The 144,179-nt window shown below is 34.8% G+C and overlaps 4 protein-coding genes across 4 annotated transcripts; 2 read left to right on the forward strand and 2 right to left on the reverse strand.

Moving 5' to 3' along the window:
• Nucleotides 1-8,692: 8,692 nt before the first annotated feature.
• On the forward strand, nucleotides 8,693-49,838 carry c7a (complement component 7a). Its single transcript, XM_028456889.1, has 18 exons — nucleotides 8,693-8,698; nucleotides 8,777-8,823; nucleotides 8,931-9,009; nucleotides 10,223-10,364; nucleotides 10,461-10,605; nucleotides 13,445-13,583; nucleotides 14,503-14,646; nucleotides 16,317-16,560; nucleotides 17,361-17,474; nucleotides 17,592-17,758; nucleotides 18,393-18,621; nucleotides 19,840-20,011; nucleotides 20,087-20,174; nucleotides 22,497-22,629; nucleotides 23,232-23,414; nucleotides 48,431-48,527; nucleotides 48,608-48,792; nucleotides 49,565-49,838. Exons 1-18 carry the CDS (start codon nucleotides 8,693-8,695, stop codon nucleotides 49,747-49,749), a joined length of 2,499 nt encoding a protein of 832 aa, XP_028312690.1. The 3' UTR covers nucleotides 49,750-49,838.
• A 3,581-nt stretch (nucleotides 49,839-53,419) lies between these two features.
• Nucleotides 53,420-62,722, reverse strand: rgs7bpa (regulator of G protein signaling 7 binding protein a). The gene is made up of 6 exons (XM_028458689.1): nucleotides 62,065-62,722; nucleotides 60,092-60,258; nucleotides 56,962-57,092; nucleotides 55,698-55,842; nucleotides 54,258-54,328; nucleotides 53,420-54,189 (listed from the first exon to the last, which is right to left on the reverse strand). Exons 1-6 carry the CDS (start codon nucleotides 62,227-62,229, stop codon nucleotides 54,098-54,100), a joined length of 771 nt encoding a protein of 256 aa, XP_028314490.1. The 5' UTR covers nucleotides 62,230-62,722; the 3' UTR covers nucleotides 53,420-54,097.
• A 2,980-nt stretch (nucleotides 62,723-65,702) lies between these two features.
• rnf180a (ring finger protein 180a) lies at nucleotides 65,703-77,247 on the reverse strand. The gene is made up of 4 exons (XM_028456890.1): nucleotides 76,594-77,247; nucleotides 69,242-69,443; nucleotides 67,742-67,867; nucleotides 65,703-65,911 (listed from the first exon to the last, which is right to left on the reverse strand). Exons 1-4 carry the CDS (start codon nucleotides 77,245-77,247, stop codon nucleotides 65,703-65,705), a joined length of 1,191 nt encoding a protein of 396 aa, XP_028312691.1.
• A 4,461-nt stretch (nucleotides 77,248-81,708) lies between these two features.
• Nucleotides 81,709-83,620, forward strand: htr1aa (5-hydroxytryptamine (serotonin) receptor 1A a). Its single transcript, XM_028458682.1, has one exon. It carries the CDS (start codon nucleotides 81,963-81,965, stop codon nucleotides 83,274-83,276), a length of 1,314 nt encoding a protein of 437 aa, XP_028314483.1. The 5' UTR covers nucleotides 81,709-81,962; the 3' UTR covers nucleotides 83,277-83,620.
• Nucleotides 83,621-144,179: the final 60,559 nt, after the last annotated feature.

Raw genomic sequence — 144,179 nt, forward strand, 5'->3', positions numbered from 1 at the left:
ACCCCTTTCACCACTTTTTCTGTCTGTTTTGTCAACTCTAATTTGCAACTTTTAACAAATTCCTGTGCTTTTGAAAATCCCAGTTCACCCCCTTTTCTACCATTTTTGGTCAATTTTAACCTATTTTGTTTTTGATTAAAACAAGGATTTCCATCTTTAAGATGACTAAAATAATAATAAACTTCCTGGATAACAGTGGATATTATTCAGATGAATAAATAAATGTGGTTATCACAGATTCATAGAACAATGGACCATCATTTTGCTGACTTTATGGATGGACCCCAAAAATCTCTCCCCTTTATTCCCCCTTATAGATGGTCCTGTCTCCACATGACTGTTCTTCAGTGTTCATGTCTGTGTTCAACCACCTTCAGCTACAGTGGGGGTCCCCGCTCTCTGGGACCTTTATTTTGGGGGTCGCGGGCTGAAAAAGGTCGAGAACCACACATTGATTAATGCTGTTTTGTCCAGCTTGTGTCCAATAGAACCGGCTCATAATCCCACCTTCCGTTGTGCTGAATGGTAACAAAGTCATTTTAATTCAGGCATATAAACACACCTAAATGCATGTCATTTTCAACAGAGAATGTATCGTCGTCACTTTTGGATTTGTCGCGTTTAACTTTTAGCCACTAAGTCATGTTTGAATGTTATGGTGAAAATGAATTTTAACAACACTTTGACTTCTCTGTGCTTTTATGTTAATGTGTTTTATATCGTGGATAATTCTTATATTCTAAATACTTTACTGCCAATAGTTTGTTATTTACTGACAATTACTATGTTTCTATAACTGTTACTTTGGTGTTTATTGGTTTTTAATGCATTTTTTTTTTTTTTTGCATTAATTAAAAACCCCAGTGAAGCAGAAATAATGAACAGATATTTAATTATTCAAGATGTATCCACATTGCATTTTTTTTTCATCTCATTTCCCAGCCTGCTCTAAACTCATTAACACCCGGTGTTGTTTTTGGGGTTTGGTTTAGAGCAAACTGGGGGCCAGGGGGCCACATGCGGCTCTTGTTTTTACTTTGTTTGGCCCCCAAAAGTATTCTTTCAAAAAATACACAAAAAGGACTCAAAAAACATGAGAAATTACTGAAAAAGTACACAAAATGAGGGAAAAATATGCCGAATAGCAACAAAAATAAACAAAACGACTCCAAGAACACACAATGTGACAGATAACGACTCAAGAAAGGCTGAGGACAAAATGACAAAATACACAAAATAAGAGAAAAATATACAAAATCACTCCTAAAACACAAAACATTACTGAAGGACATAAAAGGACAACAAAAAAACCAACACAAAATGACAAAAAAAAAGCATACAAATCAAAGATAAACAAAACGAGTCTAAGAACACACAAAATGACAGACTAATAACTGCAAAATAGCACACAACAACTCCAGAATACACAAATACACAAAATAAGAGAAAAATATACAAAATTACAACAAAAATACACAAAATAGAATAAAAAAATATACAAAACTACAGTGAAAATACACAAAATGACTCCAAAAACATGTGAAAATTGTAGTTTTTTCCAATAATAATTTTTAGTCACAATCTCAGAACCGTTTTTTTTTTTTTGCTTTGGACAGCTGAGGTATGTTGCTGAGTGAGACTGAGGTTACTGTAGGTGTATTATAGCATTTAAACTAACACTGACTATATATGACAGCTGATCAGTTGTTCCCTCTAAATTCAACGATAATTGAAAAAATAAAAAATAAATCCTATTCATTTTGTAATTTTATTTGTTGATCTTTCACCAAAACGTTTCACTGGGGTTTTTGTTGTTTTTGTTTTTTTTTTTTTTTTTTGCAGGTGCATGTAAACATCTCAGAAATCCTCTCTCACTTTTCACGCAGATCTGTAATCTTTTATGATTATTTTTAAACCTCGTAGTGTGATTTCCATGTACAAGCGACGAGAAGCTTTGTCATAAAAGACATTGGTGTCTTCCCGTTGTCCAAACTGTTGTCATGGTCGTTACGTTCTGATGTGAAAACCTGTACTTTGCTGTTGTTTCTTTTCTAAAAACCTTTTGTTCTATTGAAAGTGAATCTAAGTGGTAAAAAATGTCAACTAAATAAAGTTTCTTTGCCCATTGAGTGGACGATTATTTTCTCTGATATTAGTGTGGATACCTACAGCGACGGGCGACTTTTATTACAGCAGGGCCACAAAACTGTGATCGTATCTGATCTGAGGGTCACATGATCATCATTCGTATCAATATTTAGAATAATGACCAATATGAACATTAATACAAGAAATAAAGAGTTTGTGTGTTTTTGAAGACATAACATTTGTTTTGGTGGTTGTTTCTTTATATATTTGTATTCTTTTTTAAGTAGTTTTTCTTTGAGGATCTTTTTGTGTGTTTTTCTATCATTTTGGAGTCATTTTGTGTATTTATGCTGTCCTTTTACGTTTTTAGTAGTTTTTGGGGGTTTGGTTGTTGTTTTTAATATTTTTGTATTATTTTAGAGTTTTTACTGTCCCTTTGTGTATGTTTCTGTAAATATGTGTGTTTTTGGAGTTATTTGGTGTATTTTTCTTATTGTTGTGTGAAATTTTGTTTGTATTTTTGAGTCATTTTTGTATATTTTGTTGTTTTTTTGTGTGTTTTTGGAATCATTTTGTGTATTTTTGCTGATTTTGTGTGTTTTTTGAGTCATTTTGCTGATTGTTTTTTATACTTTTTTTTATTATTTTTGTAGTTATTTTGTGTTTTTTTTTTTTTTTTGTTCTCCCTTTTACGCAATTTAAATTTCTTTGTATTTTTCTGTAAATTTGTGGGGTGTTTTTGTTGTAAATTTGTACAGTTACTTTGGGGGCCCCGTAATATCAGAACGAGGGCCCCTGGGCCACCAGTTGCCCATGTCATCCTTACTGGAAAGTGGGTTTGGAAAGTCCTCTTCATATTCGACATTTATTTCTAACAATCAAAAATAAATCAGATCTTTATGTGTCTCATTAAAAACACCATCACAGCGTTAGCTTGAGAAGCTACAGAACATCAAAGTGATTTGAAATCAAACACTGATTTTTCGCGAGGAGGCTTTGTGTTGAAAACACCTGGACCAGTAATATATCTACACCTGCCTCTGCAGACTCAGACGTGGCTGTTATTACTCGTCCTCCTCCACACGCTCCCAACTTTTCACAAATTGTCTCATACTGCCCCTCTTTATCTGTCTGAATGTCATCATCCATCTCTCCTCCTACACCTCTACCTCCTCCTCATTCTGTGTGTGTGTGTGTGTGTGTGTGTGTGTGTGCGCAGCTCTCTATCTTTCATTGTCTCCTGTGTATCACTGATACACTAAGTGCAAAACAAATGTAATGTCTTCTTGTAATGTGCAATTAAAGTTTTCTTTACATTTGACAAACAAAAACAAGGAGTCTGCAACTCTTTCAAAGCACAACATGTAAAAATCTCAAATCTTGAAAAATAGGATCACGTGAAATTGAAATGTCTAGTAATTGGTTAAAAAATAAAAAACCTCAGGTTAAAAAAAACTGCTTAAAATATATATTTTTACATCTTCTTTAATGAACATATCAAACACAATAAATATCAAACAACTTAAGTACTTAAATTCTCTCAAATAAAAATATCTGAGGTGATGCACTGGTCACTTTGTGCACTAATCCTGGCTACTCTGTATTTGTAAAACACTTTAATGAACACGATCAAAAATTAATTCTAGAAAAAAAAAATTTTTTTGAAAAAATTTTTTTTCTGGGGCTGCCGGACAATTGTGATATCAATATGGGGTCACGACCCAAAACATTTTAGGAAAAACTGAAACAAACCCTTTATATGTATTTAAAATCCACTGATAAGTCCATTATTATCTTCAATACGTTTATTTTTCAGGTGAATGAGGCCTAAAGTAAGAGTTCAGAGGGATTTAAGATGAAATGATGTCTCAGTGTTGCTAATTAAATAACAGACTCCAAAGAGAAAAATGGACGCAGCTGTAACAGAAAACACGTTCTGATGCAGGAAGGTCACCACGGGTACCCCACCCCACCCCCTCCTCCTCCTCCAGCTCCATCACCGTGGAAACAGGAGGGTTTTTAGAATGCTCCTCTAGGCTATGATTGGATGATCTGAAATCTGAAATCCATCAATAGAAGAAAACAGATCAGTGTGAAGTGTTCCCTGCTGAGCTCTGCTTCTCTCTCTACGCACACACACACACACGCACACACACACACACACGCACACACACACACACACACACACACACACACACACACACGAATGAAAATCATCACATGTTAAAGGGGACATATCATGGTTTTAAATCCTTCCTTTTTACATATAAATCATACAGTTGTGGTCTATATAAAGCGGAACTGCAATGCTTGGGTCTGAATTCCTCATTATTATAGCTCCACCCCTTTTCTACCCTTTTCTGATGTGCTTCTAAGAGCAACTCGTTTTGGTACGGTCTCTTTAAATGCAAATGAGACACTTCATACCCCGCCCCCTCTCCAGGTTCAACTCCACCCTGCTCGGCCATTTTTGTAGTTTGATAGAAGAGATACGGCTATGTAGCGGCGCAGAAAAAGTTTATTCACACAATGTCAACAACAGAATACTTGTCCATCCAGCCTTACATGTTTGAGCCAGAGTCTGACCCAGCGGAGCGAGATGAAAATGAAGATGATGAACCTGCAGAACCCTAACAAGTGAGCTAACACAAGCACCGAGCTAACGCTAGCGCCAAGCTAACGTCACAAATCCTTCTTTATACTGGTGGAGGTTGATGAAGCAGTCATCCTTGAAGTGCTTCACACACACAAAAATGACCTTACCCACACATGTGGGTACATTTCCGTGAAAAATAAAACTAAACCAGGCACTTTGAAAAGGTTCTGATGCTGGGAGACGGTGTAATGAAGCGTGTGGGTTACTACATCCAACAACCCAACATTTTGACTTATCCTCTCGTAACTTCTGCATCCTTGAGCTTGGACTACAAAATAAAAGCGAGAAATAAAAATGGCGGATTGCTCGAAGTGTTGGACCTGGAGTCGATGTCCTAATTTGGCAGTTCCGCTGACGTTATTGTTCAAAAAATGTAATAGAGAATCGAAAAATCGAAACAGATTGTAATTTGTAATTTTGTGGGTTTTTGGATTAATTTTGTTTGAATTTTGAATTTGAATTTCATTTTGGTAGTCTTCAAAAAAAAAAAAAAAAAAATATATATATATATGTATATGTATATATATATTATACACACCTACCCCACCACAAATAAAGATTCAAGGTTCCCAAATGGAAACTAGAGTATAAATGGACCAGCAGTCAGGAGCCTCCATGCATTGCCACAATTTACACATAAGCCGATGTAAGACTATTGTTACAGATTATTATTCTTTTTTTAATTATTATTATATATTATTTCTCAACAGGACAGGTAAAATTCAGAGATAAATTTCACGATAGGGCTAAATTGTATATGACATTACATCAGTGGTTCCCAACTTGTTTGGCTCGTGACCTCATTTTAAAATCACAAAGTTTTGGCGTCTCCAGAGACTTTTTTCTTTCTTGTTAGAATTTTTGATAATGTTTGTTGCTTCCAGGATTAGTGCAGAAAGTGACAATATGCACCAGCTCAGATATTTTTATAGTGCATTTTATTTCAACTAGATTGAAAGTGAAGATATAGAACACAGTTGTTTAGGATTGTTTTGTGTGTGATGTTAAAATTTGAAAAAACATAATAATTAAAACATTTTAAAAATACATTATTATTCAGTATATCTTTTTTTCATTTATTATAAATTATTAGACATTTCAGGGGACTGCATTTGAATTCCAGGCGACTCCACATGGGGTCATGACCCCAAGGTTGAAAAACACTGCATTCTGTTATTATATTTTTTAAATATGCAGAAGTAGGGGGTACGTGGCTTAAGATTAAACGTCTGAAGGGGTACGGGACTGTGAAAGGTTTGGGAACTACTGCTCTAGATAATGTAAAAAATAATTATTAGGAAACTAAAGTTTATAGCTTTAGAATACGCATTCAATATATATTCTGCACACAGTTCTATATTTATAATTTATACATGCAAATCAAACATACAGTATATATAAACACACACACACACACACACACACACACACACACACACACACACACACACACACACACACACACACACACACAGAATATTTAAGTTAATAATGTTCTCTATTACAATATATAACTTTTATTATGTTTGGTTTAGGTGTTGTTTTTAATATTTAAATTAAGAAAATTTAGTAATTGTCCCTTTGTGTATTTTTATGTAAATTTGTGTGTTTTGGGGAGTTATTTTGTGTATTTCTGTTCATGTTTTGTGTAATCTTCTGTTTCTTTTGGAGTCTTTTTGTTTGCATTCATTGCTATTTTTAATAGTGTTGTGTTATTATTTAGTTTTTATTGTCCCTTTGTGTATTTTTTTATGTAAATGTGTGTGTTTTTGGAGTTCTTTTGTGTATTTTTATTTTTGCTTTGTGTAATTTTGTATATTTTGTGTGTTTTTGGAATCATTTTGTGTAGCTAGAATGATTGAAAACCTGCTAATCACATGTTAATAATTAAAAATGTTCCCATCAGTCAAAAGAAGCATGTGATGCACATTATGACAGCTTGGAATAAAGTTAATAAAGTGGTATTTTCTTCAATCCAGGGTGAGATTGTCTTTAAAAAACTATTGACAGACACTTAATCTCAAGGTGGGCCACGTTTTTCAGCCTCTCCATGTAAATAAAGATTTATTTTATCCATATTTTTGATTACAGATCATTCACCAAAGCCAATCAACACTTATGGAGTTGTTTTCTCGTGTTGTCTTAAATCACTTCAGCTCTTCAGAACCAGTTCGTTCTCAGCTCTATGTTGCCCTCCAGTGTTAGTCAGATGAAATTACATCTAAGTATTGAGATGAAACGTTTTATTGTCAGTAAAAAAAATAGTCCTTGAAAGATTTGGTTTTTCTTCTTGTTGACGTTACTCCAAAAACACTCAAAATGACAGGAAAATACACAAAAGAACAATGATAATACACTAGAAACATTACTCAGAGAACACATAAAGGTCAGGAAAAAAGACAGAACATCAAAAAACACACAAAATGACAAAAAATAAATAAATAAATACACAAAATGACAATGAAAAAACACTGACATGACTCCAAAACCACAAAACAACAAAAAAATGCCCAAAATGGCTCTCAAAGCACACAAATAGAAAAACATGCAAAAGGACAACAAAAATGACTCCAAAACACACACAAAATGACAAGAAAGGTCAATAAAATAGAACCAATATACACAACAATGATCCCAAATACCCAAAATAACTCCAAAAAACACACAAGAGGACAGAAAAATATACAAAACACAACAAATATACACCAAAATGATTCCAAGAACACAAAAATGACAGAAAAAAAGACAGGACAACAAAAAATACGCTAAAATGACTCCTCCAGAACACACACAAAATGAAAAGTAAATACACAAAATGAAAAAGAAAAGAAAAAATCCACCAAAGGACAATAAAAATACACTAAAATAACTCAAAACGACAGCAAAAATGCTTAGGACAACAAAAATTGCATTAAAATTACTCTCAAAACATACAAAAGACAACAAAAATGCATAACAGTGACTCAAAGACACACAAAATGACAAAAGAAATACACTGAAGGAAAATGAAAATACAACAAAATGACTCCGAAAACCCAAAACGACAACAAAAATACATAATTTGACTCCTAAAACACACAAAATTATAGAAAAACATGCAAAAGGACAATAAAAATACACAAAAATGGCTCCAAAAACAGACAAAACCCCAGAAAAATACACTAAAGAACAACAAAAACATACAAAAAGTACAGAAAAATATCTAAACAAGGAGAATGTTTATTCTTCCCAACTCTGATGTCATCAATATGGCGAATAGATTCCAGGAAATCCAAACAAACACAGGATGCTGTTTGAGGTAAACAAATATTTAATCAACCATTACTGTGTCAGGTTCTGTTTAGTTTGTGTTCTCAGTCTTTGTTCTGTTTTCTAGTTTAACTCTTGTCTCTGTGTTCCAGGGATTCCTGTTTGTGGCTCCACCCCCCAGTGATGTCTGTGTGCTTGGTTTGTAACTGATTAGCGCCCTCATGTTTCCACCCAGGTGTGACCCATTCTCAATCAGGCCTCCTGAGTTTTTCCTGGATCATTGTGTCCTGCTGTGTTTTGTTCCTCCTTGTGTCTTTTTGGATTTAAGTTACATTTGGGAATAAACATGGACTGGTTCCACGAACGCTATTCCTGCGTTCTGCCTCCATCTCTCTCTGCATTAGGGTCCACACCTACACCTAACCATGACATGTTTCTTTTCATGAGTTTGTGTCATAAAATACATCTGTGATTAAACATAAGTTGTCAAAAATGGTGCTAAATGGACTTTAAATCATAATTTGTGTGTACTTGTTATTTATTACCATTGTGCAAATTGACTGAGAGTTGTTGTGAAAGTTGTGCAAATGTTCAGTGAGCAGACTTTGCTTTAAAGTCCAACACACACACACACACCATCACACATACCTCTGATGTTTTCCAGATGTTTGAGCATTAATCCTCTGCACTTCCATCACAATGAAGGCAAGTTTTTTTTTTTTTAAATCACTTTTGTCTGAAGTTTGTTGTAACTCTGCGTCTGTTTTTTTCTTCTTTTCACAGACGTTTCCACTCCTGCCATGTTTACTGCTCTGGTTTAGCACCAATGGGTAAACTGGTCTGTGTGTGTGTGTGTGTGTGTGTGTGTGTGTGTGTGTTTAGTGATTTCATTCATGATCAAATCCATTTTAATGTCTATTTAAACTCTATTTCTAAGGTATTGCCAGCAGAGAGTGAATTGCCAGTGGGGGACGTTCGGCTCCTGGTCAGAATGTGACGGTTGCACCAAATCACAGGTTAGAAAGAGACGAGCAGATGTTATTACAACATGGTCACAGACGTGTGATTCTGTCTGATCTAAGGGTCACATTATTAACATTTATTTAGAATAATGATCAATCTGTGCATTGATACAGGAAAGAACAAATAATAATACATCAATTTTATATAGCGCTTTTTTGGGAACTCAAAGTCACTTTACAGAATTAGTGGTGGTAAGCTACTATTGTAGCCACAGCTGCCCTGGGGCAGACTGACAAAGAGTTTGTGTTTTTTAAGCCATTCTGTATTTATGAGTGATTTGTGTGTATTTTTCGTGTGTGATTTTGTGCGTTTTGGGTTCTTGGAGTCATTTTTTGTGTATTTTTCCGTCATTTGTGTATTTGTATTTGTGTTGTCCTTTGTATATAGTTTTTTTGTTTTGTGTGTTTTTGGAGTCATTTGACTGCATCTTGTTGTCCTTTATTTGGTTTTTTTTTTGTCATTTCATGTGTCTTTAGGGTCATTTTGTGTATTTCTGTTGTGCCGTTTTTGTGTAATTTTGAGTCGTTTTTGTTTATTTTTGTGTATTTTTTATGTCCTTTCAAGATATTTCTTTCATTTTGTATTTTTTTGTAGTCATTTTTCACTGCAATTTGTGTGTTTCATTTTGAAGTAATTTTTATACTTTTTTGTCATTTAATGTGTCTTTAGAATCATTTTTGTTGTCCTTTGTATATAGTTCTTTCATTTTGTGTGTTTTTGGAGTTATTGTGTGAATTTTGGTGTTGTTTTGTGTACTTTTCTGTCATTTTGTCTGTGTATATTTGTAGTTTCTGTGGATTTTCGTCATCTTTTGTGTATGTTTGTGTGTTTTTGGAGTCATTTTTGTGCATTTTTGTTTTCTTTTGTATAGTACCACTTTTGGGTCCCGACCCACCAGTTGAGAATCATTACTTTAGAGTACTTTTCTGTTATTTTGTGTGTGTTTTGAGTAGTCTCTGTGTATTTTTGTCATCTTTTGTGTATTTTTGCTGTCAGTTTTTTTTTTTTCTCTCGTTTTGTGTTTTTGGAGTCATTTTAGCATATTTTTTGTTGTCCTTTTGTGTTTTTGGAGTAATTTTAGCATATTTTTTGTTGTCCTTTTGTGTATTTTTGTGTGTTTTTGAAGTTATTTTGTGCATTTTCATGTTGTTTTTGGTTTTTGGGTCATCGTTGTGTATTTTCGTTGTCCTTTTATGTGTTTTGCAGACGAGAAGTCGAGCCATTGTTGTCTACACTCAGTTTGGTGGGAACCCATGTGGTGGAGAACGGAGTGAGACCAGGTCCTGTGAGACCACCAAAAGTTGTCCATTGGACAGAGGATGTGGAGACAGATTCCGCTGTCGCTCAGGTTTGAAATCCAACTCTTCCTTTATATATAGTATAATAGTATAGGGTAAAACCCAAAGAGCTAAAATTGTGTGTGTGTGTGTTTTTTGACCTCCAGGACAGTGCATCAGCCAGTCCCTGGTGTGTAATGGAGACCAGGACTGTGAGGAGGATGGTCTTGATGAAAGTTTCTGTGATGCTGATAAACACCTTGTGTGTGAGCACTCGGTTCCTCCACCCAACATTGAGAAACTGGGAAAAGGGTGAGTGCATTTTTGTGTCATGTTGTGCGTCATTTTTGTGTATTTCTGATGTCCGCTGTATACATTTTTTTTTTTTTAATTTTGTGTGTTTATTTTATCATTTTGTACATTTTTGTTGTCATTCAAGATTTTTGGAGTCATTTGACTGCATTCTATTGTCCTTTTGTGTATGTTTCTTTCATTTTGTTTGTTTTTGAAGTCCTTACTTCTATATTTTACGTCATTTAGTGTATATTTTGAGTAATTTTAGTTTATTTTTGGGTTTTTCTCCTCCTGGAGTTACTACTACTACTACTACTACTACTACTACAACTATATATAACTACAACTCCAGTATTGTTCTTGGATGTGTTCGTACAACAACAAAAATCATAAATATGTCTAAGTTTATATTTCAATAGTACATTTCTGTCTAAACAAATAATAATGCATTGATAGAGTAAAATTCACTCTTGTATTATGTCTTTGTATGAACTCGAAGGCGGTGCAGTGAAGGCAGCACAGATTGCAGAAGTCGGTGCAATTTGGTGAAGGCGGCGCAACAAAGGCGGCGTGGTGAAGATGAGGGACGTTTTCTCTATACATTCACTTTGTGAATATAGTTAAACTAAAATGCAGTAAAAATAAATAAATATCTGAGCTCAAACATGATCAAAAACTAGTTCTAGTAAAAAAAATGTCTTTGGGGTCGACAGAAATTTTTGATATCAAAATGGGGTCACGACAAGGATAAGACATGAAAATACTGGCTATACTTGATGTATTGTTGTTTTTAAATAGTTTTCTATGCAAAATGTTGTAGTTAAACAAAGGGGGTACTTGAGCCAAAAAAGTTTGAGAACGTTCTCACACTTTTTACTTTTTTGGGACATGAAAATACAGGCTCTACTTTTAATCATCAGAATATGTTAAAGTAAAGCTACAGAATACACAAACCTTTACACTAATTATAAAGTACAATTGAATATGTCACAAAACTTAGAAATATACAAAACTTTACTCAATGAAAAATGTTTTGGTGTGAATGTGTAGCTACAAGTCCACAGCACTATGAACTACATGGCCAGAATAAAAGCATCACAATTGAAAAATTATGTAAAAACTGTTTATTTTGATTGGGGGGTGTTTTTTAAGCAGCATGACTTGTATTTTAAAGTAAAATAAGGTTACTATACTGTAATATTTATTTAATTTGTGTTTAAAATGGGATTTTTTTTCCCCCACCATGATTTGCACCCCTGCCCCCTTTGTCCAACTACATTTTGCTCAGAATACTGTGAAAAAAGAACAATAGAGCACAATGATGGAATGAAAATTCATGGAGCTAACAGAATTTAAACACAAATTTGACATAAATTGTTAATTGAGAGATTATTAAAAAAGTGTGCAGTGCAATACCAATTCCTTTGTTGGAATTCTGAGGAAAAATAATCTGAATTCTGAATTTAAAGTCAGAATTCTTGAGAAAAAAAGTTATTCTATGATTTTCATGGTCTGACCCAACTTAATAACTCAGTTCAACACAACATTTATTTTTTTAAACATTTTGTTTATTCATTTGTTTTTTTATTTTTTTTTAATGAAAGTTTCTTCTTGCATTCAAAGAAGAAAAGAATGTTAAGAGATGACAGAGTAACGTTGTTTTAAATCATCATGGGGGGGGGGGGGTAGAGATTAAGAATCAAACATGAGGTTTATATTGTTCTAATGTTTGGTTTTCCTGGTAAACCACTGGTGGATTCTTTTCCATAGAGGTTTCTTTTTAGCGTGGCTGGACCGCTCTTCTTCTAATTCCACATCTTTGGCTTTCAGTAGGTTCTGTGTTGTGACCAGGGCGTTCTTCAGCATGGTCACCTTTTCTTTCACCTGCTCCTCCAGACTGCAGTAGGCCTGCTCCTTTGACTTCACCACTTCTAACATGTTGGCGTTCACCTCCAACAGTTGGTCGTGTTGATCACTTTGACTTTTTAGTTTCTCCTGCTCCTGCCTGAGATCGGCCCTCAGAACGTCATTTTCAATGTTCTGCTCATGGAACTCCTTTCTGGAAACATCTAGAGCCAGTTTGAGTTGGTCCAGGTCCCTGTTTAGTAATTCCATCTGGTACGTTCTCAAGGATGTCTTGTATCTCATGTCTTCACATGTGATACACCCTGGTGGTGCTTGGTCAGGTACCAGTGTGTAGCTTGGTTCACAGGGACTCACGGTGGCTGGTGGATGGTTCACCTGTTCATCATCACCCTTGTCTCCAGGAGATGATGGTTGGTCTCCCTTCATCTCCTGGGTCTGAACCTTCTTCCTACGAGGTGGCTTTGGCGGGTGGAATGACGCCCCTCTGATTTTGTTAAATAAGGCTCAGAATCCACAAAGTCACTAAAAGTAACGTCCATCACTGGTTTTTGATCCATCGTCAACGGCGCAGCGAAGGCGGTGCAATTTGGTGAAGGCAGCACTGCAAAAGTGGCGTGGCAAAAGCGCGCTTTTAATGTGTCTATAGAATCATTTTGGATATTTTTATTGTCCTTTGTATGTATTTCTTTCATTTTGTGTGTTTTTATTGTTATTTTGTGTATTTGTTGTTTTTTTTGTGTTTTGTTTTTTGTAGTTTCTGTGTATTTTCATCGTTTTTGAAGTCATTTTTGTGTATTTTCGTTGTCTTATAGTGAACAATATTCTCATGTGTGTTTTTGAAGTCGTTTCTTTGTAATTTTGTCGTGTTTTGTGTATTTAAGTGTCATGTTGTGTGTTTGAAGTCATTTTAGTGTAACATTGAAAAACTGGGAGACTTTAGACTTTTTGCACATCACATATTTCTCATTGAGAACCATTTCCTCCTGTATAGGTTTGATGTGGTTTTGGGACAAAGCAGAGCCAGTGTCATTAATACAAAGAGCTTTGGAGGCCAGTGTCGCGACATCTTCAGCGGGACCAGGAAAACCAAGTATCGACTACCTTACAGCGTTTCCATGTACAACTTTCTGGTTCGTCATTCAACATGTTTAATGAATGTTTCTCTAAATTATCACATTTTTCACTTTCATGCTCACTGACACATTTTCACACATTTTACATCTACATATCTATTTAGTTATTTATTTATTTACCCAACATGTTTGTTATATTATATTATTATGTTACATTCGAACTCCATCAGAGAAATTAAATTATTATCATTATTAACCGAATAACAATGTGCTGTTGAAATAGTATATTTACTAATACCAGTAGTTCATATATAAAAAAATAAGTTACATATTTGAGAATACATTATTATTATTATTATTTGTTTTTTAATATAATTAGAGCATTAAAATATTTAGAACATATTTTAATATTTTTTATTAACACAATACAAATAATACTACTACTAACAATAGTACTGCTAATAATAATATATTATAATGTATTCATTATATTATATATATAATATCATGAAATAATTATTATTTTCATTATCATAATAATTATAATAAACACTTGAGAGTGTTTATTATTATTATTGATAATAATAATAGTAATAATAATAATAATAATTGAATCTGAATACTCTTGTTTACCTGTTACAGAAACATAAAAATAAATATGAATATTAATCAGCAATAACTAAATAATAGGTTTGCTGAGCATGTGTCCTTATATAATGATTAAAGATTTTTCTTGTTTGTGTATAGGATGAGTGAATGAACCACTTATTAGAGAATCATCCTGTCCCTCATTAGCTCAGCCCTTTATTCTGGTTTCAATAAAATACAAATGCACATATTTCCAGTTTGAACTTTTATTTTGAAACATTATTGGAGCACAAACACAATCAAGATTTTGAAACCACCATGATGATATACTATATACAGCCTCCTAATATTCTCAGGTCTAACTGGTTGAACCTTTTTTTGTCCTCAGGTCAAAGTTCAGAGTGACTTCAGTGATGAGATGTTCGAAAGCCGATGGAGCTACGCTAAGGACATCGTCAATAGAGAAACAGTGAAAGGGACGACATCAGGATTCAGTAACTATGACTACCACGAGACTCACAGAACCTTTAAGGTGTGTTGGAAGTGACGTCTGGGTTCTGGAACCACATTTTAGGCGGGAACACTTGTAATTAAATCATTATTGTGCTCTAGTTTGCACTTCCACATATGAATAAATTATAAAACATGTACAGAACTGATAATATTATAGCAACAAGTGACAGATATTTTAAATTTATTTGATTTTGTGACCCATTTTTACTTAATTTGGGAAAATTTTGTTGGAATGTTTTTTTATTTTATTTGCATGATTTGAGTTCTTTTCAGGATTTGGGATTAAAAATGACCATCATGTGATATAAGCATGTGGGAAACTGTGATCCCTGTTAATATTGTGGCGTTTCATTGAATTTGTGAATTAATTTGGAGAAATCTACAACTAAATTTGTATTATACACAATGATTCATGGTATCTCTGAATTTTTTTTGCTTTCTCCTGGGGGCCGAATTGGATGCTCTAAGGTGTTATCAACCTTGGGGTCAGGACCACATTTGGGGTCGCAAGACACTGGGAGGGGGTCGCCAGAAGCCTTTAAGAATCGAAATATGTTCTAAATAATTTGAGCCCATTTTTTCTTATTTTTACACTTTTTCTGCAACTACACCAAACTTGCTATATTTTAACCTATCTTTATCACTTTTTTTTGCCATATTTTTACCCCTTTTAATGCATTTTTGCTGCATTACTCCCATTTCTGTCACTTCTGCATCAATTTTCAATGCCTTTTATGCACATTTTTTCCAATTTCAACACAATTTCAGCACTTAGAAACCCTTTCCACCACTTTTCCCACCTAATGTCACATATGTTGAACCATTTTTATCACTTTTTTTAACCTCTTTCCACCATATTTCATACTTATGTTTACATATTTAACCACTTTCACGATTTGTCATTCGCATTATTTGCCAGTTTAAACTAATTGTTCCAATATTGACACTTCGAACCCTTTTTACCACTTTTTCAGTCTGTTTTTGGATATTCTAATTTTTAACTTTTAACCTATTTGTGTGGTTTTTAACATATTTTCATCACTTTTTCTTACTACAATTTCTTCTACTTCTCTATCAAATTTCATTCATTTTCTGCACATTTTTTTTCCACTTTCAAGACATTTTCAGCACTTAAAAACCTTTCCACCACTTTTTCTGCCTATACCCAATATTCTCATGTTTAACCTCTTTTCACCACATTTCATGCTTATTTTTACCAATTTAACCACATACACAGTTTGTCATGCCCATTTTTGAATTGTTCCTTCTTTTTAAATTACATTACCCCCTCCCCCCTCCCCCTATTTTTGCAACTTTTAATACTATATTGACACTTTTAACCATTTTTACCACCTTTCCACCATTTTTGCTCACTTTTAACCCATTTTATTTCCGATTAAAACAAGGATTGACATCTTCAAGATAACTATATACTACGGCACTAATAACAATAAACTTCATGGATAAATGTGGATATTATTCATACAAATAAGTAAATGTGGTTATCACAGATTCATAGAACAATGGATCATCTTTTTTGGGGTTGAGGGCTGAAAAGATTCAAAACCACTGGTCTAAAGAGCCAGATTTGGCCCCTGGGCCTTGAGTTTGACACGTGGCTTTAAAAACTTTCTGCTTTTATTAGATCTCAATGTAAATAATAAACAGTTTCTCTGTTTCCTCTGATAGGGTCACAAACTTATGATTTTGAAGAATGACATCGAGGTGGCTCAGTTCCAGAGCAGTTCTCCTCAATTCCTTCCTTTATCCGAAGACTTTTGGAAGGAACTGTCCAAACTCCCAGCTGTGTATGACTACTCAGCCTACAGGAAGTTTATCCAGAGGTTTGGAACACACTATGTGTCCGAGGGGAGCCTTGGGGGCCATATCAGAGCCCACGTAGGCTTGGATGAGGAAATGGAGAGGCACGTGGGTGAGGATTTAGTATCTGTCACAATTTCTTATAAGATAAATTAAATAAAGAGAATTTAAACTAATATGTTAAGGTTTCATTTATTCAGGCAACTTTTTCTGGAAATTTACTTTGAAGTTTTCTTTAATCTTTTGACATTTTTTGACTGCCAAGGGAAGCATCAAAGTATCTACTGATTGCTTTCCTGTATGTGGAGTAATTTTGTGCATTTCTATGTCATTTTGTGTTTATTTTGAGTAATTTTATTTTATTGTAATTTAAAAATGTTTAGTCATTTTTGTTGTCTTTTCTATATATTTATGCTTTGATGCTGCATCAAAGAATCTACTTTTGTGTGTGGAGTCATTTTTTTGTATTTATTATTTGTATATTTTGAGTTTTTTTTTTTTGTTTATTTTGGTTGTTATTTAGTCTTTTTTGTTGATTTTTGTGTTGTACTTTGTATATAGTTTTGCTTTGATGCTTTCCTGAAGAAAGAACTCATAAGGATACATCAAAGCAACAAGGAAATGCCTTTGAGGAAGACTGACGGTTGGCAGTCGAAACATGTCAGGAGATTCAAGTACATGTCAAAGTAAATTTTGAAGTAAATTTCCTGAAAAAAGATATATGAATAAATGAGACTTTAACATATTACAAAAAAATTGAAGACTTTAAACAAGAGTCTGAGTATCGCTTAGTGTTTATTAGTTGTTTTATGAAAAAACTAATGACAAGAAGTTGCACATTGGAAGACTTCTACTTTTTACGAAATCCATTACAAATAATACACCAAACATTCTGTTTTTTTCTGTTTCTAGTCACTGAGAGCTATGCATACAATGAATGTAAAAGGACCAAACGCTGGATTCTATTTTTCCCTATTACCCGTGAAGTGTGCAAAAAAGGTTCAGATGAAAACATAAGAACTAGCGGTAAAGTATGAATATAGATTTCAAAAGGTTGTTTCTGTTGAAATTTGTCATTTTTAAAAAAAAGAATATTTTATATATTTTGTTATATCATCCTTTATGTCATGTTGTTGAGATTAGGTCATTACAGTAATGTCCCGTTTACAAAAGTGGACGTGTTGGGAGGATCCCTCACATTTGTAGCAGCTTTGCAGACGACGCAACACGATGACCCGGAAAAAAACTTGAGAACGTACTCAAACTGGGCCGAATCCATCACTTCGTATCCAGAGATTATCAAACAAAAGGTGAAAGAAAATTAGTCTTATTATTCGTTTTCATTTTCTGAGGAAATCCTACTTTGCATGAGCCGAAAATTACCAAATTTTGCACACAAAAAACACAAATATGGAAAAACTTGCAGTAAAGTAAATTCACATAAAAATCAACCATATGTGCTACAAATTTGCAACAAATGACAGAAAATACACAAAGGACAACAAAAAACAAATAAAAATACACAATCGGACAATGAAAATACACTCAAAAATTACAAAAATACACAAAATGACTTAAAAACCACACAAAATTAATGAAATATATACAAAGGACATCAAAAACACACAAAAACTGTTAAAAAAACACACACACACACAAAATGACATACAAATCAACCATACAGTATATGCTCCAGATTTGCAACTTTTACAATAACGTTGCCCCAATGCACAGAATGAAAGAAAATACACAAAAGACAACAAAATATACAAAAGTGATGAAAATTGCAAAAGTTTGAATTTACTCCATTTGTTGCTCTGAGTCAGAACTGCCTGATTTTGCCTAAAATTGCCAGGCCCCTACCATCATTGCACAGCTGTTGTAATGTTAAATATTATAAATCTCATAAATTGCTGCTTTTCTCTGTGATAAACTGTTGTGCAGCTGCGACCGCTCTCAGAGCTGGTGAAGGAGGTCCAGTGTGCGAGCGTGAAGAAGTTGTACCTGCGTAGGGCGATAGATCAGTACCTAAGAGAGAGCGACGCCTGCCACTGTCGGCCCTGCCTCAACAACGGCCTCAACATCATGAACGGAGATCAATGCAAATGCATCTGTAAGCCCAACACCTCAGGACTGGCCTGTGAGCAAGGCACTCAAGTGGACGGACAACAGGGTGCGTGCTACTGCTTTCCATTGGTTCATCACCAATGAGGACGACCAATAAAAATGTCCCAGTTGTTTTTTAAAAAAATCAAAATAGGGGTATTCTCCACCAGGGTTGGGATCAATTACATTTTTCCATTACAATTACATTTTTAATAATCCATGTTCAATTACGTCTCAATTGCAATCACATTTTTAATTATCCATGTTCAATTACGTCTCAATTACAATTACGATGACCATCATTTTTCCCAATTACAATTACAATTATCATTCTCCCTTTGTAAGTTAATTACAATTACTAAAGTTCAATTACAATTAGCCACAATTACTGAGCCTTTAATAAATAACGTAACCTTCCTCTTGTGTTAGCTTTCTGTTAGCATCTCTTATGATAATGGGTCAGTTCTGACCGATGTCTTAAATCAGCTGTAAATCACACTAAAAAATATTATCTACCATCCAATTTGTTTCTCGTATTTTGGTTACCTTGTCTAATTGATTAAAATATTGGTATTCAATATTTTTGGTGTGGGTGTCTGAAGCTCCTTTGTCTCAGTAAACCCCTCGATTAATTTTTTTAATGGTTGCGGCAAAACTATACTATAATTTTATTTTGTTTTATTTGATGTTTTAATAATAATAATAATAATAATAATAAATTAAACATAATTTTAAAATAATGGACTACGTGCAATAGAACTGTCATGATTCCCCAGTGCTTCCTTTTAATTGAATTGTAATTGACCGTTTTTAATTTCCGAATTAACATGCCAATTACAATTACTAAGTAAATTATCTGAACTTAATTTCAAAATTTCTGAGGAGGATTAGTTCTCATAAAATTTTGCTTTTCTCTTGTGTTAGCTTTCTGTTAGCATCTCTTATGATAAAGGGTCAGTTCTGACCCATGTGTAAAATCAGCTGTAAAATACACTAAATATTATTTATCATCTAATTAGTTTCTCATACCTTGATTACATTGTTAGGCTTCCTAATCAATGGAAATATTGGTAATAATATTTTTGGTGTGGGCGTCTTTCCCAGATTTGTGTTTAGTTGATATGTAAATGACAGTTTCTATAGAATTTCCATGCCAATTACAAAGTGAACTATCTGAACTCAATTACAAATCAATTATGATTATAACAGTGACAGATTTTTCCAATTACAATTATAATTCACCCCAACCCTGTCCTCCACCTTCTCTTCTTTTCTGTTTTTTCAGGAGTGACTGATGGTCGATGGTCTTGCTGGTCCTCCTGGTCATCCTGCTCCAGGGGTCAAAGGTCACGAAGCCGTTCTTGCTCCAATCCGTACCCGTATTACGGAGGCCAACACTGTATCGGAGAATCAACGGAGAAGTCTGACTGTGAAGAGGACGATCTGGAGTACCTAAAGTCAGAATGAACTTTTCCTCTCATTTCTATCATTCTATGATTGTTGATAAATGTTTAAAAAAACGTTCCTTGCAGAACAATAGAGCCACAGTGTTTCAACCAGAACCTTCCACCTGTTCAGAAATGTGTGACTCCACCCGCTTTGATCAATGGCGACATCCTGGTATGTGAGAAACATGTCAATTCAACTTCTTAAAAGGGATCCTCCACTTTTTTTTTTACAGGTTTGGCCTAAAATATTTGAAATATACTTATGCCTAACAAAATTACATTATTATTCACCATATTCATTTAAGTAGACAATGAAACAGAGAAGAAGAGCTCTCCTAAGCAGCCTTTAGGCTCTCTTAAGCAGTGCGCTGACACGCTCTGGTGGCTGAAGTTAGCGAGTATTCACAGACTGTTGAAGGACTCCCACCGAAAAGGTGTTTGTGTGTTTTCAACAGTACGTGATTTACTCACTAACTTCAGCCACCAGAGTGTGTCAGCGCACTGTTCAGGAGGAGAGTAAAGGTCTCTTAAGAGAGCTCTTCTTCTCTGTTTCATTGTTGATGACAAAACCGTAAAGCTTTTATTTTCTTTCTGTAACTAAAAGAGGGATACATCATCATCTTTAACTATTATTTAAATCAACCAAAAGCAGCACAAGTTGCTATTTTTGACCGAAAAAGCTGCTAAATGATCTAAAAATCAGGCTGAATGTTTCACTCCAATAGAAAACAATGGGATGTTTACAGGCAGTGGGGCCGTGTGACATCATCAATCACATGATTTCAAGATGGCAGAACACAGGCTCTAAAACTGTAAAGTAGTCTCATTTAAAAAAAAAAGCAATTAAATGAATATGGGGCATAATAATAGTGGAGTATCCCTTTAAAGAATGACCTGTGTATGAAAATATTTAATTTCATTTTTTATTGTATTGGAAATTGTTCCAAAATGTAGTCATTATTAGTAATGTAGGTGATATATCCTAATTTGTATTCAATATTAAAATCTAAGGGGTCCAGGGTTTTTTTTTTTATTTACTGAAATCAAATAAAGAAAGCAATTAATTCCAATGTATTTGTTTCACATGAGCAAAACTTAGCTTTCCCATGTGTGATATTATATATTATTCGTGTTACTAATTATTACACAGCTTTAAAGGGGACATATCATGCTAAATCCACTTTTTTAGCCCTTAAATGCATTTTGTTGTATATTTAGAGTGCTTAGAAGTACAGAAAAAATCAAATTAGTCTCTTCAGGTGCTCCGTAGATATCTTTATATTCTGTTTCGATTTTTCTATTCTCTATTACGTTTTTTGAACTATTACATCACAGTATTTGCAGCGGAACTGCCAAATTAGGACATCAACTCCAGGCCCAACACTTCGAGCAATCCGCCATTTTTATTTCTCGCTTTTATTTTGTAGTCCAAGCTCAAGGATGCAGAAGTTACGAGAGGATAAGTCAAAATGTTGGGTTGTTGGATGTAGTAACCCACACGCTTCATTACAACGTCTCCCAGCATCAGAACCTTTTCTAAGTGCCTGGTTGAGTTTAATTTTTCACGGAAATGTACCCACATCTGTGGGTAAGGTCATTTTTGTGTGTGTGAAGCACTTCAAGGATGACTGCTTCATCAACCTCCACCAGTATAAAGACGGATTTACAGAAAGGCTTTCTCTGATTGAGGGTTCAATTCCTTCTATCTTTGGAGACGACGAACAGAGCACTTCGGTAAGCTGTAAATAACGCTAAAAAGTGTGATGATAAGACGTCCCTGTCATTGTTTTGTTAGCATTAGCAGTTGCACCGTCTTCATATGTTAGCGCTGTGTGCTCTTTTTAGATCCTTGATGATATGGCCTACGTGATTTAATTTAAGTCTAAAGTTTTCATTAGTCATTTCATTTTGCCGTTTTTGTCTTTGAAAAGACTGTATTAAAATGCATTTCGTGACGTTAGCTTGGCGCTAGCGTTAGCTCGGTGCTTGTGTTAGCTCACTTGTTAGGGTTCTGCAGGTTCATCATCTTCATTTTCATCTCGCTCCGCTGGGTCAGACTCAGGCTCGAACATGTAAAGCTGGATGGACAAGTCTAACGTTGTTGACATTTTGTAAATAACCTCTGAATAAAAAGTTTATGCGCCGCTACATAGCCGTATCTCTTCCATCAAACTACAAAAATGGCCGAGCAGGGTGGAGTTGAACCGAGTGTCACCTGAAGAGGGGGCGGGGTATGGAGTGTCTCATTTGCATTTAAAGAGACAGCGCCAAAAGGAGTTGCTCTTAGAAGCACATCAGAAAAGGGGTAGAAAAGGGGTGGAGCTATAATAATGAGGAATTCAGATCCAAGCAGTTCAGTTCCGCTTTATATAGACCACAACTGTATGATTTATATCTAAAAAGGAAGGATTTAAAACCATGATATGTCCCCTTTAAAGGTTTTGTGAAGTCAGCGTCAAACCAAACCAAACTATGAATGTTATTTTGCTTCTAGGAGCCAAAGGACTTTTACTTCCCAGGTCAAAGAATCGAGTACAGATGCATCCCAGGTTTTCATCTTGTTGGTAACAGCCTTCTAGAATGTGCTGCCAATTTATCCTGGACAGCCAAACCTGGAGTGTGCACAAGTGAGTGTAAAAAACACCCACATAATAATAATAATAATAATAATAATAATAATAATAATAACAATAATAAGGGTTATAGTTAGGGTAAAGCAGTTAAGGTTATTATTATTATACTAATAATTGTATTATTATTATTATTATTATTATTATTATTATTAATAGTAGTAATAATGTTAATGATGATAATTAGTGTAATTATTATTATTGTTTTGACTTAATACTACTACTACTACTACTATAAGTAGTAGTCATAATAATGAATTTAATTATTATCATCATTATTAGTATTATTAACAGTAATAATGATAATAACAATTAATAAGACTAATTTAATAATTATTAGTATAATTAGTATTACGTTTATTTATGATTTACTACGACTACTACTACTACTACTACTAATAATAATAATAAAAATTAGGATTAGAATAATTAGAATATTTTTAGAATAATTAGAATAATTTTTAAGTTAAATTTCAAATAATTTTTGCTGCTAAGCAACATAGCACTTTGTCACCTTTTCTATAAGCAAAGTTCAACAACTATCACCACCTTTCGCCACAATCTAATAAATAACTTGTCATTTTCTCATTTCCTCACAGTTTCCATGTGTAAGCTCAACTCTCTCTCTGATGGAGTCATTGTCACCCCGTTAAAGAGCTTCTATGACATCGGGGATTCAGTGGCCTTGTCCTGTCCAGAGGGTCAACAGCTGCAGGGTCAAACTATCGTCAGGTGTGATGCCAGTCTGAATCTCTCCCCTGACCCAGCCAGCATCACATGCAGTGCAGGTATAAAGTGTGAAGGATCCACCTGGAGATGCTCTGGACTCTTTACTGTTATGCATTAAAAATGTGACGATAATGAAATGTCACAGGATATATCGGCGAGGGTATGAGTGGTATCGCGATATTGTCAAATATCTCAATCAATATTGTTAGAAAATAACATGTCTGTAAGTTAAAGTTTCCTTTACTCAACCAACTGTTTTTAAAGAAATTTACGTTGATATCCTGGTGGGACACATAAACATTTATGTCAGAAATGTTGGTGTTTTTCACGTTTTTTATTTTTTCAACCCAGTTTAAGTTATTTTTAAGCCTTACTATAGACTTACCTCTGATTTTAGGTGACTTTTTTATTCTTGTCATTTTTTGTGCCTTGCTGCATTCTTAGCCCATTTTATGTGCATTATATTTGCTGGAGTTTTATGGGTCTAATGATGGTCTTGACAAATTTTTTTTGAAATTTTTGAAAAAAGATTCTTACCTCCGATTTTGGGTGATTTTTTTATTTTGATAATTTTTTGTACCTCACTGCATTCTTAGCCCATTTTAAGTATGTGCATTATTTTTGCAAGATTTTTTAGGGTCTAATGATGGTCTTAACTTAATTTTTTTGATTTTTTTTAAAAAATTGTGCCTTACTAAAGCCTTAAGTCCGATTTAGGGAGATTTTTCATTTTCTTCGTTTTTTGTGCCTGACTAAATTCTTAGCGCATTTTAAGTATGCACATTATATTTGCATTAGTTTTTAGGGTCTAATAATGGTCTGAACTCAGTTTTTATTTTTTGAAATTTAAAAAAAAATTGCCTTTCTAAAGCCTTACTTCCGATATTGGGTGAATTATGTTTCTGGTAATTTTTGTGCCTCACCGCTTTCTTTGCCCTGTTTAAGTATGTGCATTACATTTTGAGTAGTTTTTAGGATTTAATTATGGTCTAAACTCAATTTTTATCTTTTGAAATTTTTGAAAAATATGTCTTGCTAAAGCCCTACCTTTGATTTTGGGTAATTTTTTATTTAATTTTTTTTTTGGTGCCTGACTAAGTTCTTAGCCTATTTTAAGTATGTGCATTATATTTGCAGTAGTTTTTAGGGTCTAATGATGGTCTTACCTCAATTTTTTTTTTTTTTTTTTTTTTTGAAATTTAAAAAAAATAATGCCTTGCTAAAGCCTTACCTCCAATTGTTAGTGTTTTTTTATTGTTGTCATTTTTTCTGCCTTACCACATTCTTAGTCCATTTAAAGTATGTGCATTACATTTTCAGTAGTTTTTAGGATCTAATCATGTTCTTAACTCAAATTTTAGTTTTTGAAATTTTTGAAAAATATGCCTTACTAAAGCCTTAACTTTGATTTTGGGTAGTTTTTGATTTTTTTTTTTTTTGTTGCTGACTAAGTTCTTAGCCCATTTTGAGTATGTGCATTATATTTGCAGTAGTTTTTAGGGTCTAATGATGGTCTTAACTGGTTTTTTTTTTTTTTTGAAATTTAAAAAAATTTGCCTTGCTAAAGCCTTACCTCTGATTTTGGGTAATTTTGGATTTTCTTTTTTTTGGTGCCTGACTAAGTTCTGAGCCCATTTTAAGTATGTGCATTATATTTGCAGTAGTTTTTAGGGTCTAATGATGGTCTTAACTGAATTTTTTTTTTTTTTTTTTTGAAATTTTAAAAAAAGAGCCTTACTAAAGCCTTATCTCCGATTTTGGGTAATTTTTGATTTTCTTTTTTTTGGTGCCTTATCCCATTTTAAGTATGTGAATTATATTTCCAGTAGTTTTTAGGGTCTAAAGAATGTCTAAACTCAATTTTTTATTTTTTTTTTATTTTAAAAAAATATGCCTTACTAAAGCCTTACCGTCCAGTTTGGGTGGTTCTTGATTTTTGTCAATAACTAGAGCCTTACAAAATTCTGAGTCCATTTTGAGTATGTGCATTATATTTGCAGTAGTTTTTAGGGTCTAATGATGGTCTAAACTCAATTTTAATTTTTTTAAATTTTTGAAAATTATGCCTTACTAAAGCCTTACCTTTGATTTTTGGTGAGTTTTGATTTTCGTCATTTTTTGTGCCTTACTCTATTGTTAGCCCATTTTGAGTATGTGCATTATATTTCCAGTAGTTTTTAGGGTCTAAAGAATGTCTAAACTCAATTTTTTATTTTTTTTTTATTTTTAAAAATATGCCTTTCTAAAGCCTTACCGCCAAATTTGGGTGGTTCATGATTTTTGTCAATAACTAGTGCCTTACAAAATTCTGAGTCCATTTTGAGTATGTGCATTATATTTGCAGTAGTTTTTAGGGTCTAATGATGGTCTTAACTGAATTTTTTTTTTTTTTTTTGAAATTTAAAAAAAAAAAGCCTTACTAAAGCCTTACTTCCGATTTTGGGTAATTTTTGATTTTCTTTTTTTTTTTGGTGCCTTAGCCCATTTTATTTTTTTTTTTTTTTTTTTTTTTTTTTTTTTTTTTTTTTTTTTTTTTTTTTTTTACCTTGTTTGCACATGCTGTTGAAGGTTAACACTACAAGAAGTGCAATCTTTTAACAGCAATGCATATTTTATTATTGCAATTAAATAAATGAATTTATTTCATTGCATAATTGTGACCATCACCAGCCCTCCCTAGGGAAGGGTAAATACTTTATTAAAGGGAGGATGTAAAAGAGAGAGGGCAGTGTTACACCAGGGTGAGGGGGGTGGGGGGGGGGAGTTAACAGGGAGGAGGGATACAAGATAGGAAAACGAATGGGTGGGGAATAATCAATAAGTTTCAAGTGATGTGATGTGAAATTGTGGTTGTGTATATTGTGCTTATTGTTGTGTTATCAAGCCAGTCTGGTGACCAGTGTGCGGCTTAGGAATAATGATGGTGGCTGTGAGCAGAGGAGGAAGTGAGTGGAAGTTACATAGAACAGGTATTTGGGAACAACGTGTCTATGGTTGAGCCCAGTATGAGTGTTATCCCACAGCCCGAGGCCAGTGCGTCCATGACAAATGTGATTCCAAGAGCCGCTACTGCAAAACCCATAAGCCGCCCCCGGGCCCGAAGAAGCAGTCGGGCCAGCAGAAAGAGCGAGAGATCTAGGGGCCCCCGGCGACCACCCCACGGCCAAGCAGCCCCCCGAACGCCCCCAAGGTCCCAAGCCGAGAGGCTGCCATTGCCCCCCCCATACACACCCGAAAAGCCCCCAAGGAGCCAAGGACCCAGCGCACCACGCCACCGACTCCAACCCCCAGGCCCCCCAGCCCCCCACCCCCCCACCACCACCCACACCCCCGCGCCCAGCCCCCCGAGGGGAGGGCCCAGAGAGCCCCCCGCCCGAGACCCCAGCGGAGGAGCCAAAGCCCACGCCCAGCAGACGACCAGAGCCACGCCGAACGGGCAGCCGGCGGGCCCCCGCCGGTGAGCCCAGAGCCAGCAAGGACCCGACCCCAGGCCAGGAGGACCCGGAATGGATGCAGCACCAGGAGCAGCCCGCCCAGGGCGAACGACCACACCCCAAGCCGCATAAGGTACCAGGGGGCCGCTGGGAGTCCCCCCGCCGGTCCCCAGGCACCCCAACCTAGCCCCCCCGGGCGCCCCAGATGCTGATGCCGCCCGCGCCACGAGCTTCAGTTCTTTAAAGCCAGGGACCCCTCCAGAGGCCAAGCCAGACCGCCCCGCCGGGATGTGGCCCCCTAATTTAACCCCGACACTCTGCCTCACGGGGGACTGCCCAAGCAGGGGCCGCACCAGAAGGTATGCAAGGGCGCGGCACGCGCCACCCGCCCCAGAAGACCCCCGCCAGGACCGGCCCGGCCAGCCGGCCAAGCACCCCGGGCCCCAGGAGCACCCCCAGGGACCAGGACCCCCCAAGGGCAAGCCCCCGGGCCAAGCCCCCCGGGACCTTAGCCCATTTTAAGTATGTGAATTATATTTCCAGTAGGTTTTAGGGTCGAATGATGGTCTAAACTCAATTTTTTTTTTTTTTTGAAGTTTAAAAAAAATATGCCTTGCAAAACCCTTATCTCCAATTTTGGGTAATTTTTGATTTTCTTTTTTTGTGTGCCTTTCTCTATTCTTAGCCCATTTTAAGTATGTGCATTATATTTCCAGTAGTTTTTAGGGTCTAAAGAATGTCTAAACTCAAATTTTTTTTTTTTTTTAATTTTTAGAAAATATGCCTTACTAAAGCCTTACCGTCAAATTTGGGTGGTTCTTGATTTTTGTCAATAACTAGTGCCTTACAAAATTCTGAGTCCATTTTGAGTATGTGCATTATATTTGCAGTAGTTTTTAGGGTCCAATGATGGTGTAAACTCAATTTTTTTTTTTTGAAATTTTTAAAAAATATGCCTTACTAAAGCCTTACCTTTGATTTTTGGTGAGTTTTGATTTTCGTCATTTTTTGTGCCTTACTCTATTGTTAGCCCATTTTAAGTATGTGCATTACATTTCCAGTAGTTTTTAGGGTCAAAAGAATGTCTAAACTCAATTTTTATTTTTTTCTATTTTTTAAAAACATGCCTTTCTAAAGCCTTACCGCCAAATTTGGGTGGTTCTTGATCTTTGTCAATAATTAGTGCCTTACAAAATTCTAAGTCCATTTTGAGTATGTGCATTATGTTGGCAGTAGTTTTTAGGGTCTAATAATGGTCTTAACTGATTTTTTTTTTTTTTTTTTTTTGTGAAATGTAAAAAAATATGCCTTTCCTTTGATTTTGGGTAATTTTTGATCTTTTTTTTTTTTCTGTGTTTGACTATGTTCTTGGCCCATTTTAAGTATGTGCATTACATTTTCAGTAGTTTTTGGGAATTAATTATGGTCTCAACTCAAATTTTATTTTTTGAAATTTTTGAGAAATGTGCCTTACTAAAGCCTTATCTTTGATTTTGGGTAATTTTTGATTAATTTTTTTTTCTGTGCTTGACTAAGTTCTTGGCCCTTTTTAAGTATGTGTATTACATTTTCAGTTGTTTTTAGCATCTAATTATGGTCTTAACTCAATTTTTATTTTTTGAAATTTTTGAAAAATATGCCTTTGATTTTGGGTAATTTTTGATTTTTTTTTTTTTTTTTTTGGTGCTGACTAAGTTCTTAAACCATTTTAAGTATGTGAATTATATTTCCAGTAGTTTTTAGGGTCGAATGATGGTCTAAACTCAATTTTTTTTTTTTTTTGAAATTTAAAAAAAATATGCCTTGCAAAACCCTTACTTCCAATTTTGGGTAATTTTTGATTTTCTTTTTTTTGTGCGCCTTTCTCTATTCTTAGCCCATTTTAAGTATGTGCATTATATTTCCAGTAGTTTTTAGGGTCTAAAGAATGTCTAAACTCAATTTTTTTTTTTTTTTTTTAATTTTTAAAAAATATGCCTTATTAAAGCCTTACCGCCAAATTTGGGTGGTTCATGATTTTTGTCAATAACTAGAGCCTTACAAAATTCTGAGTCCATTTTAAGTATGTGCATACATTTTCAGTAGTTTTTAGGATTCTTATTATGGTCTAAACTCAATTTTTATTTTTTTAAATTTTTGAAAAATATGCCTTCGATTTTGGGTAATTTTTGATTTTCTTTTTTTTGGTGCCTTTCTCTATTCTTAGCCCATTTTAAGTATGTGCATTATATCTCCAGTAGTTTTTAGGGTCTATTGATGGTCTAAACTGAATTTTTTTTTTTTTTTTGAAATTTAAAAAAATATACCTTGCTAAAGCCTTTCCTCTGATTTTGGGTCATTTTTGATTTTATTTTTTTTGGTGCCTGACTAAGTTATTAGCCCATGTTAAGTATGTGCATTACATTTTCAGTAGTTTTTAAGGTCTAATGATGTTCTAAACTCATTTTTGATTTTTTGAAATTTTTCAAAAATATGCCTTACTAAAGCCTTATCTTTGATTTTGGGTAATTTTTGATTTTTTTTTTGTTTTGGTGCTGACTAAGTTCTTAGCCCATTTTAAGTATGTGCATTATATTTGCAGTAGTTTTTAGGGTCTAATGATGGTCTTAACTGAAATTCTTTTTTTTTTTGAAATTTAAAAAAAAAAGCCTAACTAAAGCCTTATCTCCGATTTTGGGTAATTTTTGATTTTCTTTTTTTTTGGTGCCTTATCCCATTTTAAGTATGTGAATTATATTTCCAGTAGTTTTTAGGGTCGAATGATGGTCTAAACTCAATTTTTTTTTTTTTTTGAAATTTAAAAAAAATATGCCTTGCAAAACCCTTACCTCCAATTTTGGGTAATTTTTGATTTTCTTTTTTTTGTGTGCCTTTCTCTATTCTTAGCCCATTTTAAGTATGTGCATTATATTTCCAGTAGTTTTTAGGGTCTAATGAATGTCTTAACTGAATTTTTTTTTTTTTTTTTTTTGAAATTTTAAAAAAAGAGCCTTACTAAAGCCTTATCTCCGATTTTGGGTAATTTTTGATTTTCTTTTTTTTGGTGCCTTATCCCATTTTAAGTATGTGAATTATATTTCCAGTAGTTTTTAGGGTCTAAAGAATGTCTAAACTCAATTTTTTATTTTTTTTTTATTTTAAAAAAATATGCCTTACTAAAGCCTTACCGTCCAGTTTGGGTGGTTCTTGATTTTTGTCAATAACTAGAGCCTTACAAAATTCTGAGTCCATTTTGAGTATGTGCATTATATTTGCAGTAGTTTTTAGGGTCTAATGATGGTCTAAACTCAATTTTTATTTTTTTAAATTTTTGAAAAATATGCCTTACTTTTGATTTTGGGTAAATTTTGATTTATTTATATTTTTTCTGTGCCTAAGTTCTAAGCCCATTTTAAGTATGTGCATACATTTTCAGTAGTTTTTAGGATTCTTATTATGGTCTAAACTCAATTTTTTTTTTTTTAAATTTTTGAAAAATATGCCTTACTAAAGCCTTACCTTTGATTTTTGGTGAGTTTTGATTTTCGTCATTTTTTGTGCCTTACTCTATTGTTAGCCCATTTTAAGTTTGTGCATTACATTTCCAGTAGTTTTTAGGGTCAAAAGAATGTCTAAACTCAATTTTTATTTTTTTCTATTTTTAAAAAATATGCCTTACTAAACCCTTACCTCCAATTTTGGGTCATTTTTGATTTTCTTTTTTTTTTGTGCCTTACTCTATTCTTAGCCCATTTTAAGTGTGTGCATTATATTTCCAGTAGTTTTTAGGGTCTAAAGAATGTCTAAATTCAATTTTTTTTTTTTTTTTTTAATTTTTAAAAAATATGCCTTACTAAAGCCTTACCGCCAAATTTAGGTGGTTTATAATTTTTGTCAATAACTAGTGCCTTACAAAATTCTGAGTCCATTTTGAGTATGTGCATTATATTTGCAGTAGTTTTTAGGGTCTAATGATGGTCTTAACTGAATTTTTTTTTTTTTTTTTGAAATTTAAAAAAAAAAAGCCTTACTAAAGCCTTACCTCCGATTTTGGGTAATTTTTGGTTTTCTTTTTTTTTGGTGCCTTAGCCCATTTTAAGTATGTGAATTATATTTCCAGTAGTTTTTAGGGTCGAATGATGGTCTAAACTCAATTTTTTTTTTTTTTTTTGAAATTTAAAAAAAATATGCCTTGCAAAACCCTTATCTCCAATTTTGGGTTATTTTTGATTTTCTTTTTTTTGTGTGCCTTTCTCTTTTCTTAGCCCATTTTAAGTATGTGCATTATATTTCCAGTAGGGACTTAAGGTCTAAAGAATGTCTAAACTTAATTTTTTTTTTTTTTTTAATTTTTAAAAAATATGCCTTACTAAAGCCTTACCGTCAAATTTGGGTGGTTCTTGATTTTTGTCAATAACTAGAGCCTTACAAAAATCTGAGTCCATTTTGAGTATGTGCATTATATTTGCAGTAATTTTTAGGGTCTAATGATGGTCTAAACTCAATTTTTTTTTTTTTTTTTTGAAATTTAAAAAAAATATGCCTTGCTAAAGCCTTACCTCCGATTTTGGGTCATTTTTGATTTTATTTTTTTTGGTGCCTGACTAAGTTCTTAGCCCATGTTAAGTATGTGCATTACATTTTCAGTAGTTTTTAGGAGCTAATGATGTTCTAAACTCATTTTTTATTTTTTGAAATTTTTGAAAAATATGCCTTTCTAAAGCCTTACCTTTGATTTTGGGTAATTTTTGATTTTTTTTTTTTTTTGGTGCTGACTAAGTTCTTAGCCCATTTTAAGTATGTGCATTATATTTGCAGTAGTTTTTAGGGTCTAATGATGGTCTTAACTCAATTTTTTTTTTTTTTTTTTTTAAATAAAATTAAATATGCCTTGCTAAAGCCTGATCTCCGATTTTGGGTGACTCTTTCTTCTTTCTTCATTTTTAGTGCCGTACTGCATTCTTAGTCTATTTTCGGTATGTGCATTATATTTGCATTAGTTTTTAGGTTCTAATGATGGTCTTAACTTATTCTTTTTTGTAATTGATGAGAATGAACCTTTCGATAGCGTTAACTCAAAATTTTAGGTATTTTTCACATTTTTCATGCATTTTCATTGAAGTTTAGGTGTGCTCATCATATTTTAACTAGTTTTTAGGGTCTTCTCTCAGAAAAAAGAAAAATCTGAATTTTTATGTCTTGCAAGAGACTTATCTCAGAAATTACTTTCCTTAGTTTTAACTTGCACTGCACATTGGAGGTTATATTTTTCGATGGTCTCCCATCCAAGTATTACCCTGGCCTGGCCCAGCTGAGCTTCTGAAGCTTAATGAGATCAGACAATGACTGACTGGAATGGCCACGTATAGATAAGTCTCAGAACTGTGGGTGTTCTTCACATTTTTTACTTTTTGATTTTTTTTTCTGTGCTGACTAAGTTCTTAGCCCATTTTAAGTATGTGCATTATATTTGCAGTAGTTTTTAGGGTCTAATGATGGTCTTAACTGATTTTTTTTTTTTTTTTTTTTTTGTGAAATGTAAAAAAATATGCCTTTCCTTTGATTTTGGGTAATTTTTGATCTTTTTTTTTCTTTCTGTGTTTGACTATGTTCTTGGCCCATTTTAAGTATGTGCATTACATTTTCAGTAGTTTTTGGGAATTAATTATGGTCTCAACTCAAATTTTATTTTTTGAAATTTTTGAGAAATGTGCCTTACTAAAGCCTTATCTTTGATTTTGGGTAATTTTTGATTAATTTTTTTTTCTGTGCTTGACTAAGTTCTTGGCCCTTTTTAAGTATGTGTATTACATTTTCAGTTGTTTTTAGCATCTAATTATGGTCTTAACTCAATTTTTATTTTTGAAATTTTTGAAAAATATGCCTTTGATTTTGGGTAATTTTTGATTTTTTTTTTTTTTTTTTTGGTGCTGACTAAGTTCTTAAACCATTTTAAGTATGTGAATTATATTTCCAGTAGTTTTTAGGGTCGAATGATGGTCTAAACTCAATTTTTTTTTTTTTTTGAAATTTAAATAAAATATGCCTTGCAAAACCCTTACTTCCAATTTTGGGTAATTTTTGATTTTCTTTTTTTTGTGCGCCTTTCTCTATTCTTAGCCCATTTTAAGTATGTGCATTATATTTCCAGTAGTTTTTAGGGTCTAAAGAATGTCTAAACTCAATTTTTTTTTTTTTTTTTTAATTTTTAAAAAATATGCCTTATTAAAGCCTTACCGCCAAATTTGGGTGGTTCATGATTTTTGTCAATAACTAGAGCCTTACAAAATTCTGAGTCCATTTTAAGTATGTGCATACATTTTCAGTAGTTTTTAGGATTCTTATTATGGTCTAAACTCAATTTTTATTTTTTTAAATTTTTGAAAAATATGCCTTACTAAAGCCTTGTCTTCGATTTTGGGTAATTTTTGATTTTCTTTTTTTTGGTGCCTTTCTCTATTCTTAGCCCATTTTAAGTATGTGCATTATATCTCCAGTAGTTTTTAGGGTCTATTGATGGTCTAAACTGAATTTTTTTTTTTTTTTTTAAATTTAAAAAAATATACCTTGCTAAAGCCTTTCCTCTGATTTTGGGTCATTTTTGATTTTATTTTTTTTGGTGCCTGACTAAGTTATTAGCCCATGTTAAGTATGTGCATTACATTTTCAGTAGTTTTTAAGGTCTAATGATGTTCTAAACTCATTTTTTATTTTTTGAAATTTTTCAAAAATATGCCTTACTAAAGCCTTATCTTTGATTTTGGGTAATTTTTGATTTTTTTTTTGTTTTGGTGCTGACTAAGTTCTTAGCCCATTTTAAGTATGTGCATTATATTTGCAGTAGTTTTTAGGGTCTAATGATGGTCTTAACTGAAATTCTTTTTTTTTTTTGAAATTTAAAAAAAAAAGCCTAACTAAAGCCTTATCTCCGATTTTGGGTAATTTTTGATTTTCTTTTTTTTTGGTGCCTTATCCCATTTTAAGTATGTGAATTATATTTCCAGTAGTTTTTAGGGTCGAATGATGGTCTAAACTCAATTTTTTTTTTTTTTTTGAAATTTAAAAAAAATATGCCTTGCAAAACCCTTATCTCCAATTTTGGTTAATTTTTGATTTTCTTTTTTTTGTGTGCCTTTCTTTATTCTTAGCCCATTTTAAGTATGTGCATTATATTTCCAGTAGTTTTTAGGGTCTAATGATGGTCTTAACTGAATTTTTTTTTTTTTTTTTTTTGAAATTTTAAAAAAAGAGCCTTACTAAAGCCTTATCTCCGATTTTGGGTAATTTTTGATTTTCTTTTTTTTGGTGCCTTATCCCATTTTAAGTATGTGAATTATATTTCCAGTAGTTTTTAGGGTCTAAAGAATGTCTAAACTCAATTTTTTATTTTTTTTTTATTTTAAAAAAATATGCCTTACTAAAGCCTTACCGTCCAGTTTGGGTGGTTCTTGATTTTTGTCAATAACTAGAGCCTTACAAAATTCTGAGTCCATTTTGAGTATGTGCATTATATTTGCAGTAGTTTTTAGGGTCTAATGATGGTCTAAACTCAATTTTTATTTTTTTAAATTTTTGAAAAATATGCCTTACTTTTGATTTTGGGTAAATTTTGATTTATTTATATTTTTTCTGTGCCTAAGTTCTAAGCCCATTTTAAGTATGTGCATACATTTTCAGTAGTTTTTAGGATTCTTATTATGGTCTAAACTCAATTTTTTTTTTTTTTAATTTTTGAAAAATATGCCTTACTAAAGCCCTACCTTTGATTTTTGGTGAGTTTGATTTTCGTCATTTTTTGTGCCTTACTCTATTGTTAGCCCATTTTAAGTTTGTGCATTACATTTCCAGTAGTTTTTAGGGTCAAAAGAATGTCTAAACTCAATTTTTATTTTTTTCTATTTTTAAAAAATATGCCTTACTAAAGCCTTACCGCCAAATTTGGGTCATTTTTGATTTTCTTTTTTTTTTTGTGCCTTACTCTATTCTTAGCCCATTTTAAGTGTGTGCATTATATTTCCAGTAGTTTTTAGGGTCTAAAGAATGTCTAAATTCAATTTTTTTTTTTTTTTTTTTTTAATTTTTAAAAAATATGCCTTACTAAAGCCTTACCGCCAAATTTAGGTGGTTCTTGATTTTTGTCAATAACTAGTGCCTTACAAAATTCTGAGTCCATTTTGAGTATGTGCATTATATTTGCAGTAGTTTTTAGGGTCTAATGATGGTCTTAACTGAATTTTTTTTTTTTTTTTTTTTAAATTTAAAAAAAAAAAAGCCTTACTAAAGCCTTACCTCCGATTTTGGGTAATTTTTGATTTTCTTTTTTTTTGGTGCCTTTCTCTATTCTTAGCCCATTTTAAGTATGTGCATTATATTTGCAGTAGTTTTTAGGGTCTAATGATGGGCTTAACTGAATTTTTTTTTTTTTTTTGAAATTTAAAAAAAAAAAGCCTTACTAAAGCCTTACCTCCGATTTTGGGTAATTTTTGATTTTCTTTTTTTTTGGTGCCTTAGCCCATTTTAAGTATGTGAATTATATTTCCAGTAGTTTTTAGGGTCGAATGATGGTCTAAACTCAATTTTTTTTTTTTTTTTTGAAATTTAAAAAAATATGCCTTGCAAAACCCTTATCTCCAATTTTGGGTTATTTTTGATTTTCTCTTTTTTGTGTGCCTTTCTCTTTTCTTAGCCCATTTTAAGTATGTGCATTATATTTCCAGTAGGGACTTAGGGTCTAAAGAATGTCTAAACTTAATTTTTTTTTTTTTTTTTAATTTTTAAAAAATATGCCTTACTAAAGCCTTACCGTCAATTTGGGTGGTTCTTGATTTTTGTCAATAACTAGAGCCTTACAAAAATCTGAGTCCATTTTGAGTATGTGCATTATATTTGCAGTAATTTTTAGGGTCTAATGATGGTCTTAACTCAATTTTTTTTTTTTTTTTTTAAATAAAATTAAATATGCCTTGCTAAAGCCTGATCTCCGATTTTGGGTGACTCTTTCTTCTTTCTTCATTTTTAGTGCCGTACTGCATTCTTAGTCTATTTTCGGTATGTGCATTATATTTGCATTAGTTTTTAGGTTCTAATGATGGTCTTAACTTATTCTTTTTTTGTAATTGATGAGAATGAACCTTTCGATAGCGTTAACTCAAACTTTTAGGTATTTTTCACATTTTTCATGCATTTTCATTGAAGTTTAGGTGTGCTCATCATATTTTAACTAGTTTTTAGGGTCTTTTCTCAGAAAAAAGAAAAATCTGAATTTTTATGTCTTGCAAGAGCCTTATCTCAGAAATTACTTTCCTTAGTTTTAACTTGCACTGCACATTGGAGGTTATATTTTTCGATGGTCTCCCATCCAAGTATTACCCTGGCCTGGCCCAGCTGAGCTTCTGAAGCTTAATGAGATCAGACAATGACTGACTGGAATGGCCACGTATAGATAAGTCTCAGAACTGTGGGTGTTCTTCACATTTTTTACTTTTTGATTTTTTTTTCTGTGCTGACTAAGTTCTTAGCCCATTTTAAGTATGTGCATTATATTTGCAGTAGTTTTTAGGGTCTAATGATGGTCTTAACTGATTTTTTTTTTTTTTTTTTTTTGTGAAATGTAAAAAAATATGCCTTTCCTTTGATTTTGGGTAATTTTTGATCTTTTTTTTTCTTTCTGTGTTTGACTATGTTCTTGGCCCATTTTAAGTATGTGCATTACATTTTCAGTAGTTTTTGGGAATTAATTATGGTCTCAACTCAAATTTTATTTTTTGAAATTTTTGAGAAATGTGCCTTACTAAAGCCTTATCTTTGATTTTGGGTAATTTTTGATTAATTTTTTTTTCTGTGCTTGACTAAGTTCTTGGCCCTTTTTAAGTATGTGTATTACATTTTCAGTTGTTTTTAGCATCTAATTATGGTCTTAACTCAATTTTTATTTTTTGAAATTTTTGAAAAATATGCCTTTGATTTTGGGTAATTTTTGATTTTTTTTTTTTTTTTTTTGGTGCTGACTAAGTTCTTAAACCATTTTAAGTATGTGAATTATATTTCCAGTAGTTTTTAGGGTCGAATGATGGTCTAAACTCAATTTTTTTTTTTTTTGAAATTTAAATAAAATATGCCTTGCAAAACCCTTACTTCCAATTTTGGGTAATTTTTGATTTTCTTTTTTTTGTGCGCCTTTCTCTATTCTTAGCCCATTTTAAGTATGTGCATTATATTTCCAGTAGTTTTTAGGGTCTAAAGAATGTCTAAACTCAATTTTTTTTTTTTTTTTTTAATTTTTAAAAAATATGCCTTATTAAAGCCTTACCGCCAAATTTGGGTGGTTCATGATTTTTGTCAATAACTAGAGCCTTACAAAATTCTGAGTCCATTTTAAGTATGTGCATACATTTTCAGTAGTTTTTAGGATTCTTATTATGGTCTAAACTCAATTTTTATTTTTTTAAATTTTTGAAAAATATGCCTTACTAAAGCCTTGTCTTCGATTTTGGGTAATTTTTGATTTTCTTTTTTTTGGTGCCTTTCTCTATTCTTAGCCCATTTTAAGTATGTGCATTATATCTCCAGTAGTTTTTAGGGTCTATTGATGGTCTAAACTGAATTTTTTTTTTTTTTTTAAATTTAAAAAAATATACCTTGCTAAAGCCTTTCCTCTGATTTTGGGTCATTTTTGATTTTATTTTTTTTGGTGCCTGACTAAGTTATTAGCCCATGTTAAGTATGTGCATTACATTTTCAGTAGTTTTTAAGGTCTAATGATGTTCTAAACTCATTTTTTATTTTTTGAAATTTTTCAAAAATATGCCTTACTAAAGCCTTATCTTTGATTTTGGGTAATTTTTGATTTTTTTTTTGTTTTGGTGCTGACTAAGTTCTTAGCCCATTTTAAGTATGTGCATTATATTTGCAGTAGTTTTTAGGGTCTAATGATGGTCTTAACTGAAATTCTTTTTTTTTTTTGAAATTTAAAAAAAAAGCCTAACTAAAGCCTTATCTCCGATTTTGGGTAATTTTTGATTTTCTTTTTTTTTGGTGCCTTATCCCATTTTAAGTATGTGAATTATATTTCCAGTAGTTTTTAGGGTCGAATGATGGTCTAAACTCAATTTTTTTTTTTTTTTTGAAATTTAAAAAAAATATGCCTTGCAAAACCCTTATCTCCAATTTTGGTTAATTTTTGATTTTCTTTTTTTTGTGTGCCTTTCTTTATTCTTAGCCCATTTTAAGTATGTGCATTATATTTCCAGTAGTTTTTAGGGTCTAATGATGGTCTTAACTGAATTTTTTTTTTTTTTTTTTGAAATTTTAAAAAAAGAGCCTTACTAAAGCCTTATCTCCGATTTTGGGTAATTTTTGATTTTCTTTTTTTTGGTGCCTTATCCCATTTTAAGTATGTGAATTATATTTCCAGTAGTTTTTAGGGTCTAAAGAATGTCTAAACTCAATTTTTTATTTTTTTTTTATTTTAAAAAAATATGCCTTACTAAAGCCTTACCGTCCAGTTTGGGTGGTTCTTGATTTTTGTCAATAACTAGAGCCTTACAAAATTCTGAGTCCATTTTGAGTATGTGCATTATATTTGCAGTAGTTTTTAGGGTCTAATGATGGTCTAAACTCAATTTTTATTTTTTTAAATTTTTGAAAAATATGCCTTACTTTGATTTTGGGTAAATTTTGATTTATTTATATTTTTTCTGTGCCTAAGTTCTAAGCCCATTTTAAGTATGTGCATACATTTTCAGTAGTTTTTAGGATTCTTATTATGGTCTAAACTCAATTTTTTTTTTTTTTAATTTTTGAAAAATATGCCTTACTAAAGCCCTACCTTTGATTTTTGGTGAGTTTTGATTTTCGTCATTTTTTGTGCCTTACTCTATTGTTAGCCCATTTTAAGTTTGTGCATTACATTTCCAGTAGTTTTTAGGGTCAAAAGAATGTCTAAACTCAATTTTTATTTTTTTCTATTTTTAAAAAATATGCCTTACTAAAGCCTTACCGCCAAATTTGGGTCATTTTTGATTTTCTTTTTTTTTTTGTGCCTTACTCTATTCTTAGCCCATTTTAAGTGTGTGCATTATATTTCCAGTAGTTTTTAGGGTCTAAAGAATGTCTAAATTCAATTTTTTTTTTTTTTTTTTTTAATTTTAAAAAAATATGCCTTACTAAAGCCTTACCGCCAAATTTAGGTGGTTCTTGATTTTTGTCAATAACTAGTGCCTTACAAAATTCTGAGTCCATTTTGAGTATGTGCATTATATTTGCAGTAGTTTTTAGGGTCTAATGATGGTCTTAACTGAATTTTTTTTTTTTTTTTTTAAATTTAAAAAAAAAAAGCCTTACTAAAGCCTTACCTCCGATTTTGGGTAATTTTTGATTTTCTTTTTTTTTTGGTGCCTTTCTCTATTCTTAGCCCATTTTAAGTATGTGCATTATATTTGCAGTAGTTTTTAGGGTCTAATGATGGGCTTAACTGAATTTTTTTTTTTTTTTTGAAATTTAAAAAAAAAAAGCCTTACTAAAGCCTTACCTCCGATTTTGGGTAATTTTTGATTTTCTTTTTTTTTGGTGCCTTAGCCCATTTTAAGTATGTGAATTATATTTCCAGTAGTTTTTAGGGTCGAATGATGGTCTAAACTCAATTTTTTTTTTTTTTTTTGAAATTTAAAAAAAATATGCCTTGCAAAACCCTTATCTCCAATTTTGGGTTATTTTTGATTTTCTCTTTTTTGTGTGCCTTTCTCTTTTCTTAGCCCATTTTAAGTATGTGCATTATATTTCCAGTAGGGACTTAGGGTCTAAAGAATGTCTAAACTTAATTTTTTTTTTTTTTTTTAATTTTTAAAAAATATGCCTTACTAAAGCCTTACCGTCAAATTTGGGTGGTTCTTGATTTTTGTCAATAACTAGAGCCTTACAAAAATCTGAGTCCATTTTGAGTATGTGCATTATATTTGCAGTAATTTTTAGGGTCTAATGATGGTCTTAACTCAATTTTTTTTTTTTTTTTTTTAAATAAAATTAAATATGCCTTGCTAAAGCCTGATCTCCGATTTTGGGTGACTCTTTCTTCTTTCTTCATTTTTAGTGCCGTACTGCATTCTTAGTCTATTTTCGGTATGTGCATTATATTTGCATTAGTTTTTAGGTTCTAATGATGGTCTTAACTTATTCTTTTTTGTAATTGATGAGAATGAACCTTTCGATAGCGTTAACTCAAACTTTTAGGTATTTTTCACATTTTTCATGCATTTTCATTGAAGTTTAGGTGTGCTCATCATATTTTAACTAGTTTTTAGGGTCTTTTCTCAGAAAAAAGAAAAATCTGAATTTTTATGTCTTGCAAGAGCCTTATCTCAGAAATTACTTTCCTTAGTTTTAACTTGCACTGCACATTGGAGGTTATATTTTTCGATGGTCTCCCATCCAAGTATTACCCTGGCCTGGCCCAGCTGAGCTTCTGAAGCTTAATGAGATCAGACAATGACTGACTGGAATGGCCACGTATAGATAAGTCTCAGAACTGTGGGTGTTCTTCACATTTTTTACTTTTTGATTTTTTTTCTGTGCTGACTAAGTTCTTAGCCCATTTTAAGTATGTGCATTATATTTGCAGTAGTTTTTAGGGTCTAATGATGGTCTTAACTGATTTTTTTTTTTTTTTTTTTTTTGTGAAATGTAAAAAAATATGCCTTTCCTTTGATTTTGGGTAATTTTTGATCTTTTTTTTTCTTTCTGTGTTTGACTATGTTCTTGGCCCATTTTAAGTATGTGCATTACATTTTCAGTAGTTTTTGGGAATTAATTATGGTCTCAACTCAAATTTTATTTTTTGAAATTTTTGAGAAATGTGCCTTACTAAAGCCTTATCTTTGATTTTGGGTAATTTTTGATTAATTTTTTTTTCTGTGCTTGACTAAGTTCTTGGCCCTTTTAAGTATGTGTATTACATTTTCAGTTGTTTTTAGCATCTAATTATGGTCTTAACTCAATTTTTATTTTTTGAAATTTTTGAAAAATATGCCTTTGATTTTGGGTAATTTTTGATTTTTTTTTTTTTTTTTTTTTGGTGCTGACTAAGTTCTTAAACCATTTTAAGTATGTGAATTATATTTCCAGTAGTTTTTAGGGTCGAATGATGGTCTAAACTCAATTTTTTTTTTTTTTTTGAAATTTAAAAAAAATATGCCTTGCAAAACCCTTACTTCCAATTTTGGGTAATTTTTGATTTTCTTTTTTTTGTGTGCCTTTCTCTATTCTTAGCCCATTTTAAGTATGTGCATTATATTTCCAGTAGTTTTTAGGGTCTAAAGAATGTCTAAACTCAATTTTTTTTTTTTTTTTTAATTTTTAAAAAATATGCCTTATTAAAGCCTTACCGCCAAATTTGGGTGGTTCATGATTTTTGTCAATAACTAGAGCCTTACAAAATTCTGAGTCCATTTTAAGTATGTGCATACATTTTCAGTAGTTTTTAGGATTCTTATTATGGTCTAAACTCAATTTTTATTTTTTTAAATTTTTGAAAAATATGCTTTACTAAAGCCTTGTCTTCGATTTTGGGTAATTTTTGATTTTCTTTTTTTTTGGTGCCTTTCTCTATTCTTAGCCCATTTTAAGTATGTGCATTATATCTCCAGTAGTTTTTAGGGTCTATTGATGGTCTAAACTGAATTTTTTTTTTTTTTTTGAAATTTAAAAAAATATGCCTTGCTAAAGCCTTTCCTCTGATTTTGGGTCATTTTTGATTTTATTTTTTTTGGTGCCTGACTAAGTTATTAGCCCATGTTAAGTATGTGCATTACATTTTCAGTAGTTTTTAAGGTCTAATGATGTTCTAAACTCATTTTTTATTTTTTGAAATTTTTCAAAAATATGCCTTACTAAAGCCTTATCTTTGATTTTGGGTAATTTTTGATTTTTTTTTTGTTTTGGTGCTGACTAAGTTCTAAGCCCATTTTAAGTATGTGCATTATATCTCCAGTAGTTTTTAGGGTCTATTGATGGTCTAAACTGAATTTTTTTTTTTTTTTTGAAATTTAAAAAAATATGCCTTGCTAAAGCCTTATCTCCGATTTTGGGTCATTTTTGATTTTATTTTTTTTGGTGCCTGACTAAGTTATTAGCCCATGTTAAGTATGTGCATTACATTTTCAGTAGTTTTTAAGGTCTAATGATGTTCTAAACTCATTTTTTATTTTTTGAAATTTTTCAAAAATATGCCTTACTAAAGCCTTATCTTTGATTTTGGGTAATTTTTGATTTTTTTTTTGTTTTGGTGCTGACTAAGTTCTAAGCCCATCATAAGTATGTGCATTATATTTGCAGTAGTTTTTAGGGTCTAATGATGGTCTTAACTGAAATTCTTTTTTTTTTTTGAAATTTAAAAAAAAAAGCCTAACTAAAGCCTTATCTCCGATTTTGGGTAATTTTTGATTTTCTTTTTTTTTGGTGCCTTATCCCATTTTAAGTATGTGAATTATATTTCCAGTAGTTTTTAGGGTCGAATGATGGTCTAAACTCAATTTTTTTTTTTTTTTTGAAATTTAAAAAAAATATGCCTTGCAAAACCCTTACCTCCAATTTTGGGTAATTTTTGATTTTCTTTTTTTTGTGTGCCTTTCTCTATTCTTAGCCCATTTTAAGTATGTGCATTATATTTCCAGTAGTTTTTAGGGTCTAATGATGGTCTTAACTGAATTTTTTTTTTTTTTTTTTGAAATTTAAAAAAAAAAGCCTTACTAAAGCCTTATCTCCGATTTTGGGTAATTTTTGATTTTCTTTTTTTTTGGTGCCTTATCCCATTTTAAGTATGTGAATTATATTTCCAGTAGTTTTTAGGGTCTAAAGAATGTCTAAACTCAATTTTTTATTTTTTTTTTATTTTAAAAAATATGCCTTACTAAAGCCTTACCGTCCAGTTTGGGTGGTTCTTGATTTTTGTCAATAACTAGAGCCTTACAAAATTCTGAGTCCATTTTGAGTATGTGCATTATATTTGCAGTAGTTTTTAGGGTCTAATGATGGTCTAAACTCAATTTTTATTTTTTTAAATTTTTGAAAAATATGCCTTACTATAGCCTTACTTTTGATTTTGGGTAAATTTTGATTTATTTATATTTTTTCTGTGCCTAAGTTCTAAGCCCATTTTAAGTATGTGCATACATTTTCAGTAGTTTTTAGGATTCTTATTATGGTCTAAACTCAATTTTTTTTTTTTTAAATTTTTGAAAAATATGCCTTACTAAAGCCTTACCTTTGATTTTTGGTGAGTTTTGATTTTCGTCATTTTTTGTGCCTTACTCTATTGTTAGCCCATTTTAAGTTTGTGCATTACATTTCCAGTAGTTTTTAGGGTCAAAAGAATGTCTAAACTCAATTTTTATTTTTTTCTATTTTTAAAAAATATGCCTTACTAAAGCCTTACCGCCAAATTTGGGTCATTTTTGATTTTCTTTTTTTTTTTTGTGCCTTACTCTATTCTTAGCCCATTTTAAGTGTGTGCATTATATTTCCAGTAGTTTTTAGGGTCTAAAGAATGTCTAAATTCAATTTTTTTTTTTTTTTTTTTTTTAATTTTTAAAAAATATGCCTTACTAAAGCCTTACCGCCAAATTTAGGTGGTTCTTGATTTTTGTCAATAACTAGTGCCTTACAAAATTCTGAGTCCATTTTGAGTATGTGCATTATATTTGCAGTAGTTTTTAGGGTCTAATGATGGTCTTAACTGAATTTTTTTTTTTTTTTTTTAAATTTAAAAAAAAAAAAGCCTTACTAAAGCCTTACCTCCGATTTTGGGCGAATTTTTAATTTTCTTTTTTTTTGGTGCCTTTCTCTATTCTTAGCCCATTTTAAGTATGTGCATTATATTTGCAGTAGTTTTAGGGTCTAATGATGGTCTTAACTGAAATTCTTTTTTTTTTTTGAAATTTAAAAAAAAAAGCCTAACTAAAGCCTTATCTCCGATTTTGGGTAATTTTTGATTTTCTTTTTTTTTTGGTGCCTTATCCCATTTTAAGTATGTGAATTATATTTCCAGTAGTTTTTAGGGTCGAATGATGGTCTAAACTCAATTTTTTTTTTTTTTTTGAAATTTAAAAAAAATATGCCTTGCAAAACCCTTACCTCCAATTTTGGGTAATTTTTGATTTTCTTTTTTTTGTGTGCCTTTCTCTATTCTTAGCCCATTTTAAGTATGTGCATTATATTTCCAGTAGTTTTTAGGGTCTAATGATGGTCTTAACTGAATTTTTTTTTTTTTTTTTGAAATTTAAAAAAAAAAGCCTTACTAAAGCCTTATCTCCGATTTTGGGTAATTTTTGATTTTCTTTTTTTTTGGTGCCTTATCCCATTTTAAGTATGTGAATTATATTTCCAGTAGTTTTTAGGGTCTAAAGAATGTCTAAACTCAATTTTTATTTTTTTTTTATTTTAAAAAAATATGCCTTACTAAAGCCTTACCGTCCAGTTTGGGTGGTTCTTGATTTTGTCAATAACTAGAGCCTTACAAAATTCTGAGTCCATTTTGAGTATGTGCATTATATTTGCAGTAGTTTTTAGGGTCTAATGATGGTCTAAACTCAATTTTTATTTTTTTAAATTTTTGAAAAATATGCCTTACTATAGCCTTACTTTTGATTTTGGGTAAATTTTGATTTATTTATATTTTTTCTGTGCCTAAGTTCTAAGCCCATTTTAAGTATGTGCATACATTTTCAGTAGTTTTTAGGATTCTTATTATGGTCTAAACTCAATTTTTTTTTTTTTTAAATTTTTGAAAAATATGCCTTACTAAAGCCTTACCTTTGATTTTTGGTGAGTTTTGATTTTCGTCATTTTTTGTGCCTTACTCTATTGTTAGCCCATTTTAAGTTTGTGCATTACATTTCCAGTAGTTTTTAGGGTCAAAAGAATGTCTAAACTCAATTTTTATTTTTTTCTATTTTTAAAAAATATGCCTTACTAAAGCCTTACCGCCAAATTTGGGTCATTTTTGATTTTCTTTTTTTTTTTGTGCCTTACTCTATTCTTAGCCCATTTTAAGTGTGTGCATTATATTTCCAGTAGTTTTTTAGGGTCTAAAGAATGTCTAAATTCAATTTTTTTTTTTTTTTTTTTTAATTTTTAAAAAATATGCCTTACTAAAGCCTTACCGCCAAATTTAGGTGGTTCTTGATTTTTGTCAATAACTAGTGCCTTACAAAATTCTGAGTCCATTTTGAGTATGTGCATTATATTTGCAGTAGTTTTTAGGGTCTAATGATGGTCTTAACTGAATTTTTTTTTTTTTTTTTTAAATTTAAAAAAAAAAAAGCCTTACTAAAGCCTTACCTCCGATTTTGGGTAATTTTTGATTTTCTTTTTTTTTGGTGCCTTTCTCTATTCTTAGCCCATTTTAAGTATGTGCATTATATTTGCAGTAGTTTTTAGGGTCTAATGATGGTCTTAACTGAATTTTTTTTTTTTTTTTTTTGAAATTTAAAAAAAAAAAAAGCCTTACTAAAGCCTTACCTTTGATTTTGGGTAATTTTTGATTTTCTTTTTTTTTGGTGCCTTAGCCCATTTTAAGTATGTGAATTATATTTCCATTAGTTTTTAGGGTCGAATGATGGTCTAAACTCAATTTTTTTTTTTTTTTTGAAATTTAAAAAAAATATGCCTTGCAAAACCCTTATCTCCAATTTTGGGTTATTTTTGATTTTCTTTTTTTTGTGTGCCTTTCTCTTTTCTTAGCCCATTTTAAGTATGTGCATTATATTTCCAGTAGGGACTTAGGGTCTAAAGAATGTCTAAACTTAATTTTTTTTTTTTTTTTTAATTTTTAAAAAATATGCCTTACTAAAGCCTTACCGTCAAATTTGGGTGGTTCTTGATTTTTGTCAATAACTATAGCCTTACAAAAATCTGAGTCCATTTTGAGTATGTGCATTATATTTGCAGTAGTTTTTAGGGTCTAATGATGGTCTAAACTCAATTTTTTTTTTTTTTTTGAAATTTAAAAAAATATGCCTTGCTAAAGCCTTACCTCCGATTTTGGGTCATTTTTGATTTTATTTTTTTTTGGTGCCTGACTAAGTTCTTAGCCCATGTTAAGTATGTGCATTACATTTTCAGTAGTTTTTAGGAGCTAATGATGTTCTAAACTCATTTTTTATTTTTTGAAATTTTTGAAAAATATGCCTTACTAAAGCCTTACCTTTGATTTTGGGTAATTTTTTATTTATTTATTTTTTTTTTTGGTGCTGACTAAGTTATTAGCCCATTTTAAGTATGTGCATTATATTTGCATTAGTTTTTAGGTTCTAATGATGGTCTTAACTTATTTTTTTTTTGTAATTGATGAGAATGAACCTTTCGATAGATATTTTTCATGCATTTTCATTGAAGTTTAGGTGTGCTCCTCATATTTTAACTAGTTTTTAGGGTCTTTTCTCAGAAAAAAGAAAAATCTGAATTTTTATGTCTTGCAAGAGCCTTGTCTCAGAAATTACTTTCCTTAGTTTTACCTTGCACTGCACATTGGAGGTTATATTTTTCGATGGAATGGCCACGTATAGATAAGTCTCAGAACTGTGGGTGTTCTTCACATTTTTTACTTTTTGATTTTTTTTTTTTTTCTGTGCTGACTAAGTTCTTAGCCCATTTTAAGTATGTGCATTATATTTGCAGTAGCTTTTAGGGTCTAATGATGGTCTTAACTGATTATTATTATTTTTTTTTTTTTTGTGAAATTTAAAAAAATATGCCTTGCTTTTGCCTTTGATTTTTTTTTTTTTTTTTTCTGTGAAATTTAAAAAAATATGTCTTTCCTTTGATTTTGGGTAATTTTTGATCTTTTTTTTTTTCTGTGCTTGACTATGTTCTTGGCCCATTTTAAGTATGTGCATTACATTTTCAGTAGTTTTTGGGAATTAATTATGGTCTCAACTCAAATTTTATTTTTTGAAATTTTTGAGAAATATGCCTTACTAAAGCCTTACCATCAAATTTGGGTGGTTCTTGATTTTTGTCAATATCTAGACAATATCTAAACTCAATTTTTTTTCTTTTTTGAAATATGAAAAAAATATGCCTTGCTAAACCCTTACCTCCAATTTTTGGTAATTTTTGATTTTCTTTTTTTTTTGGTGCCTGACTCAGTTCTTAGCCCATTTTATGTATGCACATTATATTTGCAGTATGTTTTAGGGTCTAATGATGGTCTTAACTCATTTTTTTGGAATTTTTAAAAAAAAAAATGCCTTACTAAAGCCTTACCACCAAATTTGGGTGGTTCTTGATTTTTGTCAATAACTAGAGCCTTACAAAATTCTAAATCCATTTTGAGTATGTGCATTATATTTGCAGTAGTTTTTAGGGTCTAATGATGGTCTTAACTCAATTTTTATTTTTTTGAAATTTTTGAAAAATATGCCTTACTAAAGCCTTATCTTTGATTTTTGGGAGATTTTTCATTTTCGTCATTTTTTGTGCCTGACTCTAATCTTAGCCCATTTTAAGTATGTGCATTATTTTTGCAGTATTTTTTAGGGTCTAATGATGGTCTTAACTCAATTTTTTGGAAATGTTTTAAAAATATGCCTTACTAAAGCCTTACCTTTTATTTTCGGTGAGTTTTGATTTCTGTCATTTTTGTGCCTTACTAACTTTTTAGCAGATTTTAAGTATGTGTATTATTTTTGCAGTCGTTTTTAGGGTCTAATGATGGTCCTAACTAAATTTTTATTTTTTGAAATATTTCAAAAATATGCCTTGCTAAAGCCTTACCTCCAATTTTGGTTGATTTTTTTTTTTTTTTTTTTTGGCATTTTTTGTGCCTTACTGCTTTTTTAGCCCTGTTTAAGTACATGCATTATATTTCAGATAATTTTTAGGGTCTAATGATGATCTAAAGTAAAAAAAAAAAAATTAAATTTTGAAATTAAAATGCCTTGCCAAAGCCTTACTTTCAATTTTGAGAGATTTTTCATTTTCGTCATTTTTTGTTCCTGATTCTATTCTTAGCCCATTTTAAGTATGTGCATTATATTAGCAGTAGTTTTTTGGGTCTTATTATGGTCTTAAAATATTTTTTTTTTTTTTTTTAATTTTTAAAAAATATGTCTTGCTAAAGCCTTACCTCCAATTTTGGTTGATTTTTTTTTTTTTTTTTTTTGGCATTTTTTGTGCCTTACTGCTTTTTTAGCCCTGTTTAAGTACATGCATTATATTTCAGATAATTTTTAGGGTCTAATGATGATCTAAAGTAAAAAAAAAAAATTAAATTTTGAAATTAAAATGCCTTGCCAAAGCCTTACTTTCAATTTTGAGAGATTTTTCATTTTCGTCATTTTTTGTTCCTGATTCTATTCTTAGCCCATTTTAAGTATGTGCATTATATTAGCAGTAGTTTTTTGGGTCTTATTATGGTCTTAAAATATTTTTTTTTTTTTTTTTTAATTTTTAAAAAATATGTCTTGCTAAAGCCTTACCTCCAATTTTGGGTGTTTGTTGATTTTTGTCCATTTTTAGTGCCTTACAAATTTCGAAGTCCATTTTGAGTATGTGCATTATATTTCCAGTAGTTTTTAGGGTCTATCATATCTTTACCTTATGTTTTATTGTCCCACCCCTATTATGCATTTATTAATGTTTTAAATATATTTTGTATCCCACAGTTCCGATTTTAAAGCCTCAAACTACCACTGTGGAATGTAAACCGTGGCAAAAGGTCCTCAGAGGACAGTGTGTGTGCAAATCGCCCTCTGAATGCAGGTATGGCTTTAGGTTTTGGTCTGATTGACATTATTTTGGAATGTATTCAATGTTTTTATGTGTGTTTTTGGTGAGTATAGTTCATCTCTGGAGCTCTGTGCCACATCACCTACAGGCCGTAAGTCACTTATTTTGAACGTTTGCAAAATGCATGCATTGATGTGCATGGGAAGGACCTACTTAATAGCAGAGGACAGCGCCTGCACGTGGTCAAAGCCTGACACTGCAGGCTGCAGCAACTGCCAGATGTGGGAGAACTGTGATGGTAAGATTGTTTTTACACATTTATGATGTAATTATAATGAAATTGGAATGGAGTTCAGATAATTGACTTTGTAATTGTAACTGGCATGGAAATTCATAAATTAAAAACTGTCAAATACGATTCAATTAAAATGAATAATTCTCAAATTATGTTTCATATAAAGTTTTCCTGCTATTATTATTATTTCTTTAAATGAAATTGAGGGATTTACTGACACAAAAAAAAACCAGATGCCCATATATATATAAATAGAAAATTAAACACATAAAATATACAAAAATGCACACAGATTCCAAAAATAAAATAACTTAGCAAAATAAAATACACAAAATTATTCTAAAACCTACAAAATTACAGAGCATCATACAAAATGACTCCAAGAATATTGAAAATCAGAGAAAAATAAACATAATGACTCCAAAAAACATACAATACAGAAAACTACAAGAAATGATTCCAAGAAACATACAAAAATACACAAAACTAGCGAAAAAATACACACAATGATTCTAAAACCTACAAAATTACAGGAAAAAGACTCAAAAAGATACAAAATTGCAGATAAATACACAACATAAATCAAAAAATATACAAAATTACAAAATTATAGAAATTTATTTAAAAACACTTTACAATTACAGGAAAAATACACATGCAAAAGATACGAAAAATCACAGAAAAATAAACATGACTCCAAAAAGATATAATACAGGAAAAATAATCCAAAAAATGTACAAAATTTGTGATTCAGTGTGTGTGTGTGTGTGTGTAGGTCCAACCAACAGCTGTGTGTGTAAGGATTCTGCAGACTGCTCCATCCAGGGCATTGACGTGTGTGTGCGTGTGGGAGAGGATGAAACCAGTACCAGTCAGACCATGAATGAGTGTGAGGCAGGACTGCGTCGATGTAAGGGGGAAAAGGTGACGGTGGTCGGCATCCAGCCCTGCCCTCACTGAGGAATCACAAAGTGAAACAAACATCCATGATTGCTTTACAAACTTTATCATGCTTGGAAATAAATAAAAAGTTATTATGTGTCTCTTCATATCTTTGAGAGAAAATGTTGCTCTAGGTCAGAAATGGTGAAGTAAAGTAACACAAAAACACAAAATGATGCCAAAAACACATCACAACAACAAATATACAAACATTTTACTAAAACAACATACAATATTACAGAAAATTACACAAAATGACTCCAAAAATCATGCAAAAATACACAAAATGATCCATAAACAGACAAAATTACAAAATCATATACAAAATGACTCCAAAAAACAAATAACATAATTATACAAAAATTGATTAAAACAACATACAATATTACAGAAAAGTACACAAAATAACCCCAAAAATCAAACATTGCAGAGAAATACCCCAAATTACTCCAACAGAATATACAAATTACAAAAATCATACATAAATATGAAAAATTAGAATAATTTTCAGAAAAAAACACAAAATGATACCATGAACATACAATAATACAGAAAAGTACACAAAATGATTTAAAACAACATGCAAAAATGCACAAAATCATTCCATAAACATTAAAAATTACAGAAAATATGGAAAATGACTCCAAAGAAAATATACAAAATACACAGAAAAATACTTAAAATGACCTGTTCTTTGCTCTAGTGATGCTCAGATTGGTCATTATTTTAAATGATTGTTGAAAATGTGACCCTTGGATTAGATAATTACATTTATTAAGTCACAAAAGTGTCCAATTTCTGCTTTAGTCAAACACCATCTTAGTGCGAAACTCTGTATAAACACTGTTGAAGTATTTCCACTCTAAGCTCCTGCAGCTTTTCTAAAGCAGCAGCTTGTTCTCATCAATTTGTTTTATACGCATCAAACACCAAAAACTAGGTCTTCATTTGGAGGAAAATAGCAAAGCAAAAATGGTTTGAAAAATCTACTTTTTGGATGGAGATGATTCATTTTTGAAGAAATGTCCTGTTTGCATTTAGCCAGAGATAATATCCGACCTGCCAAGAAAAGACAGAATATTAATCCTACTACTGGCACGCTGCCCTTTCAGTGTGTGTGTGTGTGTGTGTGTGTGTGTGTGTCAATGTTGGATAATGGCTCAAAGGAAGCTGAGAGCAGTACAAATGTTCTCTGTGGAGATACATGGAGTATCAGACTGTTTTTTTGGTGCAGTGTTAGTATGTGCTTTAGAACATTTACACCAAATTGATACGATATGGGAGAAGTTGACTGCTTGGATTCATTGCTGGGAGACCGGGACTCAAAGCTACTGAAATTGTGCTAGCCTGAATCCACCATCTGGAACTTTGTTTCTGAACCAGATCAACTCAAGGTCATCACACGTCATCTGACTGTATCAGAAATGGAGCAATTTCAACCCCTTCGTTGGCCCTCCGTCCACCCTCCCACCCCGCAAGCTACAGGAGAGGCGGGAGAAGCGCCCACAAAAGGCTGCACGCACTCGCCCCCCAGCTGCTGGCAATTCTTTTCTTTCTCCACCCTAAACTCCCAACCCCCACCTTCCCCTTCTTCTTCCCCCGACAACAAAATAACCCACAAAATGACTCCAAACACACAAAATATAAATAAAAATTTCAATGAAAACAATGAACAACAACATATGAAATTCTACAATAATTCAGCCATTTTAAACTACAAATTTTTCACAAACCCTGCAATTTTTCCCCTGAATTATTCCACATATTAATTGAATCTCAAGTGGGCCACAGGTTTTAGGTGAAAAACCAACAAGTCCAAGTTTGCACTTTGTTATAAATTAGATATATATATAGAAGGCATCAACAATATCTAGGTAATGAATGACAGATACTTAAATGTCCTTTGATTTATTTATTTTCTGACAAATTTTTATTTAATTTGGAGAGATTTGGTGGAATAATTAAAGAAAAATTGCATTGAAAAACTTGATTATTTAGTCATTTACACAATAATTCATGCTTTAGCTCTCATTTTCACTTTCTCCTGCGGGCCGAATCGGATGCTCTGAAGGGCCGGATTTGGCCCCCGTCCCTTGAGTTTGACTTTTTAAATCATTTATATTTGGAAGTTCAAACTAAGGCACATTAATGTGTAATTTTAATGTTGTTTTGTTATGATTCATGTTTTGTGGTTTTTTGGTGTTTTCGGACAGTTTTTAAAAATGTTTTTTGTTGTTTTCATTTTGTATATTTTCAGTTTTTAATGTTTATTTTTGTAGTCATTTTGTATATTTTTGACATTTTTCATGTGCTCGTTTTTATTTAGGATCAAACTCTCCTGTAGGAAGTGGTTCTGTTTAAAATGGACAATCCTGATGTTTTGTCGCCCCTCAGTGGACAAACGTGCTAACTACATGCACACACACAAACACAAACCCCTTCATTAATTTCAATAACAAAAGTTTTATTAAGAATGTAAACTAGACTATATCAGCTTGAACTACTGTACCTTTACCATGCCATAAACACAGATCTGTCTCTTTAATCACACACACACACACACACACACGCACACACACACACACACTTCGCCATCCTTGTGTGTATTTACAGATCAAATGTCTCCATTCATAGATACTGTGTGCAAAGCAGTGTTCATTACCGTCTCATTCTATCAGTTAAACTTGGTACAGGTTCTTGGTTCATGGAAGACTAAATTAAGCACATTGAGAAGAAAAAAAACAAGAAACAGAAAACAGTGATGAACATACTGTGCACTAACCCAGTGGTTCTCAACCTTTTAAGCCTGCAACCCCCCCAAAAAATAAAGGTTCCAGAGAGCGGGGACCCCCACTGTAGCTGAAGGTGGTTGAACACAGACATGAACATTGAAGAACAGTCATGTGGAGACAGGACCATCTATAAGGGGGAATAAAGGGGAGAGATTTTTGGGGTCCATCCATAAAGTCAGTAAAATGATGGTCCATTGTTCTATGAATCTGTGATAACCACATTTATTTATTCATCTGAATAAAATCCACTGTTATCCAGGAACGTTTATTATTATTATAGTCATCTTAAAGATGGAAATCCTTGTTTTAATCAGAAGTAAAATGGGTTAAAAGTGATCAAAAATGGTAGAAAAGGGGGTGAAATGGGATTTTAAAAAACAGGAATTGGCTCAAATCGGACAGAAAAAGTGGTAAAAAGGTTTCAAAGTGTCAATATTGGCTTGAAAGTGGCAGAAAAATGCAGGAACAATTGGTGAAAAATGGCAGATAATGAGCAAAACAAATCGTGAACGTCGGTACATCAAAAATAAGCATGAAATATGGTGAAAAGACGTCAAAAGTGACAATAATGGGTCAACACACAGTATGTGGAAAAGAGGTGTACAGAGTTTACAAGTGCTGAAAATGTCTTGAGAGTGGAAACAATATGCAGAAATTTGATGAATGAGTGTCAGAAATGGGAGTAATGTAGCAAAAAAGCATTAAAAGGATCAAAAAATGTCAAGAAAAAGTGATAAAAATAGGTTAAAATATGGCAAGTTTGGTGTAGTTGCAAAAAAAGGTAAAAACAAAAAAAGAAGCTAAAATTGGTGGTGAAATAGGATTCTAAAACAACAGAAATTGGTTAAAAGTTGACAGATAAAGTGGTAAAAAGGGTTGAAAGTGTCAATGGGGTAATGTAATTTAAAAAGTAGGAACTATTAGTTTAAACTGGCAAATGATGGACATGACAAATGGTGAATGTGGTTAAATTGGCAAAAATAAGCAAAAATGGGCTCAAATTGTTCAAAAAATATTCTTAGCTCCTTGAAGGCAGCTGGCGACTCTCTCCCAGTGTCTCGCGACCCCAAATGGGGTCTTGACCCCAAGGCTGAGAACCCCTGCACTACAACCTGTGAGCTCAGCATAGACAGACAAAGACTTTGCATTTGCCTTTTTCATGTATTTGAACGGCTTCTAGTCATCAGTGATCACATTGTTTGTGACAAACACACATTTATATTCCCTTTGTTTGTTTTTTAATAAATCAATAAAGCATAAATCATTGTTTCATACAGTCCGTGTGGTGGAAACAACAGAATAATTGTCCTCATCAGGGGGATGTGCAGAAATCTAACCTCCTTTACCAAAAAAACGGTTGAAAAATACCTTAAAATATAAGTTCATGACTTTAGTTTTCACTTACATTTATTCTTTGTATTACAAAATAAAATTCCAAAATGGGCAGCCTTTAAAAAAAAAAAAAAAAAAAAAAGAAGAGAAGATTCATTTAAAAATGGCAGTAATTGATTGGTGGGAGACACGAGTGGTGAAGGATTGTGGGTAATGGTGTCTTTGCCACTGAGGCAGGACCCTTAGCTGGTAACCAGGCAACAGAGACCAAAGAAACGCCTCTTCCTCTGTCGGACCAGTGGGTAGGGAGTCAGGTTCAGCAGACTGCTGTCGTCTAAGGTAGGAAACATAAGGTAACGTCAGCTGTAACTCACCTCAGGGACAGATGTTTCAGTGTCTCACCTTGGTTCTTTAGTGGTAAAGGCATCGTCTCCCTGAGTTTACTGAGAAGATTCTTCATCTCCCTCATGTCCCTGCACACACAGCAACGCTTACAACGCACATACCTTTAAAGTGAAGCATTTATTCTCAATATTATTTGTATTTAAAAGTCTAGCGAAGCTGAAAAAGTAAAGGTGCAACTGGTAACCCTCAGTCTCCAAAATAACCCCAAAAACGCACAATTTAAAAAAAACAAAAACAAAAAAGGACAACAATCTACAAAATGACTCCAAAAACATATGCAAAATTACAATAAATATATAAAATAACCAAAAAATAATGCAAAAATGACTACGAGAACTCCCAACAACAACAAATCTGCACAAAATGTACTAAACGTCAACAAAAAGATAAAAAAAAAATCACTTAAAAAATAAGCAAAACAACAAAAATACACAAACTGACTACAAAAATAAACATTAAAAACCGAAAATATACAAAATCACAACAAAAAATTAAAAAATCACTCAGAAAACACAAAACTAAACATAAAACAAACAAAACACACAAAGTGACAAAAAAAAACAACATTTTTCTAAAAACATATATTACAGACAAGTACACAAAATGACAACAACAATTTACAAAGCGTCAACAAAAATACATAAAAGGAGAACAGAAATACACAAAATGACAACAACAATTTACAAAGTGTCAACAAAAATACATAAAAGGAGAACAGAAATACACAAAATGACAAAAAATATAGACAGAATAGCTGTCAAATGTCAACAAAAACACACACTGACTCAGACAACATCAAATAATAAAACTACACAAAATGAATGATAACAAACAAAAACACATGAAAAATACACACAATGAATCAAAAAACATTTTTCTTTTTTTTAAAAAAAGATTTACACAAAATGACAACAATTATACACAGAATAGCTATAAAATGTACTGAACAATAACAAAAATAAACAAACATGACTTCAAAAACAAGCTAAACAACATAAATACACAGAATGACAAAAAAAAACTCAAAAAGGGAGAATTATTAGGTCTCGGGGAAAAAAACAAAAAAACGACTGCTGTATTGATGCTCAGATTATTCTAAATGCTGACGTTAATGTTGATAATGTGGCCTTTGTTGTGTTTTCTGCTGTCATTATAAGACACTATTATCACTAATAACAGACATTTCAAATAGATATTACTTGTAAACATTAAAATATTTGACACTACAAATCTACAGACCATCAAAGACAAATTGTAATTTAGGAATAAAGCATTTTATTACATTTGTTTCAATATTTCAGTGCTTGTGATTTTATCTTAATTTTATGTTATTATAAATATAAATTTTATGCAAAACATCCCAAGTCTTCCCTTTGACTCTGAACAGCTGATGTCTGTCACCATGTGATAATATGTCTATATGCACTATGCACTTACTTTTCTATGTTTTCTATGTCAGTAGCGACCAGCCAGCAGAGCTGAGGGCAGTCTGTGGGGGAGGACGAGGTTTCTTCCAGGATGGGGATGTCAGAGCTCTCTTCAGTCTTACACTCCAGCCCAGAGGGACCACATGATTCCTTCCCTAAAGCACACAAAGAGACGTTTACCATCATGACCTTATTATCACACTATCCAACACAAATGCATGGGCAGGCCGATTCCTTAACGCTGACTCAACTCAAAATATTCACAAAATTACAACAAACTACACAAAAGAATGACAAAAATATACGAAATGAATCCAAAAATATACACATTTACAACAAAACATACAAAAGAACCAAAAAAAATGCACAAAATAACTATGAAATAGAGAAAATAACAGAAAATGTACAAAATGAAAAGAAAAACTTTTTACTGCCAAAAAACAAAATGATTATAAAAACACACAAAATAACAAATAAAACCTACAAAATGACAACATAAATACACAAAATAACGCACACTAAACCAGCATACAGAGAATAACTCCATAAACCCACAAAACAAAGACAAAAATATACAAAATGAATCCAAAAAAGGTATAAAATTATGTCAAAAATACACAAAATGACTCATAATCATCATAACATCCACAAGAAGAGCAAAAACAAACCTAGAACTCCAAAAACACACAAAATAACAAATACAACCTACAAAATGACAACAAGACATAAAATTCATCCAAAAAATGTACAAAATGTTGACAAAAACACACAAAACGACTCATAACACGCATAAGAACAGCAAAAACAAACCTAGAACTCCAAAAACACACAAAATGACAAGTAAAACCTACATAACGACAACATATAGACATAAAATGACTCTGAATAACACACACAAAAACAAAGAACAACTCCAATAATAAACAAAAAGATGACAAAAACACATCACATCAACAAAAACACACAGAATAACAGAAAAAAAACACACAAACCCTTTCTTGTTTCATGTGTTAATGCACAGATTGGTCATTATTCTAAATACTGACATGAATGTTGATCATGTGACCCCGTAATCAGATACAATCGCTTATTTTTAGTCTGCTGTGATAAACGTTGCCTATCTCTGCCCGGTTGCAAAAAGTACTTGAAACATTGCATGAGTTGAGCATTGGTTTCATTGCCCAAACAATGCTTTTAATGGCTGTGAACTACTTCAAATGAGTGCCTTGAGTCCATATGTGTATAATTTTTTGCATTAATTAGAAAGGCTGGACCTTTTCTGTGCAGCTGCAGGGATCCTAGAAGGCAGACAGATTTGAGCATCTCTGTGATGTACATCTCCAGACAACACTGCAGCTGGATGAAGAGCCGACAGATCTCAGGGTGGATCTCTCCATCCTCCGGTCTGGAACAGGAGAAAAAAGCCAATACGAGGTCACTGATGGAAATCGACAGTTATAGCATTAGCGCTAACAAAAACCATTGGGTGGGTTATTATCCCCCAGAGATCCAATGAAAGACAATTCTATAAATAGCCAAACTATCTCACCTCATTGATTATTTAGTAAAAGTAAAACTAGCAAAATACCAACTGTTCAACATGGGTGTGTTTACATCGTTATCCCATCCTTTGATTAGTTTATATCAGTGTTTTAAAATTAATAAATTTACTTCCTGGGCGATATTATTTGACCTTTTTAAAGTAAAGTAAACATGGATTAAAGAACTTTACTAACCAAGTCATTAAAACAACAATAAATGGCTTAAATTCCTGGTGAACATTAATCAGAGTAAATAGAAATAAAGGAAAACTGAGTGATGACACATACTACACATTGATAATTACAATTTATCCAATGAGTCACAAAGTTATAGAGGATTCATTTTAGTTGTGGCCACTTTAATAACAACCAAGTGCCCCCATTATACGTCTTAATGCTGTAAATGTTGACAGTGAGAATGATTTGAAAGTGACAGAAGTATTTATATATTTTCCTGATCCAGACATCAGCAACTGGTGGCTCTGGGGCCACATGAGGCCTTTGGTTGAATTTTGTGCAGCTCCAAATGCAAGTAAATGCATAAAATAACTCCCAAAACAGAGAAATTGACAATAAATACATAAAATTACTCAAAAACACACAGAAAATAACAAAAAAAAAAATACACAAGATTACACCAAATTACACAAAACACATACAAAGCTACAGAAAATAAATAAATAGGACAACAAAAATGAATCCTAAAAAAAACCCCAACAAAAATACACAAAACTTACTCCATAATAAACACAGAACAAGATCAGTCAGAGAGCAGAAACCTTGGCCGGGTGTGCTGCTGTATGATCAGAACAGAAAGTCAAAAGCCACTTATGACTGGAACATGTAATGTGCGAAGTCACCAGCAGGAGGTGCTGTAGAACCAACTTAAAAGAGCTGAACATAGGGATTTATTGATTTCACAAACTAATCTAGAATCAGTATGTTGATGACTGAAAAATATACAAAATAACAACAAAAATACACAAAATGACAGTAAAACAACAGAAATACCCAAAATGATAAGAAGATTTATAAAAATTACACAAAATGACCCAAAAACACACACAAAGCAACAACAAAAAATACACAAAATAACCCAGAATAACCAGGCAGTCACCTAACCCGTCTAATTCCAGCTCTGGATCTCCAGTTGTTTGTAATATTACCTGGAGTGTTTGCAGAGGTTTGCTCCTGATGATACAGTATGATTATGATTATTATAAATTAAATAATAAGAAATATTAAGGTAAGTATACTGCTCTGTTGAGTTGTTAATTGAATGTTTTATCATGTAAAGCACATTGAGTTGCCTTGTGTATGAAATGCGCTATACGAATAAATTGGCCTTGCCTTGCCTTGCCTTACCTCAGAACATGTTCAGGCTATTGTGAACAGCGACTTGTCGTATTTAGAATGTACACAGAGACACAGAATGTACAGTTGACCACACATCACTGAGATTATTACCAACAGAGATATCCCTGTGAGGCACTCTGTGCATTAGTGTTGGTGCACAGCAGCTAATGGAAAGTGATCGTTTACAGCGTGTTGTTGTTGTGATTGGATTCTGATAACGCTCCTTTGGCCAGAAGAAAGTATGTGTGTTTGTGTGCTCAGATATGTGTCTTTTCTTATGCTCTAAATAATTGGTCCTCAACCTTTTCAGCTGTGAAAACCACATTTATTTATATATTCATCTGAATAATATCCACTGTTATCCAGGAAGTTTACTATTATTTGTGCCATAGTATATAGTCATCTTAAAGATGTAAATCCTTGTTTTAATCACAAATAAATAAATAATGGGTTAAAAGTGAAAAAAAAAAAAAAAAAAAAACTGGTGGAAAAGGAGGTGAAATGGGATTTTTAAAACCACAGAATTTGGGTAGAAGTTCATAGAAAAAGTGGTAAAAAGTGTCAATATTAGCTAAAAAGTGATAGAAAAAAAGTAGGAACAATTAGTTATAACTGGCAGATAATAAATTGGCAAAAAATAAACATGAAATATGGTGAAATAAGGTTAAAAGTGACAATAGTTCAACATATGCAACATTAGGTGGAAAAGTGGTGGAAAGGATTTAAAAATGCTGAAAATGTCTTGAAAGTGGACAAAATGTGCAGAAAAAGGCATTGAAATGTGATGGAAAAGTGGCAGAAATGGGAGTAATATAGCAAAAATGCATTAAAAGGACCAAAAAAATGTCAAGAAAATAGGTTGAAATAAGGTAAGTTTGGTGTAGTTACAGAAAAAGGGTGAAAAATAAGCAAAGATTGGTGGTGAAATAGGATTCTAAAAAACACAGAAATTGGTTAAAAGTTGACAGATAAAGTGGTAAAAAGGGTTCAAAGTGTCAATATTGGCTTGAAAGTGGGGTAATACAATATAAAAAGTAGGAACTATTAGTTTAAACTGGCAAATAATGGACATGACAAATAGTGAACGTTAAATTGGCAAAAACAACCATGAAATATGATGAAAAGAGGTTTAAAGTGACAATAATGGGTCAATATATGTGACATTTGGTGGAAAAATGGTAGAAAGGGTTTATAACTGCTGAAAATGTCTTGAAAGTGGAAAAAATGTGCAGAAAAGGGATTGAAATTGTCAGAAATGGGAGTAATGTAGGAAATTATGGCAAGAAAAAGTGATGAAAATAGATTAAAATATGGAAAGTTTGGTGTAGTTGCAGAAAAAGGGGAAAAAATCAGCAAAAATGGGCTGAAATTGTTAAATAAAAATATTTTTTTGTTTCTTGAAGGCATGTGGCGACCCCCTCCCATTGTCTCACAACCTCAAATAAGGTCCTGACCTTTAGGTTGAGTACCCCTGGTCTAAATGAGAACAACATCAGTCTTCACTCACCCAGATATCAAGGAGAGGCTGTGGTGTGCAGCCCGGGCCATCTCACAGCCTTTGGTTCTGGTCTTTAACATCTCGGCCCGTAGAGATGGACAGTCCACCGTGATCTCCCCGATGGAGATGACCAGCTCACGGTACAGAGCCACCAGTGTGTTGAACTCCTGCACAATCTGTGTGTATAGCACAAGCAAACACACATTAAATATTATAACTCACATTCAGTTTATTAACACATAGAAACCCGAACCTGAACCCAAGAAAATGGCTGGGCATTGATCAGAAATGGCACGACTAAGAACATATGGATTATGTTCAATGAGACCATTAAACAGAAATATTTTTTTTTTTTAAATCACAAAAAGTAATGATTTACTCGGTAACGGTTGAGTGTAAAAATATAAAAAATGATTTTACTTCTTTTAAAACATACGTAAGTACAAGTAAAATTACTTATTTAGAAATATATATTAAAAAATCTACAAGTATCCACAAAAACAACTAAATTACAGTAATGTGAGTACTTGTAATCCATTACTTTCACCTCTGCTTATAATGGTTCAAATGTGTTATTTGTAGCCTGTAATCGTGGGTATTGAACTGATACACCTCCTGCATCCACCATATCATTAATAGGAGTTGTGATGTAGGGCTGGGCGATATGGGCCAAAACTCAAATCTCTATATTTGTTTCTCAAAATTGCGATATACGATATAAATCTTGATCATTTTCATTCAAATGACGTCTGACCAGAAAGATAATTCAGGGTTAAATGTGTGTGTGCAAAATACTACACAGGCACATTTATTAACAAATGGTTACACAATATGTGCCTCATTTGGCTTTTTCTCCTCTAAGGGACAGCACGTGTGAGTGAGTTCTTTAGTGTGGCTTGTTTAGGGGAAGGTCTGGATTAGAACGCACTCAGAAATCCATCTAACTGTGCTTTTCATGCTTTTCCGAGAAATAGTGAAAGCAGCGACTCCTAAAACTAGTATTTTAAAACAAAATAAGCTATAAAATAAAAATAGATCCATATAGGCTTCATTGAATTTTCTGTATCGCCAAAATAGAAAAATCAATATATCTTGAATCTCGATATATTGGCTAGCCGTAGCTCTAACATACCTGTAATCGTGGGCAGGGCCGGCTTTGCCGCGAGGCAACCCAGGCGGCCGCCTAGGGCGCCATCTGTTAGAGGGTGGCAAATTGCAGCCCCCCCAAAAATAAAAATAATAATTTAAAAATGTTTAATAAACGTGAAGCACCCGCTTTAAAATCACTATACATGTTTTTTTCTTAATTATAATTACATTTATTTCTATAGTTTTTATCATTTCCAGTCATCTCACGCCTGGTGTGGAGCCAAGACTGAAACTTTATTTGTTAATTTCTCTCTTTCAAGTACCCCGTGTATTGCCATTGCGTACTCTAGGGGTACACGTATCCCCATTTGAGAACCCTTGGCCTAGGGCACCGAATGACCTAAAGCCCTACTTGTAATCGTGGGTATTGAACTGATGCACCTCCTGCATCTGCCTTATCATTAATAGGAGCTGATGATGATGATGATGATGATGATGATGATGATGATGTATAAAGCAAAGCTCCATCACTGCTGTCTATCAGAACACGGGACATGAGTCAGTGCTCTATCACACACATAATGATGAACTTTATCCCAAAGCTGCAGTCTTTGGTTTCCGTTGTGCTGCTGCTGCTGCTGCTGCATGTGCACGGTAGATGCACGCTACTATGTGCACAGTTCTATGTGCACACTACTATGTGCACACCGATCAAACCCAAGCAAATGCATGCATCTATTTTTAGGCTGTCACACCGGGGCTATATGCGGTGTGCACCAGCTGTCGCCTCATGCACGCACGGGATGGTCCTGGAACAAAGGGAGCTGCTGGTAATCAGGTCGCATGCAGACTAGAGCTCGTGCATAGGCAGGCAGTGGTTGACGCAGACCTACCATTCTGCAGTCGGCCACTGCGCGCTGTGCTCTGCGGGAACTCTCGGTGCTCTCCCGCCTCTCCGGCTCCTGGTACGGAGGCTTGTTGTTGCCGATCTGGAAGATGTTGCCTGCACCGGCGGCGGATCTGGGGCGATTTTTGCGCCCATTCGATGCAGAACTCATGCATACACACGCACTATTATAACAGCCCTAAGACAGAATGATTCCAGTGCGTCTCTTCTGTGCAAAACTCACCGCCGTGCACCGATGCTGCTGTGTGATGTTCCCAGTCCCTCTACTGCAGGAGGAGAGGAGATGAGTGGATATCAGGGCTGTAGACTGTGTAGAGCGCAGGGAAAGCGCCCCTGTTTCCTCTCCGCATCGCCTCCACTGCGTCTGGGCGAGAGTCACCTTCACTCCAGCAGCGCACGGTGCAAGGAGGAGAAGGAGAACCCTTATTCCCTGCACCCAGCCCAGCCCTATAGCCCTATAGCCCAGCCCAGAGCCCAGAGAGAGTCAAGTGGAGCTGAGGTGTCCTCCTCTGACGCACAGATGTCAGCAACAATCACCGTTTCGCTCCAAACGCAAACATTTCTGTGGATCGTGCAGCGCTAGATAACGATCTTTCACAGGCTCAGCCCGTTGTGGAGTCACTGCGGCTCCCAGTGTCAGTGTCCGACTCCTCACCACACACACACACACACACACACACACACACACACACACACACACACGCACACACACACGCACACACACACACACACACACACACACACACACACACACACACACACACACACACACACACACACACACACACACACACACACACACACACACACACACAGTGCTGGAGGAGGAGAATCACGCACTAACTGTGAGATAAACACCTCTATAACAGCTCCAGTCCGTCTCCGTGTGTTAACCTTGGAGCTGCTGCTGCAGGCCCCGCGTGGCAAGCCAGTGGGAATGATGCTGGGAGCACTGGGGGGCCCCTCCAGACCCTCACCTGAGTTTGGAGAAACATGAACTTCTAAATCTAACAGGTTTCAATAAAAACAAAAACTGCATTAAATGTTCATTTTTAATTCATAAAGTGGGTCATGTCCAAAAGTTGTGCATGTTGAGTTGTGAACCTTAAATGAAAACTCCAACACAGGTTGTTCGGTGCCTATAGGCCAGAGTGGACTTTGACAAAAGTTAAAATAAGATATAAAAGTTTCAGTAGAAGGAAATTTCTACATTTCCTGTTTGGTTTCACTAGTCAGTAACACAAATCTTTAAACCAAAGAACACAATGTGCAAAAAACACAAAATAATTATATAGAATAGAACAAGAATTAAAATAAAATAAATATGAATATGACAGTGGCTATCCGTATGGTTGCCGTATTAATATACCGACATTCTATCCGTACGCAGAGCCCCTCATTGGCCAGTTTAGGTCACGTGACTAAGACTAAACCTAACCCTAAAAATTGTTGCCATATAGCGTTATAACTTAACCCTAACCCTAAGATGCTACAGTACGTACTTGTACTTCGGTAAACGTAGCAATAGTACCAGGGGTTGTCGGTACGGCAACCGTATAAATAGACACTTTCATAAATATGGGCAGAAGATCAGCAGGTATAGTTACAGATTTTTAATATTAATATTCAATTAAGAGAAAACATTTACAGTGATTGTAAAGGGTGTGTTTCATGTTTATTATACTTTTTTAAATTATTATCTTTTAAGAAAAAAAAGAAAAAGAAAATAAATTTGGGGGGTGCAATTTTGCAGCTGGCACCCTAGGCAGCCGCCTGTGTTGCCTGTCGGGAAGGCCGGCCCTGCTTGAACACTTGAATCTGTACGGAAGCAGATTAGTGCCAAAAATACTTTTGGGCAAACCAAGAAAAAAGTCAAAATTTCGAAAATAAACTAAAAATACAATATTGTGATAAAAGTCGAAGGTCAGCAATTAATGTCAAATCTACGGAAGTTGACTAGGGCCAATTTTGATAGAGAAGATAATTTTGGGCAAATCAAAAATAAAGTCGAATTTTGAGAATGAAATCACAATTTAGAGAAAAAGGTTGAAGTATAATGTTGAGATTAAAGTCGAAAAGACAAGATTAAAGTAGAAATTTCAAAATAAACTTAAACTACAATATTGTAATAAAAGTAGAAGGTTTTCTAATAAAGTCAAATTTATGGAAGCTGACTATATATAGGGCCAATTCAACATATACAACAACAATTTCCATCAAAACGCATTCATCGATACACTGCATTTTACACATGGCTACAATCTGCTGTTTATTGTGTCGTACATATATTGAATTGGCCCTGGTCAGCATCCGTAGATTTGACTTTATTAGCAAACCTATTTTTATCACGATACTGTATTTTGAGTTTATTTTCAAAATTTCAACTTTAATTTCATTTTTTTATTTTAATCTCGACATTATAATTAAACTTTATTCTGAGAATTTCAACTTTAATCTCGACATTTCGAATTTATTCTTGATTTGCCCAGAATTATGTGACAAATGCATAGATTTGTTTTTCAGAGTCACTCTGAGCCAACATGTTCCTGATTGTCATGGAAATGACATGTCTGATTTGGAATGACACTGGGAACACTGGGGCACCCCAGTACCCTCACCTGAACTGGGAGAACCACGCACTTCTCAGTCTAACAGGCTTTAGGAATAAAGTTGAAATCTTGAGATTAAAGTTTAAAGTTTGAGAATAAAGTTGAAATATAAAGTTTTACAGAAACCAGGTACAAAATTGAAAATGACAGTTTTATGCACCAGGTCTCCCAAAATTAAAGAATCAACACAAGATAAAACACTGCAAGGCAGCACATGTCTTTGTTACACACTCCTACACAAATAACTCCCTAACTTCCTTTCCCTTGTTCCTTTCCCCCCTCACCGAGGTGTAACACTGTCCTCACATTTTATACATTTCTCTCTAATAAAGTTCGTCTAATCCTTTCTTAGGGAGGGCTGGTGATGGTCACAGTTATGCAATAAAATAAATGTATGGGTTTCATTGCAATAATAAAACATGCGTAAAAATATTGCACTTCATGCAGTGTTGACCTTCAACAGCATGTGCAGAAAAGGTGAAAAAAATGAGAAAAAAGAAAACCACATCAACATAGATTCAGATTTATGTGTATAATTTGACAATCTTAGTACTGCATGTTACATGAAATAAAAATTATTGTACAACTTCCCAGTTTAAATTTACACTCAAAGGGCAACAAAATAAATAAACATTACAAATGGAAGTTCAATAAAAAAACCTAAAACAGTCTTTGTAACCTTTGAAATAGAGAGAAAGTAGAAAAACAAAGCTAACAAATGAAGGAAATAAAGTTTACTCACATGAAGTGTAACTCTGCAAATTAAAGTTGTTGTTTTTTTGTTGTTATTGGTATTTCTTACAGTTGTTTGTTCCTGAAATCTGGATATTAATAAACCATAGTAGAGTGCTGTTGTGTAGGCAGTGAACAGACAAACATGTTTTACACCTGAAATCTTTTTATTTTTATAATTATTATGATTTAAGACACAGTTCACTGTCTCTGGGATTCCTCTACGATCCGTTCCTGCTCCAGTTGGACCTTTGTGTTCTGCCCATAACGTAAACTGGGACTTTTAAAACAATGGAAAGAAAATGTAGCACAGGAAGCAGAATATCAGGAAGCCAATTACCCAGTTAACAGAGTAAATATAAATGATGACTGGGTCCATATCAAACCTCCATCCTCTGGAATCATCAACGAAGTCAATGGAATTAAGACGGTAGCCGCCACTGGGAGGAAACTGGTGACGAGCGATGGGACTGGAGTGCCTCTGAAAACCTGCTGGGAGTAAACAGAGAACCAGTGACAACATCAAAAACCAGTCAATGCAACTGCAAACTTCAGCAAAGATTCAGTAAAATACATCAAATCAGGCATTTTGGTCACATTTAGCTAAATTTAGACAAAAACTGATGTAAAACAACATGTTACGTTATTATGTAACTGTCAACAATGTTTTTATGTAAAAAAAAACAAAAACTAATGTTGAATTTCATATCTAAATGTTATATCATATCTAAATATAAATGTGTAGCAATTTGTTTTAGAAAATATTTGAATCCACCAAGGAAGAAATCAAAATCAAAAAAAGAAAGAAAGTTTATAGATGTACAAAATCAACTTTCCGGGAACAAAAACTAGGTGACACACCTATTCCAGTGGCCTCAAATCTGTTGGCCACACCCACACCTTTAAAGCCAGCCAACTTTAGAAAGTGTTGATTAATTTGTGAACTCAAAGAATCTCTGAGCATGTATTAGTAAACCCAGTCAAACTGGCTGCACGCTGCACCCCCCACCAGCTGGATATTCTCCCCCCCCGTCACCCCCACCTGCCCATGTGCTATGTTGTGTTTCGTTACTGTGACTGTGTGTTATCTTAACTGTGTTTTTGTAGCTGAGAGGGTTTTTTGTTCTCCTTTAGGGAATTCAGTTCATAATCTACTTTTTTCCCCTCACCACTCCTTGTGTTGTTTTTCCCATTCTTCATCTAAATACGGGGCACCTCCAATGCCCTTGGCGACCCACAGTTCTCCCGTTCTTGTCTCCCATGTTATTTGTGACTGTTCTTCCATGTTCTCTTTAGACGAGATGATACTGAAATTTTCTATAAAGCACTTTGTGGTTTTTACCTGTGAAAAGCGCTCTATAAATAAAAATTACTTACTTAGTTACTTACTTGTTGTACTCAAGACCGGCTTTAGTTTCAAGACACACTTTGAAGGTTTTGGTCGTTTCCCAGACAGAGAGCATTTTTATTGATCATGTCTTGGTCTCAGACTGGCTATTCTTCAACTTCATAAATGTGATCATAAAAGGGAGAAATAGTAATTTGACTTCAAACATTTAGCTGATTGGAAATCTTCTCCAGTGTTTTATGTCAGAAACCTGCAAACACTGGGACATCCATCTTATTTCTAGTCAGAAATCTCTCTGAACTCTTACTTTACGCCTCATTCACCTAAATAATACAAATAATTATGGACTCATCAGTGGCTTTTCATCATATACAAAGCTTTAGTTTTATGTTTTGCAAGAATTGAGTTTTGCATGTTGTGCTTTGAAAGAGTTGCAGACTCTCTGTTTTTGTCAGTGAAATGTATTTAAAAAAGAAAACTAAAGTTAAAGAGATCTTTTTTTTTTTTGACCTTGTCATGGTTTTTAAAATTAAATTTTTTGGTCTTGGTCTTGACTCAAATCTTGGCTCCTAAAAGTCTTGGACAAGTCTTGGTCTTGAGTACAACACGAGAAATTGCCAAAATATTACACTTACATTCAAAAGCATAAATGATAAGATTAAAAAATTTGGAAAATGAAACTATTGGTGTTTTTTTACTTCTTCTTTTAAATATCAATTAAAATTATGACTTTGTTTTGAGATTAATTTGTTTTATTAAATGTCTTATTATTTGTGCTTTCAGGGTAAACACAATGTATTTGGATACATTGTGTTTTCTGAATCGTATGATCAGATATTAAATAATAAAGCCATATAGTAATTCTACACAGACAATAGGAGAGAATTAGAGCGTCCCTGTCCTGAGTGGAACCTATAAACTACTGGTTAGGCTCCTATTGACACCATGTGACTCTGATCATGTGATAAACTCACCTCCAAAAATGCGAAAGAGTTTTCTGCAGCTCGGTAGAGGCCATTTAGCACAGATCGCTTTTTGAAAATTCTGTTTTCTGGTGAGATACGCTGCTGGAAAGAGAGTCCTCACTCTTTGGTTCAGTTCTGCACAAAAAAACAGATAGATTCTAAAAATCACTTATTATAATATAATACATTGTTTTATCAGCACTCAGCATGACCAGTTCTCTTCATCCTCTGTTTCCAGAGTGACCTTGGCTTTGACAATCAGCACAAGAATCCCATTGTGTCATCTAATCACCAACAATAGCCCTCATGGCTGTCCATCACATCCCCGCTGTGCTCGTTCCATTATATAAATCTAAAATTAGGCCAGCGTGAATCACTGAGGATCATTTATTATTCATACAGTTCTGTCCCAATCAGACGATGTTGAATATAATCCTTTGTGATATGGGGGGGGGACGTCTTCTGTCACTGTACATCTAAGAGTCAGGAAAAGAAAGACGCAAACATCCTGATCCAGTCAAGTCCGATAAATGTTTGTGTTTGAGTTTGACTGGTGTGGGCGGAGCTTAAGTTAAGATAAACTCTTCTATGGAAAGTAGTTTCAGCATTATTTTGAAATCAGTGATATTAACCCTATAAGTAGTGTTGGGCGGTAACGCGTTATAGGGTTACGCGTTACCAACCCATTGTCACTTTTGACAGTAACTAGTACTGTAACGCAATATTTTTCTAAAGAAATAATGCCGTTACTGTTACAATATGGTGCATTTGTCCGTTACTTTGTTAGCTGCAGTGTACTTCCTGTTTACTGTGGCGCTACATATTTTTGCGGGATTCCGTGCCAAACACGGTAAAACAGTAGAAGAAGAAGCATTGTCAGCGTGTTTCTGTTTACATCACGTGCACCAATCATGGCGAGTCAATGCGAGAACAGGACGAGCTTCTCAGAGTGGAAATACGCGCATTATTTTTGTCTCCAAAAGATGCATCAGTGAAGCTAAGCTAACGCTGCGGCTGGATTTTAATGGACTGTGATTGTTATCCAGGGACAGATCAGCCAAACTATTGCAGGTATGTTGTTGTTAATAAGAAGCCTGTCGCTACTGCTGAGTCACTGCTAACAGCAGCTCATTAGCCTGATATGTTTAGCATTGTGTAGCTGAGAAAAATTAGTTTTTCCACATTTATTTTCATAAGCATTTTCAACAGCAGAATGTGCACCTGGAATATGCACAGCTTACTTTACATTACTGTGCTAAGGCTGAAAAATTATTGTTTTAATTTTGGAGCAGCTGTTTTGTGCTTTATATGCACATCATTTATGGTTGTTTTATAGCAGTTGATCAACAGTGGATTATTATATTATTACAGCACTAATATGAAGCTGTATGGACACAAATGACCCAAAAAAAATAATACATTCTTTAATTCTAAGTAACTCAAAAGTTACTTTTCGTATCGTCAGATTCATGGTAATGCATAAAATCATCACCATGGTGGACGTCTCACCCTTTTGGAAGAAGACGTGTGTGATGATGGTTCTGCAGAGGGGGCAGGGCGTGCTGGACGGACTGTTCTTAGCCAGAGTCCTCAGACACGGTTCACAGAAGATGTGATTACAGGGACGACACATGTGAGGACTTAAGTAAACGTCCAAACACACGGCGCAGATGTAACGCTCTTTATTCTTCGTACTCAGGGCCTCGTCTTCCTCACTGCTGCTGCTGCTGCTGCTGGTGGATTGGTCCCCTGATGAAGTCTGTGTGCAAAGACAAAAATGAACAACAGAGGAATCACGTTCATCAATGTATATTCTTTAGTAACGGATGTTTTTAGAGAAGGCATCTGTAGTTTTTATATCATGCTATTTGTTGTTTTTCCTGAGATTGTGTGGTTTTTTTTTTTTTTTTTTACGTTTTTTTCCTAAATTGAAAGTCAACAACTCAGAGAGAGCAAACCTCCACCTCACTCCAAGTATCCTCTATGCTAGATAAAGGAAGTGATCTAATCAGCCTTGGGGTCCCGAAACACTGGGAGGGGGTCGCCAGATTCCTTCAAGAAACTAAGAATATTGTTTTTAACAATTTCAGCCCATTTTTGACTTTTTTTTTAACCCTTTTTCTGCAACTTCACCTAACTTGCAATATTTCAACCTATTTTCATCACTTTTTTTTATATATTTTAGCTCCTTTTAATGCATTTTTGCTACATTACTCATTTCAATACCTTTCCTGCACATTTTGTCCACCTTCAAGACATTTTCAGCAATTATAAATCCTTCCCACCACTTTTCCCATATGATGTCACACATGTTGACCCATTGTGACTTTTAACCTCTTTTCACCATATTTCATGCTTATTTTTTGCCAAATTAACCCCATTCACAATTTGTCATGTCCATTATTTGCCAGTTTGAACTAATTGTTCCTGCTTTTTAAATTAAATTACCCCACCTCCCCATTTCTTTCACTTTTTAGCCAATATTGACACTTTGAACCCTTTTTACCACTTTTTCTGTCTGTTTTTGTCCACTCTAATCTGCAACTTTTAATGAATTTCTGTGGTTTTTAAAATCCCATTTCACCACCTTTTCCACCATTTTTGTCACTTTTAACCCATTTTATTTCTGATTGAAACAAGGATTTACATCTTTAAGATGACTATATACTATAGAGCAAATGATAATAAACTTTCAGATAACAGTGAATATTATTCAAATAAATACATAAATGTAGTTATCACAGATTCATAGAACAATGCAGCATCATTTTGCTGACCTTTGCATCCCTTCTCTTAAAACTTGACTCTGACTATTTGTGAGTAAATGCAGTGTTTATATGGCAAAAAGAAGTGATTTGTACTTTAGAAATACTGAGATCTTTGAATAAGGAGCATAGGGCGATTGCAAGCTTCTACATGTGTCAGCTAAAATGATTGAATTTGATAGTTTAGAGGAACTGAAACGTCTGGAATTGAATTATGATAAAGCAGATAAAGGTCTGGTGGGCCTTCTGTTTGACACCCCCGATTTAGACTATTGAACTCAAATGAAAGCTTATCACCGACGGCACTGATTTCAGAATAAAGACAAGTACAAAAGCTGACAAATCATTTCCACGCTGAGAGTTCCATTTTTCAAAGCCCAACAATAACTCTAACGTGAACCCAACACATCACGAGTCTCTGGGGTCTCCTGTCACCTTCTCGGACATGTGTCCTATAAGAACCCCTGGTGATTGGTGTCTGAAGAAGTGCTGCTAAAAAAGCCTGGGGGGTGAGGGGGTGGGGGTGTTTGGGGAGGGGGGTTCCCAGAGTAATTACCACATCGTCACTCAGGGGGAACTCCAGGGACTTCCCAGTCACACCATCTCTGCCTCCCAAGGTGTGTCATTAACACAGAGCTGCTGTAATCACAGAGCAAGAGACGATTCCTCCTGGCAACATGCACGCTCACAACGTGCACGTGCTTCAGTGGAAACTGAGAACGTTAAACGCGTTCCCAGTGTGCAATATCAAAGTTTACTTATAGCTAAAAATAACTCCATGGAAAATGTATCTTTTATTTTATATTTTCACAACATTAAAGCTTGGTTTTAAAGGCAAAACTGATGGAAAAGCTAAAGAATAATAGTTAATCTGGGCAATTTTAATGTTATGTTATCATATTTGAGCCTGAACGAGCTCAGAAATGTACAGTAAGTACGGTACTTGTGTTATGATCAGAAATCAGAACCATCGAGGGACATAAACAGAGGCAGACTAATTGCTCTCGCCATCCCACAGGATGAAATCACTTCCTGTGGTTTAGTCATGGCAAAACAAAAGCAAATAAATAAATAAATAATGAAACAGCACTTAGAATGAACACAGACAAACAAAAACAGACGTGTTGAAAACTCATAATTCACTGTAACATGTGAAAAACCCGACACAGGCGTCGTCTTTTATAATAGTTCATATTCACACTCGACCAATTAGAAACAAACAGGTGAGACGAGGTCAATGGACCTGACCCGAGAGAAATAAACACTTTTATTAAGATAAATGAACAAGCAGCCTCATTTATTCTCATCCTTGTGAATTAAAGTTAAAGAAAAATAGATTGGACCAATTCTCCAATTATTCTTTTTTTCTGTGCCAAGAATAAAGATCAATATCGCATCCAAACGTGTGTGGGAGCTTTAAACTGGACAAAGCTGCTGACGTGGCACTTTTACGATTAAAAATGGTGCTTTTTTTATTGAAACATAACGAACTATAGACGTTTTATTACAAACCAGTGACATACATTTCTTTTATTTGTGTTTTTCTTTCAATGTTTTTCTTCTCATACAAGTTTTGCACTGTTTTCACATGACCTCAAGGTCACTGAGCGAGCGGAGCCGAGTTGGTCTGCCTCTGTTTTATTGTCTCTGATTGTGAAGCATTTTGTGACGTTTCTGCTCTTAAAATGTGCTATAAATAAACTTTCACCTACTTACTTTACTGTGATATATGGCTAAATCACATTTGTATAAAGGAGGGCCCAGCCATGAGGATAACTGTTCTTGCCTTTTTCACTTTTGAGACAGAGAGATAAAGACACACAAGCTGTGTTTCCATTATCCTTGGAAATGCACAAAAATCAAAATAGCGTAGTAAAAACTGGGAAAAAAAAAAAAACACTCAAATATCGCTGAAAAGTTCTTTCACACTTTCATCAGGAGGTTTTTCAGACGTTTCGATGTTGAAATGTATCACAGAAGCTCAATGGAAACACTTCTTTTTCAGCAATTACACGTCACAGGACGTGACATTCCTGGTCACATGACCACTTTTCTCCTAGAACACATGGCGCAGTACGTGTGGACAGAAGAGGAGATCCAGACATTTCTTAGCAAAAATCATTACTGCCACATTAGACGTGAAAAGACAAAGGAATACGTGTTTATGTATTGTGTTATGAGGAAGTTTGGAGTGTCCGTCTTCCTGCAGAGAAGTCTCACGGGATGAGATTTTACAAGAGTTACGAGGCTCCAAAAAACCTTCAATGGAAACACGTTCAAAGCTCATTTCTAATTTGTTGAAACTATAGAAATATTACTTTTGTTTTGTGAAAATCTGCAATGAAACATTACTATAGAGACTAAGGTGTGTTGTAAATATCGCACTAACGTCCTATCCACTACAAACTCAATGAGTATATACATTCTACCATATACTATTAGTATTACGAGTATGGGGGAGTGGTGACATAGTGGGTAATGAAGCGGTCACCAGTTTGAATCTCACTGTGGGATGTTGAACAAGTCCCTTAAGCCCAATCCAACCAGGCGCCTGCAATGATACCCCTAGGGGAAAATGGATAAAATGCAGAGAAAGAATTTCACTACGGTGACGAATAAAGGTTACATTACATTATTATTAGGTCAGATAGTGGAGCCCAGAGTTCACAGTAAACATGGTGATGCTGCTTTTAGTTGTTATGCTGCAAAGAAGTGGAACAAACTGCCATCAGAGCTGAAGTCAGCATCACATGTGAACATTTTTAAATCAAAGTTAAAAACACTTTTTTTCTCTATTGCGTATGATTGAGAGAGAGATTTTTGGTCACGTTGTTGATGTTGATTTTAAATTATTTTACTGATGATTTTAATGTTCTCATTGATTTTTAAGCTGTTGAATGTTTTCTGTTGCACTTTTTCATCATGTAAAGCACATTGAGTTGCCTTGTGTATGAAATGCGCTATAAAAATAAATTTGCCTTGCCTTGACATTTCAGAGACCCTCCATTGTGCTACCGACAAAACTTCCAGTTAACTTCAAAGCAAGAGCCCTATTTACAAAAGCGTTAAAAAAAACTAATAGAAGACAAGAAGAGATGCTTTTATTTTGAAAAGAGATGTTTGATTTTTAGCTTGAAGCAGGTTCCAGGACCACTTTACATTCCGTTCGCAATGCATCATGGGACGGTTGAGTCTGACTCAACGTGAACACTTCAACAATGTCCCCATATAGTATACATATGGGTATTTCTCGCATACATACTATCTAGTGTGAACGCATTACATCAGTGGTGTCAAACTCAGTTTAGTTCAAGGCCACATATGACCCAGTTTCACCTCAAGTTTGAGAAAACAGAAAAATCCATGTTTTTGTGAAAGAAATCCAGAATGTTAAGCAATAATTGCAACTAATTTTCTAGATATTTCCAATATCCATCATCAACTCCTGGAATTTGCCAGAATTCTGTGGGATAATTTGCGAGAATTTTCCAGCTTTCTTAAAAATAACTGTGATTTAATTTCACTGTTAACAATGTAGGATTGCAGCCCCCATTGTTTTTTATTTACAACTTATATTGTAATTTACAGAAAGTCCAGTTTTTGCAGTAATTTCTATTTTGAATACAATCTTTAACTTTAATAGTACATTAGTATGATATTTTCAATATAGCCAAAGAGAGACATAGGCTTCTTCTGCTAGCCACCTGTGTGTGTATTTTACTGTAGCTGTGACTGTAACTAGAATAAACCACATTTAATAAAATATCCGGGAAGAATGTAGAGGAAAAAAGCATACGCTAGTATGTTTTAATATAAAAACAGCTGATTAGTACTAAAATATACAGTAAAACACTAAAAATCACTGACTTTTCCTCTTGTTTCTCCCTTTGTTCCATCCATCAGGATGATTTGAGTTTACCACAGTGACTGATCTACAGAGCCAATCAGAGGGAATCGGCTCTTTTGCATGGGTGGGTCTGAAGGGCTCTCTGCCAAAGCCTCATCATGCATCGAATTCAGACGTTTAAACCTCGCATTGAACAACACAGACGGTGGCTGTTGAAACAATCAGAGCCCTTAAACTGTGTCTGTGTCTGTGTCTGTCACACACACACACACACACACACACACACACACACACACACACACACACACACACACACGCACACGCACACGCACACGCACACGCACACGCACACGCACACGCACACACACACACACACACACACACACACACACACACACACACACACAGCCCAGTGAGTGAACACGTACTGGAAAAGATGATGAGCCTTAGCTGGAGATGAATTCTTAATTTGTTGTTTTCTGACATGTCCACATTCACATGTTCATTTTTAATCTGATTTGACCATGGAAGCACATTTAAATAATAATAATAATAATAATAATAATAATAATAATAATAATAATAATAATAATAATAATAATAATAATAATAAATTGTATTTATAAAGCACTTTTCAGACAAAGAAAATGCAGCTCAAAGTGCTTTTACATAGTTAAAAAGGAACAAACACCCTCCCCAATGGTACGCACATGGAGCCGTCTGGAGCAGGAGATCCAGATGGCTCCATGAGGAAACACTAGATGATAAAAGAAATAATTAAGAACAATAAAAATAATCAAGAGAAAAAACAAATGGTAGTCCTAAAATGACATAAAAATAAGCTAAAATATGATGCATGATGAAATTTACAAACTAGAATGACACAGACAATAAATTAAATAAATAAAGCTTAAAATAATAATAAAAATAATTATTTAAAGCTAAATTTAACAAGTGTGTCTTGAGTCTACTCTTAAAAACATTAAGACTCTCTGCAGCCCTGAGGTGCTCAGGCAAAGTGATCCACAAACGGGGGCCGTAAAACTGAAACGATGCCTGACCATGAGTGTGTGTCCTGACTTTGGGAATGACTAGAAGGTCAAGGCCAGGACCTCAGGACCCGAGAACGCTCATAGGGTAGAAGCACTTATGTGAGATAAGAAGGCCCAAGACCTTTAAGACACTTAAGAACCAGTAAAAAAAAACAAAACCTTAAAATCGCTCCTAAAACACACGGGGAGTTAATGCAGCCATTTTAAAATGATTCAATCAAAGTGACTGAGTCTGAAAAAATTTGCTTTAGAAACTTCTTCTTCTTCCTCTTCTTCTACTTCTGCCTTTTCTTCTTGTTTTTGTCCGATCTATTCCTACTTCCCATGCATCTCGAACCTTTGCACAAAGGCTCACTCACCGCAAGCCACCAAATATATACATTGTGGAAAAATTCACAACAAATCTATTTGCAACTTTGGCCAAAATGTTTCCCCAACACTGAAGAAACATTTGTACATTTAAACCTATTGCAAATTATTTTTCTATTTATTTTTGATCAAAAACTGTAAAACTTATTAAACCTCGTCACAGATAACCCTAACCCTATGTCAACATACACTTGAAAATTCTTGCTAAATACATCAAAGTTCATTTAAAAATGACACATTTTTGGATTTATTGTAGATAATGTTTGGAAAGTATCAGAAATGTATCTTCTTCTTTTTTTTTGACAGCATTTTAAATTTTGCTCTTATGTGAACAATTAGAGTTATTGTAAAAATGGCATTTTTAAACATCCTCTTTTGTTTCCTTCATCATCCTAAATTATCAACATCTCCATTGTGTCTACATGCAATTTATGTATGTTTGATTTTTGTCTTGAAAATGTAATTGTTTATAGCTGTTTGAAATCTGTCTTTAAACGATAACAGCTGCTGTCTTGTTTCACCTAAAATTGTCTGGCCCCTATCATTGCTACGCAGCAGCTATAATTGTCCTTATTTTTTCAGCAAAATGTTAAGTCACTATATCATGGTTTGGTTTTCAAATCTTTTTCTTCCTCGTTGATGAAAAAGTAAAAAGAAAAGTGTGAATGTTTTTCTCCTGGTTTTCTCTCCTTTTATAGTATTATCCTTAAGTGGCATCACCCACTTGAATTTATTCATCTTCACGGAGAAAAAGGAGAATTTGTATGATTGCCCATTTCCACCAATAAAAAAAGTTTATTAATAGTAATATTAATAATACTGCCCTACCTGTGTTGTGTTTTCCTGCTGCTGCTGACTTTGTCTCAGCTTCTCCCTCCTCCTCTGCCTCCTCCTCACACTTTTATTCATCTTCTTCTCTCTTCTGCTCACCCTCCTCTCTGCAAAGCTCACACCCGTCACAGTTTGAGTCCTCACTTCCGACGCTGCACTGCCTGCTTCCTCTTCATCATCTTCTTCATCAGGCTCTGAAAGGGCCCTGGATGGGGTGTGCGTCTGACTTTGGGATTGAGTTTTCACCTCTTCCCAGAACAAATCTGTTCCTCTGAGTGAACTTGTAGATGAATGATGGCTGTGTTTGGATGGAGCTCCAGTTAGAAGAGTTTTGGGTCTGGTTTGAGTTGCGGGACCAGGATTAGGTCTGTGTGGAGGTCCTTGCTCGAGATGTGATCCTTCTCCAACCTTTAAGAACCTTCTTTGTTCTTTTACATCTCCATGTGAAACATTTCCTTTCAGACTTCTGTAATCCTCACTGAATGTGGTTTTGAAAGCATTTTTCTTACTTGGTCCCACCAGCTGCTCTACTGCACCTGAGCCTCCTTCTTCTGGATCTTCTTCTCTTCTCTGACAGGTTTCCTCCTCTTCTTCACATTCTCCATCTCCAGAACTACTTGATTTGTTCACACTGCAGGTAGTGGAGCTCATGATGGAAGATGAAGGTTGCTCAGTGGCTAAAATCTCTATTGGTGTTTTTAGAGCGAGAGCGACTGTTCCAGGTGAGCTCTGACTGGGTTTGTCCTGCCTGGTGCATTCCACACTGTGGACAAAGCTTCCCTATCGTTGGCCTCTTTACAATGGCAGCCACTGTCATAGGCTCGGCCCATTGTTCCCAAAAACCACAGAAAACACATCTTTATGTTGACTCTGGATTGTAAAAAAAAGGTGAAAAGGCCAGAGAAACTGATGCTTTTCTTCATGATCACTGTTACATGATGTCAGCTTTTCTTAACTCTGCGTGTGTGTGTGTGCACCTGCATTGCTATCAGATTATGTTGTGTGTTGAGTTATTGTTTTAAAGCTCATAATAAAATCCATTATACATGTTGTGCATCGCATTTTATTTGCAAAACAAAACCAACATCAATGTAAAAAGTCCCCGACTGTAAATGTTTTAAATGTTTTGATATTCATATTTATCATTCTTATACAAGATCTGGTGGTTTATGAAAAAATAAATGAATAAATAAAATTAAAAAAAAAAAAAATATATATATATATATATATATATATTTGTATTTTTAAACTAGGCATAGTCAACTCCATCCCTTGATTAAAAACATTTTCAAAAAACTCATCCAACCTCAATAAAAAACTATATTAGATATTGATTTAAATTGTGATTGCGTTGGGCACATGAAGGTAAGTGTTTTCTAAATCCTATTTGTAATTACCTTTGATTAAAGACAAATACAAACAGGACATAATGAGATCAAAGAGGCTCTAATGAGTGTCTCATCCGCAGCACCCCAGAGGTACGCACATTGTTATAGAGGGTATGTGAATAGAAATGAAAAACAATGTGACAACACTGGAAGCTAGAATATAAATAGAGCCACAGTCAGGAGCCTCCGTGCATTGCCATAAATCACACATTGGCCTGTGTTAGACTGCCCTCTAGTGGTGACAGAGAAATAATCTCATCAAAAACACACAAATATGACGAGCGCTAGCAAAACGTGCTGTAAATACTCTGATGCTCGCCGCCACCACGTCACGTACTTGTGTGAAAGTAGATTTTCAGTTTTGACAAACATGAAAACAAAATACAGAACAAGCCTTTATGTGGAGAATGATTTAAGGCTCATTCATAGTTTCAGGGTGATTCATATATTATATTATTGCCATTGTATATGTTCAATCAGTAAGTGTTTGGTAGATTTCTTATACCAAAAAACAAGATTGTTTTTCAGTGAAAATGCCAGTAGGCTATTTGAGTCAATAAATCAAGTAATAATTCTGAATAAGATGTTTTATTGATTTTATTTATTTATTTATTTAATCATATATTATTCCTCAACAGGATATGCAAAATTCAGGGACAAATTTCACTGTAGGGCTACATCGTATATCTGACATTACATTATTATGCTTTTTTTAAGTGTGCGTGAGTAGGGGTACGTGGCTTCAGGTTAAATGTCTGAAGGAATACGGAACTGTGAAAAGTTTGGGAACCACTGCCAGAACATAGACATATTGACTCGGCTTCTGTTTGGAGGGGGCTCAGGCAAATTACAAACTACAAGCCCAGAGCCCCTGCTGCTGCTAACCACCTCTGCCTGGACAACAGTCTGAATAACTTCTATTGTAGATTTGACAGACAATGGGACAGACCTGACTCCAACCCCCCTCACACCTCTGACCAGCCTCACTCCAACACCTTCACCCCCCACATCAAAGCTACAGTCTCACCACAACTGCTTACAGAGGCTGTCTCCCCTATCTCCCCCCCTCCTCCCCCCCTCCCACAGAGACACCTTTCTCCATCAAAGAGAGAGATGTAAATAGACTTTTCAGGAGACAAAACCCCCATAAGGCTTGTGGACCGGACTCTGTCTCTCCTTCCACCTTAAAGCACTGTGCTGATCAGCTGTCTCCAGTGTTCACAGACATTTTAACACCTCACTGGAGACATGCACCGTACCAGCCTGTTTTAAGGCCTCCACCATCGTTCCTGTCCCTAAAAAGCTGAGGATCACAGGACTTAATGACTACAGACCCATCGCTCTGACATCTGTGGTCATGAAGTCCTTTGAACACCTCATGCTCTCCCACATCAAGGACATCACCGACCCCCACCTGGACCCCCAGCAGTTTGCTTATAGATCCAACAGGTCTGTCGACGATGCTGTAAACCTGGCTCTCCACTTCATCCTCCAGCACCTGGACTCCCCAGGCTCCTACGCCAGGATCCTGTTTGTGGACTTCAGCTCTGCTTTCAACACTGTAATCCCAGCTCTCCTTCAGGACAAGCTTTCCCAGCTGAACGTGCCAGACTCCACCTGCAGGTGGATCACAGACTTCCTGTCTGACAGGAAGCAGCACGTGAAGCTGGGAAAAACTATCTCTGCTCCCCGGACCATCAGCACTGGATCTCCTCAGGGCTGTGTTCTTTCTCCTCTGCTCTTCTCCCTGTACACCAACAGCTGCACCTCCTCTCACCAGTCGGTCAAACTCCTGAAGTTTGCAGACGACACGACCATCATCGTCTCATCGCTGATGGAGACGAGTCTGACTACAGGTGGGAGACAGACCGGCTGGTGTCCTGGTGCAGCCAGAACAACCTGGAGCTCAACGCTTTAAAGACAGTGGAGATGATAGCAGACTTCAGGAAGAACCCAGCCCCCCTCACCCCCCTCACCCTGGGAGACTCTACAGTGAGCTCTGTAGAGTACTTCTGCTTCCTGGGGACCATCATCACTCAGGACCTCAAGTGGGAGCTGAACATCAGCTCCCTTATCAAAAAAGCTCAGCAGAGGATGTACTTCCTGCGGCAGCTGAAGAAGTTCAGTCTGCCAACAAAGATGATGGTGAACTTCTACAGCTCCATCATCCAGTCCATCCTCTGCTCCTCCATCACCATCTGGTACGCTGCAGCTACGGCCAAGGACAAGGCCAGACTGCAGCGTATCATCCACTCTGCAGAGAAGGTCATCGGCTGCAATCTGCCCTCCCTCCAGGACCTGTACGCCTCCAGGATTCTGAGGCGTGCAGGAAAGATTGTGGCCGACCCCTCCCACCCCGGTCATAAACTGTTTCAATCTCTCCCTTCTGGAAGAAGGTTTCGGTCCATCAGGACCAGAACCTCCAGACACAAAAACAGCTTCTTTCCCTCTGCCACCATCCACATGAACACACCCCAAGTCACCCACTGAACCCCCCCACCCGATCACCACCTCCATGATGACATTATCTGCTGCACTGTATATATATATATATATATATATATATATATATATATATATATATTTATATTTATATTTATCCTATTTATCATTTATTCTCTATCTATCCTTTATTTATCCCTCATCCTTTATATTTATCATTATTATTATTATTATTGTTGCTGGGTTGTTCTTTGTTTTTCTTCTTTATTTATTTATTTGTTTGTTTGTTTTGTGCACCAACTACCAAGACAAATTCCTTGTACTGTCCTTAAAACTGTACATGGCCACTAAAAACATGATTGAAAACTGATTCTGATTCTGAAGCATATTTAAAATATTGAAAATATGTACATTTCTGGATATGAATATTATTATTTTGTAAGTTTTGTGCTGCATTTATTGAAAAAGAGATGTTGATCTCAATATGACGTAGCTGGTAAAATAATAAATATGAGTGCAAATGTAATATAATGCTAAACTCCAGTCAACCTTTTTTCATTCTAAAGAATCTACATTTTCACCAGTAGTTATTTCGTTTCTAAACCCAACACTGTGTCTCATCTCATCTAATTCATTTTATTTAATTATTTCTGATGCAGTTCCATGTTAAAACGGCAGGTGGCAGCAATATTCCTCTATGCACAGTCAGAGAGCTGTCCATGGTCCTGATTCACCTTTAACTCCAGCTTGTTCTAGTCTTTTCTCCCACACACACACACACACACACACACACACACACACACACACACACACACACACACACACACACACACACACACACACACATTTTCGATGACATTTTTAAGTGATGAAAACATTAATGAGTAACTTTCTAGAGTATTTTTTTTAGAGGTTTGTTCAGATTTGTTAAGATCAATTTCTCATCTTTTCTTAAATATGTTATTTATATAGAGATTATATTGCGTTAACTAATTAATTTTTCCTCTTCTCTGCCTTATTTTTTTTATTTAAATAAATTACAGATACGCACACACCTTGTTGTCAGAATATTTTTCTCAAACAAAGATAAACTGAAGAAGAAAAAAGTAAACAGAGAGTTGAGAAGAGGAGGTACAGATGTATAGACGTCGTCTCTGAAGTGAAAAAGGAGAAAAAGCCACTAAAGTCCAGGGCGACCTCCTCCTCCCGGTCTGACGTACCCAAACATGTCGTATAAATGAATTCACGGCGTCGCCCTCGTGCTCAGATGATTCTGTGTGCATGTGAGCACCGACTGTCAGTCCTCCTCATGGGCTGCTACACACACAAACCCTGCCTCACGCGCACACGCATACTGATACACACGCACGCACAAGTCTGCGTCATGCGTCCTGTTCTAGTGCGACGGTAAACTCCGATGGAGCCGCTGAGACGCGCAGCAGCAGCAGGACCAGAACCAGGACCAGAACCAGGACCAGGACCAGGACCGGGACCAGGAGCCTGACGGGCACGACTTTGGGAAAAGTTGCTCGCACGATGGATTTTGTGACAACAACAACAGCAGCAACCAGCAACAACAGCAACAACAGCAGTAACGCAACCAGCGCGTTCCCAGACGGAGTGGACTGGACCGGGGATGAGAACGGCACCGGGTCCGGGTCGGTGCCGGAGCTGGTGCTCAGCTACCAGATCATCACCTCCCTGCTGCTGGGAGCCCTGATCCTCTGCTCCATATTTGGAAACGCGTGCGTCGTGGCGGCCATCGCGTTGGAGAGGTCCCTGCAGAATGTGGCCAACTACCTGATCGGATCTCTGGCGGTGACGGACCTGATGGTGTCGGTTCTGGTTCTGCCCATGGCCGCCCTCTACCAGGTTCTGAACAAGTGGACTTTAGGGCAGGAGATCTGCGATGTCTTCATTTCTCTGGACGTCCTGTGTTGCACGTCATCCATCCTGCACCTGTGCGTAATCGCTCTGGACCGGTACTGGGCCATCACGGACCCTATTGACTATGTAAATAAGAGGACCCCGAGGAGGGCTGCGATCCTCATTAGTGTCACGTGGCTAATCGGTTTCTCCATCTCCATCCCGCCTATGTTAGGCTGGAGGAGCGCAGAGGACAGGGCGAACCCGGATGAGTGCCTCATCAGTCAGGACCCGGGCTACACCATCTACTCCACGTTCGGGGCGTTTTACATCCCCCTCATCCTCATGCTGGTCCTGTACGGGCGCATTTTCAAAGCTGCCCGGTTCCGCATCCGGAAGACGGTGAAGAAACCAGAGAAAGTAAAAGCAGAGAAGTACAAGACTGTGTCTCCGTCTATTTTTCATAAGAAAACCAACGGAGAAGCAGGTGGGGGTGGGGGTGGGGGTGGGGGCCATGGATGGAGGCGCAGCGAAGACTCCAAACCCAGCTCCCCGTGCGTAAACGGCGCAGTGAAGCACGGAGACGAAGGAGAGTCACTGGAGATCATCGAAGTGATCAGCAACTCCAAAACACACCTCCCCCTGCCCAACACCCCCCAGTCCTCATCGCAGGGCCACGAGCACGTGAGCGACAAGAACTGCGGCGCGAAGAGGAAGCTCGCGCTGGCCCGGGAGAGGAAGACGGTGAAGACCCTGGGCATCATCATGGGCACCTTCATCTTCTGCTGGCTGCCCTTCTTCATCGTCGCCCTGGTGTTGCCTTTCTGCGCTGAGAGCTGCTTCATGCCCGACTGGCTGGGGGCCGTCATCAACTGGCTGGGGTACTCCAACTCCCTCCTCAACCCCATCATTTATGCCTACTTTAACAAAGACTTTCAAAGTGCTTTCAAGAAGATCCTGGGATGCAAATTCCACAGACCGTGAACACGTGCGTTTCTTTGGGATGAGTGCAATTCAATGGACAGCAGGGAGTGATTCTGACAGCAAAAAAAAAAAGATTTATATCAGGGAAAGATTATATTTCAGGGTGTGTGTGTGTGTGTGTGTGTGTGTGTGTGTGTGTGTGTGTGTGTGTGTGTGTGTGTGTGTGTGTGTAGGGGTGGACTGGTGACAAAACTTCAGCCCTTCTATGGCATCTTCAGTCCAGACCAGCCCATTTATCTACAGCAGTGGTTCTCAAACAGAGGTTTGGGTTAAATTTGCTGATGAAAAATGCCACAGTAACACATTTATTAACACAATGTGCCACTTTTGACTTTTTCTCCTCTAAAGGACAGCACGTGTGAGTGAGCTCTGTAGTGTGGCTTGTTTAGATGAAGGTCTGGGTAAGAACATCTAACTGTGTTTTTCATCCTGTTCTGGGAAGTAACAAAAGCAGCGACTCATAAAACAAGTATTTTAATACAAAATAAGTTATAAAACAAAACAAAAATTATTGTTATAGGCAATATTGTAATTTTCGATATCACCAAAATAGAAATCTCGATATATCTTGAATCTCAATATATCGCCCAGGCCTACATAGAAGTAATGATGAAGTCAGTAATGTTTAAAATGTTCTACATTTTTAATTATTATTCCCCAAAAAACCTTAAAAAGAGGAAACTTTTTACCTTTTTCCTTTGTCCTATTTGTAACTTTCTTGGTCCCATTTTTGCCCCTTTTCAAAAAGTTCTGACACTTTTTCCAAACTTTGGCTTCCTTTTGCCAATAAATATTCCAGTTTTCCTATTTTTGAAAATTATTTTTGACACTTTTATCCAATTTTTGTCTTCTTTATTTGGCCACTTTTCATCCAAATAAGCGAACTTTTTCCCAATAAATACCACTTGTTTCCTTTCCTCCTACATTTTGCCTCTTTTTGTTTTACATTTTTGCCTTTTTTCACTATTATTTGCCACATTTTGCTCATTAAAGCTACCTTTTGCTATTACATACCACCTGGTTCCTCTTTATTTGCCCATTTTTTGGCCACTTTTGACTGGTTTTGGCCCATTTTACTGACTTTTCACTCTTTTCTTGCTACATTTTTGCCACTTTAGGACCATTTTTGCCCCTTTTCAAAAAGTTCTGACATTTTTTCAGACTTTTAACTATCTTTTGCCAATAAATATCCTTTTTTATTTTGTTGCAAGTTCTTTTTGACACTTTTATCCATTTTGTGTCCATTCTTTAATTTATTTGTCCACTTTTCATCCAAATAAGCTAACTTTTGCCCAATAAATATCAATTGTTTCCATTTCCTCCTACATTTTGCCTTTTCTTGTTCCACATTTTTGCCTTTTTTCACTATTATTTGCCACATTTTGCCCATTAAAGCTACCTTTTGCTATTACATACCACCTGGTTCCTCTTTATTTGCCCATTTTTTGGCCACTCGACTGCTTTTGGCCCATTTTATTCACTTTTCTTGGCACGTTTTTGCCACTTTTGGACAATTTTTGGCCACCTGTTACTATGTCTGCCTCCACTCGCTCATAAAAAAAAAAAAAAAAGACGTAGTGGACCGGACAGGGTCCACAGAGACAATGCTCGGCCTGTCCACCCCTGTGTGTGTGTGTGTGTGTGTGCGTGTGTGTGTGTGTGTGTGCTGGAGGATCGTGTAAAAAAACAACCATCGGTGAGATAAGACAGAAACTGTCACTCTTGATGTACAAGCTCATGTTTATTCAGTGTCGTAGCTTCAGTATTATCGACTATAAATGCGCTGATTTCATGCATTTCATCATGAGACACATCTCACACCACGAGCTTTGTAGCACTGAACCAATAAAAGCAATCAAACTTTCTCATTAAGGACATTTTTTTGGAATTGGTTTTTTTGTCCAGAAAGTGAAAAAGGGTCGAGTCGAGAAGTGAAAAATGGCTGCATCACATGTGGAAAGTAAGGAAAGAATAACAAAGGGTGAAGATGAGGAACAGGGTCGTTAGGGCAACAGAACTCATCATCTATAGCTGTCAATATTACCTCAAAATAAAACATATAAATAGGTAAAGATCAGGACAGAGATGGGCAAATGTTAACACTGTGAGGGCCACAAAATGTAATAGGGACCAATTGGGACATTAATACAGGAACGAACAAAGGTTTTTGTTGTCATTTTACGTATTTTCAGGAGTCATTTTGTCGTTGTCATTTTTAGATTTTGTGTATCTATGTTGCCATTTTGTGTATTACTCTTGTAGTTTGTGTGTTATTGAAGTCATCTTAGCATGTTGTAATTTGTGTGTTTTTGTTGTCAATTTGTGTAGTGTAATGATTTTAGTGTATCTATGTTGTCATTTTGTGTATTATAATGAGTCATTTTGTGTATTACTCTTGTAGTTTGTGTGTTATTAAAGTCATCGTAGCATTTTTGTTGTCATTTGTGTGTTTTTTTGTTGCCAATTTGTGCATTTTGGTTGTCATTTTGTGTATTGTGATCATTTTTGTGGGTTTCTGTTGTGTTTTGTAGTTGTTTTGTGTATCTTTCTTTTGTCTTGTGTGTTTTTGTTGGTATCTAGTCTATCTTTCTGCCACTTTGTCATTTTGTGTATTTATCTCATTGTTTGTATGTTTTAAGTCATGTTGTGTATTTATTGGGGTCGTTTAGTGTATTTCTGTAGTCATTTTTTGAGTCAATGTTGTTATTTTGTGTATTCTAAGCCATTTTGTGTATTTGTCTCATTGTTTGTATGTTTTTAAGTCATGTTATGTATTTTTGTTTGTTTCCTGTGGTCATTTTGTGTATTCATGTTCTTTTTTTGTGTATTTCTCTCATTGTTTGTGTGTTTTTAAGTCATCTTATGTATTTTGTTGTTATTTTTCTGTGTTTTTGACTAATTTTGTGTATTTTTCTCCCATTTTGTATGTTTGTTTGCTATTGTTGTTTGTGTTTTCGGACCAATATTGTTTATTAATTTTGAGTGCCTCATAAAATGAGACCAAGGGCTGCATAAGGGTCCCCGGGTCACCAGTTGCCTATGTCTGGACTCGGATTAAACTGGTGGAAACAGTTGGATTTTTTTTTCTCACAGTTTTAGATTCATTTCATGTTTAGAGAGAAAAATAAATGAAGTCTGACAGAAAGCCTGCTAGAGGAAAACACAAGAGAAAAACCCAATAACTCCACTAAAATACACAGAGTTCACGTGACTGGACATAATGTTATGTAATTTTTAATCAAGAAAGTCTGTGCTGGATTAACACACAAGCAGAAAAACACACAAGATGCACAAATCTGAAACAGGGAGATCTGCAGCATCTGTTACAAAATCCTTTATCTGTGACACTTGGACCTGTTTGTGACAATGTTTCAGTGAAAAGAAAAGATGTAAAGATGGTTAATTTAATACAAAAATCTGACCTAGTGCAGCAGTATTTAACTCTTCTAAGGCTTGGACTACATCTGTCATCTGTTTTTATTTTTGGGAGTTTGAAGTATGGCGAGTTGATCAGATTTCAGACGGAGCTCGAGGCCTAAGGGCTCCACACATGGTGCATGTGGCCAATCTGGCAACCCTAATGCATTTTAAGTGAAATCACACATTTATGTTGTCAATTCAATGGAAGTTTGATCAAAGATCAGTTGATTGCCTCAGTTTAAAACACACACTCTTTAGTTTATGTGTTACTTTTGAGAGTAAATTGACTAACTGGGGTGTTAAACTCATTTTAGTTCAGATTTTCGGCAGGGAAATTTGATTTTATCATTATTGTGCTCTAGTTTGCACCTCCACGTATAAATAAATTATATAATATATATGGCACTGATAATATCAAAGCAATAAATGACAGATATCAGTCCCTTCACTTTCAATTTGTTTCATTTTGTGACAGATTTTTATATAATTTTGGACTTTTTGTGGAATAATTAGAAGAAAATTGCAGGATTTGGGAAAAAATTATTTTTCAGTTCTTTTAACAATTTCAGATTAAAACTGACTGCCATCATGTGATGTAAGGAAAGTGTGAGCCCTGCTAATATTGTGGCGTTTCAATGAAATTGTGTATTAATTTGGAGACATCTACAGTAGCTGAAATATCTACAAGAATCAATGGTTTCTCTGACTTTTATAACTTTCTGCTAGAGGCCAAATGCTCTAAATGACCTTTTACATCTTTATATTTTGTGGAGATGATTTTCTATTTTTTATTGATCAATAAGGCCCACACTTTGTGATGTGGTTAGCAGTTTTAATGCACTGATAACGAGGGATCCGATTGGCTGAAAACAATTTGACTAATTGCTGACTTTATTTCGAACATGTAAAATGTTAATGAAACAATAGTTTAAAAAAAAAAAATGACATTGATTTGATCCAGAAACACTTAAACTGCTCAATTGACATTTGCAAAATGGAACATAGGAAAAAAGTGTAAACTTATTTAATCCTACTCCTTTAATCACTACTCATTTAGCTTTTTTAAGCACAACTAATAATACAATGAATTACCCATATATCATTAAACAAATAATCTACATATTCACAAATAATCCATATCTGATCAGTATTACTCAGAACAGAAAAACATAAACCACAGGTGATTAGTAAAGCCTCTATTCATTCCAGTGTTTTAGCTCCACACTGTTCCACAAACTGACATACAAAAACTTTTCAATGTTGGTCTAACACTTAAAATCTTTAAATTTAACTTTCCCCTCATTTTAAAACATTTTTTTATCAGTCGGAAGAAAAAAAAAACTCTGAAGAAAACAGAAACTGTTTCATCCACATTGTTGACTCCATAACGCTGAGAACTCAATTAACGCTCTGTGTAATGACAGTAAATGTTCTCACATTAGCTGTCAGAGGACAACGCCTTTGATTGAGCAACTACCATCTTCAGTTTTCATTGATTATACACTTTAAACTGACTAAAACTAGGCTGAAATGTAATTTTCTGTTAGAATAAATCCCGTCTTTGATCTGAATGTGCCGATCAGATCTTGTAAAGACTGCTTGGTAAAAGTTAACAGCTTTTTACGTGTTTAATGTTGGACCTGGGGCTAGATTTTAGAGGCACCAGATGAGCACTGTCCTCAAATTTAAATGAGCAGGAATAAATGGTTATAAACTAAGGATTTCAGTCCAAAGCTGCAGGAACGAGGCTTTTCCCCTCTATCTGTGAGCAGCATGTTTTATAATAGTCCAACGGGTCAGAAAGAAAGGCTTGATGATGCATAAAGTAGTAAAAACTGACCTCTGAGGTTCAATCCAACCAATGATCTGAAGCTGCTGGAGCTGCTGGAGGTGGGAAGACATCAGTGTTGTGAATAAAGTAGATGGGCTATAACAGGATCTGCAGCAGAAATGGGAAACTATTATCACAGCATAGCCATAAAAATGTGATTATCTCTAATCCGGGGGCCAAATTATCATCATTCATGTCAGCATTTAGAATAAAGATCAATCAGAACAGTTAAACAGGACAAAAACAAAGGGTTTTGTATATTTCCTCCTTATTTACTGTCTTTTTGTTGACATTCTGTGTTTTTGAAGTCATTTTGTGAATTTTCTCTATTTTTTTTGTCTTTTATCATCTTGTTTGTTTTGTTGACATTTAGTGTTATTGGATTTTTTTGTGAATTTTTCTCTATTTCTGCTGTCATTTTGTGTATTATTGTTTTCATTTATGTGTATTTTTGGTGTTGTTTTGTATGTTTTTCAGTAATTTTTCTTTTATTTGTTGTTGTCTTGTGTGTATTCAGTGTAAATGTGTGAACTTTTTGTTAATTTATGTATTTTTGTTGTCATTTTGTTTGTTTTTGAAGCCATTTAGTGTAATTCTCTCTAGTTTTGTGTCTTTGTTGTGATTTTGTTTATTATTGTTGTGATTTTGTGTTTTGGTGTCATTTGTGTATTTTTGGTGTTGTTTTGCATATTTTTCCAATAATTCCTTGTATATTTGTTGCCGTCTTGAGTGTATTTGGTGTATATTTGTCTACTTTTTAGTCATTTTGTGAGTTTTTGGACATATTTCATGTATTTTTGTTTACATTGTTCTATAGTTTTGTGTCTGTATCATCATCTTGAGTGTTTTTGCTGTCATTTTGTGTGTTATTTGTGTTAGTTATGTGTATTTTTCATGTCGTTTTGTATATTTGTAGTCGTCTTTTGCGTATTCAGTGTAAATTTGACTATTTTTCTGTCATTTTGTGTGTTTATGAAAACATTTTGTGTGATTAATTTGGGGGCTTTGGTCTATTTATTTATTTATTTTTTTTGCAGTTGGAGGAATAAACAACATCTTTGTGATGTAGTAAAAACTTAAACTGGAAGTTTGCACTTTGGAAATGACAAATCTATGGAAACCCATTTCCACCAGTAAAAAAACCCCTAAAAAAACAAGGAATAGTAAAATAATTTAAAAAAAATCTTATGAGATGCTAAGTAAATTATGACTTAATCATTTATTATTATGATTATGATGATGATTATTATTATTAATAATAATGCACTTTTTTTTTACTGGTGGAAATGGACACCCATACAAATTCTCCTTTTTCTCCATAAAGATGAATAAATTCCAGTGGGTGATGTCACTATGAAGCTGATTAAAATATCTGGGCTGTATCTACGTTAGCTTCAACAAACCAAACATTCTCTGTCAAAGTGCAAAGTTCAATTAACCCCAAGTTTTCCAACCTGGATCACAGCGTGCTCACACAAAACGGGTGCAGATTGCTGCATCTATAGGTCTTACCCAGAACAAAACCTACTGCCAACTAGATCAGAGTAAGTTACCATGGTGATTTACCCCGGTAAGAAGTTAACCAGCGTCATAGTACAGCACACATAATAAATCCAGGAAGTTAATGCGATCAGAGGAAATCTAGCATAGTACAGGCCCAAAATGAGACCAAAAACACAAACCAAAAATAAAATTAGGGGGAAAAAAATGCAAACACACTCAAAATGAAAATAAAATACACAAAATGTTGACAGAAATACATAAAATGGCTGCAAAAATACTCAAAATCATTCCAAACATACACAAAACAACAACAAAAAAGGATGAAAATGACAACATAAATGCATTTCTCTATGTGTAGCCCCTCCCCTCAGCTAAAATGATCAATCAGATGTTGCTTTTACTGCAAACTGAAACCAAATCTGTTCTCGTCCTTCCCTTCAAAGAGCGGTGAATGATGTGCATCAGGGGAGAGATTATTCTTCTTATAAAAAGATTTACCACCTTTGGTTGGTCACGGTTTCAGGCTGAATGTGTATTTACAGCACAGTAAACCCAGTGTGGGTAACTATGAAGCATATTTCCAACTCTGCTATGGTGTCTTAGCTGCCACTGCCCTCGGTAACGCTGGCCTGCATTATTAACACCAGCTGGAGGTCACAAAGGGAACAACCACAGGGTGTAAATCATTATTTCTGGACCTCATTCACTTGTCATCATATCATTGGTTGACATTTCAGTGAAACTTGTTGTTGCAGAAAACCAAGGAGTTTAAAGCCCAAACTAGCAGAAGAAAGATGGAAGCAGTGATATAATAATGGGGTATGTTATTTTATCCTAGGTTACAGGGTTCTGCAGCCAATCCCACTTTACACAGTTCAACTGCAGGTCTCATCACAGCCAGAGTCACATGTACAGGCCATTAATGTCAAACACATGTTGTAGGGATGAGGGAGGAGAACGTGGAGCTGTCAGAGGAAACAAGGTGGACATGCAAACCCCAGAGAGAGAAAAAAGCTACAGCGCCGTATACATGATGTTTGCTCTCACAATACAGTTGGTTTTACAGCAGAGACGGATAACAAAAAAAATCACTAATCAGAAGGGATGTAACGATTCACTCAACTCCCGATACGATTCCATTCACGATACTGGGTTCACGATATGATTCTCTCACGATTTATTTTACAAAATGGGACTGTAGACAAATACTGTACTATTTTCCCTTTATATTTAATTGTCAAAAGAATCCCTTGATAAACTATTCAAAACAATGCAATTTAACTAAAAATCAATTATTTATTCAAGCAGTGAAGACGAGATGCTAATGCTAGCAGACAGAGCAAATAGAAAAACGTGACTTTTACAGATATTCACGTAATATTACAGATATTCTTTCAGTGCTAAAGGGGTAAGAAATCTTTTATGAACATGTTTAAGAGTAGATGGCAGCCAGAAAGACAATAGTAGCAGATTCCGCCCGCCGCCTACACTTTTAGACGAGGAAAGATAGATGTTTAAAAAAAGTACTGCGATTCAATTTTCAGAGCATCAATGTGAACCGTGATACCTATGAATCGATTTTTAACTGCCTTACGATTAATCGTTACATATCAGAGCATTAAAACTGGAGAGAACAGGGTTTTTATTTCTTTAGTTGTTGTCTTTTTGTCTGCTCTCGTTCTCATTTTGTGTATTTTTCTGTCAATTGTTGGCATTTTGTTTGTCTTCGGAGTCATTTTGTGTGGGCGTGTCTGTTAACAGGTCAATCACGACAGAGAGCTTCCTGGAGGCGTGGCTTCTCCAGCTCAGTGCTGCGTTGAGTTCGTCATCAAAGTGGGAACACGTCATCAAATTGGAGCTAGGTGTTTGGGCTCCCCCTGCAGTAAGAAAGGAGTAAATCATCCTCTAACTAACGATTGAGGGAATCAATGGAAAAAAACACTTTGGGCATTTGTATGAAGCCCTAATAGAACTTTATGATGCACAGAAAAGTCCATTTAGCTTAACATGGGCCCTTTAAAGATCAGTGTATGACATCACATTTGCTTAAAGGCGTAAAAGTATAATCATGTTCAGGAAGACTTTTTGTTTTTCTCTGTGAAATGTTCCTTCCATCCTGAGAGTAGTCATTGCATTAGAAAAAAATAAAAAAAAATCAGCTGGAATCCTGTAAAAATGCTAATTCAGCCCCAATCAAAAGAACCAATCAGATGCCTTCATGTCCTGTCCCTCCCCCTTCTTTGATCCAACGTTTGTTCCAATTATTGTTGCGTTATCCCAGTCAGTCCATGAGGTGATGTTCTGCTCTGCAGAGGTCTCTGGTGTTGCAGGTTTCCCTGTTGCGTCTTCTTTTTCCCCGTCATGTGATGACAAACACAACAACTTCTCCTCTGGTTCTCCTGTTTCTTGTGTTGTGGTCTGTGTTATGGTACACCAGGAACTCGTGCAGTGAGAAAGGTTCTGCGGTGTTTGGAGCGCAAAAAAACAAAAAAAAAACAATTAACTGCGTTATTTTTTTGTGCATTATTTTTCTGTAATCAATAAATCACAATTGACGCGTTAAAAGTCCCAGCCCTAGTTTTAATAAGATGTAATTACACAAAATAACTTCCATGACGGTAGTTTGAATATCGTGACCCACAGCACGAAAATAATTTGGAAATCGTGTCGCACGCACGAAAATAGAAACATTCTTTTCTGTGACATTGTTTTGAACCTTTATACCTGCTTATTATTGACTATTACAATATAAACTATTTACCGTAGAAGCTTCAACAAATCTAACATACATGTTTTTTGTATGTTTGCGTGTTGTGTCACTATCACACCAACAAGCTCTCCACTTCCTTCTCCTCCCTCTAAAAATCACTATTTTCCTCAGGATTTATATCCTGCTTTCAGAGAGAGCAGCAGCAGCATCAGTGGTGGTGATTCACACGTTTGGTGTCAAATGGGTGTCATTTTGGACCAGCGCTGCTGCTCCTGGATCCTTGTTAATGGAAGCGACTGGGAGCGAGAAACCTGAGAGGGGAAAAACATTGCTGGGCTTATTGCATCATTTCCAGTAAATTGCCACCAAGCAGAAAGTGTTGAAAAAGTGAGACTTTACTGACTTTAAATGACTTTTCTATAAAAATACACTCACTTGCTCCAGGTTTCTTCTTTTGCAATTCCACTGAATCTGGGAACACAGAATAATAGCTTTATGATGATATATATATATATATACTGTATAATGCTGGATAAATAATTTGTGTTTTTCTCTGACCTAAAATCCCAGCACAGCCTTTTATTCATGGAACAATGATCCATCGTAGGTCTTTGATATAACGTCACGCTCTCTGTTCTCTGTCCTCTGAGGTGACAGATTTGAACCTTTTTACTGTTTTTACGCCGCAGTGTCGTCCTAATTACCAGCGTGATACTGACACTGTTATAAGACGTGCACATTAATTGGTCACTTAAACAAGCATTTATTAGCGAGCGCTTGGTTTTCACACTAATTGAATCCTCCAGAAAAATCCTTCACTATTTTTGTTTTGTTAAACATAATAGGGATGAGATAGTAGAGTGACTTCATTACCTTTATTTACATCTACAAGATTCTTTTTTTTACTAATTTCACAACAGCAATTTATAAAAATTAAATGCACATTATTGCAGTGGTTATTTCCAACCTTTTCTGGGTCGTGATCCCATTTTTAGATCCCACATTTCTGGAAAATGTTCCTATAATGTGTCACAAATAGCACTAGTTTTCATATGTACGTAGCACCAACCTTGTTTGTTTATTTATTATTCATTTCTGTATATTCTGGTTCCTTCTCGTATATTTTCTATATTCTGTATTTATATATTATTTCAACCCTGTTTGCTGCTTTTCTTTTCTTTTCTGTCTGTAAAGCTGCTGGAAATGTAATTTCCCTGACGGAGCCTTCCCAAGGGATTAATTAAGTCTATCTAATCTAATCTAATCTAAATACAAAGAAGCCAGGATTAGTGCACAAAGTGACTAGATGTGCCACCTCAGATATTCTTAAACTTTTTATTTGTTTTTATTTGTTTGTTTTTTTTATTTGGTATATTCTTATACTTTTTATTTATTTTTATTTGGTTTTTTTTTATTTGGTATATTCTTAAACTTTTTATTTATTTTTATTTGTTTTTTTTTTTAATTTGGTATATTCTTATACTTTTTATTTATTTTTATTTGTTTTTGTTTTTAATTTGGTATATTCTTATACTTTTTATTTATTTTTATTTGTTTTTTTTTTTTTAATTTGGTATATTCTTATACTTTTTATTTATTTTTATTTGTTTTTTTTTTTAATTTGGTATATTCTTATACTTTTTATTTATTTTTATTTGGTTTTTTTTTATTCACATTTTATTTGAACTAGTTTTATATTAGAGAAAATGAAAGTATAGAATATTACGACACCGTATATGGGCTACATTAAAATAAAAATTAATCAGAGCACGATGATATTTCGAGAATAAAGTCGTAATTTTATGATAATATAGCTGTAATTTTTCTGGTTCTTTCGTTGGAAAAAAAAATGCAAAGTCGCTGTAAAGTCCTGATAACAGTGTGATGATGACCTAAAGAGAATAATAATCTCACTAAATCTTTCACATTCTCCCTAAAATTATCATAAAATTACGACTTTATTCTCAAAATATTACGACTTTAATCTAGAAATATTCTGACTGTAATCTCCTAAAATTAGTGCCCAGATTTCTTTTTTATTTTATTTTAATGTGACCCTAATACACCATTGAAGAATACAGTTTCTGCTTGAAAAAGACTAATAATAATTAAAAAAAATAAATACACTTTAATAAGTATTTTAATTTTTTTTTATCAATTTCCAGGCGACCCCACATGGGTTCACGACCCCAAAGTTGAAAAACTATGCATTGTTGTATAAGATATAAGAACCAACAAAAGTACAATGTGTAATTCTCTTCTCTTACATACACTTTTACAGCGTTCTGACCCAGAGGGTATTTTCCAAATGTTAAAATGTTTTAATGTGACGAGGACAAGGAAGAAGAAACGAATGTGAGCGTGAGATTACGACCGTCCCTTCACTCGTCTTTTTGTTTTCTTTATGAATCTGTAAAAAGTGAAAATGGGATGAGAGTAATTGGGAGCAAAAACAACTCATAAACCTTGAATAAACATATAAGGGTATATATGAATTTAAAATGTCTCTTCAGTGCATGCTTTGGCCTGTTTATGATCTATTTTACCACAGACTTGAAATGTACATCATTTACATTTGAAATGCATCAATTTCAGCGAATTATATTTTTTCATCTTAAATGATGAAGCAAAAAATTTACTTTTTCTTGTCATATTTTTGCTCTTTTTAATGCATTAGTGGAACATTACTCCCATTTCTGCCACTTTCACCATATTTTGTGCTTATTTTTGCCAATTTAACCACATTCATGATTTGTCATGCTGGTCCTACTAATTGTTCCAATATTGACTCTTTTTGTCACTTTTTCTGTCTGTTTTTGCCCACTCTAATCTGCAACTTTTAACCAATTTTTGTGGTTTTTAAAATCCCATTTCACCACCTTTTCCACCATTTTGGTCTCTTTTAACCAACAAATAATAATAAACTTCCTGAATAACAGTGAATATTATTCAGATAAATAAATATACACAAATTTCTCCCCTTTACAGATGGTCCTGTCTCCACATGACTGTTCTTCAATATTCATGTCTGTGTTCAACCATCTTCAGCTACAGTGGGGGTCCCCGCTCTCTGGAACCTTTATTTTGGGGGTTGTGGGCTGAAAAGGTTGAGAACCATTTGCCTATTGTATCATATCATAAATCCTCCATTACTAGCTAACAGTTTTATATATATATATATATATATATATATATATATATATATATGTTAGATGTGGGGGGATAAAAATGCGGAAATTAATTCATATATCAAGAACCAATACGACTACACCACACTGCTACTGAGTGTCCAGTGTAAAGTGATTAATTGTGGATATTATCTATGTCGGTGAAACTATGATATGATTAGTATGTAGGATGTATGGACTGTGTTTGCTAGAAATATGCTCAAAATAAAATGAGGGATTAATGCTACTTTTATTCTAGTGACTCAGACCTCAAAGCAGCACTGATTGTATATATATACCTCCATGACTATATGTGAGAGCAGACAGCCTCAGGGTATACGTGCACTGCTCATGTACATTCATTGGCTTGTCATGCATGTGTAAACAAACAGTGTGTTTGGATGAGAGCAGTAGCATGTGCTCTGTCAGCTAATGATCCATTAGTCTGTGTGTCACAGCTCCTACAAGCTCTGAACTCCTCATCAAACACAGCTTATAGAACCTTACAGAGACGCACTAAAGAGCCACCACTGGCTTATCTCATGCTTTTCTGACCAAAGCATTTAATGCAGAAACACTACATTAGAGTGAATGGACGACTTCTAAAGCCAGCCATGTGTGAGAGAGTGTAGACGCAAATATACCTCAGTGATATATGATGGACATATGGAAGGAATCACCCATCAAACAACCATTTTATACACATATGGCACACAAAGTAAACGCACAAAATGACAAGAAAAAAAGCCACAAGTGACTCTAAAAAAAATATGTAATAATTAATAAATAAAAATACACAAGAGGACAACCAAAAAATGACTTTATACAAAAACACACAAAATGGCAACATGGCAACATCAAAAATACACAAAAATACACTAAAGTGACTTAAAGAACACACAAAAAGGAAAGAAAATACACAAAATAATAACTGAAATACACCAAATGTCAGGAAAACACAGTGACAACATAAAAAAATACACAAAAAACAAGAAAAACACATTTAAATGACTTTAAGAACACAAAAAGGACAGAGAAATAGACAGGACAACAAAACTTACACTAACATGACTCCATAAATCATATACAGTAACAAAAAAATACACAAGGATGGCAACAAAAAAATAAACAAAATGACTTTAGAGAAAAATAACTGAAAAACACACAAAAAAAACTAAAACAAATACCAAAAGATATGGAAAACGGTATCAAAAACGCACAAAAGTACGGGAAAACAAAACGACAACAATATACACAAAAGACAAAAAAAATACACTAACATGACTCAGAGAACACAAAAAGGACAGAAAATACACAAAATGAAAAACAAAATGAAAATGAGAAAAATACACAAAACACAACAAAAAGACACTAAAATTACACCAAAAAACAACATGATATACAGAAGACTACAAAAATACACAACGACGACTCCGAAAAATACATAAAATGACAAAAAAATACACTAAGAGATAATGAAAACACGCTAAAATGACTGCAACAAGACAACAAATACATAAAAATCACCCAAAAACACACAAAGTGACTCCAAAAACACAAACTTTGCTGTAGCAATGCTTAGATTCTTCATTATTCTAAATGGTGACATCAATGTCGATCATGTGACCCTCACATCACATTTCTGTGACCCCGCTGTGATAAAAGTTTCCCGTTTCTGCAGTAGTCATTACCAAACAGTAATTTATTGTTATTCTAGTGTCAGATCTACTCACTCACACAGTCTCAGCGTGAACAACTCGTCTTATATCGACGACATAATGCTGTCAAACTTATCAGAGGTCATTGTTATATTTCTTACTTCAGATAAATATATGTGTGGTTATCTGGGTCCAGAGCTGACAGAAACTTTACAGATGGCTGTACATGTTGGAGTTCAAATGTTGTTATCTGCTGACAACTGCCTGACTGCACCAGTGCTCACACAGACAGATGTAGTGCAGAGGACTTCTGGAAGGTTCTCTTATTCTGTTATTTCCCAAATAAATATGACTAGTGCTGAAAGTGTATGACAGCACTAAAATATTGCCTCAGCAGCGACCAGTCATCAGTTCAAACATTAACCAATGAACCCTCCTATTATCTATGAGGTCAATCTGACCCTGTTTAATGTTGATTTCATTTTTATTTTTTTTATTTTGCTTCATATTTTATGACTTTTCCTAATTTCATGAGTACAATTGATTAATTAAGCATCAAATTATCAAAATAAATTATTTTTTTCAATGTGCTGAACACATAGTGAATGCATTGGTGTTCCTCTGGGGTCAATTTGACCCCAGCACTGTTTTAGCTGCTTACAACTTGTTTGTCTGCAAAGGTGAACTGGCAATCTGACATACCAGGCGATGGTAACTGGTGGCCAAAAAAGGTCCAAAAGTGGCGGAAACACGGAAACGCGGAAAAAAGTGGTATTTATTAGGCAAAAGTTTGCTTATTTGGATGAAAAGTGGCCAAAAAATTAAAAAAGGGCCAAAAATTTGACAAAAGTGTCAAAAAAATTGGCAAAAATATAAAAAAAATGGATATTTTTTGGCAAAATGTATCGCTAAAGTCTGAAAAAAGTGCCAGAACTTTTTGAAAAGGGGCAAAAATGGTCCAAAAGTGGCAAAAACGTGGCAAGAAAATAGTGAAAAATGGGTCAACATATGCAACATTAGGTGGAAAAGTGGTGGAAAGCATTTATAAGTTTATAGTGCAAGAAAAATATATTAAAAGGAGCAAAAATATGGCAAGAAAAACTGATGGAAATGGGTTAAAATATGGCAAGTTTGGTGTAGTTGCAGAAAAAAGGTAAAAATAAGCAAAAATGGGCTCATAATGTTAAAAAAAAAAGTAGTGGCAAAAGTGGAAAAACATGGCAAGAAAAGAGGGAAAAATTACTAAAATGGGCCAAAAGCAGTCAAAAGTGCCCAAAAAATGGGCAAATAAAGAGGAACCAGGTGGTATGTAATGGCAAAGGGCAGCTTTAAATGGTAAAATGTAACAAACAATAGTGAAAAAGGGGAAAAATGTGGAACAACAAGAGAAGAAAAAAGAAACAAGTGGTATTTTTCAGGCAAAAGATAGTTTTTGAACGAAAAGTGGTCAAAAAAATAAAGGACAGAAATGTTGATAAAAGTAATAACTTGCAAAAATGGACAAAAAATGTACAAAAAGAACTTTGTCAACAATTTTCTGAAAATCATTAACCTGGGGTCAGATTGACCCCAAGTTTAAAATGTATTGTTTTTTGTTCTATCTCTTTATCGATCTCACACCAGTTAAAACCAGCAGCTTGTTCTTCTCCTCCAAAATAATTGAAAAGTCGTCTTTGTTTTCTCCTTCCCCACAACCACCTGATAACCTGTCAATCATTCTGTCTTCACCTCTGAAAACCACTGCACTTTAGAATCTTACATAACCTACAGTTTGAACAATACATGTTTCTGAACAAAAGATGATTAAAGTAAAATAAAAGTTATCTTTTTTTTTCAGTTTCAGTTATTGTTCAAGGAGTGGTTCTCAACCTTTTTCAGTCTACAACCCCCAAAATAAAGGTCCCAGAGACCAGGGACCCCCACTGTAGCAGAAGGTGGTTGAACACAGACATGAACATTGAAGAACAGTCATGTGGAGACAGGACCATCTATAAGGGGGAATAAAGGGGTCCATCAAGTCAGTAAAATGATGGTCCATTGTTCTATGAATCTGTGATAACCACATTTATTTATTCATCTGTATAATATCTACTGTTATCCAGGAACATTTATTATTATTATTATTATTATTATTATTATTATTATTATTATTATTATTATAGTCATCTTAAAGATGGAAATTCTGGTTTTAATCAGAAATAAAAGTGACAAAAGTTAAAAGTGACAAAAAATGGTGGAAATGGTGGTAAAACAGGATATTTTTTAATGCAGAATGGTAAAATTTTGCAAATTAGAGTGGCCAAAAACTGATAGAAAAAAAAAGGTGTCAATATTGGAACAAATAATTTAATTGTTAAAATTCCCAAATTCAATAATTTGAGCAGATTTCTGTAGAAGCTTGCAATCATTGTACACTCATTATTCAATGATTTCAGTATTTTTAAAGCACAAATCACTTATTTTTATATATAATATAAATAACTCTCAGAGTCCCAAAAAATTCCTACAAATGGCACCCACTGTCATCCAGGAAGTTTATTATTATGTATTATTATATATAGTTTTAATCAGAAATAAAATGGGTTAAAAGTGAGCAAAAATGGTGGAAAAGGTGGTGAAATTGGATTTTAAAAAAAACGCAGAAATTGGTTAAAAGTTGCAAATTAGAGTAAAAGTGGTAAAAAGGGTTCAAAGTGATAGAAATGGGGGAGGGGTGTTTGGGATTGGGGTAATGTACAATGAGTTTTAACTGGCAAATAATGGGCATGACAAATGGTGAATGTGGTAAAATTGGCAAAAATAAACATTAAAAATTGTGAAAATAGGTTAAAATGACAATAAGGGGTAAACATATGTGACATTAGGTGGAAAAGTGGTGGAAATGGTTTATAAGTGCTGAAAATGTCTTGAAAGTGAATAAAATTGTGCAGAAAAAAACCATTGAAATCTGATGGAAAAGTGTCAGAAATGACGCAAAAATACAGTATATTAAAAGGAGCAAAAATATGGCAAGAAAAAGTGAAGAAAATGGGTTAAAATATGGCAAGTTTGGTGGAGTTGCAGAAAAAGGGTAAAAATAAGCAAAAATTGGCTCAAATTGTTCAAAAAACAAAATATTCATACTTCTTTGAAGACATCTGGTGACCCCGCTCCAAGGTTGAGAACCGCTGCTCTAAACATTCCTCTTCTGTTTGTTGACGTTCTACTCTTCCCTCCTCTGCCACTTTTCTCTCTGTCGTTCTTTCTGTTTCTTTTTCTAAACTTCTTTCTGAAATTGTCAGAGTGAACAGGTCGGACACTTCATTGTCTGCCACACACCTTTGCTCATGTTCAGTTTTTCTGAGCAGTGTGAGATGACCTCTGAGTGCTGGAGGACTGAGCGATGCTTTGGAGATTAAGACAGATCACATTTGTCAAACTCGAGGCCTGGGGACAAAATCAAAGTCCTTCAGAGCATCCGAATGGGCCTGTAGGAGAAAGTAAAAATAACCGAGAAAACGTGAATTATTGTGTAAATTACCAACTAATCTAATTGTCAATATCTCAAATTAAGCAACTCCACAATATTTTTAAGGTATTGCAGTTTTCCTTTGTTTATATCACATGGATGCAGTCATTTTTAACAGCAAATTGCGAAAAGAACTCTCAATATTCTCACAAAACTTGAGATTTCTCACAAACAATTCCACAAAATGAGTTTAAATTACACAAAAGTCAGTGACAAAATCAATATTTTTTTTAAGTGAATTGAACTGATATTGAAAACTATGGAACAATAAAGTTGTTCTTTTTTCCTCACCTAAAATCTACGGCCCACTTGAGGTCAAACTGGTCCATATTTGGCCCCTGAACTGAAGTTTGACATGTGTGAGATGGAAAAAAAAAAACATTATAAAAAAAACTATTGAATCCAGACAAAAGGTCAACCCCAGCTTTCTCCACAGCAGCCTTAAGATGTTCATTGGATCCTAAGTTACTCAAGGTGGGGTTCGGGTGCCCCCAGGGGTACGCAAATTGTCAAATGAGGTACGTGAACAAAAATGTAAAAATCTGTGACCACATTGGAAACTAGAATATAAAACTATATAAAACCAAACCCCAACCCAAAAAATACACAAAGTTACAACACATTTACACAAAAATAACAAAATAAAACAACTACAAAAATGACCAAAATATAAGTAAAACGGCACCAGAAACACACAAAATGACAACAAAAATACACAAAATGAGAGAAAAACCAAATGACAAGAACAAAAATACAGTAAAATGACTCCAGGAACACAAAAAGGACAGAAAAATAAACAGGACAACAAAAAATACACTAAAATTACTTCAAAAACACATTCACTAAAATTAATCTAAAAACACACACATTGACATGAAATACACAACATGACAACAACAAAATACACTAAAATGACTCAAAGAACACAAAAAAGACAAAAAAATAGAGTACAACAACAATTACACTAAGATGACTCTATAAAGCACACAAAATGACACAAAATGAGAAAAAATAAAACAAAAGGACAATGAAAATACATTAAAATGACTCCAAGAACCCAAAATGAGAACAAAAACACATAAAGTGACTCCCAAAAATATACAAAAACACTACCAGAGAGACAAAGAAATAAATACATAAACTCTGGTGGAACATACTGTACAACCTTCTTGCTGGAGTTAAAAAACACAAACGTAATAAAGAGAACAAACTGGCCACTACGTTATAGATAATGTACACTCAGTACCTTTAGCTAATGAGGTTGACCGTAGCAGTTTGCAGAGTCAGCAGCACACATTTTGAATGCTAATGCTCATCTAAAAAGTTCCCCAAAAACTTCACCATTCTTCCCTCTTTGTCCTCTTCCTCTTCCTCTTCCTCTTCCTCTGAGAGGATGCGTATCCCTGTGGGGGAAACATGCTGAGGCAGCGCTTTTTTTCCTGCTAGAATGTGAGTGTATAACTACACAACACGCTACTGATATTAGAGTTAGCGTTAGCGGCATCATTTCCATTCCCTGCAGTAGCTCCTCTGACAGCTGCCATGTAAAGACACGTGTAGTCAACAGTGCTTCAGTCTCCATCCATCATTTATTCACAGGGTTAGAATGAGTCAACGCACAGTGACAGCAGACGTTCTGTTTCTAAAAAACAACAACAGAGGAGTCCACGGGCTGCACACACACACACTGGGTTACATAAACATAAAGGCAGAACCAGAGGAAAACAATGAAATGAAATGTACAATAAAGTGTTTCTAAGTGTGATGGTGGGAGGAGAAAAGGCTTGTTCAGCTGTTTTCAGGCTCTCGTTCCTTAACATGATTTCACAGCAGTTTGTGTTTGATGCTCTTACTGTATATTGATGTCCATATACACCGACCTGCATCACTCACTACATTATTTAAAAGATGACTTGTTGCTTTGGTTTTCTGCACTTCCTTGTGGTGCATCATGTCGGTCTGCAGAGGATGAAGAAGAAATGTGGGTTTACTTAAAGTTTTATACATGACAACATCACGCTGTCATTATCTGTCATTAGCATGAATAAGGTGTCATGAAGGCTGTCATTAAGGGTGGTTCACTAAATTATGACACCTTTGGAGCTATGTTGGCATTTTTTGGGTCAGGTGGAGGGATCTAGTGGGGTTAGGTAGGGGTAGGGAATATTTCCAATAGAAATGAATGGGAGAGAAAACATTTAATGAGTCAAAAATTTAAAAGTTACAAATGATGAGAAATACAAGCATAAATCTGGGGAACTTTCTGAATTTTTTGATAGCTTATTTGTCAAAATCGGACAAACGGTGTAGGAGGAGTTAACGCAGACGTAGGAAAAAAGGGATAATAATAGTGAGGATGCAGGAGGAATTATCACTAACAAGAGAGAAAAAACAACAGGTTTTAAAATTAGACACTTATTTCTTCTCTAAATGTGTTTGATTTTCGATTCATACTTTCATAAAATAATATCCATCATTTTGTATGGATGTATGAATACACTAAAACACACATACAACTCAGGGAGAACATGTAACCTTTTCTAATAATTTTATCACTTTTGACTTTCACATTAGGTTTGTTCTAATTTAATATAATTTAAATAGTAACTAGACTTCAAGGATTTGGCTGTAATTTCATTTTCAAAAAATTGCCTTTATTATGGGCGGGGCTCCTGGAGCAGTTAAGACACGCCCAGTCTATACTGCACAGTAAAATCTCCAAAAATCAATCTGTGCTATGCTAGCTGTAACTAGCTACTCTATACACTTACTCAACAGAGATTGTAGAGCTCGCCTCACAGGTGCTAGTTTTTTAGAAAAGGGGCGGGGCTAACAGTGATATAAGCAGCCACCATAAATATAAATAAATCACTGGTAAACCAAATCCAGCTCCCTGATTGGTTGGAATATTTTAAAAAGCCTGAAGCTGACCCCTCCCCCACTTTTTTTTTTTTAAATTAGCATATATAGTTAGTTAGTTGTACTAGTTTCTTATTTCACGAGTAAAGTGTAATGGTGCACTACTACCTAAGTAGTACCTACATTGAGTCCATGTTCCCACTATTAGTAGAACTTAACTATGGTTGTTATCTATAATTCATGCTCAAACAGCTTTCCATAGCTATCAGCTCATTACTTTAAGATACACAGAGTACAGTGTAATAATGTAATGCAGTCTTCATTTATTATATGTAGCTCGACATGCGAGGAAAATCCTCCGGGAAAAAATGTTTTCCTCCTATAGCTTTGATGGCAGAGCAGCTTTAAAGATGCTCTGCTTGTGCACGATGTAATACTTATAATATCACATCAGATTATGGTTTAGGTTGGATTAAAATATCTTTTTTTTTTTTTTTAAAGAAAACTAATTGAACAGACGTAATGTTGGTCTGCGTACTCACTTTTACGTACTTTTGTGTATTTCTGGAGCCATTTTATGTATTTTGGATGTCACTTTGTATATTTTTCTGTCATTGTAGTTGTTTTTTGTTGTTATTTTGTGTGTGTTTTTTTTTATCTTTTGTGGTCGTTTTGTGAGATTTTAGTTTCATTTTGTATATTTTTGTTGTTGTTTGGTATCTTTTCCGTCATTTTTTTGTATTTCTGTTATTTTGTTTTTGTCGTTTTGTACATTTTTTAAGCCATTTTTGTGTGTTTTTGTTGTCATTATATGTATTGTTCTGTCCTTCAATATATTTTCCTGTCATTTTTGTTTGTTTTTTGTCCTTTTGTGTGTGTTGGTTTTTGTTTTGTGGGTGTTTGTGGTTGTTTTGTGAGCTCTTAGAGTCATTTTGTATATTTTGGTTGGTTTGGTATCTTTTCTGTCATTTTGTGTATTTCTGTTTTTTTGTGTCTTTTTCTTGTCATTTTGTGCATTTCTTGTGTCATTTTGTGTAAAGCGCATTGAATTGCCTTGTGTATGAAATGCGCTATATAAATACATTTGCCTTGCCTTATGTGTGTTTGAAAGTCTTTTTTTTGCATTGGCTTTGGGGGACGCTCACATTAGACTGAGGGATGCGGTTTGGAAGTCATTTTGTGTATTGGTGTTGTTTTGAGACTTTTTCTTGTCGTTTATTGCCATTTTCTGTATTTTGTGTATTTAGAAAGTCATTTTGTGTGTTTTTGTTGTTGTTCTATGTATTATTCTGTCATTCCAAATATGTTTTTCTGTCATTTTGTATATATTTCTGTCAATTTGTATATCTTTCTGTGATTTTTTTGTATTGTAGTGGTTTTGTGCTTTTTCTTATGTTGTGTTGGTTTTTGTTTTGTGAGATTTTAGAGTCATTTTGTATATTTTTATTGTTGTTTGGTATTTTTTTCTGTCATTTTTTGTATTTCTGTTGTATTGTGGCTTTTTCATGTCGTTTTGTAGATTTCCTGATCCATTTTTTGTATTTTGGAAGTTATTTCGTATAGATTTTTTTTTGTCAATTTGTGTATTATAGTTTTTGTGTGTCTGTTTTGTTGTCCTTTTGTGTGTTTTGTGTGTTTTTGTTGTTGTTTTGTGAGATTTTAGAGTCTATTTTTGTTGTTGTGTGTATTTTCCTAGTAATTTGTTGCATCTTTGGAACAGTTTTGAGTATTTATGTGTGTTTTGGAAGTCATTTTTTGCATTCGCTTTGGGGGACACACACACTCCATTAGACTGAGGGTTGTGTGTGACGCTAGTTGCCCATATATGACAGAAATCTGCCCTGAATCAGAATTCTTACAGGGACTGGCCAGAGAATAAGTTCTACCATCCAATCCTTTCATTTCTAATCATTTCCCTGCTTTGCTTTTCCAACTTTCCCTTGATTTCAGAAGCTCTTTATCCTACGTCTGCCTCCAACTGTCACTGGCGTGTGGAGAAGTGACTGCTGCTCCTGACCGTGGAAACACTTTTGAGGCTCCTTTGTGAAAATAAGGAGGGCTGGTAATGGCCCCGCTTTCACACACCTAGAGCGATGTGGGCAGATCGTTCACAGACGACTGTGGACAGGGAGCAATTTCACACAGTGTGGGTTCACACTTGTTTATCATAAACATAGAATGCTTCCAACTGGGTGTGTTTTTCTCAGAACTTCTTCTATATTTCTGACCAAATTCATCACGGCCTATCTTCCCAAATATTGATCCAACTTTGAAATGTCATAAACATGTGAAATAGTCAGTGATTGCTCATTTGCCTTAAAAAAAACCTATGCAGAATAGTAACATAGATGTTACGTAGGGAGGAAAACTCTCCAAAAACACTTCATGCAGCAGTAAAATGATGGGGGTCCTACAGTCCAGACATGGGCACATGCAGCCCCCAAAGAAAATGCACAAAACGTCACAAAAAACACACAAAACGACATAGAAAACTAAATTTACTACACAAATACAGAAAAACATGTAAAACCATATCAAAAATACACAACGATAACTCCTTCCACGCAATGTCCCAAATGAACAACACAAAATGAGACAAAAATCTAAACAAAAATTCACAGAATGACATAAAACTATACAAAATAACAAAGAACCCACACACGGGGCTAAAAATTTTTCAAAAAACATGCAAAACAATATCAAAAGTAACTCCAACACAAAATGACAAAATAACACAAATTAACTACAAAAACACCCAAAAAGAAAGAAAAATATACATAACAACATAAAACACACACAAAAATGTCTCTAAAAACAAAAAATCACAACAATAATACACAAATTGTCTCCAAAAACAAACAAAAATACACAAAATGACTTAAAATGACACAAAATTCACTTCAAAAACACGGAAGATTCCAAAAATAAAAAATAAAAACACACAAAACAATCTAAAAAAATAACTCCTACAACACAAAATAACAACACATATTGACCACAAAAACACAAATTGAACCTGAAAATACAAAATCACAACAATAATACACAAAACTAAAAGAAAGAAACACAAACCAACAACAAAAATACACAAAACGAGAGAAATATATACAAATAAAAACAACGTACACAAAATAACTCCAAAAAGACACAAGATGACTACAAAACTACACAAAACTACCAGAAAGACATACAAAACAACAAAAACACACAAAATGAGAGAATAACATGTAAAAGAAAAACTAAAATTCACTGAACTAATTGAACCTGAAAACTCAAAATCACGACAATTATACACAAATTGTTTTCAAAAACACATAAAACTGCAACAGAAACACACAAAATGAAAGAAAAATACATAAAAGAAAAACAAAAATTCATTGAATGATAGAAAAGTAGACAAAACGACAAAAAAAAAAAAAAAAAAAAAACTAATTGAATCTGAAAACTTAAAATCACAACAATGATACACAAATTGTTTTCAAAAACACACAAAACTGCAACAGAAACACACAAAATGAGAGAAAAACATACAAAATAAAAACAAAATACACAAAATGACTACAAAAGCACACAAGATGACTACAAAAATTGCTGAAACCCTTTGTACTTCCCTGTATTAATGCTCTGATTGGTCATTCATTTGTGGTAAATATTGACATGAAGGTTGAATTTGTGACTCTAAGATCAATACAATCACATTTTTGCTTCCCCGCTGTGATTAAAGTTTCCCATATATGCTCCATGCCACGGTGCTGTAATGTGGGCTTCCTCTACCAATCATGGACATTTTTTACACCGACACTCATCACCTTGTCATGATATAATAAAGTTAGCATGACAGCCAGTCAAAGTGAATCGTTAGCTCAAAGAAATGCATTTTTTTTTTTTGCCGTAATTGCATTTGGTAATAAATGCAAAAAGTGGAAAGGCCAATTTCATTTTAGCAGTGGAGTGTGAAGAGGAATGTAATTCAGGGTGCGTTGATGTGCGGTAGGATTTCACATCATCATCAGTTTGAATCCAGGAGAGAGAGTGAGTGATGGGCTGGAAGGATAAAGAGGAATCACTGACTTACAAATGAGTAACCTGAGAAAAAAACAATCACAGGGTGTGTGTGTGTGTGTGTGTGTGTGTGTGTGTGTGTGTTCTTAATAATGATGAATGAGAAAATGATTTTCCAGGGCAGGAGCGGTGGATTCAGGTCGTCCCATTAAATGTGAATAACTGTGGTTCATTCCAGCTGTCAATGGGTGCAAAATATTAGGAGAACTTTTACAATAAGGGCCTCATAAAAACAAGGAAAACATGCAAGAAATTAATCAGTTTGAATATGAACAAGATGACTAGATATATACGTCTATTGGCTTTTCATGGTCTGTGTCAATACTGTACATTTACTGCTGATTTACTGAGCCTTCTGCTGACAGGAAGTGTTCATATGTTACTGTTACGTATCTGATCTGAGGGTCATGTTATCAATAATCATGTCGACATTTAGAAAAATTACCAATCTAATAATGTTGTGTGTGATCTTGTCATTTTGCGCACTTATGGGGCCATTTTGTGTATTTTATAGGAAGTCATTTTGTGTATTTTTTATTGTCATTTTATGTATTTTTATGTCAATTTGTATATCTTTCTGTCATATTTGTGTATTGTAGTGATTTTGTGTGTTTTTGCTGTCTTTTTGGGTGTTTTTAGATTTGTTTTGTTAATTTTACTGTTTTTTAAATGTATTTAGTTTTTTGTTTTGTGATTTTGTATCTTTTGCTGTCATTTTAATATATTTTGGGGTTTTTTGTGTGTTTTTGTTGTTGTTTGGAATATTTTTTGAGAATATTTGTGTATTTATGTGTGTTTTGGAAGTCATTTTGTGTATTGTAGTTGTAATTTATTTTAGGGTTCTTCGTGTGTTTTCATCATTTCGTGTATTTTTGCTGTTGTTTGGTATTTTTCCATTCTTTTGTGTATTAGTGTTGTTCTATGTCTATTCATTGTCATTTTTTAGCCATCCTGTGTGTGTTTTGGATGTCATTTTGTATTTTTAAGTGCGTTGTCATTCTATGTATTATTTTGTCATTTTTGTGTATTATAGTTGTCCTTTTGTGTGTTTTTAAACTAGTTTTGTGTATTTTTGTTGCTGTTTGGTATCTTTTCCATTGCTTTGTGTACTGGTGGTGTTTAGTGTCTTTTTGTTGTCATTTTATGCCTTTTTTGAGCCATTTTGTGTTTTGAAATTCATTTTTTTTGTGTTCACTGCATTAGACAGTCAGTTTGGTTTATTCTCCCCACATTTCTCTGCTCACCCTCACTGTATCCTGATTACTTTTCCTGTCCCTCTCTCTCTCCACAGGCCCAGATGTGCAGTTTCTCCTCCCCAAAGCGTCCCCTGGCTCATCCACACAATAAACAGTTGTTGGCTGCATACAGAATAACAAATATTGTCTCCATGGAGACTCTCCCATCCCACAAATACAGAGTGGCCCTTTTCCCTGATCTAAAAGGAGCAATTACCTGGCCACATCAAAGGCCTGTGACAACATGAAAAAGGAAACGGGTCGGAGCCATTTATCGTGCAGGTGAAGATGGATGTAGTTGCTTTTATTTCGCTGTCATGCTTGTTTTAGGGAACAAACATTCAACTCAAAAGCTTCATAAATACTTTCTTTCTGCTTTAAATGGCCTGTTTTTATTCATGGGACACAAAAGGAGACGCTCACACCTCTGTGGTATTTTAAAACACATGCAGAGAGGAACAACGATGACTAAAACATATCCACGAACAGGAAATATTAACACTGTCAAGGCTTTCACAGGACTGACTGTAGTGTCTATGCATTGATCAGACACACAAACTCTGACCAAGCACTGGAATCTAACATTGGTTTTAGATTTAACTTTTGAATTCATTAGAATCAGAATCAGAAGACGCTGATGCTATGGAACAACATACGTACCTAAGCTAAAGAACCGTGTACTTCTTTCTGCTCTAGTACGTTAACATAGGAAAGGACTAAGGTTTTTGTGGCCATTTCATGTATAATTGTTGTCATTTTGCTGTGCTTTTGAGGTTTTCTGTGTGTTTTTCTCATTACTTTGTGCATTTTGAATCCTTTTATGTTATTCTCATGTTGTTTGTGTGTTTTTGAAGTCAATTCATGTATTTTTGTTGTCATTTTGCTGTTTTTTTAGGTTTTATTGTGTGTTTTTCTTGTCACTTTGTGTATTTTGAGTCATTTTTTCTGTGTATGTTGTTACATACATTTACATACATACATTTCATGTATTCATGTTGTCATTTTTGCTGTGCTTCTGAATGTATTGCCTGTGTTTTTCCTGTTACGTTGTGTATTTTAAGTCATTTCATCTATTTATTTTGTTGTTAGTGTGTTTCTGAAATTATTTCATGTATTTTTGTTGTCATTTTCCAGTGTTCTTAAAGGGTTTTTGTGTGTTTATCTCCTTACTTTGTGTATTCAGGTGTCATTTTGCTTTGTTTTTCTTTCTTTTTTTAACTTTCTGTATTTTGAATCATTTTCTGTATTTCTTCTGTTAGTGTTTTTTTTTTTTTTTTTTTTTGACATTTTCAATAATTCTGGAGTCATATTGTGTATTTGTCTTTTCAACCCAGGGCCATTTGTGGCCGATAAATATTTGATTTATCTCTGATTAAAGATACTGTATTTCTATCACAGAAGAAGAATTGCTGAGAAAACAAGTATTATATGACAACCAGTGCAAAATACGAGTTGCTTGTGAACTATTATATTATTTAAAGAGAGTGCACACTAAACCCAGTTATATTCTGTAGATTAAAGGCTCCGATGCTTTATCGTCCATCTCTTCAAACACAGCAATCAGCTGCTCCAAACATGTTGTGCTTCTATTGCAAAGGAGCAGTTCAAATGCAAATATGGAAGTGTGGAGCTGGTGATAACCCAGAATACTGGAAAATGTAATCAAAGTGTGAGGGCTGGATTTATAGCTCTGCATAGGCAGAAACGTAATTAGATTCATGGTAATACTGATGTATTTTTCATGACCACATAATCAGCCTCATGTTGACACATTGGACTGAAACAATGGATGAGAGGACATTTGTGATTAAATTTGATTACATATGTTCTTGGTTTTTGTAGAAAACTGAGAGGGAAATGATTGTGACTGTAAACTGAAAGTCAAATCCAACTTAAACTCCTCATAAAAAGAAAATAAATCCTACTTGTTGGATCAGAAATGCTACATCGAACATCGCAGTCTGACCCATTATTATACATTTAGCGCGATAATGTGGAGCATTTTATATAAGTGGCAGCGAAACCACGAAAAAGAACGACATTCATTTGAACTTTTCTTGCTCTCTTTTTTTTGCCAAATCTGTCATGAAACGTTTCTGTTTTTGCACCATCTTTGCATTCTTTTATTGGATTCCTAAACCCACAATGCAATGCGTGAACATTTTTGCCTGATTCCACACCCACTGAGAGGGAAGCAAACAAACCATTTTCAAAGACTAAGGGATATATTCTCCCGTCTGGACTTAAGTGCTTTTTTGCGCGCTTCTTTCCTATGTGTATTCTCCGGTCCAGGCTGCTGACACGCCCACCGCACGTATGTAGACCAAAAGCGCGTATACGTGAATGAAGGCGGGTTAAAGGAAAAGAGGCGGTGATGTCATTTTTTTTGGAGCTGTCTAGAAATCACGGTATATAGAGTTTTCCCAATGCTTGTAAATATCATTGAAATCCGTGAAAATGATAAAGTTCACTTTTATTTTGAAACGCCTTCATTGATAAACAATGTAACAGGTCGATTTGATCAGATCATTGACCAGATTATTGCAGTATGACTGAGTCACAGTTAAAATCTCTTTCCTTGATCATCATCACCTTCATCATCATCATCATCATCATCGCTGTAAAGCGTGACAGTTAAATGCTGGAGATATGACGTGGCCACAGAGCATCCTACTTTAATACAGAGGGATGTTTGCAGTGACACAGAACTATTAACTTCTATAATACACAGTTTTAAATATACTGTAAATAGTTTAAAGTACCCTGAGCTGAGCCTCATTAAAATGTGTGTGGGAACAGTTTCTGGTCCATCCTCAGCTTGTTTCACTCTGTAGTGGATCAAACTGTGACTTTACGTTGGACATAGTATGAAAATAGTTGAATCACTGTGATCAACGTGGACAGAAGTCTGCGTCTGTCAGTTTTAATTAATCACACAGCAGCAGCTGAGTGATCACAGCTGCTGCTGCGTGGCTTCAAATGTAACTAAGTCCATATTTCTAGTGCAATATAATGTTTCACCGTATGGGGGCGCTGCACTTATTCCAGGGTTAGAGGAACGTAAGAGGAAAAGGACTTACGCACACCGGAGAATGCGCATAAAGCTTTGAATGGGAACACCCACATTTCAGGGCTGCTCCACCCACAGTGCGTAACTGGGATGGAGGTGATTAGTGACTGACTGAAGTACAGGGGGAGAATAGCACACAGCTAAAAACAGCGCCGCTTTTTGGAATTACGCACATGGGAGAAAAGAGCCCTAAAAGTACCATTTTAAAACCTTTGATAGGGTTATTTGAAGCATTGAGTGCTTTCATAATAACGTCAACTAGTGTATTTTACAAAAAAAAACACAACCTGAACAATCACAATTTTGTCAGAAAATGAATGTTTTTGAGTTTTTTTTCTCCGTCTCTCTCACGCCGACTTGTTCCTGCTTCCTGCGACATTTTAAACCTCCCACATTTGTTGATGAATAAATTCTGAGGAAATACCTTAGATGTATTCATCTCTGAAGCCTACACTGTATCTGTGTTAAAAAAGGTGATAAAGATCATCACGGACAGCTTTAACGCTACCATTCTATCTGATCAGTGGTAGCATCCTTCAAACACGAGCACCCAGAGACCAAATATCCTCTTTGCAGTTATCTGGATCAGTGATCCTGATCATTAGTGCCGTGATCATTCACACTTTAAAGGCTTGGAATACATTTCCATCTCTATTAATAACCATACATCTATGGGCACCCCCATTTTATAGACAAATAGCAATGAAATGCACAATCCCGATCCAATCTGAATGAAACTCGGTGTAATAATTGAGGAATCAACTTGGCATATGTGAGTCAATTTTCATAAAGATCAGCCAATTACAAACAGAGATATGAGTTTTTTTAATTTCGCCAATGATGATGGATGGAGGTTTTCAATTGTTGAAACTGATCCACGATCAATATGTTGATTGTAATTCCTTCCAAAGCTTAAGGAAATCATTCATGGCCTACAGCAGGGTTATTCAACCATAGGGTCGTGACCCCATGAGGGGACTCCTGAAATGTCGAGTAATAGATTTTTTTTGTTGGTGATTAATCATTCTTTTAAAAATGAAAACACAAGCTGAAAAAAACATCTTCTGCATTTTCATTTTCTCAAATATACATTTTAAATATAATAATATGCAATATAATGTAAAATATGTATATATAAAAATAGATTCATATAATAAATAATGTCATACAGTATATATTATATCACCAATCAAACAAACTAGATCAAAAACAAATTGTAGAAGAAAAAAAAGAGCCTTTAGGGTCGTTTGTGACATTAAAATGGGGTCAAGATCCAAAAAAAGTTGGGAACCGCTGACCTACAGTCTATGTTTGGTTATAATTTTATTAAAAAGTACTTTTGATATATTCCTGCTAACAAACAAGACAAACAAACAAAGAAACAAATAAATTCCAGTGATAATATGACTTCCTTGGCAGAGGTAATAATCACCTTTTTTAATCTTCAATCCACCATCCTCAGTTTTTCTAATTAATAAAATAAATACATGTAATGTTTTGCCAAAGGCTATAGATACAGTGAATTGATAAGTGTATAAATTAGGTGTATTAATAATTATTGATATCTAAATCTGGTAAATCTGTCAAAGTTGTAAAATGAAGCGTGTCATCACTTTTCTTTCTGTTCACAATCAAAGTTTCATTATTTTATGACTTCATCTGAACTCTTTAGTTCTGGGTTCAGCGACAGAGAAAATGTATTATTGATCTACGACGTCTTTTGTTTTCTCTCCCTCACTTTCCGTCTCGTCGGTCGAGTCGAGAAATGATTTTGAATCTAAAAAAAAAAGTCTTTGGTGAGCTGCGTTTTGATTCATATTTCATTTTGAACTTAGCCGAGGATCATCATCATCATCTCTTGGCTTTAATGAGATTTTATCTCCGAGGACGATGAATTATTTCGGAGAGCTCCGAGATCCCCAGATATGAGAAAGCCAGCGAGCGGACTCTTAAGGGAGCAACATTGCAATCAATTTTCTAATACTAGAGCGAAAATGTCAAGATCATTCAGTGCTGATTGGCCCCGGGGCCCAACGGTGTTCACGGGCCCTCGTGGTTGTGTACAAAGTCCTGGTAGAGGCGTCATATAACACTTTTTCAATACTTTCAATTTTTCAAACAAATTAAAGAAGACATGCAGTGATTTAAGGTAAATGGACTTTTTATCACATGTAGTCCCACAGTGTGATGAGTCGGCTGTTTTTGGTTGATTTCTTTTTGAGGTCATTTCGAGATAAAGATTGAGATCGATCTGTTGTAAAATCAAACACGATGAGTTAGTAAGTTACATGTATGGTTCGACCTTTAAGTCACAACAAGGACAAATATGATTTATCTGATGAATACAATGTCATTTATCACACAGTATTTTATGTTCAATTCCAATAGGATTTGCTCCAAAACACCAATCAATATGACAATATGAGCAACGACAAAGGAGCACATGTATGGACACACAGTAACACCTGAATTCAGGACAAATCTGAATCTGGATTTTCCGACCTCCTACTTGGAAAAGTGCATCTGAAGGCAACAAATCGCACAAACATTGATGTTTTTATTCCATTTGCTAAAAAAAAGGTCAGATTTTCACCAGCGTTTGTTTATTTATTTGTTTGTCTGTTAGCAGGATTACGTCAGATGTACTTTTGACAAAATTGTACCCAAAGATAGACCTTATGTAATGGAAGATTCCTTTACATTTTGAAGGGAATCCAGATCAATATACTGATTCTGAAGCAGTTTGAAAAATCCAAAAATCCCTTGTGCAATCTGAAAGGTTCTGTGCTGTTAGGAGTGCAAATATTATGCGATATTTTTCTGTAATTAAGTCCCAGCACTGGAGTGTGAGATCAATAGACGGATCAGGGCGGCGTTAGCAGTGATGCGGTCGCTGTATCGGACTATTGTGGTGAAGAGGGAGCTGAGCCGGGGGGCAAAGCTCGTAATTTATCGATCGATCTACGTTCCTACCCTCACCTATGGTCATGAGATTTGGGTAATGACCGAAAGGACAACAGTGGAGATACAGGCGGCCGAAATGAGTTTCCTTTGCAGGGCGCACCCTTTGAAATAGGGTGAGAAGCTCAGTCACTCGGGAGGAGCTCAGAGTAGAGTCGCTGCTCCTTCACGTCAAAAGGAGCCAGCTGAGGTGGCTCGGGATGCCTCCTGGTCGCCTCCCTCAGGAGGTGTTTCAGGCATGTCCTATTGGGAAGAGGCCTTGTGGAAGGCCCAGGACACGCTGGAGGGACTATGTCTCTGAGCTGGCCTGGTGTCGCCTCGGGGTCCCCCAGAACGGCTGGAGGAGGTGTACGCGGATCGGGAGGTCTGGGCATCTCTGCTGAGACTGTTGCCTCCGGCTCCATATAAAGCAGAAGATGATGGACGGATGGATGGATGAAGTCCCAGCACTAGTTTTTACTTCATTCTAATTGTCATTTCTTAAATTTCTTTGCCACACAGGGACATTTCGTCCGTATTCAAGTGTTTCCACGGAAAGTTACACAATTCAACATCCGTCATGGGTTTCACTCAACTTTTAATTAATCCATAAAAAAGTTTTCTGGGTTCACAGTGGATGAGAACACCTTTGGATAAAATATAGGCACGGTTTCAAAAAGTTAGGGATCGTTGGCGACAGCTTTCAATGAAAATCAGAAATATGTGAATATTTTTGGCCGTGATCCTTCCACCAACCTTTACAGGCTTTAAAAAAATACATAAAACAATTTTTTTTTATCTGTACAGGACAAGGCTTGTATTAAACTCTAAGCAGTGCCCTGTGATATATAACATATTGTTAGGACACCAGGGTGTGGAATAAATCAGCCGTGTAAGTACCTCGTAATCTTTGGCCAAAATGAGTGATGTAATACAAGGCTGGGTGCTGGGCGTTCACAGAGCTGTGCAGACACAGTAGATTTTTAAGCACCAGAGATAACTGTAGCGATCCTGACAAATAGCAGCGTGATAAAGGGAGACAACACATAAAAGTCCAAGATTTCTTGGTCTGAATCTGTAAAAGTTAAATGTTCAACTGCAATTATAGTTAATGGCTCTTGAAATTGCAAAATAAATAAGGATAAATAATTAAATAAAGTTTTGTCAGATAAATTAACGTGTACAAACGATCTATTTGTGTCTCCCAAAAGCCTCGACTATAAACTTTTATTTCAGTTTGGCTCTGTAAGAAGATAGTTTACTGTGAGTTTTATGTGCTTGGACATAAACATAATTAGGAGACTTTAAAATTTACTGCAAGCATGGGCAACTGGCGGTCCGGGGACCACATGTGGCCCTTGGTCTGATTTTCTGCAACCCCCAAATGTAAACTTGTTAAATGACTCTAAAAACACATAAAATGACAGAATACACAAGAAAACTGCAAAAGATACAAACAGCTGCAAAAAACACACAGAATTACACAGAAAGACACAAACAACTGCAAGAAAGACACAAAATCAACTCTAAAAACCATTTAAAAATTACAAAAAAAAATACAAAAAGATGAACAACAAATATACACAAAATTCATCCATAAACACACAAGATGACTACAAATAAATAACTGGCAAATGTAAACAACAATACGCTGAAAAAATACACAAAATGACTCAAAAAACACATAAAATGACAGAATAATACACAAAAAAACTGCAAAAAAGCACAACCAACTGCAAGAAATACACAAAATGAATCCAAAAACCATACAAAATTACAGAAAAATACACACAAACGAGAAAATGTACCAAACAACAAATGACTTGGACTTGCCAAAATTCGGAAGAAAAAAAAAATGTTCAAATTAATCCAGAAACACAATAAATACACACAAAAGTACAACTTAACAGGTATGGGAGATGAAGAATGTTGACATGGATGCTGGATTTAGTTTGAAAAGCCATTAGTTGGAGGTGTCATGACGTGACATATGGTAATTTGAATATTTTTGCACAACAACCCAATGATGCGTTCAAGGATAAACGTGTTCCATCCATCATGATCAGTGTACCTGGCATCCACTGAGGGATGAAGCATCATTGTCCCATAAAACACACTTAGCCATATCGTCCACCCATTATCTAACAACTCTGTTTAATACATGCGTGCCTAATGGATTCATATTGACTGGAAGTCCATCATTCACTGGTATTTCTATTGTTTTTAACATCATGGTAATTGGTGTTCATATCTGAGTGATTATGATTGACAGACAGTGTTGATATTAGCGATTTAATTAACTGCTAACCAACGAAGAGGCCATCCTGCTCACTGTACATGGTTATTACATAAATCTTCATTATATTATCGCAGTAGCGTTCTATTATGAGATGTTTTTTTTAGTTTAATTTAAAAATGCTTTTGTTTTATATTTCATGACTTTTCCTAATTTGATGGGTACAATTGATTAAGCATGAAATTATCACAATATTTTTTAAATGTGCTCAACGTATATTACACACATTGGTGTTCCTCTGGGGTCAGTTTGACCCCAGGCTGTTTTAGCTGTGTAAAACGTGTCTGTGTGTGTGTGACCCATGTGTGACCTTACATTCTTATACCTGCAGGTGCAGAGTTGATACATGACATGGGGAAAGGAAGGTTTACTGTCAATGAGTTTTAGGAACAGCTCTTTCACAGTGAAAGGGACGTAGAGGAGAATGTGTCAGAATCTGGGTTTCCATTACAGATTTTCGCAAAATAAAAGCAACATTTCTAAATGTCAACAAAGTATAATTATGCTTTGAACATGTTTCCAGAGAACGTTGTTTTGGGCTGGAGATTCGCGACTTTAGTAACGCTCAGAACGTCCTTAGAACACTCTGTATTCCTTTGTTGTTTCACGTCTACTGTGGCAGTAATAATTTTAAAGAATAATGCTAAGAAATGTCTCCTATTCTGTTTACACGTACTGTGTCAAGTTTTCTCTGAGAGCAGTGGTCATGTGACCATGTATGTCACGTTCTGTGACGTGTATTTGCGTAAAAAGTGTTTCCATGCGCTTTTACGACACATTTCAATATCGAAACGCTTGAAAAACCTCCTCATAAAAGTGTAAAAAACAATTTTCAGCGATATTTGAGTGTTTTTTTTTTTTTAAAGTAAGGTGTTTCCATTACCAATTTGTATTGCACTATTTAGATTTTGCACATTTCCAAACATAATGGAGGGGTCCAGCTACATGAATCAATATGGTTTATTCTGTGAGAAACTGGAAACGATTTGGATGAAAACTATTCAAGATAAATTAATTCTAATTTAAAAGTTTGTCCTGATGGTGGCGCTAGAAAACAGGTCAAAGTTTCATTATCAACGGCTTATTTATGTATTTAATAAATAAACAAAGTGTCTGACGCAAAAAACTTTCAAGAATTTTCTGAAAATCATTTTCTGCCTGGAGTCAGATTGACCCCAAGGGTAAAATGTGTTATATAATATTTAAGGATAATAGGAGGGTTAACTATTAACACCTATACTGACTACTTTACTTGCTAATTCTAGCAAAATAAATAGTGCATTCTTGAATAGAATAGAATAGAATAGAATAGAATAGAATAGAAGGCTTTTATTGTCATCATACACAATGTACAACAAAATTAAAGGACAACTCTGTTGGTGGCAAGAGTACAGGTATAGAGAAAATTAATAATAATAAAAATTAAAACACAGTAAGCTTGTAAAAATATTAAATAAAGATAATAAAATGAAATAAAATTAAAAAAAATGCATGATAGCAGCAATGGGAATAAATATCTATTGCACAGAGTGACTGAAACAGTCGGTATGTGCACGTGAGCGCTCTGAAAAAGTGCGCTAACCCTGCCACTCTTTGATGATTAATCCATCATGAGTTAGTTGATGAACTTGTACTATTTGCATTTAATTTGCACCTCACATGTTTTTCACTCATACGAACATGAAACGACATCCATCTGCTACAGCTGCAACTTTTCCAGGAACCCCTGCTGGGTGTTGACCTCCATGTTGTTCCCACCCCTTCTACATGCATACGAGTTGGAACAAATTCTAAGGATGATTTATATTCACATGAAACTGATCGCAATCCGTAAAGCCTTCAGTTGCTGCTTTGTTATATTACGTAAGAAGGACAGTCTTCATTCTCAGGTTTAAAAATACTTACAGTTGTAATTAGTCTAATTTTCTACAGCCCCCAAAGTAAACACATTAAATGACTCTAAAAGCACACACAGAAAAATACACAAGATTGCAAAAGACAAAACAATAGCAAAAAATACACATGACTAACTGAACAATAAAAACTAATAAAAACATTGGAAAAAATACACAAAATGAGTCCAAAAACACACAAAATCACAACAAAAAACATTGAATCACAACAAACGACAACAAAAATACAAAAAAAATTCACAAAAAAGGGACAACTATACACAAAATTTGGACTACTAATAGATAACTGAAAAATGTACCAAAAATCTAAAAAGATACACAAAATGAGTCCAAATACACACAAAATGACAGAAATATACATAAAAAAACTGCAAAAGACACAAACAACAGCAAAAATATGCAAACTGACTCTAAAAAACATAAAAATACACAAAAAAGGACAACAAATAAACCCAAAATTTGGCCATCAACACACAAGACGACCACAAATAAATAAATAAAAAATGTACCAAACAACAAGAACAACGTTTTAAAAAAAATACACTCCAAAAATGAGTCCAAAAACATGCAAAATGACAGAATAATACACAACAAGGATGACAAATATACACAAAATAAATAACTGAACAATTTACCAAACAACAACAAAAACATAAAAAACACAAAATGACTCTAAATACACACAAAATGACAGAAAAATACACAAAAACTGCAAAAACACACAAAAGGACGCAAAAAAAAAAATTAAATTTCAGAAAAACACAAATATACACAAAATTAGTCCAATAATAAAAAAAATAAATACATACAAAAGTACAACTAAACAGTTACAGTTACAGTGTGTGGGAACCGATGTTGTATCTGCTAAAGGGCACATGCTGTATCTGTACCTGTTTATTTAAAACCTTTATATAAATAAGTGAATGGAGAATTGATCCGTGGCCATGCCTTATATAAACTCCTTTGGTAGGAAAGAAACTAGGAAGCTTAGGTTCTTTGGTGAGTTTTCAGCAGTGGAAGTTGTTCTATTGAAGGCATCTCCCTACTTTCATGGAAGCTGAGATATTTATTATTTATATGCTATGAATGTGGGGGGGGGGGGGTGTAAATTACTTGGCTTCGCTTTTCTCACTTAAATAAAAAATTCCCTCCTAAGTTTTTAAGGGCGTAACTTTAAAGGCAATCCAACCACATCGTACATTCAGAAATTAACGAGATGCACGCTGTGTTTTCCTACATATGTGCGTTACAATCAACGCTCGACTATATTTAGGCACCTCACACACACGTGAGACACGCGTTGCACTGAACTCTAATTACGCTTTGTCTACAGTCTCACACTCTCACCACGTGCACAAAATGCATAGATGTTGTGCATGTGTGTACGTTACATAGTAGTCACTCAGATTGTGTAGCCAGAGGTCATCATTCTTAATTCCACCCCCATGTTTTCCTTCATTTAAATCCCGTCTGTGGTCGTTCTCGCGGCTCGAATCCCTGCGGTTGTGGAGACAGAAACACTTCTAATGAATCTTTCATCTTATCCGTGAGTTCCTCCTCTTTCATTTCCCCAGACTGTAATCTTGGATTGCTTTTGTACTCTTGGTTCAACCGTGCGTCACAATGCATGGTTTCTTTACCGTTACAGGAGGAGGAGGAGAAGAAACACAGCAGGCTCTGCTTTTTCCTTCAATGTATTACATAGAGTCAACATGAAGGGAAAAATATACTGTATATTTACTATGTCATTCCAATTCTGTGGAATTGATGTTTTTTCTTTCTTTTGGAAATTGAATTATTTGCATTTCTGTAGAGATATTTGGAAGGGCACAATCGACAAAAACACACATGAAAAAAGATATTAAGAATGAAAAGGGTCTGGTGTGAAACGAGACGCAGCGTAGCGTTCCCGAAGTTGTGTAATCAAATACACAATACGGCGGTATATTAAAAAATTAATATCATAACATAAATATATACAGGTATATTGCCCAGCCCTACCTCCCATTGTGGAAAAATTAACAATTAAAGATGACTTTGATTTTGACAGGCCTGTCACTGAATTTCCAGATAAAACATCACAGGTTTTCTTTCCAGTTTGCTCAGTATGTGTGAAACTTAATTCAAACAATTTAAGGGTAACTTTGTGAAACCTCTGAAAACTGCTCTAATTCAGCAAAAATGAATAGAGGAGCTAAAGTTGTTCCGTAGTCAAGGTCAGAGGAAGTTCCTGAGCATCACATGGTCTCCCTGCAGGAGTTTGTAAAGCCACATGAAACCAGACTGCAGCGTTTCAAAGCAAAGAGCCCAGGAGGTTACTGTTCAACTCTACTTTGTCCATTGATATCATCCAAAATCCTAATATAACACTGAGGTTCTTTCTTTGGTTTCATATCACGCTGCTGCAGGCAGCGATGAATAAAGACATTACTGTCAATGAATGACTGAATTAGTACAACTCAACTTCAAGTTCTGCTTATCAAAGTCTCGCAACAATCTGTGAAGGAAGTGCGAGTGCAGAGAGATAAGCATGAAGAAAAAAGGCTGAGGTATTTTTAAACTGCTCCCTAAACAGACCAGTTTCAGGTTGTGAGAAAAGATAATCTATTTTAAAAACAGTTCTAATGCAAGCTTTATTTAACAAATCCATCACGGACAACCTGTCACTGTATCAGCGTGAATAAAGTGAAGCAGAAATGAGAAACTTTTATCACAAACGTGGGATTATATCTGATCCAAGTCCCATATTGTCAACATTTATATCAGCATTTAGAATAATGATCAATCTGAGCGTTTATACAGGAAAAAACAATGGCTTTTTGTTGGATATTTAGAGTCATATGGAGTGTTTTTGTTTTGTATTTTTCTCTCATTTTGTGTATTTTTGTTGTTGTTTTTGCATATTTTTGTGTTGTTTTTCTAGTCATTTTCTGTGTTTTTGGACTAATTTTAATTGTTTTAATTGTCTTGTGTATTTTTTATTGTCATTGTGTATATGTTTCCGCAGTTTGTGTATGTTTGCAGTCACCTTGTGTATTTTTCTATATATGTGTTTGTTTTTTTAGAGTCGTTTTGTGGATGTTTCTTGTTGTTTTGTCTTATTTTTTTGCCGTTTTGCACAATTTATTATATTTTGTGTCTTTCTGTTCTCATTTTGTGCATTTTTGTTGACATTTTTGGAATGTATGCACTGCAGTCATTTGCTGTGTTTTTGGACTAATTTTAAACGTATTTTTATTGTCATTATGTGTATTTTTCCATAATATATGTATTTTTTTAGTTATATTGTCTGTTTTAGGAGTAATTTTGACTGTTTTATTTGTCTTTTGTGTATTTTTCTTGTCTTCATAGAGTCATTTTGTGTCCGTCTGTTGTCATTTAGTTTTTTTGCAGTCAGTTTTGCATAATTCCTTATATTTTGTGTATTTCTGTTCTCATTTTGTTGTTGTTTTGCATATTTTTTCTGGAATTTTTGTTGTCGTTTTCTGTGTTTTGGGAGTTATTTGATTGTTTTGACTGTCTGTTGTATATTTATGCTGTTATTTTGTGTACTTTTCTGTAATTTTGTGTATTTTTGAAGTCATTTGCAGTTCTGCGTTTACTATGGGGGTCACACAAAATGAGTGTGAGGGTCGCCAGTTGCCTGTGTCTGTGTCTCTGTTGTGGTTTCAATGCAGAGAAAAGCATCAGCAGTTGAAACTCATTGCTCTGCAGATCACTTTCCTCCTGCTTCGCTGAGACGGTCGTTAAGCTTCACTAGCGTTGATCACACAGACTGCAGTGAAGGGGAGTAACTTTGGTGTCTAATCTGTGGGTATGTCATGTCCTGGCTGTTTTTACACTGCTAATGTAATCATGGATGTCAGAGAGCATGATAATAATGTCAAACATTAATGAGAGGTGTGTTTTTGCCAGGCGTGAAGTCATTTAGGAAACGCAAATAGTCTACATGTGGGAATGTGGACCTGTCCATCATGAGCCTGTTTAAAATTCGCTGACAGTTTGAAGCCAAATAGGCTGTAACACACCAGTGCTTTTGTCGAGTCAACAAGTCCCCACAGTGAATCCTAATGCACTTCAAATTTCCAAGGTCATGACGGATTTTTTACTCATCCACTGCATTAAATTCCTCTTCCTCTCCCTCTATCTTCTTTCTTTCTTTCTTTCATTTTCCACCTGAACCAACCACAGAACACCTTTCTTATCATGTGTCAGCAAACTGCAGTTATCTGTAAAGTTACTCCAGTGCTCTATACAGTTTTTGTTTTATTGTTGATGTAATGTGATTTTAATTGATTTTTTACTGATTATTTTAAATGTTCTTATTGATTTTAAGCTGTTGAATGTTTTATCATGTAAAGCACATTGAGTTGCCCTGTGTATGAAATGCACTATACAAATGCATTTGGCTTGCTTTGCTGATATATCCTACTCAAGTGGAAGTACTGTTACTTTATTGAAATTGTACTCAAGTACAAGTACAAGTAAGTCATACATAAAATACTCAAGTGCAAGTTAAAAGTAGCTCAATTCGATAGTACTCAGATTACTTTCACCACCCAGGTTTATTGTTGGTAATAAATCTTGCCATGGTTCCCTTGCATACAGTAAACATCTCATGTATAAACTTAAAAACCACATTTTGCACAATTGGTACTTTTTTTTCCACAAAGGCATCTGTATAAAATAAAAGGTTTGTCAAAAAAGTACAATTATTTATGTATTTTTATTTATTTATTTTTTTTAAATAAAATAACACCAATGAATTCAATTCAAAATAAAAAGATTATCATGCTCCAAGTCCAAGTATAGATACATTTATGAACTCTAGAACTGGGAAATGCTGTTTTGGCGCCGTGCATTACGCTAAATCTGATTGGTCGGCTATGATGCGATGCATTTGATTGTTGTCTGGTTATTTCATTTTTTAGTAGATTCACAATGTCCATTGATCATTTTAAAACAAAAAATAATAATCTACTCAGTAACGACTGGGTGAACCAATGTAACAAATTACTTTACTTCTTTTAAAACTTACTTAAGTCAAAGTAAAATGACTAATTTAGAAATACACTCTAAAAAAGTACAAGTACCCATAAAAGATACTCGATTACAGTAACATGAGTACTCTGTTACTTCCACCTCTGGTTTTGGGGTTCATATTTCATCATATTCTCACTGTATATTTTGTTGGTAAAACGCCTAAAGCGATCCACTCTGGATACGGCCACATGTCAGTCCTGGACCCCAATCTGTCCGTCAACTTCATTACACAGAGCATTGGATTTCCTCAAGACAGTTTGTTCAGTCCACTATTGTTCACACTGCTAACACACATAGAGCCTCCGATATTCCACTATTGTGGAAAACGGACAGAAAATAGGGAATTCACGCTCTGAAACGGGGAAAAAAAAACAATCACCTTTTAAAAAACACCATAACTCTCTTCATCTAAAATCTGGCACCAACATAACTATGAATGTGCACATGCATGTTTTGGGACAATTTTACACATTGACTCGCTATGTCCAATCCCGCCAATAATCACGTTCAACAGTAGCCTCTTCTGCATATTTGGTACGATTTCAGGAGGTTTCATAGCCAGTCAAGTCATCCAAACAGGGAAAGATGATGAAATGGACGTGACGCGGAAATGTGTGAATTTACCCTGAAGCAGAATTTGGGACATCACATCAGGAGACCTAACCACAACTGTGTGTCCCAGATCAAGAAAGTGGTGGGACTCATTCTTGGAGAAGAGAAATCAGGGTGCGTTCACACCGACGGACCCTAGAATGGTTAAAATGCCCTAGGATCTGCCCCATTTGGGCGGTGTGAACACGTAAACAAAGTCTAGAGTGGATCAAAGAAAATTTAAAAATACATTTTGTATCTAATTTGAAATGCTAGATCTAAATGATAAATCTAATTTCAAATGTTAAATCTAAATCTAAATGTTATATCTAAATGTCACAGATTAAACTAAATATTTAGCTAATATGCAAATCCACCATTTAGATTTAGAGTTAACCTTTAGATTTAATATTTAACATTTAGCATTTAGATTCAACATTTAGATTTAACATTTAGATTTAATATTTAACATTTAGATGTAACATTGACATTTCATGAGAAAAAAATTGTGAAAATTTCACAAATATTGCTATAAATCTGGTCAAAAAAAAAAAAAAATCACATACATTTTGCAAACATAGTTTGTTGCATGTGCAACTTTACAACCGGCGCCCCATACAGTCAGTCCGAGCAGAGAATGCACATTCTGAGGAAGCTGAAACAAGCTTCTCTTTCACCACCATCCTCAGGACTCCCTCTCCCTCTGTCCAACAACTCCTCCAGGACTGAACATCGTCCTCACTCCAGCTCCATAAAAACACTTTGAACTGCTGCCATCAGGCAAACGTTTCAGCAGCATTAAAGGCAGAACCAGCAGACTGATCAACGGCCTCATTCCACCAGCTGTCAGGATGCTGAACCGCTGATGCAGACATCGGTTATCTTTACACTGCAGCACATGCAGCACAAATCCAACTTTTTTTTTGCCTATATTTGACCTGTAAACTGTTAAAGACAGTTTAAACAGGATAAATCTTTCACTATAAAATGTGCTCCTAAATAGATATGTATTTGATATTTTACAATAGAAGACACATTAAATGTGTAATATTAAGGAGCACACAGCAAATCTGAATTGTGCATTAAAGGGATTCTTCACTGTTTTTACAAGTTTGGCCTAAAATACACTTATTAGAAGATTTATGCCTAACAAAACCAAACAATAATATGCACCATATTCATTTTATTGCCTTTTTGAAAAAAATTTGACTACTTTACAGTTTTTGGAGCCTGTGTTCCATCATCTTGAAATCACGTGATTGATGACGTCTATCCTCATAGTTTGCGCATCTTCAACAGTAATTTACACGCTAACTTTATCCACCAGAGCATGTCAGTGCACTGTTTAAGGGAGAATAAGGCTGTGTTGAAAATGTCACACTAATTACTAACTACTACTATACACTATAAACTCAATGAGTATATACTGTCTACTATATACTACTGTATAAGTATGAATAGGATGACGAGCATTCCCACTGTAGTATACATCAAAGTTTCCCAAGATGCATTTGGATTCTCCACCTTTGAAAGTTCTGAAAACATTTGAAGTGAGAAATTGACCAAGTAGAATATCAACATGTGCTCATTTGATCCATAAAACTCACATAAACACATTTCATTCCATCGTACGACTGACTAAACTTCCTGTTAACTTCAAAATAAGAGCCTTATTTACAAGAGTTAAAAATTAATGGAAGACAAGAATAGATGCTTTTGTTTTGAAAAGTTTGATTTCTAGCTCGAAGCCAGTCCCAGGACCATTTTACGTTCCGCTTGCAATGCATCATGGGACGGTTGAGTATGACTAGTGTGGCCACCGTGCATACTTAGTATACATCCTGGACAGGTATTTCTCCCGTACTCAATCATTTCATACTATCTAATGTCAACGCACTACATGCTCATTTTGACATCAGACTTAGTATCGGTAGTACGTTAGTATGACATTTACAACATGGTCCAAAGGTCCCTTGGGAGAGCTCTTCTTCTCTGCTTCATTGTCCATTACGAAACTGCAGTGTTGGAACTGTTTTTATCCTCTTTCTGGAAACAAAAGACATTTATATTGACATATTTAACTTTTTGTGGTTTTTTAGAGCAACCGAAAGCAGCACAAGTTGTCATTTTGATCTAAAAAGCTACTAAATGTTCTAAAAATCAGGCTGAATGTTTCACTCCAATAGAAAACAATGGGATGTTTACAGGCAGTGGGGCCGTGTGACATCATCAATCACATGATTTCAAGATGGCAGACCACAGGCTCTAAAACTGTAAAGTAGTCCCAGTTTTAAATGAATATGGTGCATAATAATGTGTTTTGTTAGACATAGATCTTCTAATAAGTGCTTTGTGAACGTAGCCATACACACACTTCTACACCCTGATCTAAGTTTAGTATTCTTAGTTTCACTATTTAAATATATTATTCAATAAGGTTCCTTTACATCACAAGCATTTGATAACAACTACCAATTTAGTACATTCTGCCATTTTGTAAATGACATGTTAGGGGTGTATGTGTGTGTGTGTGTGTGTGTGTGTGTGTGTGTGTGTGTGATTACATAAGTTTGTTTTTAATTGGATGCCGCCTGCTCTGCTGTTGTATGTGCAGATAAACGACAATAAAGCTTGATTTGATATGATTTACAGCTTTGTATCCATATGTATTACTCTGGTTATTCCTCTGGATGCAGAGATTCCATTGCCACGACTGCGCTGCAGAGAAATTATTCTCTTTTAAAATCCAATTACTGCTCCTAGATATAATTTTTGTGAGAGCTCATTGGAGGTTTTCTCCTGGAGAGGAAGTCAGTTTGAAAGCGTAGAGAAGCCAGTCATGATCACTGATCTTTGGAAGTGTGTGAAGGAATGGTTTAGGGATAATTTAGTGGAAGAGATGCTTTCTACTGCGCTATGATCACATATTCTGGAGCTGTTCTGCTCAACAGTTTGCAGCTGCTGTCACTCCTGGAAGTTCTGCTGCAGTAGGTGCGAGTGCACGTTGTGGTCGGGGATTTGAAAATGGATGGATTTGTTCAGATTGTTCTAGTGTGACGGACACTCACTCCCATCCTCTCTGAGTTAACGCTCACTCACTGAGCCCAAAATCCCTGTTTGAAGGCAGTTAGGAGGAGGAAAAAGAGCACAGATGGGATCGCTTAGAGCCGAGATGGGAAACTGTTATCACAGCGTGACACAGAACTGTGATCGTCTGATCTGAGGGTCACATGATCAATATTCATGTCATAGAATAATGAGCGTTAATAAAGGAAAGAACAAATAGTTTTTTTAGTTTTAGTTTTTCTCTGATTTTGTGCATGTTTGTTGTCGTCTTGCTTGTTGTGAAGCATTTTGTGCATTTCTGTTGTCCTTTTGTGTATTTCACCTGTAAAATATATGTTTTTTGGAGTCATATTGTGAATTTGTGCTGTCATTTTGCGTTTTTTTGGAGCTATTTTTGGGTGTTTCTGTTGTCGTTTTGCTTGTTTGTTAGTACTGTGTTTTTCTCATTTGTCGTGTTTTTCTTGTTTTTTGGTGAACTTTTGTTGTAATTTTCAGCAATTTTGTATATATTTCGGAGTACCTTTGTGTTTTACTGTTTTTATTTTGTTGATTTGTGTAGTAGTTTTGTGTGTTTTTGGAGTATTTTCTGTGTTTTGCTCTTGTCTTTTACTGTATTTTCCTGCGATGTTGTAATTCTTTGTGTTTTTTAATGTATTCTTACTCTTGTTTGTGTATTTTTCTGTCATTTTACTGTGGGGGCCGCATAAAAGTAGACCAAGGGGCGAATGTGGCCCCCGGGCCGCCAGTTGCCTATGTCTGGTTTAGAATAATGACCAATCTGGTTTTGTGCGTTTTGTTTGTTGTTTTTTTTTGTGTGTGTGTTTATGGAGTCATTGTGTGTTATTCAGTTTTGTTTGTTAGTTTGTTTATTAGGATTCCCATTAGCTTAAGCATACGCTAACAGCTATTCTTCCTGGGGTCCACAAATTACACAATGACAATCCAATTTATACAATGACAATAATAAAAACAGACATTTCAACAACTACAACTCAATCAATAACAACAGACATAAATACTCCAAAGTATTAGAATTAGTGTTTGTCACTAAATTTTCTTAAGAAATATTATCTCTTTAGGGATTTTTAAAAAATGCTAAATATGATGTTGTTTAACATCATTTGGTAATGAATTCCGTTCATGCATAGCTCTGTTTGTTAATGAGTGTTGTGCTAATGAAGCTCTTACTTTGGGTAAAAATTTAAATAAAACAACCACTGACTGCATGCTCAGTTGAATAATAATGGGTTTCTGTATGAAAAGAAAACTTTTGGTATAAATAAAAAGTTTTAATTGTTGTAATATTCCATAGGAAGACCATCAGTTAGCATAATAATGTGTTTTTAACTTCAAACCATTTGGGATTTTTGTCGTTAATATATCAACGTTTCATTTAACTATGTTTTTATGAATCAAACAATAAGTTGATAAATCTTAACTTTTAAAAAATGAGGCCGTGTCATTTGACGACGCTTGTTTTAATAAGTGAGGGCGTTTGAGGTTTTGCTGAGTCATGATGAGTCGGTTTTTTCTGCACCCCCCCCCTAATGAATAATAATAGTAATAATAAAATATTGGACCTTAGTTGTGAATTTTTCTCAGTGGTTCTAATCCTCTTTCGTATTAAAGAGCTGTTTGAATCATTTTAAAAAGCTTCTTTTTTTTTTTTAATTACTTAAGCCCTGCTGTGTCACATTTTTTTAAAACTTTTACGTGAATCACTTTGAATGCCTTGTTGCTAAAATATCCAACATAATGTGACCTTGCTTGGTTGGGCCAATAAAAAAAAAAAAATGTCCATTCAGAATAATCAGAGATTAAATCACACAAATATTATTTAATCTTTATTATCATTTCTCTGAATTTTCAACTAAAAAACGCAGAGTTCGGAGTTGCCTTGTGTCACAGAAAAGCGTTGAGATTAAGGGAGGCCCACCCACAACCTGGCGCCGCTACTGCTACATTATCTTATAAAAACAGTTAGTTATCATCCCCATCAGCTTTAAATCAACAAACCTCTTTAGTTCAAAATGAAATAAAATCAATGTTTATGACTCCAATCAGACTCTGATATCCCAGAAACAAATGAGTCCTAAAGTGAATTGACACAGTGCTCTCCACTGTGTGACATGTCTCTAAGCTCAGCACTAAATCTCTGTTTAACCGTCTAATGACACCATGACATATTTAATGCATCTGTGGCCCAAAAGCTTCTTAATTACAACCATAATAAATTAGTAAATCAAAACATAACCTCGCCGTCGTGTGATTTTCTTTCCTCCTTTTCTCTACTATTTGAAGTACGACGCGTCTCTTGAGGCTAATTTAGGATTAATTACGGCTGTTGATTAGTTTCAGGTCTTTGACCAGGATCCAGTGATGACTTAATAAATGTCACACGCTCACATTCGTTTATTCACACTTGAGGTTTTCATCATTCTTACTTCAGCGTCTCAGTGAAGGATCAACTATTGATCACTTTTAGGTCTCAGAGGAGCTTTGAAACATCGAATATTCAAGTCTGTTGCAAATTACTTCTAAGAATGAACTTTATTTGTAGTGTGATGATGATAGTGATGTGTGACAGTCTACATCAGAGGCCAACTGGTGGCCAACTGGTGGCCCAGGGGCCACATGCGGCCCTCGGTCTGATTGTATGTGGCCGCCAAAGTAAACGCACAAAATGACATTAAAATACACAAAACAACAGCAAGAATACACTAAAATATACAAAAAAATACATTACAGTAAAAGACGAGGAAAAGACTTAACAAAACGACAACAAAAATACACAAAAAACTCCAAATACACAAAACAAGACAAAACAACAACAAAAATATGCAAAATGGCTCAAAAAACATACAAAATGACAGAAAATGACAACAAACGTACACAAAAAGACAAGAAAAGTCTTCAAAAAACAAATGTGCAAACCCACAGTACTACACAACAAAAATACTTAAAAAAAAACCTCCAAAAAACACAAAACGACAACAAAAATATGCAGAATGACTAAAAAAAAACACAAAATTACAGAAAATAACAACAGAAGTACAAAAAAAAACAAGAAAAACACCAAAGACTGCGCAAACCCACAGTATACTACAAACAAACAAAACAACAGAAATACACAAAAAATTCCAAATAACACAAAATGACAACAAAAATACATAAAATGACTCAAAAACAGAAAATTACAGAAAAACACAAAAAGATAAGAAAAACACCAAAAAATGACTGTGCAAACCCACAGTACTACAAACAAACAAAACAACAGAAATACCAAAAAAGACACAAAAGGACAACAGAAACAAACATACACAGAATGATAGAAAAACACACAAAATGACTGTAAAAACCCATTGTTCTTTGCTGTGTTAATGCCCAGTTTGGTCATTATTCTAAATGCTGACATGAATGTACATAATGTGGGCCTTCAATCAAACAAGCACATGTTTGTGGCCCCCGCTGTGATGAAAGTTGTCCTTTTATGCTCCATAAATAGATGCTTCGTCTTCTAAAGAGTGGGGAAAAAAAACAAAGACGATCATTGCTCATCACACTTTGAGTAAAACCCTTAATCCACGTTTGTGCTTGAGAGCATTCCAGGAAATGCCGGTGGTTTTTGGTGCTCGTACGTTTGAGGAGGATTTGTCAGGTTTATCTTGAGCAGCTGTAAACATGTTGATCCTTCTGTTTGTTTGCTTTTCAATGGTTTGTTTTCTCACTAAAAGACAACCTGCTTTAATGTTTAATGTGTGGCACACGTTAAAGCAGGTGTCACACACACACACACACACACACCCTAATGTTATAATTATCACATCATTATAATAACATTATCCTAAATGTAAATGCTCCTCAGTGATTCATTTATTTTCTATTTAGAGAATCCAATTCGTCCCACAGGAGAAAGTAAAAATGACAGAGAAAACATTACTTATTGTATAAATTAGCAACTAATTCAGATTTTTCAGCTTGCGCATATGTTTATTCCATGATGACACTCGTTTTTAATCTCAAAGTGTTAAAAGAACTCTCGTTTTTTCTCAAAATCCCGCAATTTTCCGACAAACTTTCCTCAAATGAAGTCACAAAATCAAGAAAATGAAAGATCCTGCAGGAAAGTGATATCTATCACTTACATACAGTACGAGCATACTTTTATATCATTTATACGTGAAAGTGCAAACTCAGTAATGATGAAATAGCTTCATTTCCTTATAAAACTCTATGGCCCACTTTAGCTCACACTGGCCCCTGTTTGGCTCTTGATTTAAAATAAGAACCAGTGTGAACTTTATTACTTTATCGAGTTTTCAGAGTCATTTTGTATTTTTTTAATATATTTTTTCTGTCATTTTTGCATATTTTGGTTGTTGTGTTACATATTTTTCAGTTTTTTATTTGTAGGCATCTTGTGTGTTTATGCAGTAATTTTGTGTATACAGCATATATTTTTTGCCATTTTGTGTATTTTTGTTGTTTTGTGTGTATTCTTCTGTGTTTTCGGAGTGATTTTGTGTGACTTTCTGTTGTTTTGTGCTGTTTGTTGTTGTGTTACATATTTTTCAGTTATTTATTTTGTAGGCGTCTGTGTGTTTATGCAGTAATTTTGTGTATATACTATACATGTTTTACCATTTTGTGTATTCTTGTTATTCTTTTGTTTATTATCGTTGTCCTTTTGTGTATTTTTCCTGTAATATAATGTGTGTGTTTTTGTTGTTTTGTGTATATTTGTTGTTGTGCTGCGTATTACACTCAGTTGTTTATTTGTAGGCCTCTTGTGTGTTTATGTAGTAATTTTGTGTATATTTGTGTATTCTCGTATTTCGTGTTTTTTGAGTTGTTTTGTGTATTTTTGCTGTTTTGTGTGTTTTTGTCATTTATGTATTCTCGTTTTCCTTTTGTGTATTGTCTGTATTTATGTGCGTTGTCTTAGGAGTCATTTATTTTTGCTGTTTTTTGTGTACTTTTCTGTGTTTTTTTGTTGTTTTGTGTATTTTTTGCTATTTTGTGTGTATATTCTGTTGTTGTGTTTTATGTTCTTGGAGCCATTTCGAGTATTTTTGATGTTTTGTGTGTATTTTTCTGTGTTTTCTGAGTCATTTTGTGTTTCATTCAGCCCCCGAACCACCATTTGCACATGTCTGACCTATATTTTTGAGGTCGATCAACATTAGATTCAGAATAAAGGAACACTAAGAAATAAAACCATTGTATATAGTTTTAATTAGTTATGAAGATGTTTCAGTGTTTTGGAATTATTTCACTCATCAATATCCTTCTACTCTCGTCTGTAAAGTTTAATGAAAAATGCAGATGAGCTCCAATCATGTATTCATCACACTTATGACTAGTTTGATATGCAAACAGAGACGCTTCACCACAATAAAACCAATCACTGGAGATTTGACCCAGTCTGTTGTGCCCTTTAGTGCTGAAATCTCAGGATTATTAAATCCTCTGTCTTTGTTTTCTGTTGGTTCTCATCCTCCTACAGATAATACTCAACGTTCTATGAAACACGTTCCATTTGCGCTTCGAACAATCTAGCAAATAATCACAAATTTAACTGCCATGACATAAAATGCACTCGAGCACTTTTAAAGTCTTTTTTTTCTTCATTTCATCCCCGTGGCTTCAGGTCACTGTGGTGCTTAGAAAACTTAATAAAATCAGAAAACAAAGAAGAAGCTCTTAAGACATGGACCGAGAAATAAAGGATCAAAGAAATGTTTTGAAACAAAACAATTCTACAGGAAACAGGACGAGTGTTTGTATTTACAGTATATCTGACAGCGTGTGACACTATACACTACACACTCAATGAATATATACTGTACACTGTAGAACAGTAGTTCTCATACTTTTTTGTTTAAGTTCCCCCTTTTTATTACTTTTGAATGCAAGTACCCTCTTCAGTCCGACTACTACATTTTGCTCAGAATTGTCTGAGAAAATAACAACTATAGAACATAATGATGGAATGAATGAGTGAAAACACAGATGAAATAATCTCATTTTGTAAATAAATGGAATAAAACTGAATTTATTTTATATTTTTTATAATTTCTGGTCATCTGTCTCCTCGTGTGACCAAGTCTGACTTTTTTATTTTCAGTTCATGTTCAAAACAAGACAATTTTGTGTGTTTTTGGTGTCATTTTGTGTCTTTTGCTGTTGTTTTTATCATTATTTAGTATATTTTTCTCCTATTTTGTGTGTTTTTGTTGTTGTTTTGTGTGTTGTTGATATTATTTAAATTATTCTCTCTCAGTTTGTGCGTTTTTGGTGTCATTTTGTGTATTTTTGTTGTTGTTTTCCTGTTCTTTTTTTTTTTATTATTCAGTGTATTTTTCTCTTATTTTGTGTTTTTTGGTTCACGTTTTGTGAGTTGCTGGTAATATTCAGTGTGATTATCATTTTTAACTAAACATAAAACCCCATATTTCTATGACTTTCATTTGTTACAATATTGTTTATTTCTCTGTAAAGTACCCCCTGTAGTGCTATTGTGTACCCCCATTTGAGAAACACTGCTATGTATGATTAGGATGATGATCGTTCACACTGAAGTATACTTCCTAGTTTCCCAAGATGCATTTGGAACCTACATCGACTAAAACCTGAATCACACTGAGGCTAAACATCTCTGTTGATTCTCCACCTTTACTTTGAAAGTTTGAAGTGAGAAAGTAGAATATCAACATGTGATCATTTGATCCATAAAACACACGAAAACACATTTCATTCACACATTTCAGAGATTCCATACTGCCCTCCATTGTGCTACTGACAAAACTTCAAAACAAGAGCCTTATTTACAAAAGAGTTAAAAAAAAAAAAAAAACTAGAATGGTAGAGAAGAAGAGATGCTTTTATTTTGAAAAGGGGATGTTTGATTTTCAGCTCAAAGATGGCCTCACGACCATTTTTTATTTAGTTCAGACAACTTTTTTCGGGAAATTTACTTTGAAATTTACTTTAATCTCCTAACATGTATCAACTGCCAACTGTCAGTCTTCCTCAGAGGCATCTACTGATTGCTTTGATGCAGCTGTATGAGTTGTTTTCAAAGCATCTACTACGATGAAAAAAGTAGGACAAGTAAGACAAAAAAAGCTGCTTTTGTTTTGAAAAAAGTATGTGATCGCTCGCAATGCATTATGGGGCAGTTGAGTATGACCCCCATGTAGTATACATCTGGGTATTTCTCACGTACTAATGTGAATGCACTACATACTCAGACATAGTATGAGTACATGGCCTAGGACTCATTTAATAATAATTTGTAGATTATTTGCTCAATAAATAGATGTAAAAGGTTGTAAAAGTTTGCTTTGCTCCGCATTGTAAACGTTCAAAACATTTAAAAAATATATATATATAAACACAATATTAGAAATATTAATGTGGAATCCAGATCCAGTGAAATGTTGCTGTTATTTTCACACAAACTTTCCTGTGGTTTTAAAATTGATTTATGAAATATGTGTTTCCATGTTAAAAAATACGTGTTATTTAATTGAAATCTAGAAATGGCTGTAGGGGTGAATGTGTTCACTCTGAGATAAACTGTGAGAACAGCCGGAGGACGCTGAGTTAGTCCGAAATGAGCTGTGAAATAATAAAACTGAAGGATGGATGAACGCATGAACAGGCGATGGGTCAAAAGACTTGAGGAAATTGGATTCCTGACGAAATGCAAAACAGATTTCATCTTTTGAGAGAAAAAGTTTTGTCTTACAAGGCTTGAAAGTTGAGGAGATTACGTGTGTGCGTGTGTGTGTGTGTGTCAGTGGCCTTTGGAGAGTGTGACAGCTGATTGTCTATTACGCTCCATCATTGGGTAATGGAGGAGGATGAAAAACAAAGGTGGTCCAAAGCAATTTTCCTCCCATTGTTTCTGTCTGTCAATCTGTCAGCGGCTGGTTCACCTCCACACAGAAATAATGACGCTGTTTGTGTGCGTTTCTGTGTTTTGTTTTGTTTTTTATCTGTGGGTGTTTGTGTGTGCGTGAACAGTCAACCATTGTGACAAGATCGCTGCTGGTAAAAATAAAAGCTGAGAAAAGAAGGGCTGAGGCGTTTTTCTCTGTGTAACCTGCACTTTACTTTACTTTACTTTACTTCACGCGTCCGTCGCCCACAAAGCTCTGACAGGTTCTGATCTTTATCTCCATCAGCTGTAAAATACACTAAAAACAAATATCTATCATCTAATTTCTTTCCTATCCATTGGTCACATTGTTAGGCTTCATAATCAATGAAAATATAGATTTTAATATTTCTGGTGTGGGGGCGTTAAAGCCTTTTTTATGTCAGTATATCCTTAGATTTATATTTATTTATATGGTAAAATGAGCGAAAACTTGAAATGAAACACATTGTAATAACTGTACATAGAACTGTAACAGGGTTCCCCAGTTTTGTGTAAAATTATAATTGGCAATTTTTATAGCGCTTTCATGGCAGTTACAATTACAAAGTCATTTATCTGAACTCAATTACAATTTAATTACAACAACGACAGAATAACATAAAAGAAAAATATATGGATTTCATAGACAGTTGGGATTAGAGTTATTTGTCTCTTTTTTTAAACACTTTGATGATGAAAGCACAATACTTTTTTTAAAAATATATATATGTTCAATTATAAGAATACACAAACCTTTACACAAATTATAAAGTGCAAATGAATATGTCACAAAACACAAACTCCTACATGAACACAAACAGGGAGGATCAGTCCTGAAATATCAAACATATCTATCTATCTATAAACCAAAGAATGTCTGTCTGTCTGTATGTCTGTCTGTCTGTCTGTCAGTGTTCCTCAAATATCTCTGCGGATCAAGGTCAGACTGCCATGAGACTTTCAACATGGCTGCTGCTTGGTTCAAAGGTGTGCAACGTTGCATTTGTTTAGACTGCAATTAATACCGTTAATAAATTATTTCATAAAAATGTCCACTGGGGCGGAACTACCACAGTCACGTCATCAGTCCTCCGTCTACAGTGATGATGTCATCAGTCCTACCTATAAAGGCAATTAATCTCTGTCTGTGTGTGTGTTCCTAAAATATCTCTGCAGATCAGGCTCAGACTGACCTGAGAGTTTCAACATGGCTGCTGCTTGTTTCAAGGGTGTGGAACATTGGATTTGTTTGGACTGCAATGATACCCCCCAGGCCAGCTAGGACACCTGCCCTTCCGCTCATCTCCGACAACACCCCCGTCGCCTTCGGTCTGCTGAACATTCGCTCCCTCTCTGGAAAAGGATGTCTTACCCAGGACATCATTGCTGACCGTAAGCTTGACCTTCTTTGTCTTAATGAAACTTGGCAAATCCCTGGAGACTTCTCTCAGCTTAATGATGCGTCTCCTCTGGGGTTTGTTTACCTTTCCAAACCACGTGGGTCTGGTCGCGGAAGAGGTCTCACGATACTTCATTGCAAGAATCCTCAGCCCACCTCACCCACCTCTCCACTCTCTCACCTAATGTCATTTTGCTGGGTGAACATACACATGGACAATAGCGATGTTCCTCTGACCAAAGACTCATCACCAATTCTCTGATTTTCCCACACACGTAAAAGGCCACACCCTGGATTTAATCTGGAGTCACCCCCACCAACTGCACTGCTGACATTACGGAACATTTCATTCTCTCATTCAACACCACCCTCCGCCTCACCATCACCGAGCCACCTCGTGTCATCTGTTTTTGCAACATTAAAAACATCAACATGGACTCCCTCTGCTCCAGCATTACCAGTCTAACTCCGGACTCCTCTTCCTCCCCTGATCAACTTGTCTCACAGTGCAATAATGGCCTCATCTGCATTCTCAACTCACTTGTCCCTGTTAAATCACATTCTGCTTTCTTTACTCATTCCTCCCCTTGGTTTACCCCCGACTTACGCACCCTGAAATCCAAAGGTCGTCAGCTCGAGAGGCTTTACAGGAAATACGGTCTCACCATCCACAGACTTATATACAGCTCATTTATCTCATTACAAACACTTAATCTTTCAGGCTAAATCTCAATATTACTCTGGTCTGATCTGCTCAAACGCTGGTAAAATCAGGACACTTTTCTCTGTTTTTAATAACATCATTCAACCCCCTGACACCTTTCCCTCCCACTTCTACTCCTCTGATACCTGTAACTCCCTCCTCTTTTTCTTCATTGATAAAAGTTAATAACATCCACCAACACTTACCACCCATGACCTCCCCCTCAGAACCTCTTCAGCCCATTCAACACTTTTCCTCCTTTAAAATTTCAAACCTCATTAAAAAAATCTTCATGTCAGCTAGATCCCACCCCCACAGTTCTGGTCAAGTCCTGCCTCTCTTCTCTGCTTCCCTTCATATCAGCCGTCATGCACTCCTCCCTGTCCACTGGAATCGTCCCCTCTCTCTTTAAATCTGCAGTCATCACCCCCATTCTGAAAAACCCGGTTCAGACCCCAATGACTTCAATAACCTCCACCCCATTTCCCACCTTCACTTCATTTATAACCTCTCCACTTCACTCCCACCTCACCCAAAAAAGCCTCTATGAAAATTTCCAATCCGGTTTGCGTCCAGCGCACAGCCCTGAAACTGCACTCCTCAAAATCACCAATGACCTATTCATGGCAGCAGACTCTGGTTTAATCTCCTTCCTCATCCTCCTTGATCTGAGTTTGGTCTTTGACACCATTTCTCACCCCATCCTCCTCAATAGATGTCACTCACACCCCCCTCCACTGGTTCCACTCATGCCTCTCACGCCGCACTCAGCCCTCTCCTGTTGCTTCTGGTGTTCCCCAGGGCTACGTCCTGGGCCCCCTTCTCTTTATCATCTATCTCCTTCCACTCAGCAATATCTTCAGAAAAATTGGCATTCATTTTCCACTGCTTCACGGATGACACCCAACTCTACCTGTCCAGTAATCCTGACTACACTCTCCCCCGCTCCTCCCTTACCCACTGCCTTTCAGAAATTAAAAACTGGTTCACCTTCAACTTCCTCAAATTTAATTCCAATAAAACAGAACTCCTCCTTAGTGGCATCAAATCCATCCTTTCCTAAACTAACTCTTTCTCCCTCAGAATTGACAGCTCCACCGTGTCCCCCTCCCCTCAGGTCAAGAGTCTGGGTGTCATCCTCGACAGCTCCCTATCATTTCACTCCCACATCAATAACATAACTCGGTCTGCATACTTCCACCTACGCAACATCAACCGTCTCCGCCCCTATTTCACTCCTCACTCCACTGCCATCCTGATTCACAGCCTCGTCACTTCCCGGATCAATTTTTGCAACTCGTTTTTTTTTTTTATGTCCCTCACAAATCCCTCCATAAACTCCAACTGGTCCTGAACTCTGCAGCCCGTATCATCACCAGAACCCCCTCCTCTGACCACATCACCCCTTTCCTCCAGCAGCTTTACTGGCTTTCAATCAAATTTAGAATCAACTTCAAAATCCTCTTGTCGACTTTTAAGGCCATCCACAACCTCTCCCCCTCCCCACCTTCATATCGTCATTCCCTCTCACTCCCTCAGGTCTTCATCCATCATCCACCTCACTGTACCCACTGCCCACCCCAGTACCATGGGGAGCAGAGCTTTCAGTCGCTCTGCTCCTAAACTCTGGAACTTACTCCCCCCGGACATCAAACATTGACACCTTACCCCTCTTCAAAAGCAGACTCAAAACCCATCTCTTCCAATTTACCCACTCTGTAAATTATCATCCTTAATTTCACCTTCACTGCTTTTCTTTTCTCTGTATTATACTGTTTTTAATGTATTGCACTGTTTTTATTCTGTTTTATTATTCTGTTTTTTATTGTAAAGTGTCCTTGGGTGGCCTGAAAGGCACTTTTAAATAAAATGAATTAATAAATGATCTCATAAATGCTTTACAAATTCTGTGTGCATCTAAACTGACTGTCGTGGATTAATGACACTAAACGAGTCCGGACCGAGTCTGTTCCAGTCTGAGGAGATCTGGATCCACAAGGACAAAAAACTGGAATGGGAATAGATGGGGTTCAACTCCCTTCAGTGTCTTTGCTAAATGACAAAATATATGAAAACACAATAATTATCACTCTACACGTTGCACATTAAACCTAAATGTCTCTGACGTCCCACCTTCAAACTCAACCTCATTTAACCATCCATGAAAAAGCTACTGAACCTCCCACTTTTCTATAGCAGCACATACTTCCTACAGGCACTGCACCAGTACTGTATATATATATATATATATATATATATACAGTACATACCGTATATATGCAAGGATCGCTCTGGACCTTCTCCGGGATCAATTAATTCTATCCACTGACATAGCACAAAAATAATAAATCTGTTCCTATCCGTTCTGGAATGTCTAAACAAGCGTGTTTTAAGTTGCTTCCTTAGCAGATTTATAATGAACAGATACAAAACCACTGCACAAATAAACTACGCTGACTAAACAACAACAAACTGGGAAAGAAGTCATGCGTGCCGTGCTGTCTTTTAACAGACTCAGTTATAATTAGGCAACAAAACAGAAAACACGACTCATTGTTCATTATTTAAACCTAAAAAAAACGACCCCAGCAGCCCCTAGGGATCCTAAAGACCTCCAGGTTATGACAGCGTTCACTTTGAGTCGTTCCTGCTGCTACACAAACCAAATCCTGAAATAGGAATCGCGTTTGTGAAAAGTGTCAAAAGGAATGAAAAGCTGAGGAAAGAATAAATGATCCTCGGGCTAAAGTGTGGAACAAGTAATCAGGCTTTAAAAAAAGAAAAAAACCTGTCATTATGACTATTCACAAAGAAAGATGTGTCTGAGGGTCTCCATGACATTCGTTCATTAGTGATTTCATCCATGTGAGAACATTCATGATTGAATGTTCACTGCATTCTGCTTCACGCTCACAGTGGAAGAGAAATGTTCTATCCAATGCAATTAATGCCATTATTGATCGAACACGTCTCCACATTGTCTTTTTGTGGCATATTTTACCTTTTAATATTCACAAAAAAAATCACAGTCTGCTGAGAGACAGACAGACTTACCTTTACATGGAGCTGTAGAGCTGACATCGGCAACTGGCGGTCCGGGGGCCTATTTCGGCCTGAAAAGTAAATGCACAAAATTAGAAAAAACACATTCACACACAAAATGACAGAAAAATACAGAAAATGTACTATAGAAAGCACATAAGATAAGTATAAAAGTAAATGAAACTGACAAAAATCACAACAAAAATACACAAAATGACTCTATAAAGAACAGAAGATGACTAGAAAATACACAAAAATTACAGAAAAGCACAAAAGAAACAGCAAAAGACACAAAATTAGGGGATATATACAAAATAACAACAAAAATACACTAAATGAATCCAAAAAGACACAAAATTGCAAAAAAATTCGAAAAAAACCCCAAAACAAAACAAAATGACAACAAAAAACACAAATTACCTCCAGAAAACAACAAAAGCACAAACAAATGACAGAATTATGCACACAAATACAAAAAAATTACTCAAAAAACACAAGACGACTATTGAAAATGCATAAAAATAATAGAAGAAAAAAATATACAGCGACAATAAAAAGTTTACAAATAACACAATATAAGACAAAAATACACACATTGACTCTAAAAACCCACAAAACAAAAACACAACAGAAAAAAAATTACAAAACTACAACAAGAATACACACCTCTGAAAACACACACGATCACTCCAAAAATACCAAAACACACACCAAAAAACAACAAAAAATGCCGTAAAATGATAGAAAAGTCTAGAAAAAACAACAAAAATTGACTGCAAAAGCACAAAAGATAGAACTAGAACAATAAATAGAAATAACAGAAAAGCACACACAGAACAACAAAGACACAAAATCAGGGGGAATATATAAAATAACAAAAATAGACAAAACAACACAAAACATAACAAGAAACATCTGAAAAAGAACTGGAAAAAAAAAATAAACAAAACAACAACAAAAACCACAAAATGACTCCAAAAACAGACAAGAATACCACAATAAAATAACAGCAAAAAACACAAAACAACAAGATGATAGAAACGTTATACTACACACATCTACAAAATGACTAAAGGATTAGCAGAAGTTTCTTTTTAATAAATTACAACAAAATAATTTTGTTCTTGTGTTAATTTTCAGATTGGTCATTTTGATTCTGACAAGAATGTTGATAATATTTGTGGTCCTGCTGTGCTGGAGATAAAGTCTCAGAGAAGAATCCCAGAACTCCATCATCCAATCAGAACCTCTGGGAGAATCCAACACATCCTCAGGCCCAGTGTAAGACATGGTCCTCCTCTGGAATGTTCTCAGTACTAAAATTCTAAGAGTGAGAACCCTACAGCAAAAACACATTTAAAGGCCTTGTACGGTTGATCAATATATATGTGCAAGATTCATTTCACGTTTCCCAGAGAAAAACTCATGTGCTGAAAACATTTACAGCATTACCTTAAATAAACATGACTTTATAAAACCATGATGGACAGAGAGAGAAATAACATTACCACTGTCTTTAAATCTACCTAAAAAACATGTGATATGTTAATAAGCAACAATCCAATCAAATTCATGAAAACTCAAACCATTGATCAACATTGTCAGTAAAACAAAGCACTTTTCTTTTCTTTTCTTTTTTTTTTTTGTTAAAAAGAACAATTTTCATTTAAATGTCTGAAACGTTACTATAATAAAATCATGTAAACAACAAAAGCTATGGGTGAAATTGATCTGATTATGTAAAATAGGTATAGAATATTGTGTTAAATCAATCGAAGACTCCCAAATAATAATAAGTCAGGTGTATATTCTTTTGCTTTTCAAAATAAAACTCAAAGACGCTTCACAGGAAGCAATCGATTCAAATTGAATCATGGCAGACTTAGAAATATTGAGCAGTCGTCCAAAGAACTGATATCGCATCGTGGCCATAAATGGACAGAAAAAGTGGTAAAAAAGGGTTTAAAGTGTCAATATTGGCTTAAAAGTGACAGAAGGGGGGTCAATGTAACTTCAAAAGTAGGAACTATTAATCAAATAATGGCCATGACAAATCATCAATGTGGATAAATTAGCAAAAATAGGCATGAATTTTGATGAAAAAAGGTTAAAGGTGGTAATAGGAAGTCAACATATGTGGTGAAACATGATTTATAAGTGCAGAAAATGTCTTGAAAATGGCAAAAATTTGTAGAAAAGGCATTGAAATTTGATAAAGTGACAAAAATGGGAGTAATGTAGCAAAAATGCATTTAAAGGAGCAAAAATATGGCAAGACAAAGTGATGAAATCAGGTTAAAATATTGGAAGTTGTGAAAGGGTGGTGAAATGAGACTTTCAAAAAGGTTGTCCAAAAACAGACAAAAAAAAGTAGTTAAAAAAAAAAGGATTCAAAATATCAATAATGGCTTAAAAGTGGAAAAAAAAGTTGGAACAATTGGTTAAATCTGGCAAATAATGAGCATGAAGAATCATGAATGTGGTTAAATTGGCAAATATAAGTATGAAAAATGGTAAAAAGAGGTTAAAACTGACAATAATGGGTCAATATATGTGACATTAGGTGGAAATGGTTTATAAGTGGTGAAAATGTCCTAAAAGTGGAAAAAAATGTGCAGAAAAGGCATTGAAATATGATGGAGTGGCAGAAATGAGAGTAAACGATGGTTTAAATCCACTTTTAATCCTTGGCTTTAATTCATCTGAGTTTTTATTAATTTATTGTTGTTTGGGGGGGGTGGGGGGGGGGGGGGGTTCTTAGCCCTGTTTAGTTTTCTTTAATTTCATTATTTTATTGTTTGTTAACAAAACAGCAGCAAATCATCATTCAGAATGTTGTATTGATTGTAACCATGACAACGGAAATGAAAACAAACACAGGAGATGAAAGCAACATCACTTGAAAGTGTCTGGATTCTTCTACAGTAGCACACACAGCTCAATGCTCTAAAAACTTCACT

The sequence above is a fragment of the Gouania willdenowi genome, chromosome 9 (assembly GCF_900634775.1).
Source record: "Gouania willdenowi chromosome 9, fGouWil2.1, whole genome shotgun sequence".
Taxonomy (NCBI): Eukaryota; Metazoa; Chordata; class Actinopteri; order Blenniiformes; family Gobiesocidae; genus Gouania; species Gouania willdenowi.

What these genes read in the sequence shown, in the direction of transcription:
- htr1aa (XM_028458682.1), top strand. Translation starts at nt 81,963, where the DNA reads ATGGATTTTGTGACAACAACAACAGCAGCAACCAGCAACAACAGCAAC.
- rnf180a (XM_028456890.1), bottom strand. Translation starts at nt 77,247, where the DNA reads ATGAGCTCCACTACCTGCAGTGTGAACAAATCAAGTAGTTCTGGAGAT. An exon ending in AGCAGGAAAACACAACACAG is followed by an intron (nt 69,444 to 76,593) that starts GTAGGGCAGTAT and finishes AGCAGCAGTGAG; the next exon opens with GAAGACGAGGCCCTGAGTAC. An exon ending in ACACGTCTTCTTCCAAAAGG is followed by an intron (nt 67,868 to 69,241) that starts GTGAGACGTCCA and finishes TTTTTTGTGCAG; the next exon opens with AACTGAACCAAAGAGTGAGG.
- c7a (XM_028456889.1), top strand. An exon ending in GGAAATGGAGAGGCACGTGG is followed by an intron (nt 16,561 to 17,360) that starts GTGAGGATTTAG and finishes TTCTGTTTCTAG; the next exon opens with TCACTGAGAGCTATGCATAC. An exon ending in CAGAGATTATCAAACAAAAG is followed by an intron (nt 17,759 to 18,392) that starts GTGAAAGAAAAT and finishes ACTGTTGTGCAG; the next exon opens with CTGCGACCGCTCTCAGAGCT.
- rgs7bpa (XM_028458689.1), bottom strand. Translation starts at nt 62,229, where the DNA reads ATGAGTTCTGCATCGAATGGGCGCAAAAATCGCCCCAGATCCGCCGCC. An exon ending in GACATAGAAAACATAGAAAA is followed by an intron (nt 54,329 to 55,697) that starts GTAAGTGCATAG and finishes CTGTGTGTGCAG; the next exon opens with GGACATGAGGGAGATGAAGA. An exon ending in TTTACCACTAAAGAACCAAG is followed by an intron (nt 54,190 to 54,257) that starts GTGAGACACTGA and finishes TTCCTACCTTAG; the next exon opens with ACGACAGCAGTCTGCTGAAC.